This window comes from Neltuma alba, unplaced genomic scaffold (assembly GCF_004799145.2).
Source record: "Neltuma alba isolate B1F8T4 unplaced genomic scaffold, ASM479914v2 tig00003917_pilon, whole genome shotgun sequence".
NCBI classification, from domain to species: Eukaryota; Viridiplantae; Streptophyta; class Magnoliopsida; order Fabales; family Fabaceae; genus Neltuma; species Neltuma alba.
The window spans coordinates 27,025-171,203 of record NW_021633478.1 but is presented as its reverse complement, the minus strand read 5'-3'; the positions used below and the strand labels follow the sequence as shown (position 1 = coordinate 171,203).

The 144,179-nt window shown below is 32.1% G+C and overlaps 8 protein-coding genes, 1 long non-coding RNA gene and 4 pseudogenes across 9 annotated transcripts; 7 read left to right on the top strand and 6 right to left on the bottom strand.

Moving 5' to 3' along the window:
- Positions 1-24,571: 24,571 nt before the first annotated feature.
- Positions 24,572-25,922, bottom strand: LOC114743037 (rust resistance kinase Lr10-like; annotated as a pseudogene).
- Positions 25,923-41,202: 15,280 nt separating this feature from the next.
- On the bottom strand, positions 41,203-41,745 carry LOC114743025 (LEAF RUST 10 DISEASE-RESISTANCE LOCUS RECEPTOR-LIKE PROTEIN KINASE-like 2.4). The gene has a single exon (XM_028931246.1). The coding sequence runs from the start codon at positions 41,743-41,745 to the stop codon at positions 41,203-41,205; it is 543 nt and encodes a 180-aa protein (XP_028787079.1).
- A 1,481-nt stretch (positions 41,746-43,226) lies between these two features.
- LOC114743024 (rust resistance kinase Lr10-like) lies at positions 43,227-45,405 on the top strand (annotated as a pseudogene).
- A 4,614-nt stretch (positions 45,406-50,019) lies between these two features.
- Positions 50,020-54,305, bottom strand: LOC114743023 (LEAF RUST 10 DISEASE-RESISTANCE LOCUS RECEPTOR-LIKE PROTEIN KINASE-like 2.1; annotated as a pseudogene).
- Positions 54,306-70,760: 16,455 nt separating this feature from the next.
- LOC114743022 (receptor kinase-like protein Xa21) lies at positions 70,761-71,459 on the top strand. The gene has a single exon (XM_028931244.1). It carries the CDS (start codon positions 70,761-70,763, stop codon positions 71,457-71,459), a length of 699 nt encoding a protein of 232 aa, XP_028787077.1.
- Positions 71,460-72,997: 1,538 nt separating this feature from the next.
- On the top strand, positions 72,998-77,839 carry LOC114743015 (receptor-like protein kinase 2). The gene is made up of 3 exons (XM_028931238.1): positions 72,998-73,153; positions 74,389-74,532; positions 76,814-77,839. The coding sequence occupies exons 1-3, from the start codon at positions 73,021-73,023 to the stop codon at positions 77,356-77,358; spliced, it is 822 nt and encodes a 273-aa protein (XP_028787071.1). The 5' UTR covers positions 72,998-73,020; the 3' UTR covers positions 77,359-77,839.
- Positions 77,840-80,742: 2,903 nt separating this feature from the next.
- Positions 80,743-82,172, top strand: LOC114743041 (uncharacterized). Its single transcript, XR_003739953.1, has 3 exons — positions 80,743-80,958; positions 81,580-81,670; positions 81,843-82,172. It is a non-coding gene; the product is annotated as an uncharacterized LOC114743041 (long non-coding RNA).
- Positions 82,173-99,188: 17,016 nt separating this feature from the next.
- Positions 99,189-101,125, bottom strand: LOC114743039 (rust resistance kinase Lr10-like). Its single transcript, XM_028931253.1, has 2 exons — positions 100,528-101,125; positions 99,189-100,412 (listed from the first exon to the last, which is right to left on the bottom strand). Exons 1-2 carry the CDS (start codon positions 101,102-101,104, stop codon positions 99,337-99,339), a joined length of 1,653 nt encoding a protein of 550 aa, XP_028787086.1. The 5' UTR covers positions 101,105-101,125; the 3' UTR covers positions 99,189-99,336.
- A 541-nt stretch (positions 101,126-101,666) lies between these two features.
- LOC114743038 (LEAF RUST 10 DISEASE-RESISTANCE LOCUS RECEPTOR-LIKE PROTEIN KINASE-like 2.5) lies at positions 101,667-107,373 on the top strand. Its single transcript, XM_028931252.1, has 4 exons — positions 101,667-102,555; positions 103,348-103,377; positions 105,059-105,082; positions 106,033-107,373. The coding sequence occupies exons 1-4, from the start codon at positions 101,691-101,693 to the stop codon at positions 107,286-107,288; spliced, it is 2,175 nt and encodes a 724-aa protein (XP_028787085.1). The 5' UTR covers positions 101,667-101,690; the 3' UTR covers positions 107,289-107,373.
- Positions 107,374-110,534: 3,161 nt separating this feature from the next.
- Positions 110,535-111,603, top strand: LOC114743021 (putative F-box/kelch-repeat protein At3g22730). The gene is made up of 2 exons (XM_028931243.1): positions 110,535-110,934; positions 111,053-111,603. The coding sequence occupies exons 1-2, from the start codon at positions 110,535-110,537 to the stop codon at positions 111,601-111,603; spliced, it is 951 nt and encodes a 316-aa protein (XP_028787076.1).
- Positions 111,604-116,362: 4,759 nt separating this feature from the next.
- Positions 116,363-117,358, bottom strand: LOC114743019 (F-box protein CPR1-like). Its single transcript, XM_028931242.1, has one exon. The coding sequence runs from the start codon at positions 117,356-117,358 to the stop codon at positions 116,363-116,365; it is 996 nt and encodes a 331-aa protein (XP_028787075.1).
- A 7,697-nt stretch (positions 117,359-125,055) lies between these two features.
- On the top strand, positions 125,056-130,517 carry LOC114743031 (U-box domain-containing protein 34-like). The gene is made up of 9 exons (XM_028931249.1): positions 125,056-125,324; positions 126,257-126,378; positions 126,454-126,569; positions 126,727-126,854; positions 127,035-127,318; positions 127,403-127,501; positions 127,924-128,352; positions 128,935-129,687; positions 129,930-130,517. The coding sequence occupies exons 1-9, from the start codon at positions 125,171-125,173 to the stop codon at positions 130,110-130,112; spliced, it is 2,268 nt and encodes a 755-aa protein (XP_028787082.1). The 5' UTR covers positions 125,056-125,170; the 3' UTR covers positions 130,113-130,517.
- Positions 130,518-130,855: 338 nt separating this feature from the next.
- Positions 130,856-132,643, bottom strand: LOC114743036 (uncharacterized; annotated as a pseudogene).
- Between the last annotated feature and the right edge of the window lie 11,536 nt (positions 132,644-144,179).

Below are 144,179 nucleotides of genomic sequence, written 5' to 3'. Positions count from 1 at the left end.
CTTCTTAGCAATTGTTTGCAACCCTACAAAAGGCATTGAATAGGCAAAATCAAAGATAGAAAAAAAATGTTTGAACCCATTATAATACAATTTATTTACAAATATTATTACTTTTATTTTTATGCCTTGTTCTCTTTCAATTTGTGTTAAATCCTACTGTAAAAAAAATACTAATAATTAATTCTAAGGTTAATACCATTTTTAACCCCTAAAATTTTACTTTATTTTGATTTTGGTCCTAAAATTTGAAACGAACAATTTTGGTTCTTGACATCTTGTCTCAAAGACCAAAATTACTGTTCTAAGGACCAAAGATCATAAAAATAAAATAAAATTTCAAAAATTAAAACTACAGCTGGTTTTAAATTTTAGAGACTAAAACAAAACAAAAAAATTCAAATTTTAGGGACTAAAAATGATATTAATACTTAATTCTATGTATATTCAAAGTGGTCATATTCTTGTCACTACTAACCAATTATACGGTGTTCATTTGTTTTTTTTTTTTTTTTTGTGGGGGGGGGGGGGTGGGGAATGCACAGGGTTGGACGAAGTAGCAAGGAAGGGTATATACCCTCACTACAGTGACACCGATTCTATTCTAACAAATCCAGCAATCAAATTAGGAATACTCACTGCAATAGGTCTTGTGCCATACATGATAGTCAGATTTTCAATTGGGGTCCTACTACTATCCATATTGTTGATTTATAAATATCGTTGATTTATAAATATCGGAGAAGGCACATGTCAATGTTTGAGAACATTGAAGATTTTTATAAGACTTCAAAACCTTATTCCAACAAGGTACTCCTACAAGGAATTAAGAGCAATGACAGAGGGTTTTAAGATTAAGTTAGGCGAAGGAGGCTTTGGAACTGTACACAAAGGGAAGCTAAGAAGTGGATCTTATGTTGCTATTAAAATGCTGGGCAAATCCAAAGCCAATTGCCAAGAATTCATTAGTGAAGTTGCAACCATGGGGGGATACACCAAATGTGGTTCATCTTGTTGGGTTTTGTGTGGAAGGAACTAAGCGTGCTCTTGTTTATGAATTTATGTCAAATGGATCTTTGGATAAATATATTTTTTCCAAGAAAGAAAGCATCTCCTTGAATTTTCATAAGATATATGAGATTTCTCTGCGAGTGGCCCGTGGAATAGCTTACCTTCACCATGGATGCGATATGCAGATATTGCATTTTGATATTAAGCCCCATAATATTCTTCTTGATGATAATTTTAGTCCAAAAATTTTAGATTTTGAACTGGCAAGATTGTATTATGTTGGTGATAGTATTGTAACTTTAACCACAGCAAGAGGAACAATAGGGTATATAACTCGTGAATTATTTTACAAGAATCTTGGAGGAGTTTCTTACAAGGTTGGTGTTTATAGCTTTGGAATGCTTTTGATGGAAATGGCAAGCCGAAGAAGGAATTTGAATTCACATGTAGAACATTCAAGCCAACTTTACTTTCCTTTGTGGATTTATGATCACTTTGATGATGATAAAGATATTGGAATGGAAGATTTGATAGAAGAAGAAAAGGATTTAGCAAAAAAAATGTTCATAGTAGCACTATTGTGTATACAACTAAAACCTGTGGATCATCCTTCAATGAACAAAGTGATAGAAATGTTAAAAGCAAATGATGTTAAAAGTCTTGAAATGCCTCCAAAACCTTCTCTATATCCTAACGAGACTGTTTTTGTAGATCACATGTCCAACTCAAGCCAAACAACATCCACTATTCATGGACATTCTCATACACTACAAAAAAACAGCTGATTAGCGACGGAATTTGCGACGAAAAAAAATTCCGTCACAAATTAGCGACGGAAACAAATCCCGTCGCTAATTTCTGACGGAATTGCAACGGAAATTCCGTCGCTAATTTTTTTGACCGATTAGCTACGGAATTTATGTCTGTCGCTAAATTCCGTCGCTAATCCGTATTTAGCGACGGAAACTTTTTCCGTCAGACAATTCCGTCGCTAATTCCATCGCTAATCCGTCAAAAAAATTAGCGACGAAAATTCCGTCGCAATTCCGTTAGAAATTATCGACGGAATTTGTTTCCGTCGCAAATTTTAAAAAAATAAATTACATAGGATATATATACAAGTAGGAAAATACTGTTTATCATAATCTATTTAAATCATTTAATTTTTTATATAGAATAATTTATTAGATTTTATTATAGTAGTTATTTTTTGAATAACAAGATTTTTTTACTAATTGTAAATGATTTTCTTCAAATATATAAACCACATATACATAATATAATGTAATGTAATATAATATATATACTTAAATTGTATATCTTATCAATGTTAATTAAAAAATAAATTTAAAAAATATTTATGAAAAATTATTTATGATATAAAATTCAAAATTAGTGTCGTTAGAAATTAAAATTATATTAAAAATAGTTTTTAAAAAATAAAACATTATAAAAATAGTAAACAAATATTTAAAAATTAATTTTTCATTAAAATAGTTATGATTAAAATTATCATATAGTATATTTTTAGTTTTTAATAATATATATGTATATATAATTGTTTGTGTAAAATAATATAATATATATTTAATTTTATATAATAAGTCAACAGGTTCATTGCAGCTCAACTAGTAAAGCCGTACATGTGCACGGAGGAGGTCCTGGGTTCAAGCCATGGAGAAGTCACTTTGAGAAGGGAATTATGTGGTGGTGACACGTGGCGCACACGTGACAGGCAGAGGTGAGGTGGCAGGCACACATGGGAGGCAGAGGTGTGACATGTGGCGCACACGTGGCAGTAGACGTGAGGTGGCAGCGACACGTGGAGGTGGTTCCCCAGTAATGACGTGGCAATTGGTAGAGGTGCCACGTGGCATTTTATTTTATTTTTTAAAAAATCGAGTTAGCGACGGATTAGCGACGGAATTTTTCCATCGCTAATTTGCGACGAAAAATCCGTCGCTAATTAGCGATAGAATTTCAATTCCGTTACTAATCAATTAGCGACAAAGGAATTAGCGACGGAACAAATTCCGTCGCTAATTCTGTCGCTAATCCGTTTCCGTCGCTAATTCCGTCACTAAAAGCATGTTTTTTTCTAGTGATAGCAATCTTGCTAGGTGAGGCCACAAGTAATAGAAGCCAAGACGCAATTGAAAAAGGAGCTAGGTCAAAGCTCGTGGCTTTCTAAAGTTTGAACTTATCATATGTCTCATCTCAATATTTAGTTGTTGTTCGGATTTGGGTTTTGCCTTAATAATTCAGCATGTTTTTATCATTAGTAATGATGTTTTGTAATATCCTGAATATTATATTAGTAAAAAAAATTCAAAAAATAATTAAATAATAGTATTTTATTATTATAAAATAATATTACTTTATTATTTAAAAAAAAAGAAGGCAACATTTGTTATAAAGAAGAAAATGGAGATGGATGATTGAAGGGAGGAATTAATGAGAGAAGAAGAAAAATGAGAGAAGAACGGTTGAAGGTTACAAATAAAGAGCGAGCAAGAGGCAAAGAAAGAGAGAGAGAGAGAGAGAGAGCGAGTGACAGGAAGAGAAAGATAGAGAGAGGGAGCATGGAGAAGACTACCTACTATTTCCAAAGGAGGAGGCAAACTTTAGAGATAATTTAGGTACATAAGATTACTTCTTTTTATTAAAATTTCTTTATGAATATTTTTTATATATTTTAAGCTTCCTAATGACAGTATTATTACGGTGATTAGAGAAAATTTTGATGAATGTTAACTATAGTATTATAGATATATTATAGAAAATCATTTCTATCGATTTAGATTTGTCTCTTTGTTGGTTTTAATATTTAAAAATTAATTTTTAATTTTAAAAATATGTTATACATGACATATATCATATTCATACAAATCAAAATTAAGTTAAATAATTTATTTGGGTTGTTTGACATGTTATTGAGATTTTAATCAGTTTAGTTTTATTTATTGGGTGACAGGAGGTTTTAAAATAATTATTTTAAATAAAAATTTCATTATTTGTGGGGAAAAGATCTGATAGTTATACCATTAAAATTTTGATTAGATTGTTTATTTATAAATATTTGAGTTACCATTGAATTTTTGATGATTTGGTTTTGATGTTTAAACTTCAAATGGAATTTTTAAAATTTAGAACATAATAACTTCATATTTGCAAATTTTGAAAAAATCTTTTTATTAAAGTAAATAATTTGAAGGATATAAATAAATAATTTGGCTTGTTATAAAATTATAAGTTAGTTCTAAAATACTTAATTTGGGCTATGAGAATTACAGAAATTTAGAATAAAAATTAAATTAAATTAGAAATTTAACTAATATATATAAGCTTAATTAATTAATTAATTAGTTTATATTAATATGTGGTTATATTAATTGCATAGATTAATCATTGGTTGAGTATGGGATTGACCTTATAGTAATCCTTTTTATTGTTTTGGTGAGAGGTAACCATTTTTTACTTGTTATATGTGTTAATATGTTGTTTGTAAGTATTTTGATAGTTTGAAATAATGATATGCTATTTGAATCTCAGGGAGATATGTTATATCTTTTTAAGCTACCACTGAGCCGTTTGAAAAAAATATGATTTATATCTTATGGATTATATTGAGAAAAGATTGAGATATTTCTTATTATATTGTGAATGATTAGTTGTTAATTGGATTTTGAGTTGAGTCTTACTCTATCAAGTGGTAAGGCTGTCATTAATGTATATTGGTTGGCTTTCTTTGTCTTTTATAGTGAGGGATATGCTTTTGTGACTTCTCATTCATCTCCCAAAGTGAGAAATAAGACTATATGTCTGATTGATCTTTTATAGTGAGGGATAGATTTATGTGGCTTGTGTGTTGACCCTATAGTGAGGGTTTGGATGATTGAAATTATCTTAGTATATGTGTTTTATATTCATATTGATATATCTATATTTCTCGAGAATTAATAACTGTCCCACTTGACATCTCATGAGTACATGTTAGTATGTATGATGAGTTAGAAAGTTGGTTATTAAGGCTTTTGTCTCACCCCATGGTTTTTATTATCTTCAAGTAATAGCTTAGGTGGTGGTCCATCAGGGAAGACTCTGGAGGCTTAGTGTGCTGTTATAACTTGTATAATCTCTCTTCTTTCGTTTTATGTGCTAGTTTATTATATATTGCCATATCAGGCTCATCTATTCTAATGTTATAAACTGATACTTTTGATTACTACTATCTGATATGAGAGGCTGTTAGAAGGCCAAAGGCCTGTATGACTTTTCATGTGACACTCTCTTGAAAGTTTTGATTTTTGATTAATGGATTCCATAGCTGAATTTAAAATAATTTATCAATTCGTATGTTTGAAAGTATGAGTTTTGTTTGGGCAAATGGTTGAATACTATTTTTAGGCTTTGGAAGTCCAAAGCCCAAATTAATGATTGATATTACTCGTGATATAAGTTTATTTTTTTTAATCATGATAGTGGTTTTATAATTTTAAAGTTTCTTCTTTTTTATTATGATTAATCTTTCGAATAAATTATTTGATTCAATATAAATAGGTTTTTGGAAGAATGGTAATCACATGTGTGATATGTGCAAAGACTATTAATATAATCTCCTCCAAGCTTATAATCTACTACCTCTGACCCTTAATATAATAATTAATTTGACATTCAGTTTAGTCTTAAATATAAAATCTAAATCCACATTGTCTATCATTATTCATTTTTTTCTAAAATAATTTTTATAATAATTGCACATGTTAAAGATTCCATCGAGTAGTGGTTCTAGTTAATATACATGATTAGCAATAGTATTTTAGGAAAGATAGCACATATTTATTAACTTAATAAATTTTTTTAATCTACTCAAATTAATAAACTAACTCTTATACCAAGAACCAAAGATAGTACCACACAACATATCTTTGAAACAAAAATCTTCACTCAAAATCTTCAATTGAAATCGATACTTATGTCTTACTAATTTGCAACTGCTGTACATAAAATTTTATATTTGACGTTACTAACTAGCATGTATATCTAGGGGTGTTCATGGAGCCCAGTGGCCCGCTATGCCCACCCAAGCCCGCAAAAAAATACCCAGCCCGTCCTAAAAAAAATGGCCTGAAAGATATATTGGGCATGTTCGGGCTGGGCAAATTGTCGGGCAGGGCTGGGCATCGGGCATGGTATGCTGTTCTGCCCGCAAAAATATATCTAATTTTATTTATATATTTTATTTGTCTCATATTTATCTCCTGAATCAAACACACTATTGCATCAATATTCAATATTCATTATACTTATTTATTTTCAAATGATTTTGAGAGTAAACATATTATCATTTACTGCGATTTATACAACCATTTTCTTTTTTAATGCAAACATTATGACCAATAACAATTTGTATAATTGATCCATGCTCTTATGAGTATTTGGGAGTTATGGAAAAAAAATATTTACATTTGGTTAAGAAATTTTAGAAACTAGAAAAGCAATTAAGTTTAATAAAGTATACTAACAACATTTTTGTTTGTCATAGTTTACTCCTCTTAGCTACTATAAAATGTAACAATTAAGTTTAATAAAGAATACTTACAATATTTTTGTTTGTCATAGTTTACTTCTCTTAGCTACTATAAAATGTTGTTTCATAATATATTAATTAGAAATAACTAAATTAAGGTCAAGTTGCCATTTTAATATAAAGTTATATTAAATTATCTAGAGGAACATAAATAACTAGTTAAATAATGTAGTATATTGATTTGTTGGGCATAGAAGCCCGCCCTGCCCAGCTCGAACTAACTAGGGCTTTTCATGGGTAAGGCCGGGCAATGGGCTACATTTTTCAGCCCGTTCATTTTTCGGGCTGGGTATCGGGCAAGGGTCATGCCCTACCCAGCCCAACCCTGCCCATATGCAGCCCTATGTATATCTATCGGTATATGAGGCTTAAGCTTTTTGTGTGCGGCTGAGTGTCATAATACTCTTCTAATTCTTGATATAAAAAATTTTAAATACTTAATTCTAACAAATATGATTTGATCTTTTTAAAACACTCCAACGTAACATTAAATTAAAGTTAGACAAATTAATTTGAGAAAAAATGATGAATATAAAAGAAAAAATGAATTAAAATTTTATATTTAAAACCAAAAATAATTCATGAATCATCTCCTACATTCAGAATTAAAAGAGTATAGCGCAAATAAAATACAATAGCTTAAAAAAGCCCACTTGTCCGGAAGTATAAATGACTCTTTGCTATGATGAAAACTTCAGTAATGAATGAGCACATGGTTTAATATAGTTTAATATTTGGTTTTCAAATTATAATAGAAATGTATGAAATGAAACCATGAACTAATTGCTGGTAAAAAAGAAATAAAAAATGAATTAACACTTTAGTTTTTATCATCTGCTGCGTAACCTCTAAAAAAACCCAATATGAGCGAATTTTAAAATTACAAATCTTAAATTTATTAGTAAAATATAATTATTATAGGAAAGAGATTGTTTCAATTTTGTAAAACTTTTCTTGAGAATACCACCCGATCCTTAATATAAAACCTAATTAACTAATTTGAAGAGATTAAAAAAATTAGTTAAATTAGTTATTTGTAATAAATAAGTATTATCTTTCATAGAATACCTTTGCTAATCATGTATATTAACTAAAACTACTACTTGATTGAACCTTAAACATATGCAACTATTATAAAAACGATTTTAAAAAAATGAATAATACGAGATAAAATGGATTAAGATCTTATATTTAGAAATAAATTGAATATCAAATCAACTCTTATATTAAAAACCAGATATAGTATAAAGGAAGGTGTTGTTTGCGTTTTAGTAGAAATCTGATGCTAGGTGATTTCTTTCCCACTTGCAATTTTTTTCCAATTAGCCATATTTTTCTGACTTGCCGAAAGATGGAAATTACTAATGGATTAAGACATCGAAGACATGATACGACTGCATAACATCATTCCAATAAGGCACTCCTATAAGGATTTGCTTTTTTTTTTTTAACCAGCCCTGCAAGGATTTGTTTGACAGTGACAAAATATTATTAAAAAAGAAAATTTTAGAGCTAAAATTTTCTTAGGCCCTCTGTTTCAACTATTCCATTGAGACTTTGACCATCGCATTCTGCATTTGCACTACCATAAGCTATGTGAGGAGCGAGATGCAGACATGTAAAGAGAACAGAGTCCCTTGGAGATTCCAGAACATTCTATCGTCTTTGGGAGGTGCAATTAATGTGAAAGTTTCGTGCTCCGACTTCCGGCATTTTGATAAACGACAAACCGTTTCGATTTACCCAGCGTTCAGGCATTAGTGTTCGACATTTCTGCAATGGGAGAAAAATTATCGTTTTGATCATTTTTAGTACAATCAAAAAGAAATTAAATGACACCGGGAGTAAGAATTAAACAATTATTCTTAAATATTAAAATATTATTAAATGTTGATATGGTAAGTTTAATTTTTCAAAAATGGTACAAAAATATTATTTAAAGAGGATTTAAAATGACATTGATCCAACTAAACATAATTGCCTTTTATATTTTGAGATAAAATTCTTCTCACATATTTATCACATACCATACAAAATGATTTAAAATTAGTTAATTTAGACGCACATAAAACATAATATACGAATATTGAGGTGCAGCGAAAAATAAAATATATAGAAGTGCCAATCTTCCCGAAGAAGTTGTGGAGGAGATATGGGTGAGGCTTCCTGTGAAATCCCTACCTCAATGCAAATCCGTGGCGAAGTCCTGGTACGCACAAATCACTAATCCATCTTTTATAACTAGACAATTTGAATGGTCTGATTCAAATCACCAAAAACTGCCGCCACCAGCTGATATTTCGATTGCACAATGCCTCTCTGAAGCCTTGCATTTCTCTAATTTCCGACCAGGAACCCATCAACATAGAAGTGCTGTTTCCTCAGAAGGAGGTGGAATACATATGCGTTTATGGTCAATGTAATGGGATTTTCTGCCTTTATGGGGTTTATGGAGGAGATAAAGCTGGTGAGGCCAGCTTGATTCTGTGGAGTCTAGGAATAAAAGAGGGGAAGGTTCTTCCTGCATCTCAAAGCCAATTGCTTTTTTGGGCCACCGAGACCACAAAGCTGAAGTTGAGCCCAATCACACCAGCTTGATTCTGTGGAATCCAAGAATAAAAGAGGGGAAGGTTCTTCCTGCATCTCAGATCCAATTACTTTTTCGGTCCACCGAGACCAAGAAGCTAAAGTTGAGCCCAATCCAAACGCCCAAACCAAATAGCTAAACCAACCCTTGCTCAAATATTGAGGTGGTTTAGTTTGGTTTTCAATGACAAAACTCTTCGGTTCTGTTGCAGTAGTGTTTAGTTTGCCAAAATAAAGCTAATCTCTCATAATATGATAAATTATGGTTCAATTTTTTTTAAGTAGAAAATAACGGTACTGCAAAGAGGGGAAAAAAAAAAACTTAACAAAGATGTTCATAAGGGCACTAAATATACAATCAAAGCCAATAGCTCACCTTGGATGAATAAAGTAACAGAAATGCTAGAAGCAGATGAAGTTGAAAGTTTTGAAACGCCTCCAAAACCTTCTCTATATCCTAGTGAGACTGTTGTATTGGATGATACGCTTGACTCTGATTTAACAACATCCACTATCTGTTTACATTCTCATAGCAATCCAGCTGATGATAATGATGTGATGATTCATGTCATGTTACAACTTCCAGTCTTTAATATAAGAACTAGTTGACTAATTTGAGTAGGTTAAGAAAACTAATTAAGTTAATTATTTATAATAAATATGTGTTGTCTTTTCTGCAAAGAAATATGTATTGTCTCTTCTGAAATATCTTTATTAATCAGTGTATTGGTTAGAACTAATATTATTATAAGGATTATCTTAGAAAAAAAGATAAATATAAGAGACAAAGTGAATTGGGGTCTTTTATTTAGGATCAAAATAAAAAGTCAAACGATATTTTATATTAAGAATTGGAGGTAGTAAATTTAGAGAAACTTTAGCTGAGGTTTCACATGAGAAAAGAGAGTCATTTGGACCATTAAGTTTTATTTGGTATCTTCAAGTTATTTTATTCCATTTATGTCATGCTACAGAAATTAATTGGAAAAATTTTGATTAAAAAAATGTAAGATAAAAAAGCAAACAAAATTAATTTAAAGTTTTTAGCTCATTTTTCTAGTTTTTTAAATTGGGCTCATTAAAATTTTTCTTTCTCTCTTATTCCCTCTATTTCCCTCATTCCAAACAGCTACATAGTAACGTTAAAGCTCAAAATGAATGAACAATATAAATCTTGACCATTTCAAATATATAGAATCAATCAATTCATAATAATTGTAACTTGGAGATGAATATGTGCTAAACACTAAAATATTTAGATTAGTGATTATTTTTTCAAACGATGCATCACATGATGAGGTTATATATATGGGCTCGAAAGAGATACTTGTGAATATGATGATATCATTATATTTTGACCAAGAGATGATATCATTATATTAAACATGGTAAATAACATGATAAATTATTAAGGCAAAACCCAAAATGAGGCAAGAATAATGTTATATAAAATACATGATAAGGCAAGCTAATAATTCATGTGTTTCAAAATTTTGAATAACCATTGTTTTGAATTGCCCGAGAATCGCTGTGTTTATGTGGTTGGTTTTGAACGCAAGGTCATGTCCCCTGAATTGGTGTCTATACTCATTCTCTTTTTAATTCAGTCCCTTGCCGTAGGCACAGTAATTTGTCGCTAAGGTTATGTCCATACAACCAATGTCATTAACCGTAAATTTTGTCATGTTCTTGGCGGCCACGGAACAATCCATCACAAAATCAATTTGCAACACGCTTTCCTTGGTTCTCGGTGGAGAATTCCTCCCCAACACTTTCTTTTTTTTTTTTTTTTTTAAACGTATAGGTAATTTTATATTGGAGGTAATCCTATTTGAAATACTATCAGCACTAAATATAGATATCTCCTCCAACGTATATACGAAAAATTGGTTCAATATATTGTGAGAGACTAATATTTTCTGTTAGGTCCAATCTCTTTTGGTTTCTTTCTTCTTCTTCTTCTTCTTTTTTTCCTGCTCTTGGTGATAGTATATTTGAGAGAGAAAGAAAAGGTTTTTAAAATATTCATTGAAGCATAGCTTCTTCTCTTCTCCCGAAAAAAAAAAAACAAAAGTAGAGTTTGGGGCATAACACCAGCCCAAAACACATGCACTGCGAGTGTTAGTTTTCTCGGGCCCACGCTCATGGATGGATCCACAAATGACGAATCTATGAAGGGAAGCTGCAAAACTCACTTTTTTCTGAATGTGTAATTTTGGAAAAATTACAATCAGGTCCCACCCAAGAGATTAAATACAAAAAGATATCTTGAAATTATCAAATTATTCCGAAGTCCCAAAGAACCTCATTGCAAGATATTCCATTTGTTTAATTGCCAAATTGTCCTTATTCTTTTTTTATTTGCATTGACAATTGAAAGAGCATCCTTAGCAATTTAAGATACAAGGATTAACAACTATCATAACAGCCATTGACAACTTTTATTACATTTTTGTGATGTGCTAAGACATTATCGGATATTAAATACAGGTACCTCTCCCCAATGCAATTCAAACATTAGTTCAATATGTTGTAACCACTACTAGAAAAAAGACATTTAACGTCGCACACTAACGGCGGTTCAGCAGAAAAACGAAGTGGAAAAAAACGCGGTGGCATTTTTGTAAATAAGTTGAAGAGGGAATGACTTTCCACGGCGGTTTTTAAGAAAACCGCCGTGGAAAGTGTGTCTCCAAACCCCACCCGGCCGCTCAACCCTCTTCACTTTCTTTCTCATTTCTTCAGTGCGCTGTGGTTCCCCTCTGCCCTACCACCATAAAAACTGCCATTACCGGGTCATTCCACTTCCCACGGCAGCTGCGGCTCACGGCAGACTGCCTCCCATTTCCGTCCGTTCTTGCTCACCCGTGGTCCACCACCGAAAACCGGTCCTACCCCCCACTATCTAACCGAAAACCGGTGCGTTGCCGCCGTCCGCCGCCGCCTCACTTCGCGTTTGAAGCTTCTCTGCTCTGTGAGTATCCTCTTCTTTCATTCTTTTCAATTTTTCTTGGTTTGTTGAATGTTTTACCATGAAAATCTGTTATATATGAAATGGGGTTGTTAGTTTTACATTGTGGTTGGCTTGTATTATTCATTTTGCATTTTTTATGTGGTTGAACCGTTGATTGGTGTTAATTGGTAGGCATTAGATGTGAGAAAACCTTAATTCCTTTTTATATACTGTATTAGAAATATGTTTAAATGTTTGGAGTTATTAGTTGTGAAGTTTTTAAATTTTTTTATAATTTTTTGATATTTATTTCGAATTTTTGATAATTTTTTTGTAATAAATATAAGAATTTAGTGATAAATAATCTGGTAGTTATTTTGTGTTTTTTTCCTTCGTTATGAATTTTGATTGATAGTAAAGTATTGTTTAAATAATCTGTAGAACAATGGATCGTAGTTGGATGAAAGCTAAGAGAATTAGCAAGGAATATGAGGATGGGGTTGAAAAGTTTCTTGAGTTTGCTCAGAGAAATTCCCCTAGTAAAAGAGATGGATTGTACTATTGTCCTTGTGTCAAATGTTTAAACAATAGTCGACGGAGTATTTTGAGATAAAAGAGCATCTTATCTGTGATGGGATAAATTTGAGGTATACAAATTGGATATGGCATGGAGAAATTAGAAAGACTACACTGTCTGCAAATGAGAAGGTTGTGAATGAAGACTTTGGTGATAGAATTTCGGATATGTTTCGTGATATAAGGTCTGAATCCTCTACACAGTTTTCTTCCACCTTTGAAACTTTGTGTAGTGATGCAGAGACACCTTTATACCCGGGGTGCAAAGATGATTACACAAGATTGACAACCGTATTGAAACTGATGAATTTGAAGGCAAGAAATGGTTGGACCGATGCTAGTTTTACAGAATTGCTTGAATTGCTGAGTGATATTCTTCCCAAAGGGAATTCACTTCCGAAACGAATGTATGAGGCAAAAAAGATTTTGTGTCCGATGGGTTTGGAATATGAGAAGATACATGCGTGTCCTAATGACTGCATATTATTCAGAAATGATTATGAAGGGTTGAATAAGTGCCCTAAATGTGGGACTTCAAGATACAAAATGAAGAAAGATGATGGTGATTATAATGAGATGACCAAAGGTTCTCCTTTAAAGGTTCTGTGGTATCTTCCAATAATACCACGATTTAAGCGTCTATTTGCTAATGCCACAGATGCAAAGAACTTGAGATGGCATTTTGATGAGAAAATATGTGATGGAAAGCTTCGTCACCCAGCAGATTCTCCTCAATGGAAAACAATAGATCAAAAATTTCCTCAATTTGGTGGCGAGCCAAGAAACCTTCAGCTAGGGCTTTGTACGGATGGAATTAACCCATATGGTAATCTTAGTAGCACACACAGTGCTTGGCCAGTGCTCCTCGTAATTTACAACTTGCCTCCTTGGTTATGTATGAAAAGAAAGTATATCATGCTATCTTTGATGATCTCGGGGCCAAAACAACCGGGAAACGATATGATGTGTATTTGGCACCTTTGATTGAGGATCTGAAGAAATTATGGGAGGAAGGTGTTGATGTGTTTGATGCATATAAACAAGAGACCTTCAATTTACGTGCCATGATCTTCACCACGATAAATGACTTTCCAGCATATGAAATTTGTCTGGATACAGTGTTAAGGGGCATAAAGCATGCCCGATATGTGAAGAAGGCACCCACTATATGCAACTTAAACATGGCAGGAAGACAGTATACCTTGGTCACAGAAGGTTTCTTAGTCGGTATCACCCTTACCGTAGATTGAAAAAGGCATTTAATGGCTCACAAGAATATGAAATGGCTCCAAGACCATTAACTGGAGAAGAAGTTTATCAGCGGGTGGAGGGAATTAATGTGGTCTTCGGTAAGAAGAAGAAGAAGAAGACTGCCAGTGAGAGAAATATATGGAAAAAAAGATCTGTCTTTTTTGATCTTCCATATTGGCGAAGTCTTGATGTGAGGCATAGTCTAGACGTGATGCATGTGGAGAAGAATGTATGTGAGAGTCTTGTTGGTACACTTTTGCATATAAGTGGAAAGACTAAAGATGGAATCAATACAAGACGAGACTTAGTCGAAATTGGAATAAGAAATGTCCTTCACCCACAAGAAAGAGATGGTAAGAGGGCTTATTTACATCCAGCTGCGCACACATTATCAAAAGAAGAGAAAAGAAGTTTCTGTGGTTTTGTCAATACTATTAAGGTGCCACAAGGTTATTCTTCTAATTTAAGCAAACTTGTTTCAATGCAAGATTTGAAGATAACGGGAATGAAGTCTCATGATTGTCATGTGTTGATGCAACAATTACTTCCACTTGCTATTCGAGGCATTATGAAAACCGATGTGAGAAATACTATTACAAGACTTTGTATGTTTTTTAGTGCCATTTGCAGCAAAGTCATTGATCCTGCTGAGTTGGATGAATTAGAAAATGAAGGTTATGTGATCCTCTCTCAATTGGAAATGCATTTTCCTCCATCATTTTTTGATATTATGGTCCACTTGATAGCTCATCTTGTGCGAGAGATAAGACTTTGTGGCCCTGTGTGTTTAAGATGGATGTACCCTTTTGAGAGATACATGAAAATCCTAAAAGGGTACTCTAAGAATCCTTATCGGCCTGAGGCATCAATTGTTGAGAGATATGTAGCTGAGGAGGCAGTTGAGTTTTGTAACGCATATCTTGACAGGGTAAAGGCAGTTGGTCTTCCTCAATCTCGACATGATCAAGGGAGAAGAAGCAAGGGAACACGGGGTGTCATAGTGAGGTCTATGTCAAGAGAAGTTGTAATGCAGGCACATCTATACATTTTAAACAACACGGATGAAGTTTTGCCTTACTTAAATGCTCACAAGAATATGCTGAGGAACTTGAATCCAAGAAAGAGTGACATGCAACTAGCTAATGAACATAATAAGTCATTTGCAGAGTGGTTCAAGCGAGAAGTGTTAAAAGATGGCAATCCTTCTGAGACAATACAGAGGCTAGCTGCAGGGCCTTCTTTTGAGGTTTTGTGTTGGGGTGGATATGATATAAATGGTTATTCTTTTTACACAAAAACCCAAGACGATAAGAGTACTATGCAGAATAGTGGGGTGATGGTAGTAGCGGAAGCCATGCATTTTGCTAGTTCTAAAGACAGAAACCCAATGTTGGCGGCAATGTCCTATTATGGAATAATAGAAGAGATATGGGAGGTTAGTTATACCAAGTTTAAAGTTCCCGTCTTCAAATGTAAGTGGGTTAATAGTAATGCTGTGCAAGTGGATGAAGAATTTGGATTTGTTTCGGTCGATCTTGAGAGGTTTGGATACGGAGACGAGCCATTTATTTTGGCAAGTCAAGCAAAACAAGTGTTCTTCGTTCCCGATCTAGCAAAAAAGAAATTGTCTATCGTGCTTCAAGGTAAAAGGCAAGGAGTTGGTGGAGATGATGGTGACTTAGAGCTTAATCTTGATGAAACCCCGCCTTTCACAGCTACTCGACCTAAAGCAGTTGAATTAGATTTGGTAGATGATGACTATGCTGTTAGAGATGATCATTGTGAAGGAATTTGGGAGGATAATCGTTGTAAGCCTCAAATGAATTTTTTGATTTTTTTTTGCTAAATATACTTAATAATATAATGTTTTATATTAACTTGATATTTTTTATTCTTACATTTATTAATTCCTTGTTCTTTAAACAGGAAATGGACGGATCCGGTCAACAGGGTTCTGGTGATGACAACTCTTTTACTAGCCGGAGAAAGGGTAGAGGGCCAACCCATATGAGGCATTTAGCTTTACGTGATGAGAGCACACAGCCTATGAGGATTACAGTGGAGTTTGATGATGATCTGAAGCCTATAGGAAAGGATGGGGCTCAATTTACTAGTTATGTGGGTTATCTCGCACGCAGTAAAATTAGCATTGACATTCCTAACTGGAAGAAGGTGGACAAAGATTTGAAGAAAAACCTTTGGGAGGATATATTGGTATATTGTGCATTGTTTTCTCTACTTGTTTCAATTATAGTTGTTTATTTACTTTATAACTCTATGCTATTATTGTATTGCATGCAGCTGACATTTGATATTCCTGCCACTAAACAAATGAGAGACCGTCTGTTGAAGCAAATTGCTGAACGGTGGAGGGATTTTAAGTCCATGCTTACAACACATTATATTAATGGAAAAAGAAAGGGTGAGCATCCTAAGGAACGATATTCATTTATTAGTGAAGAGGCATGGGAGAATTTTGTGAAGCAACGTGAAGACCCTGCATTTCAGGTTTGGTTTCTTCAAACTTATTTTTTAATCAGGTCATATTTTATTTAACTAAACTAATTTTGTCGATTTGGTTTCATTGTCATAGGCATTGAGTCAGAAGAACAAACAAATATCTGAGCAGAATGTATACCCACATACCATGTCTCGTGCAGGGTATGGTGGGTTGGAAAGAAGTATGATGGAGGAACGACTGAAGAATGCACAGATGGCTGCTGCTTCAGATCCTACTGGCTACATGCCATCTATTGAGCGTCCTTCTCGCCAAGAAAAATGGAAGGCGGCGAGGATTAAAAAGGGTCAATACATTACTCCACAGTCTGCTACTGTTGCTGAGAGGATTGTAAGTAATATTTAAGAATTATGCTTCATTAATTGTTTTTTTCAATTATCTTAAATTGAATTTGTTGTTTTAATGATATAGGATACACTTGAGGAGCAACTATCTCAAGGTACATTCATCCCTCAAGGACGGATGAATATCTTGGCCACTGCTATTGGAAAGGCTGACCATCCCGGAAGAGTCCGAGGGGCCCCTAAAGGGATTGGTATTAAAGAATTTTTTGGCTCTGCTTCACAAAGAAGCACCAGATCATCCTCCGCTAACATGGTATCTAAAGAGGAGCTCGACCAACGACTACAAGAAGAAACAGAGAGAGTTTGAGCTGAACTAAGTCAACAACACATGGCAGAGATGCAAAAGATACGTGATGAATTCGATGCCAAGTTTCAACAGACTTTGATGATGATGGGTACGAGCGGATTCCAGATGCCCCGAGTATCCGAACCTTCCCAGGTAATAATCACACATCTTTTTAAATCTTCTAAAGATTCATTTGATCCATTTAAACTTATTTAATGTTTCTTAACTAATTTCATATTATGTTTCAGGGTTCACCTGTGATAAAAAGCGGAAAGGGCAGTAATAATCAGACACAGCCACTGACAGTGTCTGACCCTGACCCTAGCCTGACCCTGTCGAAGACAATGGGATGCCGTGTTCTCTCTATATGGATTATGAAAATTCACCTGTTCATGTTGCTAGTGGTCGAGCATTCATGGGCACAACGATTCAAGGCAAAAAAATTCCGAGCAATCAAGCAAGGGTGACAGTGGAGAGGATTGTTCGTGGTCAGGGGGGTACACCAGTGCCTAATCCTACTGATGAGGTTCGACTCTTGGCCCAAGCTAAAGGACATTTCATTTTGTGGCCAAAGAGACTTATTACAAAGCCAATAGTGAAGAAGGCGGCAGCAAAGAAGGCCACAACGAGCGCATCATCTGATCCTGTACTCTTGCCTCTTCCTAGTGATGTTGCGCTTATGTATTCCAGTTTGGAGGTTCTTCATTCCATGGTGCCAAACATGGATAAGCCTGTGACTTTCAAGATGCCGTTGGGGGTTGTGGGTTCAGATATAACATATGACTTCACCATTAACAAGAAGGACCTCGTTCAGTTCCTCAACTTTGAGGAGCTTGATATAGCCTTCATGCAGCTTGCTATTTTGTAAGTTACAATATCATTTTCTTATTACATATTATACTTCATGCATGTCCTAATGTTTTTTACTTGAACAACAGGCATTTTAATCAAATCTGTCGAAACGGAGGACTTGAAAGAACATATGGCTTTATGCGTCCTCAAAGGGTGCAGAAAGAATTTAATACTGTGGAAGTAAGGTCAATCTACATTATGACCGCAATGAGTCAGACCAAAAAGCTAATATATTTTGCACCTTACGTGGAAGGGTAAGTGTATTATTGTATTTGAGATATACAAGTTGTATGTGTCGGGTTATAATTAACATGGTTTGCCTTTTGCAGTTATCATTGGACTCTAATTGTTTGTGCCCCTTTTGACAACAAAGTTTACTGGTTCGATTCACTCTGTGGAAGTCCATCCGAAGAAACCAAAGATGTCATCGACACGTTAGTTTTTATTTATATATTTATTACTTGTGAAGTTTATACAAGCATGCTCTAATATCATTTTCTCTTATAATGTTGATAGGGCTTTTCATACTTTTAATGTCGTGGCGATTAAACAAAATAGACAAGCACCAACATGGATTCTTCCATAGGTATATGTTGTTTTGAACTAACTTTTAAACATTTTTGGATGAATTAAAGTTAATGTTTATAATCAATAATGTCTAATATTCAATTTTATATCTTATGTTTTTAGTACCGTTGTCAACAAGGACATATTGAGTGTGGATATTATGTCATCCACTACATGAATGACATAATTGAGACAGGAACGACTGAGAAATTAGACGAGGTAAAGATGAGTTACCTTACATGACGTTCTTCAATTTATTTCACATTTTTGACTAAGTTTACTATGTTATTTTTGATTAACAGATATTTCAAAATATTGCGCCATATCTCATGAATGACATCAACTTGATGCCCCACTTTGTCAACATTGGTAGAAAAAATTGAAATTTAGCTTTCAAATAGATAGGTTATTTCTCAAAAAATTCATTGTTAGATGCTTTCTCTCGGTTCCCTCTTATATTGTTCATGATTTCCATTGTACAGAGAAGTAGTTACTTCTATTTCAGAATTGTTGGACCTAGCCAATACGTGTTCCTTGGTAACCACTTAGTTCTATTATATTGGCCGGTTTCCCTATTTTCGAATTGTGTAAAAAAAAATTTCATTGCTGTATATTAACTAGCTAATTGATCTTGTTCTGCGTGATCTGCACTGCCTACATTTGTTTGGAACTGTAACTGCAGGGTGGTAAACACGAAAATAAAGCAGAATTAAAAAAAAAATCATTTTTAACGGCGGTTATACATATAACCGCCGTGGAAAATGGACTTTCCATGGCGGTTATATGTAAAACCACCGTGGAAAGTCCACTTTCCACGGCGGTTAAAAACCGTCGTGTTTTCCTTACCTTTCAATGTCGCCTTTAACAACTTCGCCTTCAAAACCGCTGTTAAAAGCCACTTTTAACCGCCGTTAAAAGCCTTTTTTCTGGTAGTGAACTGACCCAATTCCTACTTGTTTTAAATCAGTTAATAGACGCAAAGTTTTTAATTCCAAAAAAAAAAAAAAAGAGTTTGGGGCATAACACCAGCCCAAAATACATGAACTGTGAGGTTTTAGTTTATGAGGCTCAAAATCGATATCCACACACCAAGCACACCAAGCAGATTGGATATAGCAGAAAGAGCTAATTTCTCATAGCGTGACAACCATTTAATTTTTAATCTTTTGTTAAAGGAAAAAAAGAACTCAAACGAATTTTCAGCCTTAATTGAAAAACATCTAGACGTGCAAAATACTCCTAAGCTAGAAAGAGCTGGAAGTCAAGAAGTTAATGGACTCTGGAAGACACATTCACATTTGACAGCGACATGGAAAACAATTGTCTCCAATTCACATGTTTTTTTGGAATCTGCGCGGAAATTCTTGGCCAAAGTCTATACCATCGTCCCAGACAATTTGGCGTGAATAACAATTCAAATGTGAAATGACATACTTTCATTTGCAACAATTTCGTTTGTAATTTTTTTAAAGACATAATAAAATTGATGTTTCTAATTTAACCCTTATTTAATATATACACATTTCAGAGAAATATTTAATTTTGCTTTATCAACAAATTTAAATGATGACTTTGCAATTAAATGTTGACAAGTTATGCTTCAAGTTTTACTTCTGTAACTTGAAACTTTTATATCTTTAAATTTAAGCATTTGAATGATTAGATGTTTGATAAATATGAAAAATACTAAAATATTAAACATTTAATCATTTATAAAGATAATTATATTAAAAGATTAAAAATTGCAACGCGTTTTGTAAGCATTTAAATTTGAAGTGATCATTTAAATTCGTTGAATGAGAATTTTCTGTTAAATGATACTAATTTTGTTAATATATAGGAACTAAAACTACATTTTTAAACTTGAGAGATTAACTGAATTTTTGCCAAAATTTAGAAGACTAAACGTCTAAATTAACAATTTTTTATGGTTTATTTTGTAAGCCGGATCTTAAAATTAAATGAGCCAAAAAATCTAAACAATATTTTCGCGTCCCATGTTTCTCAGAATCTACAGGGAAGTCCTTTGCCAAAATCAATATTCAACACCACTGAGGATAACTTGGCGTGAATGACAATTCAAATGTGAAACAAAATGTTTTCTTCAATTCGAACAATTACATTTAATTTGTAATCTTTTGTTAAAGAATGAAAAAGAACTCAAATGAATTTTCAGCCACAATTGCAAAACATCTAGAGACGTGCAAAATACTCCCTAGCTAGACAAAGATGGAAATTAAGAAGTTATTGGACTTTGGAAAAAGCATTCACATTTGACAGCGGTGGAAACAAACACACGAAGTCTTCCATATTACCCACATAATACTCATCCCAAAAAAAAATAGACTTCAATAATTTTAAGTCAAGTTAGAAATGGATTATAATATCTCTTGAAATTAAAATGCATGGAAAAACCTACAACTACTTTTAAGTAACGACGAATGGAGATAAACGTCTCTAGTTTTCCACATTTATATAGCAACATTTGGCGGAAAGCCTGTGGCCTCCAAGATGGCGCTGTAGTTAATTTGGAAATTGAATACATTAAAAAAGCTAGATAAATTAGTTAAATATAATAAATATAAGTTGATTTCTCTAAAACACTTTTTGTGAAATATTATATTATATATATTAATTTATAAGTTAGATTAATTAATTTAAAAATAATAAATACAAAAAATAAAGTAAATTGGAATCTTAGAATCAAAATTCACTCTGTAGCCAATTTTCATATTTTGGAAGGAAGCTGCACAAAATAACTTACAAAGGAGCCATAATATTCCATAAAACTTGGGGGCACGAGAATTTATGACATTGGACAAAGACAATTCATAAATATATGAGTCAATAGGCATGCTCTGGTCTTAATAAGTCCCTGATGCAACTCATCAAAACTTTTCTCTTATGAGGAAAAAAAAAAAAACTCATCCTTTAGAAAGAGACATCTTGACCTGGAGAATAAGTTAGAAACTAAATTAGAAAGATAAAGTATTTAAAATTTTTATTAGTACTTTGAGTAATGACTATGGAAGCAAATGACTATACCCCTAATTCCTTTATATATTCTTTATTTGACAGAATATATCCCTTTACTGGATAAGTTCTCCACAAAGTAAAATGAAAAAAAAAAATTAAAAGAGAGATAATGATATATCTCCAAAAATTAGAGCACAATGAAACTTTGTGTGAATGATGCTCTTGTGTGCTTTATGCATAGGTATCTGTTTGATTATTTGAGTAAGACCTTAAGCATTAATTGCATTGAATTTAAAGAAATGAGGAGTGATACTATTTATAATTTTTAAATTAATGCGACGTAATACGAATTGTGTTGTATCGATTTACCCAAATCAAAACTACCAAGTCCAACGACTGAATATTACAACAAACAATTGATTTTATTATAGAAAGAGTAATTTGAGAATAATAATATATTATTACTCAATTCAAAAGATGAAGCCTCTGAGTAAATGATTTTAAGATTCAAATCATCCTAAGTTCCTATATGGCGCAAAGTTAAAGAAGAGGAAAAGAGAAAGAAATCTTACCGCAGACAATAATTTTATCAATTACTTTAATTTGACAATGATCTGAAAAATATCACCATGCGAAACAGAAAACATAAGTGGCTACATGGATAATTAAAGGATTCATTTATGGAATGAACTTGAAATCTTACACTACAAATATTTCAGATTATTCTCAACAAAAGTAAAAATTATAATATAAATCACATATATAAATATATGCTTTATATAATTATATATATCTATTATATTTTTCAATATATGTGATGAGGCTTAATCTTAAAAGACCAACAGCCACTTAAATTTATAAATCTCACGGGCTCCCTAATGTAAGGATGATAACGATGTACTTTGTATGCTTGAAAAAATATTTTATATATATAAATATATTTTGTATCACCTAAGTACATTTTGGTGGAAAACTTGTGGTGTGCAAGATGCGACCCTCAACAACTATAAGTTACAAAGGGACCATAATATTGCGTAAAACTTGGGGACACAAGAATTTATGATACAGGACAACAAAGAGAATATCAATAATATGCCAAGCTTTCCAAATCGTGTGTAGAATTCTCGACCCTCAAGAAAGAGACGTCTAGACCTACAAAATAGAGTAATTTAGAAATTAAATGAGATAGACAACATATTCAAAAGGTTCAATTATCACTTTGAAAAGCCGCCAAAATGTTAAACAAATGTCTCTGTTTTTCCACGCGATGGTGATATTTGGTTGACAAGTTTTGCCCCCTAAATATGCTCGTAAGAGTTCAAGTTCGAATTTTTTTTTTAAAAAAAAACTCATGATTTTTAACAAGAAATATAAATAAAATTGGAATCCATAAAAAAAGTCATGATATTGGATGAGGACGATGAAAACAATTATGTCAAATTTTCCACGATGAAAAAAAATCATATCTATCACAATAGAAATATATTTCTAAATTTAAGGAGTGTTTGAATGAAAACTAAATCATAATTTTAAAACTAATTTCATATAATTCAAAATAAATATGTGAGAAGAGTTTTATTTCAACTTACGTAAAAATAATTTTTTAAGGTGTTTCCAACACTTCCTAAACACCTTCTTACGAAACAAGTGTATGTCCATGATTTTCAACATTGCTTGAATATTTGGTAAAGCTGTAAATAAGGGTTAGGGTGTAAAGCGCCTCCCCTTTAAAGCTCACATGCCATGTATCTTGAAATTATGTAATTATTAAAAGTCAGCCTTTGGGTATGTAGGTTCAAGGTCTAAAAAAGTAAGCCTTTTTATATTATTTTTTAATAACTTATTGTCCAAACCCAAAAAAAAAAAGCCAAAACCAAATGCAACAAAGAAAGTAAAAAGATTAAAACCAAACAACTAAATATTAACAATATTAACATATCTTCATACTCCTTATTATGATTAAGATCAACGATATTTAATTGTTCTTTACTACAAGTTGGCTCTTCTTCAATGATAAAAATATCAAAGTTTTTTTCTTCATCACCCTTATCTAAAATAAAACTACGCAGTAGTTATGAGTATAAATGAGAGCCTGAATATTTGTTAGAATAAGAAATTTTTGTACTTTGTTAAGACATGTAAATCAATGATAAAAGAAGATTTATTAGCTACTATAATGATTGAAATGCTGTAAGTATCAGCTAGCATTGTTAAAAGAATTGTAAATTGATTTTAATTGTTCTTTTATTAATCCAAGATATCTAATTCTTTTTAATTATCTTGCTTAAGATTAAGACTTGTCCATAAAAAACTAATCCATAATTATATAAATATATTGATAATAATAAGAGTATAAGCAGGCTAAAATGGGTTGGCTTTTTTATTCTTGAGTCCTATAAGACTAGCTTTTTTACTAAATAATTTCTCTAGAAATTAAAAGAGATAATCTTACATCTCCAAAAATTAGAGTATAATTAAACGTGTGGTTTGAATTATGCTCTTGTGATTTATGTATAAGCTTCTGCTCCCTCCAATTCATGATATAAAAAGTTGGTTAATTGTTCTCATATACTAATAAATAGAATTTTAGTCATTAAAGGAATTTTTTTTTAAATTTTACACCTAAAAATAATAATAAAATTACTTTTAATGGTACACTTTTATTATCGTTTTTTCATAGAAAGAGTCATTTGAAAAATAATCTATTGCACAATTCAAAGACGAAGTCTGAGTAAATGTCTTTAAAATTCAAATCATCCTAACGAGGAGCTAAATATTAAACAAGAGAAAACAAAGAACGAAATCTTGCTATAAACATGATTATATTAATTTTGTCCATTACTTTAATTTGACGATGATACGAAAAACATTACTATGCAAAACAGAAAACATAAATTGCTATTCTTTCATGATAAAAAGATCCATTATGGAATGGACTTCAAATCTTACATTACAAATCTTGCAAATTATTGTCAACAAAAGTAATATATATATATATATATATCTCTCTCTCTCTCTATATAAACCTAGCATGTGTGTGTGTGTGGGGGGGGGGGGTGTGCATTTATTGTAACTCATGAATCACTTCCAACTCAAAATTCAAATGTCTTGGTGGAATAATGGCACTTGTATTGCTTGAAGTAGCAAAGTCAAATGGAATGGGAGGCGTTTTCAATTTATCAACTTCTCCTTCCAACATTTGTATCACCATTTTCATGGAAAGGACGATTTGTTGGATGCCACTGAATACACGAAAGTCCCACAATTGCTAGCTTCTTTGCAATTTTAACTTCATCATCATCTTCAATGTAGATATGTATATCTCCCCCTTCAATGAAATTATGTATCCATCCTGGGTACATAACTTTAAAAGTTTCTTGATTTGTATCAACATTTTTTCTCCCACCAACCATTTCTAGCAGTAACATTCCATAACTGTAAATGTCTGATTTGTATGACACGTTTCCAAAATTTCGAGAGAAAACTTCAGGTGCAATATAGCCTAAAGTTCCCTTTGCTGCTGTCATCGACACCGTACTTTGATTTTTAGAACACAATTTAGCTAGACCAAAATCAGAAATTTTGGGAGTGAAATTATGATCCAATAGTATATTACAAGGATTGATGTCAAAGTGAAGAATTCGATAATCACAACCTTGGTGAAGGTATTCAATCCCTTTAGCTATGGCAAGAGCTATTTCTTGCAGCTTCATCCATCCAAGGAAATGTTCTTTGTTGTCTGGGGTAGATATGAACTTTTGGAGGCAACCATTTGGGAAAAAGTCATAAACAAGAGCACGGTGGAATCCATCAGCACAAAAGCCCAACAATCGGACAACATTGATGTGATGAATTTTACCCATCGTGCCCACCTCATTAATGAATTCTTTACCATCGGTTTCTGAATGATTGAGCACCTTTACAGCCACTTCAAGAGCAGAAGATAACTGACCTTTGAAGACTGTTCCATGAGCTCCTTCACCTAATTTTTGCTTGAAATGGTTTGTGATTCTCTTAAGGTCAGCATAAGAGAATCTAGTGGGCTTGAGTGCCCTGTAATCGTCGACAAACTTTTCCAGTCTTGCTTGATCTTCTTTCTTTTTGAAGAAGTGATATATGTAAAAGCCAAAAATGAACAGCAACACTAGCACAAGGGGACCTATATACAAAGCATACAAATGAACATTCAATTCAATCCAATGAACGTCCAAAAAACGAAATTAACGACAATAGAGCATAAGCAAATTCAATTATTGTCACCTGTGGATGGTAAAGCAACCGTGAGAATCTTGCTGGTTTTGTGCTTTTCAACGTCCGCTTTAGGCCATCTGAGTCTCCAGGAGCCATATTTAAGTTCTTCTGCGGGTATGGGTGAAACTAATTGAAGCATCAAAGTGCAGTAAATTAGTTGGTCCCCGTCCATAGCCAAGACACTATCTTCAGAGCTAACAGTATAAATTGGGCAGGAGCAGCCGGGGGTACTAATATCAGGTGAACAGAATGAGCTCAACGCAAACGAAGAGCAATCTAAGAAAGTAAGATTGGACGGCATGTCGGGATAATCAAATTGGAAAGGATAAATGGATGAATTGTAGAGACGTTGTAGAAAGAATCTGGGAGGACAATCTCCACTTTCATATATTTCTAAGATGCGGGACTCATAGTCTATCGATGAGACGTAGAAGCTTGCTCCTTTGAGAGCTGGTACTGTCGGGAACTCAACCATCGTCCCGGTTTCATTTGTAACTTGCACGAGATGAAAGGGAACACTTTCATGAGCATCCCCCAGATTCATAAGCGAGACCAATACCTGCACCATCAACAACCAAGAAAATCTGTGATAAGAAAACATTGCAGTCAAAGTTTTTTGTATCTCTGCCCAAACTAAAAGTTGGACTCAGAGTTCTCTCTACACAAGTATGAAGTACTTTCATTCAAAATGATAGCCGTGTTCTCTGCTACTTTATAGGAACAAATTTGGACTGATTTAGACATCAATTTTTCTTAATTTTTTAGCCAACGAAAATATTAGTTGGTTACTCGCAAGGATTTGACTCATATTTAGTTCAAATCCTGCGGTGGGTTATCCGTAAATACTTCTGTGTGTTCCTTGAAGTCAGAGACGTGCCTAGTGGGCCCTCAAAACTTTAATCACCCAGTCAAACAGATGTTGCAAATCAATTTGGCAAAAAGGGGATTGGGGGGGGGGGGTGAAACAAAATGGAGAAGGAAAATAAAGAGCAAAAGACAACGAACTTATCAGGAATGCTTTGCTTTTTATTTCTTTCTAACATAAACGAATACATCAGCTGCCTTTTATAACTCAAGGCTTTCAACTTGTTCCTAAAATATCTCCTGAAATATTGCTAGCACTCCCTCTTTATTCAGAATAAAATAAATCACCAAAATAATAGGAACTAACCTACTTGACTGGGTAAACTAAGCAAAGACGATAAGATAGAGACCAAGAATTTTGGAACTGGATGTTGGACTTGCTACCATGTGCTTCTCACGTGCTAACGAGTTTGTACTAAGTTTTAACACTCCCCCTTAGTACAAACTTCCGGTCTTCTATTCCGAGTGCTTTACGAAGACTCTGAAACTTAGGCTTCACTAAAGCCTTGGTGAATATATCTGCAACTTGAGCTCCTGTCCGAACACCAGTAAGCTCTATCTCTTCGTTCAGAACCTTCTCACGGATAAAGTGATGGCGCACTTCTATGTGTTTAGTTCTAACATGAAACACTGGGTTTAGTGCAAGTTTGATAGCACTCTCATTATCGCACTTAATTTCCACCATGTACTCGTCTTCATGTAGTATATCTTTGATCAGTCTCTTTAACCACACACACTCTTGAGCAGCCATTGTAGCTACCACGTACTCCGCCTCGATGCTGGACAAGGCAACGATATCTTGCTTTTTGCTACACCATGACACTGCTGCTGAGCCGACGTTAAAACAGTAACCAGAGGTTGAATGTCTGTCATTTGTATCTCCTGCCCAATCTGCGTCTGTGAACCCTTCTAACACAAACTTGGTATTCTTCTTGTACAAGAGCCCGTATTCAAGAGACCCTTTTATGTAACGCAGGATTCTTTTTGCTGCTTCTAAGTGAGGAACTCTCGGTTCTTGCATGAACTGAGATATAATGCCCACTGAGTATGAAATTTCTGGCCTCGTAATAGTCAGGTAGATTAAACTACCTACTAGTTGTCGGTACTTTTTCGGGTTCTTCAACATCTTTCCCTCCTCTTTCTTTAGCTTCAGGTTTGGTTCCATGGGAGTGGCTTTTGTTTTTGCCTCTCTCATACCAAAACGATCTAAGAGGCTCCTTGCATAAGCTTGCTGTGTCATAAAGTACCCTTGTTCTGTCTTCTCAACCTCCAAGCCAAGAAAGCAACTCACTTCCCCTAGATTTTTCATGTCAAAACGCAGAGCTAGATCATTCCGTAGGCTAGAAATTTCAGTTTCATCATTTCCAGTTATGATCATATCATCTACGTACAAGAGAACCAGCAGCTGCACATTGGACCTTAGCTTCACAAACAGACTTGAATCTGCATCTGACATCTTAAACCCACAGAAGGCAAGAAACTGAGCTACCTTTCCAAACCAAGCTCGTGGAGCTTGCTTCAACCCGTATAATGCCTTCTTCAGTCGACACACATGACTTGGAAACTTTTCAGAAATAAACCCAGGAGGCTGTTGCATGAACACATCTCTGTCTAATTCACCATAGAGAAACGCGTTTTTCACATCCAATTGCCACAGCTTCCACCCTTTGTATGCAGCCAAGGAAATGACAATTCTCACGGTCACCATCTTTGCTACGGGACTGAAAGTTTCTTCATAGTCCAGCCCATAGTTTTGAGAAAAACCACGTGCTACGAGACGAGCTTTGTACCTGTCAATAGTGCCATCAGACTTTCTCTTCTGTTTGAATACCCACTTGCACGTGACAGGTTCACAGTGTTCTGGTTTGGGTACTAACTCCCATGTTTCGTTCTTGTCTAAGGCACTTATCTCTTCTCGCATGGCCTTTTTCCAGTTTGGATTTCCCTTTGCTTCTTCATAGCAAGCTGGTTCTCCTTTGTTTTGCTCCCCCATAAAGAAACATGCAGCAACCGAGCAAGTGTTCACTTCATAGTCACTTAGATAATGAGGTTGTTTCTTCTCCCTTGTTGAACGTCTCACTACTTGCTCTTCGGGTTCACTGTTTGTGGGAGATATTTGCCTATCTTCTTCTGCATCCTCATTTGTCATTTTCTCACTTGTTTCAGGAAACCGAAGTTTTGTGTTGCTGTCGTTTGTAGCAATTAACTTAGGAGCTGGGAACGTTGTTGAGACTTCATCAAACACGACATCTCTGGAAGTTGTGAACTTCTTCGTTTTTGGATCCATACACCTCCAACCTTTCCTGCACGGATCATATCCAACAAACACACACCTCCTAGCCTTTAGGTCAAGTTTAGTTCTATTACTCTTAGGGACATGAACATAACATATCGACTCGAATACTCTAAAGTAATTAACATTTGGTTTTTCTCCATATACAATCTCAAAAGAAGACTTCTGTGTACCTGGCCAGATTGGCAACCTGTTTATTACGTGGCATGCACACTGAAACGCCTCTGCCCACAGCTCTTTAGGGAGGTTCTTGTCATGTAGCCATGAAAGACAAACAGACGTGAGATATGCCAACTTCCTCTCAGCAACCCCGTTCTGCTGAGGGGTATCTGGACATGTCATCTGCCGAGCAATACCATGTGTATCGCAGTACTTGAAAAATTCATCAGACATGTATTCTCTGCCATTATCACTTCTGAGGCACTTGACTTTCTTCCCGAACTCCTTCTCAACTGCTTCTCTAAATTCTGCAAATTTAGTCAACGCCTCGCTTTTCTCCTTTAAGAATTTCACCAAAGTGAACCTTGAGTGATCATCTACCAGCACCATCACGTACTGGTGTCCACTACAGCTTGCTGTCTTTGTTGGTCCCATGAGATCTGTATGAACTAGTTCTAGCATCGAGGAGCGTCGGTTTGATGACCTTTTGAATGGAAGTCGGTGAGATTTGCCATATTGACATCCTTGGCATATCACATCTTCACGAACATTTTTCAAGCCTGGCATCCCGTCCACTAGTCCTTTTGAGGAGATTTGTTGCAACAGCTGGTATCCCACGTGTCCCAACCGAGCATGCCATATGGCTACATTATCGGTTTGACTTGTCTTCTTCACATAGGCCTCCCCTGCTGATAGAACAAACAACGAGCCTTTCTTTTTGCCAGAAAAAAGGACATTAGCAGATATCTCTTTCACATTACCAAGTATTTTTACATCTTTTGGGCCAAACAATACATACTTTCCAGTGTTAGTGATCTGGGGAACAGACATTAAATTTCTAGTCACACCTGGGACGTGATACACATCATGCAGCTTGATATTTTCCTGACCATTGCCTTCAACCATTACTACTCCTTCATTTGTGACGGGATGGGTTGAATTGTCGGCGGTCACCACGACTGTGTCTCCACAATATTCATGCATTTCTGAAAACAGAGTCTCATTACCGGTTACATGGTGGGAGCATCCTGAGTCAACTATCCATTCTGTACTCTCGTTGGATGCATAATTAGCGAAGCTCAACGTGGACTTCTGATCTACTGCTTCAACTGTAAAGCATTGCTCCCACTTGAGCTGATCATCCTCCTCGGTGCTAGCCACATTCGCTTTGGAGAGTTTTACTCGACAGAACCGTTTTATGTGCCCAGGTTTGCCACACCTGAAGCACGTAATAGGCTTCTTGACTTGAGACTCGTCGTTCTCTTCCTCACTTGACTCCACGTCCCTGTTCTTGCTACTTGACGAGGCTTTCACATTCGACTTCCCTTTTGAGAAGAGAACAGCATCAGTTTCGAACCCTTTTGACATCTGCTTGGCCAAGGCTTCTTGATTTGAGAGCAGGTTTTCCAATTCTTCAATGGAAGGTTGTGTTGCCCACCCTTGTATCGAGGTGACAAGGGAGTGTTGCGTGGGCTTGAAATGGCTTGGAGTCTGGGATGGAAGAGGATTCAATTAGAGATGGATGCAGCAGAAATTGCGCACCGTTTGAAGGGGAAAGAGAAAGAGAGTACCTTTCTTTGTGGGTTGTGGACACAGATCCATGAGATGATGAACAGAAAATGGATAGTGAAAATCAAAAAAATTAGCCGACAAGCGATTGGATGTGTAGATCTCTTGGCAAAGATGAGCTTTGCTTCTGAGTCGAGTATGGTGATATGGGAAAGAGCTCCAGATGCGGTGGTCTCATTGATGAATGATGAAAGACTTACGTGTCATATCAGGAACGAGAAAGTTGCTGTTGAGTTTGCCAACTCATTGAACCTAGGTGTCACCTAGGTTGTCTTGTTCTTGTTTGGGCTTGGGCCACGTTTTGTACCAAAAAAAAGAAAGAGCTCTACTTCAATTGAATATTTTAAAGACCTTTTCTTTTTCTCTCAAATATACTATCATCAAGAGTGGATAAAAAAAAGAAGAAAAAAACTAAAAGAGATTGGGTCTAATAGAAAGGATTAGTCTCTCACAATGTATATTGAACCAATATTTGAATTTACATTGGGAGAGATATCCATATTTAGTGCTGATAGTATCTCAAATAGGGTCACCTCTAATATAAAAATACCCATATGTTAAAAAGAAAAAAAAACCAGTGTGGGGGAGGAATTCTCCACCGAGAACCAAGGAAAGCATGTTGCAAATTGATTTTGTGATGGATTGTTCCATCGACGCCATGAACATGACGAAATTTACGGTTAACAACATTGGTTGTATGGACATAACCCAACTAAGTTACTGTGCGTATGGTAAGGGACTGAATTAAAAAGAGAATGAGTATGGACACCAATTCAAGGGACATGAACCTGCGTTCAAAAGCAACTATATAAACAGAGCGATTCGGTGACAGCATTTCTCGGCCAATTCAAAACAATGGTTATTTAAAATTTTGAAACACATGAATTATTAGCTTCCCTTATTAATTTGTATTTTATATAACATTATTATTGCCTTATTTTGGGTTTTGCCTTAATAATTTGTCATGTTATTTTTCATGTTTAATATAATGATATTGTCATATTCACTAGTATCTCTTTCAAGCTCATATATATAACCTCATCATGTGATGTATCGTTGAAAAAATAATCACTAATCTAAATCTTTTAGTGTTTAGACATATTCATCTCCAAGGGAATGAGAGAGGCAGAAAAATTTTAATGAGTTCAATTTAAAAAATTGGAGAAATGAGTTTAAAACTTTAAATTAATTTTGTTTGTTTTCTTATCGTACATTTTTTTATCAAAATTTTTCCAATTAATTTCTGTAGCATGACATAAATGGAATAAAATAACTTGAAGATACCAAATAAAACTTAATGGTCCAAATGACTCCCTTTTCTAATGTAAAACCTCAGCTAAAGTTTCTCTGAATTTACTACCTCCAATCTTTAATATAAGATATCATTTGACTTTTTCTTTTGATTCTAAATATAAGACTCCAATTCACTATATCTCTCACATTTATCTATTTTTTTTCTAAGGTAGTCATTGTAATAATGTTAGTTGTAGTTAATACACTGATTAGCAAGGATATTTCAGAAAAGATAATGTATATTTATTACAAACAACTAACTTAATTAATTTCTTTAATCTACTCAAATTAATCAAGTATTTTTAATATTAAAGATCGGAGGTAGTAACATGACATGAATCATCACATCATTATCATTAGCTGGACTACTATGAGAACGTAAACGGATAGTGGATTTTGTTAAGTCAGAGTCAAGTGTATCATCCAATACAACATTCTCATTGGAAAATAGAGAAGGTTTTGGAGGCATTTCAAAACTTTCGACTTCATCTGCTTCTAGCATTTCTATTACTTTATTTATCGAAGGCGATCTATTGGCTTTGATTGTATATACTATAGTGCCTTTATGAACATGTTTGTTAAATTTTTTTCCTTCAAGGTACCTTTAGTCACTAAATATAAATATTTTTCCTAGCAAAAAATTTAAACGGTGATTTCTCACATTACAAGAGATTGGCTCTTTTTTAGCAAACTGAACACTCCTCCGATGGAACCGAAGAGTTTTGTCAATGAAAACCAAACTAAACCACCACAACATTTGAGCAAGGGTTGGTTTAGCTACTTGGTTTGGGCATTTTGATTGGGCTTAACTTTAGCTTTGCGTTCTCTGTGGCCTAAAAAGGTAATTGGTTTTGAGATGCAGGAAGAACCTTCATCTTTTTGGTTCATGGATTCCATAGAATCAAGCTGGCCTCCCCAGCTTTATCTCCTCCATAAACTCTATAGAGACAGAAAATCCCATTTCATTGACCATAAACGAATATGTATTCCACATCCTTCTCAGGAAACAGCACTTCTATGTTGATGGATTCTTGGTCGAAAATTAGAGAAATGCAAGGCTTCAAAGAGGCATTGTGCAATCGAAATATCAGCTAGCGGCGTCGGTTAATAGTGGCTTTTCACGGCGGTTTTGAAGGCGAAGTTGATAAAGGCGACGTTGAAAGGTAAAGAAAATACAGCGGTTTCAAACTGCCGTGAAAAATTGATTTTCCATGGCATTTTCTTAATAAACCGCCGTGGAAAGTTATATTTCCACTGCGGTTAAACAAAAAATAATCATTTCTGAATAATATGCAGTCATTAGAACATGCATGTATCTTCTCATATTCCAAACCCATCGGACACAAAATCTTTTTTGCCTCATACATTCGTTTCGGAAGTGAATTCCCTTTGGGAAGAATATCACTCAGCAATTCAAGCAATTCCGTAAAACTAGTATCGGTCCAACCATTTCTTGCCTTCAAATTCATCAGTTTCAATACGGTTGTCAACTATGTGTAATCATCTTTGCACCCCGGGTATAAAGGCGTCTCTGCATCACTGCACAAAGTTTCAAAGGTGGAAGAGAACTGTGTAGAGGATTCAGACCTTATATCACGAAACATATCCGAAATTCTATCACCAAAGTCTTCATTCACAACCTTCTCATTTGCAGACAGTGTAGTCTTTCTAATTTCTCCATGCCATATCCAATTTGTATACCTCAAATTTATCCCATAACAGATAAGATGCTCTTTTATCTCAGAAATACTCCGTCGACTATTGTTTAAACATTTGACATAAGGACAATAGTACAATCCATCTCTTTTACTAGGGGCATTTCTCTAAATAAACTCAAGAAACCTTTTAACCCCATCCTCATATTCCTTGCTAATTCTCTTAGCTTTCATCCAACTACGATCCATTATTCTACAGAGTCAATGAATATAGTTATCAAGCTCAATTCTACTTCATTAATTCAAATATTGAAATAATAAAATCATTGAATGTTAGTCAATAAATTAAAATTGACTAACACTTAATTACAAATTAAACGGAATGTCTTTTTTTTAAAAATAAAAAATTTGACAAAATTTCCCCTTAACAACTATGTAAAAATTAAACACCAAATTAAAAAAAAAAACTCAAAATTTTTAATCAACATGAATCCAAAAATATAACAAATAAAACAAAAGTAAAAATAACATATTTCAACGTTGAAATAGTTAAACAAAAATTATTTTAATAAACAACAAAAATATTATTCATAACATATTTCAACATGATAAATTTGAAAAAATATAACAAACTTGAAGAAATATAACAAATAAAACAAAAAAAAAATTCAACTTCAAACCAATTCAATTAATAAAGATTTTTAAAGCTAAAACTTCTGAATCCAAAACGCGAACACAAATGATATCCATTTGCAGTGAAATTTTAAACAACACTTTACTATCAATCAAAGTTCATAACGAAGAAAAAAAAAAACACAAAATGACAAACAGATTATTTATTACTGAATTCTTATATTTATTACAAAAAAATTACCAAAAATTTGAAATAAATATCAAAAAATTATAAAAAAATTTAAAAACTTCACAACTAATCAACTTCAAACATTTAAACATGTTTCTAATACGGTATATAAGAAGGAATTAAGGTTTTCTCACATCCAATGCCTACCAATCAACAGTTCAACCACATAAAAAACGCAAAATGAACAATACAAGCCAACCACAATGTAAAACTAACAAACCCATTTCAAATACAACAAATTTTCATGGCCAAAACATTCAACAAACTAAGAAAAATTGAAAAGAATGAAAGAAGAGGATACTCATAGAGTAGAGAAGATTCAAATGCGAAATGAGGGGCGTTCGAACGGTGGCGGACGGCAGCAAGGCACCATAAGCTCAATGGAGGAGTTTAAACGGTGCGATAGTGGAGGGAATGGCCGGTAGTGGCAGTTTTTTGGTGGTGGGACAGAGGGGGACCACGGCACACTACTGAAGAACTGAGAAAGAATGATGCGAAATGAGGGGCGTTCAGACGGTGGCAAACAGCGGCAAGGCATCGCAAGCTCAATGGAGGAGTTTAAACGGTGGGGTAGTGGGGGGGAATGGCCGGTAATGGCAGTCTTTTGGTGGTAGGACAGAGGGGGACCACAGCGCACTACTGAAGAACCGAGAAAGAATAACCCAACGCGAGAGCCGTAGGGTTAATGAACGCACTTTCCACGGCGGTTTTCTTAAAAACCGCAGTGAAAAATAACAACACATTCAACTTATTTACAAAAATGCCACCGCCTTTTTTTCCACGTCATTTTTCTGCTTAACCGCCGTTATTTTGTGACGTTAAAAGTCTTTTTTCTAGTAGTGTATATTACGTTGTACCCTGTATTTAGCAATGTATGTTGTAAAGATGCCATTGATGGTATGTGATGATAAATGATGATGTAAGCTTGTATAATTAGCTATGATAATGTATGGAATGATTAGTGTATGAATGAAATGGTATTACGTATGGAAAATCCTAATCATAAACTGTTAGTGCAAGTTAGGGAATAAGCTATCCCTAATTGAGCAACAAAATAGTGATAGAGTAGAAGTATGGTAAATGATTGACTCTGCTCATGAAATTTGGCATAATTAAAGTACACATCTGGAGCTTTAAAACAAGTGATAGATCATTTAAAACGGATGTGTGTGCTAAGAGTTATGATTGCTCAAACTTGGACTGAAAATCTAGAATTTAACCAGTAAAAAGTAACCCGAGAACTAATCACAAAGTTCAATCTACGGGCTATTTCGTGAATCGCTTGAACCATAACGCTTCCAAATGTGTACCATGAGGGGTTAAAGGTAGGATGTTTCACAAATTAGTAAGACATAAGTATCGATTTCAATTGAAGATTTTGAGCGATGCTTATTGTTTCAAAGATATATTGTGAGTATTACCTCTAGTTCTTAGTATAAGAGTTAGTTTATTAATTTGAGTAGATTAAAAACAAATTTGTTAAGTTAATAAATATATGCTATCTTTCCTAAAATACCATTGCTAATCATGTATATTAACTAAAATCACTGGTTGATAGAATTTTTAACATGTACAATTATTATAAAAATTATTTTAGAAAAAATGGATAATGATAGACAAAGTAGATTTAGATTTTATATTTAAAACTAATCTGAATGTCAAATTAGTTATTATACTAAGGGTCGGAGGTAGTAGATTATAAGCTTGACAGAGATTACATTAATAATCTTTGCACATATCACATATCATACATGTGATGACCGTTCTTCCAAAAACTTATTTAGATTGAATCAAATAATTTATTCAAAAGATTAATCATGATAGAAAAGAAGAAATCTTAAAATTATACAACCACTATCATGGTTAAAAGAAATAAACTTATATCACGGGAAATATCAATCATTAACATGGTTTTTGGACTTCTAAAGTCTAGAAATACCATTTAACCATTAGTCCAAACAAAACTTATACTTTCAAATATACGAATTGATAAATCATTTTAAATTAAGCTATAGAGTTTATTAATCAAAAATCAAAACTTTCAAGAGAGTGTCACATGAAAATTCTTAGAGGTCTCTGGCCTTCTAACGGCCCCCCATATTAGATAGTAGTAATCAAAAGTATCAGTTTATAACATTAGAATAAATGAGCCTGATATGGCAATGTATAAAAACCAGCATATAAAACAAAAGAAGAGAAGTTATATAAGCTATAACAGCACACTAAGCCTTCAGAGCCTTCCCTGATGGACCGTCACCTAAGCTATCACCTGAAGATAGTAGAAATCATGGGGTGAGATAAAAGCCTTAATAACCAACTTTCCAACTCATCATACATAATAACATGTATTTGTGAGGTATCAAGTAGGATAGTTATTAATTCTCGAGAAATATAGATATATCAATATAAACATAAAACATGTGTACTAAGATAATTTCAATCATCCAAGCCCTCAATATGTGGTCAACACACAAACCACATAAATTTATCCCTCACTATGAGGGATCAATCAGACATATAAGCCTATTTCTCACTTTGGAAGACGAATAAGAAGCCACAAAAGTATATCCCTCACTATAAGGGACGAAGGAAGCCAACCAATGTATATTAGTGGCAACCTTACCACTTGATAGAGTAAGACTCAACTTAAAATCCAATTAACAATCAATCATTCACAATATAATAAGAAATATATTAATCTTTTTTCAATATAATCTATAAGATATAAATTATATATATTTTTTCAAACAGCTTAGTGACAATTCTAAAAATTTCACAAGATAATTTTCATAGCTTAAAAAGGCATAACATATCTCCCTGAGTTTCAAATAGCATATCACTGTTTCAAAATATCAAAATACTCACAAACAATATATTAGCACATATAACAAGTAAAAAATAGTTACCTCTGACCACAATAATAAAAAGAATTACCACAAGGTCAATCTCGTACTCAACCAATAATTAATTTACACAATTAATATAACCAAATATTAATATAAACTAACTAATTAATTAATTAAGCTTATATATTAGTTAAATTTCTAATTTAATTTAATTTTTATTCTAAATTTCGGCAACTCTCATAACCCAAATTAAGTATTTTAGAATTAACTTATAATTATATAACAAGTCAAATTATTTATTTACATCCTCCGAATTATTTACTCTAATAAAAAGAATTTTTCAAAATTTGCAAATATGAAATTACTATGTTCTAAATTTTTTAAAAATCCCATTTGAAGTTTAAATCTCAAAACCAAATCATCAAAAATTCAATAGTACCTCAAATATTTATAAATAAATAATTTAATCAAAATTTTAATGGTATAACTATTAGATCTTTCCCCCACAAATAATAAACATTTTGTTTAAAATAATTATTTTAAAACCTCCAGTCACCTAGTAAATAAAACTAAATTGATTAAAATCTCAATAATATGTCAAATAAATTATTTAACTTAATTTTGATCTGTATAAATAAGATATATGTCATATATAACAGATTTTTTAAATTAAAAATTAATTTTTTCAAAACTCAATACTTACTCCATATCTAAATCTCAAAATTTTCTCTAATCACCGTAGTAATACTTTCATTAGGAAGCTTAAAATATATAGAAAATATTCATGAAGAAATTTTAATGAAAAGAAGTAATTTTATGTATCTAAATTATCCCTAAAGCTTGCCCTCTCTTTTAGAAATAGCATGCAGTCCTCTCCATGCTCCCTCTCTCTCTATCTTTCTCTTCCTGTTGCTCTCTCTCTCTCTCTCTTTTTTTTTGGCCTCTTGCTTCCTTTTTATCTGTAACTTTCAACTGTTCCTCCCTTTTTCTTCTTCTTTTATTAATTCCTCCCTTCAACCATCCACTCCGTTTTCTTCTTCATAATAAATGTTGCCAACTTTTCCACCGAATTCGGTGGAAAAGTTGTTCTTTTTATTTAAGTAATACTCCCTTCGTTTCTTATTATAAAAGACATTTTATGCTTATGGCATGTTTCCATATATAAGAGATACTTAAAAGTTGTCTCTATTTTTTTGTATTGATTTTCTATTTTACCCCTATTTATTTTGTCTCCAACTCATACTATCTCTCCCTCCCACTTCTCTTTTTTTTAATAATTTAATTGTTCTCTCTCATACTCTCTCTTTCCAAAGCCTCCTTCACCTAACTTAATCTTAAAACCTTCTGTCATTGCTCTTAATTCCTTGTAGGAGTACCTTATTGGAATAAGGTTTTGAAGTCTTATAAAATCTTCAATGTTCTCAAACATTGACATGTGCCTTCTCCGGTATTTATAAATCAACAATATGGATAGTAGTAGGACCCCGATTGAAAATCTGACTATCATGCATGGCACAAGACCTATTGCAGTGAGTATTCCTAATTTGATTGCTGGATTTGTTAGAATAGAATCGGTGTCACTGTAGTGAGGGTATATACCCTTCCTTGCTACTTCGTCCAACCCTGTACATTCCCCAACCCCCCACCCAAAAAAAAAAAAAAAACAAATGAACACCGTATAATTGGTTAGTAGTGACAAGAATATGACCACTTTGAATATACATAGAATTAAGTATTAATATCATTTTTAGTCCCTAAAATTTGAATTTTTTTTGTTTTAGTCTCTAAAATTTAAAACCAGCTGTAGTTTTAATTTTTGAAATTTGATTTTTTTTATGATTTTTGGTCCTTAGAACAGTATTTTTGGCCTTTGAGACAAGATGTCAAGAACCAAAATTGTTGGTTTCAAATTTTAGGACCAAAATCAAAATAAAGTAAAATTTTAGGGGTTAAAAATGGTATTAACCTTAGAATTAATTATTAGTATTTTTTTACAGGAGGATTTTACACAAATTGAAAAAGAACAAGGTATAAAAATATAAGTAATAATATTTGTAAATAAATTGTTTTATATTGGGTTCAGACATTTTTTTTTTGTCTATCTTTGATTTTGCCTATTCAATGTCCTTTTATAGAGTTGCAAACAATCGCTGAGAAGTAAGACAATAAATAAGTTTTTGGATATCTGCTTTTTAAAAGTAGTTTTTCATAAATCTAGATAAATTTCTTCACATATTTACTTTGTATATTGTAAAATTATTTCTAAAATTATTGTTTGATTTCCATCCAAACACCCCTTGAGACATGTGGATATCATGTGATGACATGTAGGTTTGATATTTGAAGTGAAACTTTGTTTGACCTTCATAAAGTATTTAAAATCATGAGTAACATCATTTATTTATATGAAGTTTATTTTTATTTTTGACCATGACAAGATATAAAGTATATAGACTTTTGTTTACGGCATAAATAAGGAGTCAATCACAAGTGTTATTTTGATATTGCCGTGGATTTGTTTTAGAAGGATGACGAAAAAGTATAGGAATTTACTTGTAAAATATAAGATCCCTTTTTCCCTATTCAATCACTTAATATTCGTATGTGCTCAGGCCAATATATATATATATATATATATATATATATATATATATTCGTATGCGCAGAATCATTTTAATTTGGCGTATCCAAATGAAGATAGATATGGCACAAATTAAAAGTCAAAAATTAAAATAATATATATAATCAGAAGATATATTAAAATTGATCAACTAATTAATTAAGAAATTAAAATCGTGGCTAAACTCAAAAAATAACAAAAAATGTGCCGGGGATGAGATAGAACCTTACCTTTTTCCAATCCATAAAGAAAATCTACAAGGAAATTTTAGGAGTGTCAACAACAGCAGTGATTGAATACAAAATAAGTATCCAATTGGATGTTATTTTCTTTTAAAATTTATAAGCAGGATATGTTACGGAAAGTGATATATGACCTTTTAATAATAAATAATTAACTTAATCAATTTTCTTATATACGTAAATAAGATCATTATTTACCTTCTGCCAATATGCGCAACTTTGATAAATGACCTGCAAGACTCAGAAATATTAAAAATTAAAAACCGTAAATATAATGTCAACATGTTGAACATGGAAATCTGAATAAAAAAAATTAGTTTTTTAAATTAATCATTGACTGATTTTAGCGGGAAAAAGGTTTGTTTCATTTAAGCCAAGAAAACTGTTAAAATAAATCTGAGTTAAGTAAGGAGTACTACTCTTGAGCAAATAGTACGTGGGTTCTTAATATAAAAGTAAGTTTAATATTTAATTTAATCCTAAATATAAGTTTCCAATTTATTTTGTCTTTTTTATTTATCTATTTTTTTAAAAAATAGTCTTTTTAGTTAAAAGTCTCATTAAATAATAGTTCTAGTTAATATATATGATTAGTAAGGGTACTCTAAAAAAGATAATATATATTTATTATAAATAACTAACTTAACAAATCTACTCAAATTAGTCAACTCTTATATTAAAAACTGGAGTTAGTAATTATTAATTTAAACCAGAAACGAAAAACTATTAATTTAAACCAGAAACGAAAAACTAGAAAAGTGACGTACATTTTATTCCCACTTCACCGTCGGTTATTCCCATGGGGCTAATGCACCTCCCGCGAAATGCAGCGCATCTAAGACTCATTGTTTTAGAGTCTAAAGAGCATTTACGATCACTTGGGCATTTAAAATCAATGCAAGCTCGTCGCCACCATGAAAGCTCAAATCCAGAGGAAAGCACTGTGTGAATATTAGCGTAGGACTTTTTTCTTCGATCTCCCATTGACTCCCAATCTGAGGCTATGGTGGCCATTGATTTCACACGACACTGAGATTTTAACTAGTAAGCCGACAGGTCTCCAGCCACAGCATAAACATGACTTCTTCCTTCCCGCTTAACGCAGGGAGCTGTGTCCAGGTATGCTGCGTCATCCCTCACTGGATCTCTGCACTTTAGGTACACTACGTGCTTGAATGTAAATTGTTTGTATGTCAAAATAGCGTCATAGGGGTTACGGCTATGACTATCAGTGAAATTGGATAGGGATAAGAGATAGTGAGGGAGGGAAGAGCAATTTCCCTCCTGAATTCCAGGATCTACGAGTCGGATTGTGAAGTTGCTGTGGTCAATTCCCAGCACTCTATATGTTGCTGAATTCAGATGAAGCAGAGTTACGTTGTTTTCACAGGCTAGCTCATAGATTGGATCACCGCAGCTGGGCAGGTCATCACATAGTCGAAATGGATGTTTGATGTTTGTGATAATGCCGCACTGAGACATAGCACAGGACTTGCTCTGCTCTTGGGAGCTCGCAAGTCCATACGTTAGAAGCAATGCAAGCAACACTGAATCCCACCACCTTAAGCCTTTCTCTCTCTCCATCGTTCACAATGATGTGTAGTTGTTGATTCTAAGCTGTTATTCAATAAATTCCTTTTCTTCTCTTTAATAAACACAGCTCCTTGTCATTTTTCCTTTTCTTTCTCATCCACACGGCTAACTTGTGTCTTTTTTTTCCAAGGTTGACTTCAATTTTTTACTAATGACTTGTCTTTACATCTCTCTTGGCCGTTATGAATATTGACTAACTGCTATAGTATTTTCCCCCCCATTTTCCCGTACATTAGAAAATGCAAATTAAATAATTTATTATCTGAAAATTTTAAAGAGATTGATAATTAAGTGAAGGAAAAGAACAAATTTGATCAATCCAAATCTTTTAATTACTTAAGTAGCACCATAGACCACGATTAACAATTTTGGTCAGTTATGGTCAATTCAAAGCTTTCACCTAAATAGTATCATAAACCACGGGCAATTTTAGTCAATTTTAGTCGATTCAAAGCTTTTACTTAAGTAGTATCATAGAACACGATTAACAATTTAGATCAATTGTAGTCAATTCAAAACTTTTACTTTAGTACCGTAGTCCACGGGCCACAGCAAATGATTTCAATCAATTTGATCAATTTAACACCTTTACTTAAATAGCACCATAGACCACAACAAAAAAATTTTGGTCATCTATGATTAATATAAAAATTTTACTTAAGCAGCACCATAGACCACAGCTAACAATTTCGAATAACTGTAGTCAATTCAAAGCTTTTATTATGTTGCATCGTAAATCATGAGCCACAACAAACAATTTCGGTCACCTCTGATCAATCCAATGCTTTTCTTAAATAGTGCCAAGGATCATTGTAAACAATTTTGATCAACTCTGATCAATACAAAGCTTTTCCTTAACTAACACCATAAACCACGACAAACAATTTTGGTCAAATGTGATCAATCCAAAGCTTTTTACTTTAGCAGCACCACAGACCACGACAACAATTTTAACCCACAGTGGACTTCCAAGTCAATTCCTTCTTCTCCTTGCTTTCATTCTAAATGAAATATGTGTCGTGTCACCAATCCAAGTTTCATGTACAACTTGGAAAAGAAAATATTTGCTTACCATGTTTTGCTATTGCAGATTTTTGTTGTTGGTGATATTCCAACTATCAATGTTCCTTGTGAAACAAGGGAATGGTTTGAAATAGCATGTGGCTAATGATAAAACTGTTCCATTCCATCTCTATGACCATGGCAGGATGGTTGAGTTCCCGTCTATCCCTGCTCTTGAAGGAGTAAGTCTCTATGTTTATGACAGGGAGTATAAATCCCACATCTTACACACACAGGATCCAGAGGGTTTTCTTACCAGACTCTTTCTACAACATCATCTCTACAATTCATCCATTTATCCTTTAGAGTTTTATGATATGACCAAAGAAAATGTTACTTTCTTCAATTGTTGTTCACTTGGGTCGAGATACCTTAGACACGAACACTTTTCCAATTCATCTACACAAGATATGGTTGTCTGCCCAATTTATGCTGTTTCCTCCGAAGATAGTATCCTGGAGTGGGACCTAGCTTTCTGCACCAAGATGTTTCAGGTAATTTCTCCACTTTCTGCAATGTGCTTTTAGAGAAACGTCTTGCAAATCAAATTTCCACAACCAAATTCTGATGTAGAAAAGCGTAAAACTAGGAAGATTCTTGGAATTGTTTTCCCAGGTGCTTGTGAAAATCATTGACTTTGCTTTTCCTCCTTTGCTCTCCCCCCCCCTCTCAACTTGGCTTTTAGTATGTTCCTCTAATTGAAATTTGATGTTTAATTTACATGCTTCTGTAACACCAGGTTCAATTCTACTGGCGTTGGTGTTCATTGTGTGCTTTTACATGTATCTATATTTCAAAGAGAAAGGAGATGATCAAGTGAGATTGGAAAAGTTTTTGGAGGATTACAAGGTACATAAGCCTACTAGATTTTCTTATGCTGACCTAAAACAAATCACAAATCATTTCAAGCATACATTAGGTGAAGGAGCTCAAGGAGAAGTGTTTAAAGGTAAGTTATCTACGGAAATCCAAGTGGCCGTAAAAGTACTCAATAATTCAGAGAGTGATGGGCAAGAGTTCATCAATGAAGTGGGGACTATGGGCAAAATTCATCACATCAATATTGTTCGTTTGCTAGGCTTTTGCACTGATGGTTTTCATCATGCTCTTGTTTATGACTTCTTTCCAAATGGTTCCCTTCAGAAGTTCATATCTTCACCAGACAACAAAGAAAATTTCCTTGGATGGTTGAAGTTGCAACAGTTAGCCCTTTCCATAGCTCAGGGGATTGAATATCTTCATCAAGGTTGTGATTATCGAATTCTTCACTTTGACATCAATTCTCGTAATGTGTTGTTAGATCACAATTTTACTCCAAAAATTTCTGATTTTGGTCTAGCTAAATTGTGTTCTAAAAATCAAAGTACTGTATCAATAACAGCAGCTAGAGGAACTTTAGGCTACATTGCACCTGAAATCTTCTCTTGAAACTTTATAAATGTGTCATATAAAGCAGATATTTACAGTTATGGAATGCTACTACTAGAAATGGTTGGTGGAAGGAAAAATGTTGACACTAATCCAGAAACCTTACAAGTGTTATACCCAGAATAGATCCATAGTTTGATGGAAGGAGCTGATATAAGTATCCACATAGAAGATGAAGATGACATTAAGATTGCGAGAAAACTGGCAATTGTGGGACTTTGGTGCATTCAATGGCATCCAATAAATCGTCCTTCCATGAAGACCATTATTCAAATGTTGGACGAAGAGGTTGATAAATTAAAGGTGCCTCCCACTCCATTTGACTTTGCCACTTCAACTAATACGAGTACCATAATTCCTACCGGACACTTGAATTTAGACTTCGAAGTGATTCATGAATTCCAATAAATATTTGGGTGCGTATGAATACATGTAATTTTTATTTTTATTGAGAGTGTTTTTTGAGGCTTGTAATATTATTTTCATGTTTATCCATAGATGAAATCAATTATTATCTATTCCGTTACATGTGCAGATTGATGCTTTTTGTTTAATCCTATCTCTTCTCTTTAATATAAAGGTAAGTTGACTAATTTAAGTAAATTAAGAAAATTAGATAAGTTAGTTATTTATAATAAATAGGTATTGTCTTCTCTAAAATACCCTTGTTAATCATATGTATTGGCTAGAATTATCATTTGATAAAACATTTAACATGTCCAACTACCAGAAGGACTAATTGGGACAAAGTAAATTAAAATCTTATATTTAAGACCAAATTGAATGTCAAACTAGCTCTTATATTAAGGATCGTAGGTAGTATATTATCTTATGCAGAACATTTTGTTATGTTAATGTTGTGGATATTAATAAAAGGATTAAGGTATATCTAGCACTTAGAAAATTTTTTTAAAGTATATATAGCATCATAAAATAATTTATGGTGGAATTTGACCTCAGAAATTTTAAAAGTCGAGCAATCTCACCTGTGTTAAACAGCCCACAACCATCCGTTAACTCCCTCCTGTATTTTTTTTGTCCGTATTCTTTCACGAATGTTGCCAGGCTTTTGAAGATGGATCTGTGATCCGGCGTGAATCGGCTATGTCTGACGAAGAAGGAGACGATGGAAAAGAGAAGCGACGATGGAGATTTTTATAGTTGAGGGACAACAGATATGGATCAGAAATGGAATACAATGGGGAAGAAGCAACAAGCAGAAATCTTGAATTAGGAAGGGACTCCTTGAAAGAGCTATGATCCTACGAGGAAATGAGCATGGGCAATCTGAATAGAGACGCCATTAATTAAAAGCATATATGCTAATATGTTCTCGTCATCAGTTTCTGTGCGATCACTTTTTCCCCATTTTACCCTTTTAGCATCTTCAATGAAAGAGAGGCATAGCCATCACACAAGCACTGCCAAGATGATCACCTCCCCGCTTTCATTGGACGGTCTAGGTTGTATTATACTACTTCATTCGGTTATTAATATAAGAACTAGTTTAACTTTTAATTTAGTGCTAAATATAAGACTCTAAATCCACTTTGCCTTTCATATTTATCTATTTTTTCAAAGTAGCCTTTGTAGTAGTTAAACATATTAAATATTCAATCAAATAGTAGTTTTAACTAATACATAATTAGTAAGAGTATTTTAGAAAAAAACAACACTAATTATTACGAACAACTAACTCAACAAACTTTATTAATCTACTTAAACTAGTCAACTAACTCTTATATTAAGAATGTAAGGTAGTAGTGTTGAGTACATGGTACTGAATGAGGACTTTTTTAGGAAACCAGTTATCCATTGACTTGGAAAACAATTCCCGTTTTTGTAGTCATCGTTTACTATTATGACTTCTAAATTCTCCCTAATATTATTCCTTTCATTTATTTTTAACTGTGGAGGTCTATTTTTGTAAACGAGGCTGCCCAAACTATACACGCAGCTCAAAGGGCTCATTTATGCTTGCTCATGGGACAGGATGGGATTTCGATCCCGTTTCTCGTCCCTATTTCAAAATTTGTTTTCTTTACAAACCAATGCAATTTAGGTTTAGATTTTTTTTATATTGTAATTTTTATTTTTTATTAGGCTTCTAAATATAAAAACATTTAAAAAAATATGTTATATAAAAAGCTCAATTGCATATTGTAAAAAACTTGTAAAAACAATATTGTAAAAAAAGAATTACCATAAAAAACACTATATAATGTTTTTATGAATTATTTTATTGAGAAATGAGATTTTATTGAAATAACATTATAATCTAATAACTGAAAATCACTATAAAAATAATTATTCTTCAAAAAAGAATTGAATAATCTAATAAAAATTATTAATAAGTAATTTTTTTTTAAAAAAACTTACGAGCCCGTCCTACATCTCGTCTCATCATGGTTACCATAGTGGTTGCGGTCCCATCCCGAATTTTTTTTGTCATGTCCCAAATTAATTGGGACAGGACAAACTGAACACTCTCAAGTTTATTATTGGTTTGAAACGTTTATTTTACCCTTTTTTTAATTTTTTTTCTCCATATTAATTAGTCCTACATAAATTTTATATTTCAAATGTTTTATAGTGAAGTTACTTCGTACTAGTCATTATTGGGTCTGTTTGGATTAACGGTAGAAAAAGTAACTTATTTTAAATTTGACTTTTAAAAAGTGAGATTAGATAAAAGTTAGATTTCGTAGTGTGATTTGTGTTTGAATTGGCTTTTATAAAAATTAGTTTGTAAAGTGAAAAAGTTATTTGGATTATGATTAAATGAATAAGCTTAGTTTGCAGAATGACCAAAATGAGTATAATTTTTATTAAATAATAAAAAATGATTAAAAATATGAATTTACAAAATATAATAATTTAAGATTATTATAATATGAAAAAGTTATATTTAATTAGTAAAATGGATTTAAATTAGAAATCATATTAATATGAAAATTTTTGAACCAAATAATATTACGTAGTTAATTGGATAATATACTCTGTATAATTTACTTAAATATAGAATGAAAAATAATATTAAAAATTAAAAATACTATAACAATCGCTAAGATTGTTTTAGAATATTAAAACAAATAACCATAAACCAATTGAAAAGTACAAAGAATATATAGAGAGAAGTATAAGAACAACATAGACATAAGGGCAAAAATGTCTTTTAATTTCAAAAACTACTTTTGTATAAGTTATAAATAAGTTTTAGGTATTTTTGCAACTGTGTTTAGAAAAACAGTTTTTGATCCATAAGTCAGATTGGCCAAAAATTATAACAAACAGCTCTCAAATTTGCAAACTGACTTATAACACCTATAAGTTACTTTTTTTCCTTCCAAGATGCCATGCCAAACAGACTGATTATGTTAATGATTTATGTGTGTGTGTTCATTGCTACCAGGTGAGGAGATTCACTACTTTAGCTCATATTTTGTCTCTAGAGCAACTAACTGATTAGTGGTTAATATGCACATTCATCCATAAATATTTTCATCATTTCACAATAAAATATGGTTAGGACTCAGAACTGCTACAAAATCCGATATAATTAGAATGGGCAGCATAAGCAGTTAATTCTGATGCCAAAAAAATAAATAATTAAATAAGCAGTCAACCCCCCGTGGGGAGGGGAATTAGTCTCTTTCTATCAATTTTTATGACTTTTCTCATCGAACATGTTTCATAATTGAATTGTAATCGCCTCATTTAGTTGGGTTTAATTTTCAATCAAATAGCATCATGTGGAAAATTAGAGACTGTTGTTTACCACACCGTGTTGTTCACGTTGATGAATTTTTGCAAACTAACAACTCCCTTCCTTAATATAAGCATGTTTAATATTCAATTTAGTTTTAAATATAAGACCTCAATTCACTTTGTCTCTCATATTTATCTATTTTTTCTAAGATAGTATTTGTAATATTTGCACAGATTAAGGTTTTATCAAATGCTAGTTTTTGCTAATGCACATTATTAGTGAAAATATTTTAGAAAAAATAAGATCTATTTATTATAAATAACTAACTTAATTAATTTTTTTATTCTACTTAAATTAGTTAATTAACTCTTAGATTAAAGACAAGAAAGTACGGTAACTTTTTAAGACCTTTTCATCTCTATGCAACTGTAGAGAAAATGACAAATAGAGATCATGAAATGAAATTAAACATAAATAAGGATCCCAAAATTTTAGAAATAACCGTCAAAGATCTTAATGGGTTTTTGCAAAAATAAAAAAAATAAAAATTTAATATGTAAAAATACCTATTAACATTTTTCAAAATATGCCTGACATCATATACTTCTCTCATGTGCAATTTTATCATTTGATAGGTAGTTTTGTATCTTAACTCAAAATAAAATGTGGCATGATGAAAATGCTCTCCCTGCATCTCTCCTTTACTGCTGCGGACGACCTTTTTTAGGTTTTTGGGCGGCCAAAGGTTGGAATTCTATAAAATTAGTACTTTCGATTTAATATAAAAGTTAGATATATAATTAATTTATGAATATTAAAAAAATAGTTAAGTTAGTTATTTATAATAAATAGGTGTTATATTATCTGAAATATTTTTATTAATCATGTGCATTGGCACTAGTTTTTAACAAAATGTGTAACATGTGCAATCAATATAAGGATTAATTTAAGAAAAATAGATAAATATGTGAGATAAAGTAAATTGAGATCTTATATTTAAAACTGAATTAAATTTCTAACTAAATCTTATATTAAGCATATGAGGTAGTATTTTAAAGGTAGTGGGGCTTCAAAATTCCTAGAAGTTTTTTTTAAAACAAAAAAATAAATTACAACCGGAACTGCTAAAAATTTCACATTTGAATTGTCACCTAGCATCGCTTTGGTTTTGGCAAAATATCAAGCAAGAATCATTGCGAAGGCAACGGCATTTAATTGGTTTTTGGTTTATGGGTTGGTCCATTATGGGGCACATTTTTTGCGCATTCAGTTTCTAAATGGGTCCCAAAGTGAATGATAGAAACTGAAAAAGAGGAATTGGTTTTTAGTTTCCTTTTTGACCGGGAATTGGTTCTTGTGTTACTAAAAAGAAAATGTGATTATTGATGAAATTTAGTCACGGCATTTAATTAGTTCTTGCGCATTCAGTTTCTAAATGGGTCCCAAAGTAATGAACTATTTTCTTTTGTAGTGTTGGCTTCATCCATATGTATTGGTATAATTAATTTGAAAAACCAAATGTTAAAACTATATGATCATTATTTCTGAAGTTTTAATCCTAGAAAAAAGAGCCGATTATGCTTCCGGAATTTTGGGCATCTTTTGAGCTGCTGCATGCTATTTGTGTTATATTATGACAATTCATTAGAAAAATTGCACACAAAAATGTTAAACCTCATAATGTGTGTGTTTGTGTATGTTAGCAACGTCAAATACAAAGGCGAATGCAAATAAGTAGTTCGACAGAAATATCTATTTCAATTAAAGATTTTGATCGATGATTATTGCTTCACAGAGATATATATATATATATATATATATATAATACACACTACATTGCACATTATGAGCTTGAGAGAGAATAGTAGTCTCTGCGTTGCGCATATCGCATATCATTACTAATAATGAAAGCAAGATGCTGAATTACTAAGGCAAAACCCAAATCACAATAACTAAATAGTTCCATCAAATACAAATATGAGATTGTATTAAAAAAAAAAAAAACAATATGATAAGTCCAAACTTTGAATAGGTACCAGCTATGACCCCCTCTTTTCAATTGCATATTAATTTCCATTACTTGTGCCCTCACCTAGATTGTTATGAGAATGTCCAGAAGTAGTGGATATTGTTTGGTCAGTGTCGGTGTCGGACATGTGATCCGCTAAAACAGTCTCATTTGAGTACAGGGAAGGTTTTCGGGGCATTTCAAGACTTATCATATCATTTGCTTCTAACATCTCTATCACTTTGCTTATTGAAGGACGATCAACAGGTTTTAGTTGTATACACCAGAGTGCTATTATGATAATTTTTTTTTGCTAAATCCTTTTCTTCTTTTGTCAGATCCTCCATTTCTATATCTTTATCATCATCCAGTTGATCATAAATCCACAAGAGAAAGTAAAGTTGGTTTGAACATTTTGCATGTGGGTTCAAATTTCTTCTTCTCCCGGCCATTTCCATTAAAAGCATTCCAAAACTATAAACATCTGCCTTATAAGACACTCCAATATTCTTGTAAAACAATTTAGGAGCCATGTATCCTATTGTACTTCTCATTGCAGTCAAAGTGACAACACTATCATCAACAGCATATAATCTTGTCAGCCCAAAATCCAAAATCTTTGGAGTGAAACTATCATCAAGAAGAATGTTATGAGGCTTGATATCAAAATGCAATATTTGCATGTCACAACCATGATGAAGATAAGCAATCCCATGGGCCACCCCTTAAAGATATCTCATATATTTTGTGATAACTCAAGGAGATGCTTTCTTCTCTAGAAAAAATCTATTTGTCCAAAGACCCTCTGGACATGAATTCGTATATAAGAGCACGATTTGTTCCTTCTAGACAAAAACCAACAAGATGTACCACATTAAAATGATGTATCCTCCCACGTGTTGCCACTTTACTGATAAATTCTTGGCCATCAGCTTTGGATTTGCCCAATATTTTGATAGCAACTTCGGGTCCACTCCTAAACTTCCCTTTGTAAACAGTGCCAAATCCACCTTCACCTAACTTATTCTTGAAACCTTGGGTCATTGTCTTCAAATCCTTGTAAAAGTACCTTATTGGAATGAGGTCATGAAGTCGTATAAAATCTTCGATATCTTCATACATTGATAAATGTCTCCTATGGCATTTATAAAGCAATAGCGCAAATAGGAATATGATGCCAAATAAAAATCTGGTTGTGATGATTGGCAAAACAACTCTTCCACTAGCTACTCCTAATGTGATTGCAAGATTTGTTAGACTAAAATCATAGCGACTATAGTGATGGTAAGTACTCATCTTCACTATGTGCTGAAATCCTGCAAATATGTAGAGTTTCATAAATATTATATGTTTGGTTATTCAAAAAAAGATAACTACACCTGGATCAAATATTTCATTTTCTCATTATGTATTACATTATGAATATTTCTTCTGGAAGTCAAGAATATTTTACAATAATTATAAATTGTATAACTGTGTTGGTTAAAAATAGAGTACCTTTTCATTTTCTTTCACTCTGTTTTAAATAGATATAAAAAAGAGGGGTAACCATAATGGTGATGAGCATATATATAGCCAATTACCAGACACATAAATATTGTGCAAATAAAATAAGGGCTTATCATCACCTAGGACTAACTCAAGTAGTGACAGTGCAAGGAATAGGATGGAAAGATAAAAAGATCGTTTAATCCTCATGATGTACCCCCCCCCAAAAAAAAGACTAGCTATATTGTTTTAGTTAATTCATTACTAGTTTAATTTAATATATTAATTATTCGTTTTTAAAACTTTGAAACAAAGTTATGGGCAAATATGGAATAAATTAAAAGATTATAAATATATAAAAAAAAAAGATAGAATCTTACCTTTATCAATTCCATAGATATAATCTGCAAGAAAATTTAACAGAATAAGTCAACAATGTCAAGGGTGGCTATAAAAGTGAATAACAGCCAAAAAAACGAACGGTGTTGTAGGTGAGAAGATTTTGTTTCGTAGAATACTCCAACTGGCCTTTTTTGTTTTGTTTTTTTTTTCCCCAGCCCAACGCATCTTTTTTTTTTTAATTATAGACTATTTTCTTTTTAAATTTACAAAACTACTTTTTTTTGTAGAAAGAAGAAAAATCTTGTTTATATTTTAAATAATACCTCACACCCATAAATTTATTTGTCATTTTAAACGAATATCAAAGTTGGTACATTTTCAAACACCATATCCAAAAACTCAATCTGAGCTAATCCAACCTTTTCTTTTTTTCTTTTTTCTTTTTTTATGGAGAGCATGATCTTATATTGTTCAGCAAAAATAATTGATTTTTTTAACTTTAAACATATGAATAATTCATTTTAATCACTCAATGTCATCTTTTTCCCCCTTTTATTGAAACAAATTCGGAAAGGCAGCCTTAACGGATGATTTCTTTTAGCAAAAGTAGCCTTAATGAATGATTTAAGGCAAAATAATATAAAACACCTGTTAAATTTCAAAATGATACATAGATAATGCTGACTATTTCTATAACGATTTTTACAGGTCAAATTTACTTTTTTAACATTTTAAAATTAAACGGGTATTTTTTTATATCATTTTTCTTAATTTAAAATGAGGTTATATTTGAAGCGTGCACGAACTAAACTAAGCATTAACAGTAAATTATACCTTCTGCAAATATGCGCAGCTTTGATAGTGGTGCTGCATCATAAAAACCGAAGAAGATTAAAAGATAAATAAATAACTTTAATAAGCGTGCTCCGGGAAGAAAAAAACATGACATAAACATATAATATTAGGAATATTAACACAAACTGACCGAGAGAGGAAGTAATTTCTGTTTAGTTTTAAAAAATAAAGGGATGACACAAAATCAAATAGAACCTTTCGCTTTCTTTGAATGAAGAAAGAAAATAGATGAAAAAAATAAACTTCTTATATAAGCTTTTTCTTTTTTAAAAAAATCCTTTCTATATATATACATTTTATTAGGTTTATAATATACTACTTCCGGTTCTTAAGATAAGAGTTAATTGATTAATTTGAGTAGATTAAAAAAACTAGTTAAGTTTATTATTTACAATAAATAGATGTTTTTTTTTAAAATATCCTCACTAATCAAGTTTATTAGTTAAAACTACTATTATTACAAAGACTATCTTCGAAAAAAATGGATAAATATGAGAGGTAAAGTGAATTGAGATCTTATATTTAGAATCAAAATAGAAGTTAAATGAGCTCTTATATTAAGGACCGAAAATAATAAAGCATTAGTTAGGCTTTTTGCAAATAAAGAAATATTAATTAAGTCATTAAATGTATTTTAAATTAATAAAATTATATATTTTATCCTCATGACCGGAAAATTCTCTTCCCCTTCCCCTCTTCTCTTTGTAACAAAGAATAAAAGTGAAAAAACTATCATCAATTACTTTGTTGAGTTCTTATATTTCGAGCCAAACTTTTCAAACTGGAGTATGTGCGCGTGTATGTATTCTGTAAATGTGTGAGAAGCTTGAATGTATGATAAGGGAAAAGTGACTTACAACAACCGACGTTATCTATGGTCATGGGATTATTGCAATTAGTTTGAGCATCACGGTGGAAACTGCAACCGTCGTAATCGACACAAGAAATAGCATCACAACCTTGGTGAAACCAGTTCACCCAAGAAACTTCAAATCCATAGGAAAGCACGCTGTGGATATTGGAATAGGAGTTGGCTCCTCCGCGTAGCAATAATGAGTCCCAATCTGAGCTAATGGCAGCCACAAGTTTCATTCGACACCCTGATTTCCAGTCCTTACCCAGTAAGTCTCCAGCAACAGCATACACATGGCCTTCTCCTTTTTCTCTGGACTCCCAGTTCACGCAGGGAGACGTATCCACGTACGCCGCGTCATCCCTAACTGGATCGCTGCACTTCAGGTACACCATGTGTTTGAATATAGTTTCTGATTCAGGGTGATCGATACAGGCAAAGTCGTCGAAGGAGCTGAAATTGGATTGGGATAGGAAATAACGAGGAAGGGAGGAGCAATCGCCCTCCTGAATGCCAGGATCTACGAGTCGGACTGTGAAGTTTTCGTAGTTGATTCCCAGCACTCTGTGTGCTCCATTGTCCAGATGAAGGAGAGTGACGTTGTTTTCGCAGGCTAACTCGAATTTGAGGTCGCCGCAGCAGGGTGGGTCATCTCGTAGTCGAAATGGATATGAGATATTTGTGATAATGCCGCACCGAGATGGACTGCAGGATTTGTTTTGAAATTGATTACTGAGAACTGCTTCCGTTAGAAGCAGAGTGAACCACACTAAATACCAACACCACAAGCCTTTCTCTCTGGCCATCTCTCAAAATGACATGTAGCCGCTTGTCTTCTGATTTCTGAACTCTGAGCCTCCCCGTTCACTCCATGACTTTTCTTCTCAACACAATTCGATAGTATTTATGTATTTATAATACGATGCGAGTAAGCTTTCTTTTCTCTACGCCAAGACCTTCTTCCCCCTGTTAAAACTTAGTACAAACTCGTTAGCAAGTGAGAAGCACATGGTAGCAAGTCCAACGTCCAGTTCCGAAATTCTTGGTCTCTATCTTATCGTCTTTGCTTAGTTTACCCAGTCAAGTAGGTTAGTTCCTATTATTTTGGTGATTTATTTTATTCTGAATAAAGAGGGAGTGCTAGCAAGATTTCAGGAGATATTTTAGGAATAAGTTGAAAGCCTTGAGTTATAAAAGGCAGCTGATGTATTCGTTTATGTTAGAAAGAAATAAAAAGCAAAGCATTCCTGATAAGTTCGTTGTCTTTTGCTCTTTATTTTCCTTGTCTATTTTGTTTCATGGTATCCGAGCCAGGTTTGGATAACAACGTTATTTTGTTGCTGAAATGGAGCTTTCAAACGGAGGAAATGGACACCTTGGAATGGAGAAGCTAGTCGGCACCAATTACAAATATTGGCGGATGTGTATGGAGGCTTATCTTCAAGGACAGGACTTGTGGGAACTAGTTGTCGGCACTGATAAGATCCCCAGCGAAGATTCTGAACACTCCGAAGCAAGACGCAAATGGAAGATTAAGTGTGGAAAAGCTCTCTATGCACTAAGAACGTCCATTAGCAGGGAGTATATAGAACACGTTCGAGATGTTACGTCTCCGAAAGAGGTATGGGAGATTCTTGAGAGGCTCTTCACAAAGAAGAACACGGCACGACTGCAACTTTTAGAAAATGAGTTGGCTAGCCTAACTCAAGAAGGTATGACGATCTCAGAATATTTCTTACGAGTCAAAAGTGTGTGTGCTGAATTTCAGAGATCGACAAGGATGAAAAGGTTAGTGAGTCGAGGTTGCGTCCTTATATTATACGTGGCCTACGGAAGGAATATGGACCCCGCTACCCAATAACCATTAGAGTCTCTCAATATACCTCCACAAGCTGAAGGACCATGATCTCCCCTACACGCACCATCAACATTAAGTTTGCCCCAACCCAGATCTGGGGCGCTCCAACAGCGACCTCCTTCAGCCTCTTTCGACATAGCAGCAAGATGAGCAGGAGAAAAGTTCTTCGCTTTGGCAATCTGATAGCTAAAACGCATTATGAGAGAGACCTGTTTACGCTGATTTTCACGATCTTCTTTTTCATTAAAGATTCGAATGTTCCTCCCTTTCCAGAGCGACCAGCAGGTTACTCCAAAAAGAATACTCCAAGGTATGCCTCTAACTCTCACATCTGATTTTAAATTCTGAAAAAACCATTTTTCTGCTGTCTGGTTGTTGAAGTTAGTAACATGTGCTCCCACTTCAAGCCAAATCTTTTGGGCTTCTTGACAATCCCTAAGAACATGTAGGATGGTCTCCCATTTTCCACATCGAATACAGCCTCCATCAACTCCCCATCTTCTATTTCGAAGATCATTAGTTTGAAGCCTCTCATTAACTACCATCCACAGGAATAGCCTGATTCTTTCTGGACCCTTCCACTTCCACACTAGGTCCCAAATCCTATCCTTATTCCCCCATTTGTCCCTCTGAAGAAGATTATAAGTATTCTTAGCAGAGAAACTTCCATTTCTGCTCCCCTTCCAAAGGAGCTTGTCATGCTGGTCAAGCATTCTTGGTGGTACTTTTGCATTCAATTTCTGTAATGCTTCATCAATTGAAGTAGAGCTTCTTGTCCCCAAAAAAAAAAAACAGAAGTAGAGTTTGGGGCATAACACCAGCCCAAAACACATGCACTGCGAGGTGTTAGTTTCTCAGTCCCACGCTCATGGACAGATTGACAAATGACGAATCTATGAAGGGAAGTTGCAAAAATCACTGTTTTCTGAATGTTTAATTTTGGAAAAAATTACAATCAAGTCCCCCCAAGAGAATTAAATACAAAAAATTATCTTGAAATTATCAAATGATTCTGAAGTCTCAAGGGACCTAATTGCAAGATATTCCATTTGTTTAATTGCCAAATTGTTTTTATTCTTTTTTTAGTTTTGCATTAACAATTGAAAGAACAGTCATTAACAATTTAAGGTGTAAAGATTAACAACTATCGTTAAAGCTATTGACAATTTATATATTATATTTTTGTGATCCGTGAATAACAATTCAGATATGAAATGACATACTTTCATTTCCAACAATTTTGTTTGTAATTTTTTTTTAAAGACATAATAAAACTGATGTTATATACAGCTTTGATCCCATTTATAAGGTAGAGATAGGAGGTTTTTCTTGATCCTATTTATAAACTGCCTCATTATATTTTTAGTATGAATATATTATTTTGTCCTTCATTTATTATAATGTAGATGATTATTTTTTTGAAATGTGTATATATTAAATAAAGGTAAAATTAGAAAATGATAAAAACCATATTGGATGTACCTATACTTCTTTTTAATTTTTAATTTAGTACCTACGTGTTTCTTTCTGTTTATTAAATATCTAATTTCGCTTTATCAACAAATTTAAATAATGACTTTGCAATTAAATGTTGACAAGGTATGCTTTAAATTTTAATTCTGTAACCTAAAACTTTTATATCTTTAAATTTAAGCATTTGAATGATTAGATGTTTGACAAATATGAAAAATACTAAAATATTAAACATTTAATCATTTATAAAAATAATTATATTAAAAGATTAAAAATTGCAGCGCGTTTTGCTAGCATTTAAATTTGAAGTGATCATTTAAATTCGTTGAGTAGAATTTGCTGTTAAATGAAACTAATTTTGTTAACATACAGGAACTAAAACTACATTTTTAAACTTGAGAGATTAACTGAACTTTTGCCAAAATTTAGAGGACTTAAACGTATAAATTAACATTTTTTTATGATTTATTTTGCAAGCCCGACCTTAAAATTAAATGAGCCAAAAAATCTAAACAATATTTTCGCGTCCCATGTTTCTCAGAATCTACTGGGAAGTCCTTTGTCAAAATCAATATTCAACACCACTAAGGATAACTCGGCGTGAATGACAATTCAAATGTGAAACAAAATAACAATTACATTTAATTTGTAATCTTTTGTTAAAGAATAGAAAAGAACTCAAATGAATTTTCAGCCACAATTGAAAAACATCTAGACATGCAAAATACTCCTTAGCTAGACAGAGATGGAAATTAAGAAGTTATTGGACTTTGGAAAAAGCATTCACAGTTGACAGCGATATGGAAAATAATTGTCTCCAATTCACATGTTTTCTGGAAAGTGCATTCACATTTGAAAAAATATAAGTAGCATGTACACCGGTGGAAGCAGCCATACGAAGTCCTCCATATTACCCACATCATACTCATCCCAACGAAAAATAGACTTCACTAATTTTAAGTCAAGTCAGAAATGGATCATAGTATCTCTTAAAATTACTCAATGCGTGGAAAAACCTACAGCTACTTTTAAGTAATGACAAACGGAGACAAATGTCTCTAGTTTTCCACATTTATATAGCAATATTTGGCGGAAGCTTATGGCCTACAAGATGGAGCTGTAATTAATTTGGAAATTGAATACATTAAGAAAGCTAGATAAATTATTTGATTATAATAAATATAAGATGATTTCTCTAAAATACTTTTTGTGAAATATTAGATTATATATATTAATTTATAAGCTAGATAAATTAATTTAAAAAATAATAAATACAAACATAAAGTAAATTGGAATTTTATATTTAGAATCAAAATTGACTCCTTAGCTAATTTTCATATTTTGGAAGGAAGGAGCATAAAATAAGTTAGAAAGGGGCCATAATATCCCATAAAACTTGGGGGCACAAGAATTTATGATACTGGACAAAGATAATTCATAAATATATGAGTCAAGAGGCATGCTTGGGTCTTAGTAAGTCTCAGATCCAACTCACCAAAACTTTTCTCTTATTAAAAAAAAAAAACTAATCCTTAAGAAAGAGACATCTTGACCAGCAAAATAAGTTAGAAACTAAATTAGAAAGACAAAGTATTTAAAATTTTTATTAGTACCTTCAGAAGACTAAAACGTCAAACAAGTATCTCTAATTTTCCACATGACAGTGATATTTGCTTGAAAACTTTTCTACCTTAAATACGCTCATCAGAGCCGGTTGTAAGTCAAGACGAAGATATACGGGGAAAAAATCATAACTTCCCACAATAAATATAAATGAAGTTGGAATCTAGTGATTGTCCTCTTGTAAAGTATAAAAAAGTCATGATATTCGATGAGGACAATTAAAATAGCTATGTCAAATTTTCCACATTGATTAATGATAAAGTTGACCCCAAATAGAATTAAATTAGATCCATAGAAGTTAATTATAACTTTGACTAAGGACCAGGGAAGCAGATGAGTATACCTCTAATTCCTTTATATATCCTATATTTGACAGAATATATCCCTTTACTGGATAAGTTCTCTGCAAACTAAAATGGGAAAAAAAAATAAAGATAGATAATGATATGTGTTCAAAAGTTAGAGCACAATGAAACATTGTGTGAATTATGCTCCTGTGTGCTTTATGTATAGGTTTCTACTTGATTATTTGAGTAAGACCTTAAGCATCACATTGAAATTAAAGAAATGAGTAGTGACACTATTTATAATTTTTAAATAATGCGGCGTAATACGAATTGTGTTATATCGATTTACCCAAGAAATTAAAACTGCTAAGTCCAACGAGTGAATATTACAACAAACAATTGATTTTATTATAGAAAGGGTAATTTGAGAATAATAATAATATATTATTACTCAATTCAAAAGATGAAGCCTCTGGATGAATGATTCTAAGATTCAAATCATCCGAAGTTCCTAACGTATGGCGAAAAGTTAAAGAAGAGAAAAAGAGAAAGAAATCTTACCACAAACAATAATTTTATCAATTACTCTAATTTGACAATGATCTGAAAAATATTGCCATGCCAAACAGAAAACATAAGTGGCTACATGGATAATTAAAGGATTCATTTCTGGAATGAACTTGAAATCTTACATTACAAATCTTTCAGATTATTCTCAATCAAAGTAAAATTTATATATATAAAGCACACATATAAATATATGCTTTACATAATTATATATGTTATATTTTTTCATACATGTGATGAGGCTTAATCTTAAAAGACTAACATATTAAGAGGAAAATCCACTTGAATTTATAAATCTCACAGGCTTCCTCATAATGTAAGGCTCATAATGATGTACTATTTATGCTTGGAAAAAATATTATATATATTTATATATTATCACCTGTGTACACTTTCGTGGAAAAATTGTGGCGTGCAAGATGTGACCCTCAATAATTGTAAGATACAAAGGGACCACAATATTGGGTAAAGCTTGGGGGCACAAGAATTTATGATATCGGACAATGAAGAGAATATAAATAATTTGCCAAGTTTTCTAAGCCGTGCGTCAGGAAAGAGACATCTAGACCTACAAAATAGAGTGAGTTAGAAATTAAATGGGATAGACAAAATACTCAAAAGTTTGAAAATATTTTAATAGCATAAATATTATACATAATAATTAAATATTTTTGTAACTTATCATATTTTATATTTTAACATCATTATTACTTATCCCAAAGTGTTTTAATTTCAGAGAATGGTTAAATAAAGGCAACAAAATAAATATTTACATATTAATTCTTTAAATAGTATTCATTTGATATTTTCATATTTTTAATTTAATTTTAAAAATTTATAATTAAATATTTAAAAAATATATAGGAATACTCTAAAGTTTGATTGAAATAAAGAATCTAAATTCATCTTGTAAAATGATGGGTTTTTTCTTGAAATGAAGATGAAACGAGAAAACCATCAAGACGTTGGAGGAAGATGGTAGTTTTTTTTTTTAAAACTGAGGCTATTTTGATACTTTTTCAAAAATAGTTTTAAATTTTCTTAAAGAATTGAATATAAATGTAAAAAAAAAATTCATGTTAACTGTTAAATTTGATAACGTCGACTGGAGGATAAACATAAATGTGAAAGAATTTTGTTGCATTTATTTTCAAAAGATACCTGTAATGTTTACTAAAAAAATTGGAAATATAAACAACTTATCATTAAAATTTTTGTATGAGTTATTTTAACTATAAAATTTATTATAATTGATAATCTCTAATACACTTCAATACAATAGCCCTTCGAGATTGGGTATTTTGTTACTTTCATTAAAAATTATATGGTATTTGACCAATTTTTTGTATAAGTTCATGGGTACTTTTTATCTTAACTTTTTTTTTGTTTTAATTGGGGGTATTTTGGTAATTTTATTTTAAAAATTGTGGGTCCCACAACCAATTTTAACAGACGTTGTTGCATTTTAACAATGCTGGTATTTTTAGGCTCTTTTTAAACTTTTATTGGCAGATTTGAACAAAAAAAAACAGTCCATGATGTGGGGTGAACTTTTGGTATATTGTCATAAGTATTTTTGACCCTTAACCCTAAATAATATGCCAAGTTTTCCAAGTCGTGTGTAGGATACTCGTCCCTCGAGAAAAAGACATCTAGACCTACAAAGTAGAGTAGGTTAGAAATCAAAGAAAAAATTCGAGATAAATCCTATTTGAAAAGTTAATTATAGAATAAGACCTAAACTTATGAGCCCCTTTTGAACAATTAAAAAGGGAGGAAAAATTACCCCAATACCCTTGATGAAATGCAATTAGGATCAAACATATACAAATAGAGATTAAAGATATGCTATTAGGATCAGCGATATACAATTAGGTCCTATATACAAATAAGCATATGCAATATACAATTAGGATCAAACATATACAATCGAAGATCAAGGATATGTAATTAGGATCAGTGATGTGTAATTAGATCTTTTATGTAACTAAACATTCTCAATATGTAATTAGGATCAAGCATATGCAACTCATTATCAAAGATATGTAATTAGGATCATTAATATGTGATTAGGCACTATATGCAACTAGGCATATGCGATATACAATTAGAATCCAGCATATGTAACTAGAGATTAATGATATGCAATTATAATAAGTAATAGATAATTAGGTCATATATACAACTAAGCATCCTCAACATGTAATTAGGATAACCATATGCAACTTGGGATCAAAGATATACAATTAGGATCAGTGATACACAATTAGGTCATATATATATATATATATATATATATATAACTAGGCATCCTCAATATGCAAATAGGATCAAACACATGTAACTCGAGATCAAGAATATGTAACTCAGGTTATTTGGTCTTTTTACCTTCAAACTTGTTATCATCTAAAGTCAGGTCTCATTCTACGATTAACTTTTTAAATGAGAATTATTCTCAATTTTTTCAAAATTAAATGAGATAGACAAAATATTCAGGAGTTCCCATTAGTACTTTGAAAAGGCGCCAAAATGTTAAACAAATGTCTCTGACTTTCCACATGATGGTGATATTTGGTTGAAACTTTTCTGCCCCCCAAATACGCTCATAAGAGTTGTAAGTCAAGCTAGAAATTGGGGGAAAAAAACTCATGAGTTTTAACAAGAAATGTAAATAAAATTGGAATCCATAAAAAAGCCATGATATTGGATGAGGACAATGAAAACAGTTATGTCAAATTTTCCACATTCCGTGTAGGATACGTATCCCAATAGAAATAGATTTCTAAATTTCTAAATTTGGGGGTGTTTGGGGAAAACTAAATTATGATTTTAAAAGTGATCTACATAGCTCGAAATAAATATGTGAGATGAGTTTTATCTCAATTTATATGAAAATATTTTTTTTAAAAATACTTCCAGCACTTCCCAAACACCCCCTTACAAAACAAGCTGGAAAGAGATGATAAAAAATCATAACTTCAAACCATTCGTTGAACTCAAGAAAAATAAAAAAACTCTAAGAACTAAAAACAATTATTTGAAATAAGAGGTATCAAAACCTAAATTCAATTAAACTATAAGGAATAATAATAGTATTAACCCTTAAAGGTACTTAGCCTAGTGGTGGTCGGTAGATCAGCTAGATCACAAAGTTCAAATCCTACCTTCTTGAAAAGATCGAACCTTTGGGGAGAGGCATCTTGATCACAAAGCCTTAATCTGAATTAGTTGATCACATACCTGGTAATAACATTAAATTAACCTAAAGAAATATTATTTTCGATCCTAATTATAAGACCTCGTTTGCAATCTATAAACGAAATCTTATAATTACGATTAGAAGTAGTATGTTTTCTTCCAGATTAACCCAAGGGTCTATTAATTCAAATTAGATTCAACAATTTGGGAGCCAGAATTAATCATTCAAAATAATAAATCTAATTTAATTAAAATTCGGTGGATTTAATTGACAATTTGGGAGCCATATGATCTGATTTGTCTGTTGGGATGGATCGTTTTTAACAGAATATTGCATTGAATTTCGGCAGAATAAGATCCACTTGTTTGCAAATTAGGAAGAACGATGTTGGGCCATCCGTGGCCCAAAAACATTTCGAGTAAAAAGATGGCCCAAAAGAATATAGTCGTTTCCCATCAATGATTTGGAGAGTATTTGAATAAAATCAAACTATAATTTGGAGAATAACTTTTGGAGAATAGATTCCTAAGATAATAGATTTTATAAAGAATAAATTTTGTGAAAAAGTGATTCTAATAAAGTAAGAGTGTTTGGATAATTGTTATTAGAAGCACTTTTTATATGTACAAATTACTAAAAAAGGCATAGGTTAATATGATAATATTATAAAAGATAAATTTTATAATATATTTTAATTTGAAGAAATAAAATTGTTAATAATATATTTTTTACCAACATAATTAACAATATATAAGATAATGTAATTAATAAATAATTAATATGTGTATATAAATTTATAAAATATAAGATTAAATATGTTTATAAAAAAATAATTGAGGGGTGTTAAAGTCATATTACCATTGAGATCTACTCTGACAAATACAATCATACTTTCCTATTTGAATCAGAAGTAGAATAGATTCACTTTTTTCTAAAACTATGGTTTTGGCTTAAAATCATGGTATGTTAATTTTTCCCCCTTTGACAAATCTGGGACCCAAACCATTTGGGTCCTAAAATCATAGTTTTTTATATTATCCAAACAGGCCCTTGGTTTGAGGGGGCCAAACCGAATCATAAATGGCCCTTAAAGTATGGCATCTGCATTTTATATTGGGAAAATTAATATTTTAATTTCTTTAACTTTTAGTTCAATTACTCAGTTCCTTAATTAGTTAGCAGCATCTTTTGTCACATAGGATTATTAGGTGATGATTTAAAAATGAGTTAGATATGTTAAGGATTGATTTATTAAATGGGAAAAGAAAAATGACTTAATTACAAACTAGTTAAAAGTTATGGGATTGGGTCATATTGAATATTAGTTGAGAGACTAAGTCACACCAAGTTATAATTGAGAGACTGATTTATAACCGAATTAAAATTTAAAAGACCAAAAGACTAATTTCTCCTTTTATTTTACATTGATTTTTCAGTTTTTTCTTCCCATGCAGTTTAATTTGGGGATAATTACATTAAGGTCTCAAGAAAGAAAGAAAATTACAAAACAAGTCCCAAAGGTTGTTATTCTTCATCTTAGAATATAACATTATAGATTGTTTAAATTGTTATTAGGACTTTTTAATAATTATTTCTCTTTCTTATGGCTTGTTTGTAATTCTCTTTTTGGAAAAACCCACAATAACGAACACAGATAAATATCTCTAATTTTCCTCATTACTTACATATTTGATAGAAAACTTGAGGCTGACAAGATAAAAGCTTCATAATCATAGATTGATATATCATTTTTGACTTTTCCACATTGCGTTTGCAGAAGATTTATCCCTCTGGAAAGAGACTTCTAGACTTGCAAACTAAGTTAGAAAAATATGATAGAATCTTCAAAGGTTTTAGAATACCATGAAAGGACCATAACATTAACGATGTGGTAAATAAATGTCACCGATTTTCCCCCAAGACATTTATATTTAATTAAAAGTCTGTTTCCGATGGACATGGTAGATGTTTAGGGTATTTCCCATCTCAATCTATATTTTTAACTCTTTTCGTTAAATCCAACTTTCATTGGTCCTATAATTATTTTTATTATCTATATCTTTTTTAATTAGGATCAGGATTTGATTTAGATTATATTTAACATTTTATTATTTTAATATTTCTAAGGATGTATAAATATAGCCTTAGGATTCTAAATTGTATCCGGTTTTTAACTTGATTAAATATAAGAATTATTTTTTTGTCCTCCTCCCTCTTTTCTCTCCCTTCCTCCTCTTTCTCGCTTTTCCCTCCTCTCTGTTTTCCAGTTTCACATCAATATGTTTGTAAGGGAACAATACATCCACAATCCAGTCAACCTTCTCACCAATGTTCTTTTGGGTATTTTTTTTTTTCTAGGAGTTAATTAATCTGCAAGTCCTTATAGTTTCAACGAATTTGGAATCAGGTCCCTATAGTTTTTTTCTTTTTACCAGGTCCTTATACTTTTACTTTTTTTTAATTAGGTCCTTGTATTTATTTTTCTTTTAATTAAGTCCTTATAATTTCACTAAATTTTTAATCAGCACCATGTAGTTTTAATTTTTATTTATTAATTAAATATAAGCTTAATTAAATAGATTAATACTGAAATATAAAATATTAATAATTAAATTAAATTAATAATTATGTAATAAAAAAGTAATAGAATTAATTAATCCAGGAAAATTTTTTAGAACAATTAATTTTTTGCTGAAAAAATTAAAATCATTATAATAATTCAATATCTTTAGAATATTATTGTTTATAAACTAATATTAAATAATATATACTATGTTATGTTTATATAATAGTACTATTAGAATTTATAAAATAAAGAATAAAAAATTTAGGGACTTAATTAAAAATAAGGTGAACTTATAAGAACTTGATAAAAAGAAAAATAAATACAAGGACCTAATTAAAAACAGGTGAAAGTATAAGGATTTGATAAAAAGAAAAAAAAACTATAAGGACCTGATTCAAAATTAATTGAAACTATAAGGAGCTGTGGATTAATTATCCCTTTTTTCTACTAGACTAACTAACTATAATGAAATAATATACTGTTTTGGTTCTTAACGTATAACTTAATTATTGAGTTAATCTTAATCTTAAATATAAGATTTATTTATCAAATTTATTACTTTTTTCTAAATTATCGATATTAATACTTTCTCAACTATAATCAAGTAGGAGAGAAATGAAAGATATTAAGGAAGATGATTATGGTATTTTGAGAAAAACATATTATATTCCTTATAATTAACTAACTTATTTACTTTCTTATTTTAATCAACAAATTAGTTAAATAAGTCCTATATTAAGAATAAGAGGAGTAATATAAATAAAAATATGGTTTAAAAAGTGGAATTACACTCATTAAAGCAACAAAACTTCTTCTCACCACGGCATACCTATTTTTTCTTGCTTTAAAATTTAAAATATTATTTAAAATATTATTTAATATATTAATTTAAAATAAAAAAATATTATATCAAAATAAAAAATCCTTCATTACGGCATACCTATTTTTTCTTGCTTTAAAATTTATTTTCCATCTAAATTAATTATATAATTTTTTCAGAATTTATTGGTAAATTTTTACCGTTTATTTTTTTATTTCTTAACTATTAATTTATTAGAAATTGTAGAATAAATGTATAATTTATATTGATATTTCAAGGTAATATTAAATAATTATATAACATCATCTAAATATATTTAATATATTTTTTAGATAAAAATATGATTATATCTCGTTTATTTATAAGGATATTTTGATTAACGTGTAAAGGAAAAAAAATATCATATGACCATAAATTTATTAAAATTTTGTAGGCTTAATAATATGATTTATATTTATATTTCAAGAATTTTTATATTGGTATAAAAAGATTAAAAAAATTAGTTAACTTAGTTGTTTGTATGAAATTATGTGTTGTTCTCTAAAGTATAGCTATGGTTATTTTGCATTAGAAACCAACTCTTGATGGATACTTCTTAATATGCACAAGAAGAGTTTGAAAAAAGAATTATAAATTTAAGAGATAAAGTAAATTGAGTTTTGTATTTAAAACTAAAAAAATGAACTCCTGTACTAACTCTTATACTTGTAATCAAATGTGCAATTCTTTAATTATCTTCTTTTCTTTGGAATCAGTGTGTTTTTCTTCCCTTTTCCTAGCGTGTGATTGTGACAACTTTGATGAAAATACATACACATGATAGGTGCATATTTTATAATTCAATAGGTGTAGATTTAAAGATATTTGATTAAATTTATGAATATTTATGCCTATTGAATTAGTTTTATATATTTCTTCTTATCAATTGATTATAAGATAAAAAAGAAATCTTATTAAAATTTACTCATATCTTTTTTATATTTTACATATCAAATTATTAAAATAATTGTTTTTAAGTATACACACCAATAATGAAAAAATTGAAGTTGGAACATTTACACCTTGATTATATATACTAGTTTAATAATATATATTACTGATGTATCATTCATTTTAAATTAAATTATTAATTTAAGCACAAAATTTTTGAAAATGAAAATTTATTAATTATTTTATTTTATTTCTTCATGATATAATAACACATTTAATAATTTGATATATTAAATATCATATTTAAAAAATAAAAAAATTATAATAATTAATGACAAAGAAATGGCTAAAAAAATAATATTGATTTTCAGCGGCAACAATTATAGTCGTTGTTCAAAGTTGTCATTTTTAGCGGCGATAATTATAGTCATTGTGTTATGAAAAATGAGAAAAGTACAAAGATTGAGATGAGGGAGATGGAGAAAATAAGAGGAAATTAGAGGAGAAATTAAGGGAGAGTTCTCATTCACTTCATTGTCTCAAATGTATGTACATCATCTCCTATTTATAGGACCCCAATATTGAAGACTAACCTAAAGAGTTACAAGTATATAAAGAAAGGAATTAAGCAACATAATTGTACAATTGGAGGTTATAGGAAATCAATACTTGAAACCCTTCAATTTGGGAGTTATAAGGTATAATGCCATTAACCATGAGAAGGAATCCCAAGGGGCTAAGGAGTTATGAACATCCACATAACATAATGTTAATTTACAACACATTGCTAAAAGTTATTACTTTTAGTGGCGACTCTAAAAAATTATTGTTGAAACTTGACTTTTAATAACGACAATAAAAGTTGCTGTTAAAACTTGACTTTAAGAGGCAACTGTTATTGTTATTGTGGAAAGTCAAGTTTCAGAAACGACTTTTTAGAATTACCGTCGAAAGTTACCACCAAAAGTCTCTTCTTTTTTTTTTATGTAGTGATTCTATGCTAATTATTATAAATAAGAAAGATAAAAAGAACAAGAATTATTATCCTCAATTGAACTGTTCTCAGTTTCTAGAGGAATAAAATACTAATATGTAGTCTTAGATTTCGGTCTTATGATTACTTCCTATAATTTAATATATTAATACTCCTCCGGTCCTTAATATAGGACCCAATTGGTGAATTGGTTTTGGTCCTAAATATAAGACCCATTTCTCATATTTATCAATTATCTCTAAATTACCCTATGGATACCCTTTCAACCTTAATCAAGTAGAAGAGAAAGATGAGGTATTAAGAAATATGATTATGGTATTTTAGGAAAAATATGTCATATTTCTTATAATTAACTAACTTACCTAACTTTCTTAATCTAATCAAATTAGTTAAATGGCTCTTATATTAAAGACCGGAGGAGTATATGCAATAAACTTTGTAATGATAAATTGTTATTTGTAAATTATGAATAATATAACCATTAAAGCAGTCCTAGTTGTCCGTTTGCAAAACCTGAAAACATAATCAGCAGCTCTGCTTCCTCAATCTTCGGACATTCTGTGCAAGTTTTTCAAAAAATGGCAGAAAAAGTTTCATTATAACAGGCAAAAGGTAAAATAGAAATTATTCATTTCTTAAATTTCTTTTTGTTATTTGGCAGCCAAAATCACAAAAAGTTTACATCCTAGGACCAACCATTTTATTTTTAAAAAAATGAATTTCATAATTAAAATTAATCACATGGACTTCTTGTTTGCAATGAATTTTTTTAAGCTTCAAAAGTACCTTTACATTTTCTTAATTAGTTTACTGTTCTAATTGTTTTACTTCAGAATTCCTTTTTTCAGCAAGTTATTTGGAAAAGTGCTTTCGTTTTTAGCTTTCAAAATAGGATTTCAGAATCCTAACAGATTAAAGTAGTGTGTGATACTATTATTATTATTTATAAATATAATTTTCAAGGTAAAATATACAAAAGAGGACAAATGTTGTTTAATTATCTCAAACAAATATTTCACAAACTTATTTCTATGTGCACGTCAAACACCCAGTAAACGGTCAGCATTTTATCTCGATAACTCCAGGTTTTTGGCATAAGAAAGAGAGGCCTATTTTTTTTTAAAAAAATGCTGAAGTCCAACAAAATATTATTTTGGATAGACTAAACCAACCTTAATTTTGTTAGAATGTTATCCTTCAATATAATTTTCCAGAATGCTTTGAAAAAATTTCGCGTAATGATCTATTCAAGTCTCTGAATTATTAGATTGAGTGATGCGGCTTGCAAAAAATGTTATTTTTGAAATATACGTGCAAAATACTCTTTTTGTCGCGTATGATATATAGAATCTGTTAAAAAAAATCACCATTTACATGTGTTTTTGAAGTCAATTGTGCATTTTCCTTGGGTTTACTAAGGTGATATTACCAAAATAAAATATACATTATATCGACATGTATACGTTATTTCCTTGTAGAATGGACTATGACTTGGAGGTCTTCTCACAAGTCAGTCAAGCACTTTACATTCCTCAGCTAAGGCCCATAGACTTTTGCTATATATGCTTGTGAAGGATAGGGACAATATATGGCCTACCAAACTAAAAATCATAAATGAAATAATATAATGAAAATGAAAATGCGGTCCAAGAAGTAAAAGTAAACTTCCTAAAGAGACAAAGTTTCTTCGCATCACTAACGCGCTTTATGGAGTCCCTCCGTGACCGATACAATATAGTGATATTGAAAGGATGGTTGTTGACCTGATATTCTACTTCTTTCTTTATTGCATATCAACTACTTTTATGGGATAACTTTTATTTATGTATTTTTTTTTTAGTTGTTCGTGACCTTACATAGCTCAAAAGTTAAGCCCCTGCAAGTAAATGGATGAATCCTTTCTATTAAAAAAGCGATTTTCATAATTAAAACTAGTCATACGCTTTTACTTTTCTCCGTTGTTTTACTTCGGACTTCCTTTTTTCCGCCAATATATAAGGAAAAGTGCTTTTGTTTTTACCTTCTCAAAATTGAATTTTGGACGGTAAGGTATTAAGAAAATTCTAGAGAGAAACGAAATAAAATCCTAACAAACTATAATTATGCATGACACCACCATCTTGTCTCAATAACTCGTGGTTTTCCCATGAAGATTGGCGCGGAAAAGATAGTATTATTTGGAAGAATATGATGATATATATACACGCTAAGACATCAAAATATTATTTTGCATTGCTCCTAATTTTATTAATCTCATTAGATCCCATCTCAGGGCTTACGCTTGATTAGAAGTAATTATCTTAGTAAATGACATTTGATGAGGAAGAAGTACAAAGTACTACCTTCTACCTTAATATAAGATCTAATTCATAGTTTAAAAATGGACTACAAACTAAATCTCATATATTAAGGACATGAGGTAGTATTATATAACCAGTCTAGAAGAAGTTTCTTCAAAATAAATATCAAACTCCTAAAACATAGAAGGAATTTTGGATAATTTGTAGGAGAATCTTGAACGAGAAGAGATACAGAATCATAAAATGGCGTGAGTTAATTCCTGGATGCACCGTGGTACTTATTCTTGTGATGAATACAGAAACTGGTTTCGTAGGATCAATACTTTTGAGTTTTGATTTTTAACATTAATGATATATTATCTCTTTCTTGGATCAAATTAGTTGTTTGTATTTTAGGGAGATTCTTAAACCCAAATAATCTGTTTATTTGTATGTTAAAAACAATTCCAAGTCCAAGTCAAGGCATGCAAACTCAATTGCAAAATGACATCCCTCGTGACTAAATTAAGATATAATTAGTGTTTGTTTGGAATTGAGTTTGCACGCCTTGACTTTGACTTGGAATTGGACAAGTATAAAATGGCATGTGGATTAATTACTAGATGCACAATACTTGCAAATTTGAAAACTGTGATATGCTAAACATGGGAAAACCTCTTTCCTTTGTTTTCCTCTTTTTACTTCGTTGCTGCTTCATGTCCTCCTTAGCTTGGCCTGAGAAAAACATTACTACTGATCAATATGCACTTCTTGCCCTTAAATCCTCAATCACTTCAGATCCATATGATTTCTTAGCTAAATGTTCTCCCTCTTCTTCTCCATGCACTTGGGTTGGAGTTGCTTGTAATACTCGTCATGGAAGAGTCCACTCCTTGAATCTTAATGGCATGGGTCTTAAGGGGACCATCTCTCCACAATTGGGAAATCTTTCATTTGTTGTTGAGCTTGATCTTGGTGACAACAATTTGTATGGTCAAATACCAAAAGAGTTAGTTCGATTGGGTAGATTGAAACTATTGAACTTGAGCTACAATGACTTTCATGGGGAAGTTAGATGGATCGGATATTTATCTTCACTTGAGCAACTGCATCTTCAAAATAACAGTTTTAATGGATTTATTCCGCTATCTCTATTAAACTTGTCAAGGCTAGAGACCTTAGATTGGAATTTTAATTTTCTTGAAGGGACCATTCCATCTGAGGTGGGAGGACTTCAGCGATTGAAGACTTTACGACTTGCAAGTAACAAACTTTCAGGAGCCATTCTGCGAACAATTTCCAACTTATCTTCACTTGAATTATTGAATTTGTCTTACAACGCTTTGTCAGGTATGTTTAGATGATTTTTCATATTTATATCTGTATTTTCTCTCTATTTTAGCAAGATATAAACTCTCAATGATCATGTTTTGGGTTTGTCCCCCTTTTTTTTGGGTATCTATGCATTTTTTATCAGATTTTTTAAATGCAATGATCGATATTATTTTCGATAAATTAGGTATTACAACTGAAGTAGATAGAATGTTTGTTTCTATTTTACAAGGCATTCAAAATTTCAAATAAAAGCTAGCATGGGAATAAAGAATGTTGCTATTATGTCATTTAGGATGTCTAGAAAAAGCTGGGTTGCTTTTTCAAAATGATCAAGGCTCACAACCCACGGATTTGGAGCATTCAGTTTTGGTTTGAATCATCTAAATCATATATTAGTTTTATTATTTATTAATAAATTATGAATTCTTTATTAACAAAACAGTATTTATATAATAATTTTTCTTATGGATGTCAGTTATTGGAAATAAAAATACTAAAAAAATTCTCTCATAACGTGACAAACTAGAGTTTGAATTCTTGTTTTAAGAGGTGCCTATATTTAATACCTAACTATACCTCGAACATCATTACTTCCAATAAAATGACACTTGTGCTTAGAAAAAAATTAAAAAAATAGATATAAAAAATTTATAATCACAGTTTGTACATGAATCATCTATATATTATCAAATGATGACTTTTATTGGACTTTGAGGGAATACAAATTTCTGTTCTTTTTATTTTCACTTCTTTACCATTGATCTAAAAAAAATATTTTTATCGACCACACCAATAATCTTAATTGGCCTATGTAGATATTGATCTTGGGCTGTCCTTATATTGGACTTAATTAACTAGTAATAAATTTAATTTTTAAAAATAATTGTATTTCTTAACGTTGTCAATTTAACTTTGTAAGGATATATATATATATATATATCTATCTATCATCTTTAAGTATATTTTTTTAAGTTTTCCAATGAAAATGAAGACATAAAAATGCAACACTAGATTGAGAAATCTCCTATTGTAAACATGAATACAAAAATACATGCTTTAGCAGATTCTTCCATATGCATGTACAAACCCACCAACAAGAAGAAAAGACCTAAAAAAAATATATGCACATCTTAAATTATCTTTCTTTTTAAAAAAATTTTTTGGTATTTAAATTTATTGTCGATTATTATCTATTTCAATATGCAAACAGCGAAATAATAATTTTTTTCTATGTATATTAATTATTTCAGCAATGAACTTGATCATTTTGTTATGACAACTTATGACTTATGATTCTTAATGTGCATGCTATGAAGTTGACATTTGACACGTATTGTTTGCCATTTAATATTTGAAGGATCAATTCCAGATGAGATTGGTGATCTTCAACAACTACAGATAATATATCTTTCAGATAATTTATTATCAGGCTTTATACCAACCTCTATCTTTAATAATTCAGTGCGACGAGAGATTGAACTTGGCAAAAATAGTTTATCTGGGAGTCTTCCGACAAATTTGTGCTTTGAGCTTCCAAAACTTGAAAGTTTCTATGTAGATGAAAATAATTTGTCTGGAAAGATACCATCCATGTGGCATCAATGCAAGGAATTGATCGATTTAGCATTGGGTGATAACATGTTCGAGTCAGGAATAATTCCAATTGACATTGGAAATTTGACCAACCTTCAATATCTATATCTTCGCAACATACGCTTGCAAGGTAAGAGTTTTGATTATATGGTTGTCTTAAATTTTGTTCCTAGTACTTTGACAAGTCACTAATTTGCACAAGTTTAGTGAATAGTAATTTTGCTAGTTTATTTTTAAAGTCATGGAACATGATGATTTCTTTTAATCCTATAGCGAATATCTTCTTTTTTTTAATGTAGAATTTTCACACCCACTTCAAAAGATGAACTAAAATATTGGATCACTAAAAAATAGGGAACCTGAAGAAAATAGATTAGTCAACATTTCAAAACATCATTTGGTGTGGCATTCCTTCACCATGTATCAATTTTTTTGGGCATTAACTCAGTTGCCAACAAGGATGACAAGAAGGGCTAGTTGGGTTTCAATGTTTCTTTGCATAACCTCTTATTTTTCATTTTCCCCTGCATTTTCTTGTCAGTCACTAGTCAGTGGCAGTTTTCATTAGTTTTTTTTTTTTCAAAGAAAGATAATTCATTTGAATTTTTCAACCAATCACATGCACGTTGATTTTGCTGAGGAAAAATTACATGCCTTACATAAAAAATAATATAAACCATTAAGAGTCGTTGCATTTTTATTTTTATTTCTCAAAATTTTTTTAAGTCTTGACAAATGTTATACAAATAATATTTTATTATTTATTATTTTTTAAAAAAATTATTAGCAAAATAATGTTTTTTGGGAATCTCTCAATAAATGTGAGATTGAGTTCCATGTCTAGTTTCCTTTTTCCCTAATCACTATTAATTGAAGAAATTTATAGTCTTATTTATGAAATGAAACGAATATAGCTTACATGATATATGGGACTTTTACTGAATTAAATAATCCATGAAATCCGAAAAGATAGCAATAATAAATTTAAATTTTACCAAAATATTCTAAAATATGAAACATAACAAAATAATAAATTGAACTAATAAAACACAGTATAATGGGCCTTGGGAAATAGCCCAATACGTTCTGCAACATTAAACTACCTAAATGTCTCAAGCAATCACATATCCAAATTATTTATTCCATGGCTGTTATCCCAGCCGAATTGAAGGGCATACTCCTTTTTGAAAATAAGCGTAGTTATGCTTTATTATTTAGGATATATTTATGTTATTTCTAAAAAAATGTGCAAGTCTTACTATATGTGTTTTTATACTATCAATTTGTCTCGTTTACATAATAACTTCTTATACGTAAATAATGGTTACTGATATTATTCTTTTTTTCCTAATCTGATATTTGAAGGAAGCATCCCAAATGAGATCGGAGATCTTTTACAATTGAAGGGGTTGTATCTTGGAGGAAATCAACTTACTGGTTCCATACCATCTTCATTATTTAACAATTCAGTGCTGCAACAAATTGATCTCGGAGAAAATAGCTTATCAGGTAGTCTCTTATACCAAATGAACCCTAAGTATACTTAATAACTTGTTCAAACGCGTCAAAACATTTTTCCTCGAAAGATAAAGTGGCTGAAAAAAGTAGTTTAATGCTTTATGCAACCCATGATTAATTGGCAAGGCACAAAAAAATTATATACATATATATATACTCCTCCGGTCTTTAATATAAAACTCATTTAACTAATTTGGTTAGATTAAGGAAGTTAGGTAAGTTAGTTAATTATAAGAAATGTGACACATTTTTTCTAAAACACCATAATCATTTTTCTTAATACCCCCTCTCCCCCTTCTACTTGATTATGGTTGAGGGAGTATCCATAGAGGTAATTTAGAAAAAAATTGATAAATACGATAAATAGGTCTTATATTTAGGACCAAAACCAATTCAATAATGGGGTCCTATATTAAGGATCGGGTCCTATATTAAGGACTGGAGGAGTATATAGACACACACTCAACCTACACGGATTACACATACTTATAAGGCAATTTGATGGTTACAAGAAATTTGCTTTCTCCCATTCTAACATTTATGCATGAATTAATCAGCTTAACAAATATATTCAAGCTTTTGGAATTAGTAACACGTGCAGGTTTTTTTTTTTTGTACACACATGTATTTTTTTTTTTAATTTTATACTTTGATCAACAAAAAAGAAGTAAATAGCATCCAACACTTTAATGTTATTTCTTAATAGCATTCAGTATTTTAATTTATGGTATATCTAGTATTTTTATATTATTTTTTTGATACATTCAGCATCCTATGATGTTATTTTTTTTGTCACATCTAGTACTCTAATCTTATTTATAGTTGAGGGTTCTCAATGTATAAAAAATAGGATTTAACTGCCGGAAGCACATAAAAGTAATATCATAATGCTGAATGTAATTTGAAAACTAATATCTGACTAGTGGATGTTACTTTATCCATAAAAAAGCTCCACATCATGTATAATGTTCCCCTATGTTTTATCTGTAGATTGTATTGCACTCCTTTAGAAAAGTAGTCAAAAATAAATTTTAATTTTCATATATTTTTATTAAAGCTTTATAAAATTTAAATTAAAAATAAATAAGTAAATGTACTTAGTTGACACAAATATATTTTGGTAGCGGCAATTCATTTACAAGTGTCCTTTTATCTATTATTTAGTTATTTTAAAAGCTTTTTACCATGTTCATTTCACAAATAATGATCAGCAATTCAGCATAAAACTTAATATTCAGACATTGTTTTTTAACTACTTTTAATCACTTAGTAGGAGAGATGTTTTTATAGTATCACCTCCTAGTAAATATAAGAACTAGTTATAAATTCAATTTAGTTTTAACTATAAGATCCTAATCCATTTTATTTTTCATCTTTCCTCAAAATATCCCTATTAATTGTAAGGGATTTTTGCTAGGGGATAATTTCAATCGTCCAATGTATATGATTGGAAAAAATAGTTTAAGAAGACTAACATACATTTGTGACAAATAATCAAATTATCTAATTTTTTTAATATCTTCAAATTAGTTATCTAGCTCTTATATTAAGAAGCGGAAGTAGTATTATTTTTTGTTTGGTAACATGAAGTTACAGACATAGATAGCATAGTATATATTTATTATAAGAGATGTTATATCTTTTTTTCCCCAAATAATTAATGTTTTCATTCAAACACATTTATAGGAAAAGAATTAAGCTAACATCAAAATTCAATTTTCAAACTCTTACACTAGTTTTTAATAAATTAAATAAATCAGGACATGGTCCTATTATAATATTAAATACAAATTAAGTTAGCAGAAAAATTAATATACTCCTCCAATCCTTAATATAAAACATATTTAACTAATTTAATTAGATTAAAGAAGTTAGATAAGCTAGTTAATTATAAAAAAATATGACTTTTTTTTTAAAAAACACCATAATTATCTTCCTTAATATCCTCACTTTCTCTTCTACTTGATTATGGTTGAGGGAGTATCTACAGGGATAATTTAGGAAAGATTGATAACTATGAAAAATATATCTTATATGAATGACCAAAATTAACTCAACAATTAGGTCCTATATTAAGGACTGAAGAAGTATTATCTATAGATGATTGCACATCATAGAATAGATAATATGTATTGGTCCTTTTTATATAAAATGGTGCATTCTGATACTCCATACATCTTATGCATAAAACATACTATTTTATCTTCTTTTTTTCTTGTGTATTCTCTTAGTTATGAAAATATTATTTATCCATTAATTTTTTTTTGTCCAGGTTTTGTACCCAAAGGGATAGGCAATCTTGATAAACTCAGTATCTTAGCCTTGTCCAATAATTATTTTAAAGGATCTATTCCTTCCAACATATTCAATATTTCAACATTGACAAGAGTTTTACTAGATAATAATTTCTTTTCTAGCCTCCTCCCATCATATTTAGGAATTGGCCTTCCTCGATTGGAACAGTTAATGCTACATGAAAATAAATTAACTGGACAAATTCCAAATAGCATATCAAATGCTTCTAAGCTCATTTTGTTAGATTTGTCATCAAATAAACTTAGTGGAGGTATACCCAATGGGATTGGAAATTTAACGAACTTGATCAAATTAGCTTTGGATGGGAATGATTTGATTGGGGTGATTCCAACTGGAGTTAATGATTTACATAGCCTACAATTTTTAAGTCTCAGCAACAACAGATTACAAGGGTCCATTATAAATGAACTTTGCCAGCTCCAAAGTCTAAAGGAGTTGTTTCTTGCCAACAACATGTTTTTGGGAGTACTTCCAGGATGCCTAGGGAATACTTCTTTGTAGCAGTTGAATTTTAGCTCTAACAAATTGTTTTCTCATATACCCTTTTCTCTATGGAGTCTTAAAGATATCTTGGTTTTGGATATATCCTTAAATGCCCTCAGTGGAATAATTCCACCAATTGTATCAAACTTGAGAGCAATTATATTGTTGAACTTGTCAGGAAACCAAATTTCAGGAAGCATCCTTACAACTATGGGTGACTTGCAAACTTTGATAAACTTATCTTTGGCTCATAACAAATTACATGGGCCTATTCCTGAATCATTTAGCGGCATGATACGCATCGAGTGCATTGATATTTCTTATAATTACTTGTCTGGTGTGATTCCAAAGTCCTTAGAGTCATTACTCTATCTTAGCTATATTAATCTTTCATACAATTTATTGCATGGAGAAATTCCAAATGGTGGTTCTTTTCAAAATTTCACTGCTCAATCTTATGTGATGAATAAAGATCTTTGTGGGAAAATCCAACTACAAGTCCAATAAAGCGATATTGGTGATAAAATGCTCATTACCTATCATGGTTGTCATTTTGATTGTTGCAGGCATTGTCTTTCTAAAGTATAAGAGAGATGATGATAATTATTGAACCAAAAGGGATTTGATAAATTTGGATACACCAACCAAGATATCTTATTATGAGCTTCTACAAGTAATAGAAGGATTTGATAGGAGTAATCTTCTTGCCTCTACAAGTCCTGGATCAGTATACAAGGCAATTATTTCAAATGAAAAAATTGTTGCTGTAGTGAGGTTAGTCCTCTGTTTTGACCCTATTGGAGGCTGGGGAAAGGGCATTCTTCACCCAAAAAAAAAAAAAAAACCGCCTAAAACATATGGCAACCCCCCAGTCCACTTCTGTTTGTCCTTCTTTCTTGTGGTGGAACTAGGGATTCACCCTCGCAAGAGTGGTCATGGCCAAAACAAAAAAAGACATCATTAATTTTGCCCCTGTGCCAAAGGAGTCAAACTACGATAGTCTGAGTCATATGGCGGTGGGGCTGCGTTCCGCTCTCTTTCATCGGTTAAGTGGTGGATGGGGAATCCTTCGGTCGACCATGTCCCTGGACCTCCTGGCTTTCAACGGTTCTGCTCCTTCTAACCGGGCCTTAGGAAAGCATTTAACTTGGTATTGGAATAAGCATTAAAAAGTCCTGGAGTATCTTCATCATGGCTGAACAAAATCATTGATGTGACAGCAGGTTTGGAATATTTTCGTCATGGTTTTTCCACACCAGTTGTTCTTTGTGAATTGGGACGAAGAAATTATTTGTGTGGTGAAGACACGGGACATCATCTTAATGATTTTGGTATTTCCATATTGCTTGGAGAAAGAGAATTGGAAATTTAGACCAAAACTTTGGCCAATCAGGTAATGGTTTAAACATAATATTTTGGATTTATTTATATTTTACTCTTTGTTATGACTTATAATTCTATATTATCCAATTTCTAGCAAATATTTTATGTTTTCATGTGTAAAGATTTTAATTGATAACAAAATATTTAGATAAAATTACATAAAATATTGTCACAAAAAATTACATAATATATTCTTTAAGCCAAAATTTCCATTTCTAGAGCCTGAAACCAATTCTTGAAATATATATTACTCTCGAAATAATTGTTTTAATTATTTGAGGACTCCTGGTATTTATCATAATTTTGGATAATTATCTTTTAATTAAGCACAATTTTAAAAATGAACTAAAACTCCTTTTTTAGAATGTTCACCTCATTTTTCACCACAATCGCACCTCAAATATTGTAAAGGGCGGTTTTCTCTCTTTTTTTCTTGAATTTTTTTTTTTTGAAATTTTTTGAAATTTTGAGTATAATTTTCAATAATTAACTCTGTTAACTAGAAATTTTTAAAAAGTATACTTTTGACTAATTTCTTATATATATATATATATAATATCTCGATTATATTTCTACTATTTTATTTGACCCATAACTATTTCTTGTTCTCACATTCGGCCTTTACTCAGGAAGATCAAATACACTTATATATATATATATATATATATATATATATATATTAATTGCACCTCAATTATTATAAAGGAATTTTTCTCTATTTTTCATGAAATTTTTAGATTTTTTTTTAAACTTTGAGCATATTTTTAAAAAATCATCCTCCTTAATCAGAAACTTTTGAAAATTACACTTTTATCTTACTCATTTATGATCTTATATGATTTCTCAATTGCTTTTCTGGTATGAGTTAATATAATTTTTGGTTCTACAAGTTTATTTTCATTTTGATTTTAGTTCTTCAAGGAGCAAAATGATTCAAATTTTTATTAAATTATAAAAACCAATGTTTCAAATAAAAAAAAACTTGAAAGATCAAAATCGATTATTTAAAACTTCAGACTTTAAAATCAAAATGAAAACAAATTTAAGACGCTAAAAATTGTATTATCCCTTTCTGCTATTTTATTTTACCCCTAACTATTGCTTGTTCTCTCGCATTTAGCCTTTACTGGGGGAGACCCGATGTTATACTTCTTAAATGGCCAAAACACTCTTACACTCTTACTAGAACTTAATAATATATATATATTAATGATTAAAATATATATATATATATATATATATATAGTAATGATTAACCTTAGGCTTTTGTGGGACTTGATTAATTTAGGCATTACCAAGTGTTACTTTGCATGTTGAAGCACATGGGTAATTTGGAGAATAAGTAGCTTAATTTCAATAAATAACTATTATTCCCATTATTCTTTAATTGTCAACATCTGATATTGCCTCTGTGCATTTCTATGTGCAAGTGACGGTAATCAAAGAAGAGTCGGGTGCCATGACATTTGACTGAAGTGCCTTGGCGCGAGAGAGTCAAATAGTCAAAGCAAGAAGGAAGAATTATAATTAAGTCTAAAAAATAAGAAATAATTACTAAGAGGTTCTAATAACAATCTAAGCAGTCTGTAATAACAAATTCTAGAATGAGGAATGACAATCTCTAAAACTTATTTTGTAATTTATTTTCTTCCTTGATACCTCATTGTAATTCTCCCAAGAAATTTACTCTTAGGAGGAGTGGCATAATAATTAGAGTTAAGCTACCTTCAGGATCCTGAAATATTTTTCTAAATATGTTCAGAATTCTAAAAGTAAGTGATATGATTTTAACTATGAAATTATTACTACCTCTGACGTTAATTATAAGATCTTGTTTGTTTATAAATGAGATCTTATACTTTAAAAAAATGGTGCAGCCCCATCTATCTCTAACAGTTTGGCTGTTAAAATGGTAAGTCGGCCGAGTTTGACCAAAAGAAGTCTCATTTGGCCTTTGGATGGACAGTTCACATGCAATTTTTTATGTCTGAATATTTTTATAAGAGTTTCTAATGAATGGGCAGCCGGCATGGGTTTTTCCTGACTCCGCACCTTCAAGGACCCCTCCTTGCGCTCCTGAATTCGATTCCCCCGTTGAATTGGCCCGCTGGAGGACCCAAGTTTGAGAGGAAGTTTGATTCCATTCTTCGATTAGTCGCCGGCTGGAGCGCTGGCTCTCCTAAGGAGATTCGCCTTAGATTGCTCTGATCGGTCGGTCGCCCTTGTCACTGAAAGGTAAAGTTCTGATTGCAAATCCCCACGCCCGCTTGTTTCATATGGGTTGCGAAAGTTGAAATTGAAGAAGCAAAATTGGTTGGATGGTAAAATCTAAATTGGTTTTCTTCCGCCTACCTGGATTTGGTTTCTAATTTTTTTTCTTCGAATTGTTCCGGGCAAGATCCAGCTTCTTAAATGTTGAAATAATATGAGTATTTCTTTATTGGCATGTGAAATGCTTCATAATAATTTCTGCAGCACCTCTTCTCCTTTGTGAAGTTAAGCGCCCATATCTATAGTATTTTATGTTTGTTATCAAAATAGACCCCTGTCCATGTAATTTCTATTGTATGTATATTTTAAGTCTTCCTTGAACTTGTAATGCAGTTATATGTGAAGACAATTTTCTCTTGTTCACTTCTGAAGCGGTCAAATGGGTTTATCTGGTGCATTACTTCTTATGTTCTTTCTGTGTTAGCACAGTACTCCTATAGGTAGCTTCCTTTTCATTCGAGGCTGAGAACATGGTTATTACAATCGTGTTTCGTCCCTTGCTATCATATTGTCCCTTTAGCTCTTCTACCTTCTTTTTGTGTTTTTGTCTTAAGTGTAACTTTATAGAGTTGCTAATTGTTGCAGTACCCTGTTTGTTTTACTTATGAGGATGATGACACTGATGCTGTGTTAGCTGATAATGATGCCACTAGCCAACTTGCTATTGCAACTAATGGTGGGTGAGCATGAATATGCGAATATAGCTTCACTGTTTGAATAAATTTCTGATAGTATCATTGCCCCTGTATCTTGCTCCTCTCAATACTATCAGTTACCTCGTTGGATTCTGTTTCAATTTATTGATGCTACTGTTCTCACTTGTTTCTTTGCCTCATGTGACATTGCAGATATGTACAAGTTTTGTTGCAGCACCAAAGCCAAAGAAAGTAGCATCACTCACAGTTACAAATGAATTGGTTCTTTGTGTTGTGAATTGTGATTTGAAGGAAGAGAATGAATTAGAGCAAAGAAGCATAGGAATGAAGATAGTACAATGGAATGAAGTATCTCAAGGAAGATCATGAAGCATGACATAATATAAATTGATTGATTTTCCATTCGATGCATTCTAGGAGGAAGTGAATGAATACTAATTCATGGTGATGCCATCATGTGAAAGTGATTAAATGATGACTACCAAAAATTTGCCTTGCCAATAGGAATGTATTTTACAGTCAGTGTTTTTATATATATATATATATATATATATATGCAATCATGTCAGTTTCAGCCACAGTAACATATGAAGCCTTTCTTATTGGATGTGCTCTCGTAAGAAACTTAAAATAATCGACAATCTGAAGTTGAAGATAATCTTTAAGTACTTTGAAACCTTTCATTAAGAAATTTAAAATAATCACCCAAAAAATAATCAGCCAACCTGAGTAAAATCATTTAATTGAAACAGGAAAATACAAAGCAGTCACAGGTAGAAAGGAAAATAAAATGGCAATTTCCTGCTCCGACCTATCCTTGTTAGTATAAGCAGACAAACTAAGGCCTTACAATAGTTCCCATCTACAAACAGAATATCTTAAAATAGAAGCAACCAAGGAAGACTTGCTTTATAGCTGCCATGAACAAAGACGAAGGCTTTAGAAAAGGTTCTTGAACTTCTCCTCCCCTTTGGACCTCACTTGAACCACCACCATTGATTGGTTTTCCTATATTGTGAAACGCTTCCACTATGCTGTACATTGTTCACTCTTGAAACTCCTCTTTGATTGCTCGTTTCACATGATCCCACGATCACACCATACATATCTGCACGCCGAGAAGAACAACGATGAACGTGTTCAAATGTTCAATCTTTAATTAAGATTTCAGTACTTGGATCACTTAGATTTATTGTATTTTAGCCACAGAAAATCGATGACAGCACGAGTTAATATCTTAAAAAAAAAAAAATAGTGTACATCAACTGAATATGTTATGTTCAGTAGCTAAATCGTGCACTTGAGATTTAGCAAAATAATTTTGATAATAGATGCTTGCCTCTTCTAAATATGACCTCTTCTAGTTTCTGTCATTGCCTGTATCGAGATAACAGTGAAGGAATATTATTATTGGGTTCGTAAGTGAAAGCTTGTTCCTATTGTAAGAAAAATCAGTAGCATGCTCATATTATTTCAACATTTAAAAAGGCTAAACTCGTTCAGAATAATTCAAAGACGAAAAATTAGAAACCAAATCCAGGTAAGCAGAAGAAAACCAATTTAGATTTTACTATCCAACCGGTTTTGCTTCTTCGATTTCAACTTCCGCAACCCATATGAAACAAATGGACGTTGGAATTTGCAATCAGAATTTTACCCTTCAGTGACAAGAGCGAGCGGCCGATCAGAGCAATGTCTAAGACGACGACTAATCGAAGCATGGAATCAAACTTCCTCTCGAACATGGGCCCTTGAAGATGTGAAGTCAGGAAAAACCCATGTCAACTATCCATTCATTAAAAACTCTTATTAAAATATTCAGACATGAAAAATTCCAAGTGAGCTCACTGAGCTGCCCATTCATAGGCCAAATGAGACTTCTTTTAGACAAAATGAGTCAACACCTTAACAGTCAAATTAACGCTTTTGATGGATGAGATTGCACTACTTATTACTTTAAGACACTAGGTGACTCTGAAAATTCTTTAAAATACTGAATGCACCTTAACCCTAACAATTGTCAGTTGGTCTAGAAGAAATAAGAGTTGTCAAAAGGGCAAAGATGGGAGGGGTACACATGTGCAGAATATATTTTCATTTTAAATTAGTAATAAATCATACATGAGAAAATTGGCATATTGGAGAATTTTTTTTTTGGGTGAATATATTGAAGATTAGTTCTTAATCCCACATTAGAATTGTACACAATCACTCCCAAACACTCCCACTAACATTGGAATTAACTCCCAAAACCCCAGTTTTCACATCTGGAACGTACTCACCCTGACTCTCATGTCAGAATCATCATTTTCTTCATCTTAGTCTTTTCTCATCACGTTCTGCATCTACTCCTCCTTTTCTTCATCATTTCCATCAATCTCTATAAACCATTCATTCTTCTTGTTCCATCAATTCGCACTCTATGTTCTGTCTTCATCATCATTGGTGTGCATCTTCACATTGGAGTTACTACTTTCTGAAGTAACTTCAAGTTTCCAGGGCCTTCCTTGGTGATCTTCTTCTGGAACCTTCACCTGAAAAAGACGAAAATAAAGGAGACTAAGTCTCAGTAGCCTTAGCTCTGCCAATGATACTTACCAATACCATAAGACATCTATGAGACGGAAGTTCACAAATTGTTCCACACAACAGATAATAGCACAGAAGGTCATGAATGCATAATAAAAGCAGTAATGAAATCATAACAAGCATGATCATATTCATTTCACCCGAATCTGTAGTTCACTATACCAAGACATGGTATTTATTTCCAAAACCGCCCTTATATTTTTGTTATTTCCGCCACTCATGGGTTAAGTGCTCCTCCATGTTACTAGCCTCCTTGCTAAGCTCCCCATCATGTAATGTAGATCCGCCAAAGTCTACAAGATACCACCAGGGTCATGATTTCATCCAAAAAGAGAAAACTGCTCTTAGGAATACTGCCTGTAGGTTGTCCCAGTCCCTATAGAATACTACCATATGGGACAAAAGAGGCCAACTATAGAGCACAATATAGCAATAGTGCCGTGTGGTCAGAATATAAATCAATTCCTATCGACATCTCTGCCCTCCCAAATAACCATAGCAAGCTACTATATTATCAATTCCAGCATTTAAGAATCAACAGAGTTCTTTAACAACTTCTCAAATATACAAAATTACAACGAGTTCTACGCATGCAGGCTGACCAGTTTCAGGCATAATCCAATCATATGTCTGTCCAGTCTCATATCAGACACTCCAATAATCAATTATGTTTATCCTGTTCTAGATTACTCAAGACAATTCCAGTTCATTGATTATAGTCAAATAGCTAATTCCCTTTCATGCAAGTCTCACTAGATTTTAACAGTTCCAAAACATGTTTCATGATGATTTAGGCACGTTTAAATAGTCAAGTATTAAGCAAAACACTCATGAACTATACTAGTAACTAGTAAGCATAACATGAAATCCAGAGTTACCCAAAGTGTGGCTAGTTTCTCGAGTTACAATCAAGACCATAAACTCGGGCTGGTTAAACCAGGAAATGAATCTACAAGTAGAAGATATGTGTTACCAATTTGTCTTATAAGTTACATACTGAATGTTAACCCATACATCCCCTTTTAAGGCTTTTGAATTGTTACTTAAAAGTTACCTGAAAAAGCAATTTTACGCGGAATTAGGAAACTTATGTATTCAAGCTTTCAACAGCAAACAGAACTAGTCAGAATGCTGATTAACTCCTAATAACATGTATGAATTCCCAATTTTGTTACCTATAAGCTACTATTATGATTTCTAGAAAATTTCCAACTTGCAATCTAGACTCTTTTAGAGCCCACTTGGTAGCTGAAAATCTTACAATGAAAATGAAAAATGTTGATTTTCCATAGGCGGTGCATGTTCAATTGCAACATTTTCTAGGAATCAAAATTCCGGCGGCAGCAAATTTTCTATCATATAAGGGAAAGTTGGCTCCCACCAATTTTCAATCGCAGGCGGGAAAGTGCCAAAGACCAAGTTGCCTGTAAAACTTAAATAAAAAGCTTGCTGCCTGACGAGTTCGAATGAAATTGCTTGAAGACCCCATTACAACGTTGACGTAGAAAGTGACGGACAAAGGCTTTTGTTCTCGCAGATAACCTTCAGCAATAATGGCCAATGTTATGTTATTGTCTGTTTCCCATACTTGTTTGAATAGTGTGTTGGTTTTAAAGGATTCCAGCTACTTTACCTCGCCACGTTGTTCTTGAGTTGGGGATATGGCACTAGAACAAAAGCTGTTCTAATGGACCAAGTCTCTCACTTGTGAACCATGAGAATGTCTTGCAAGCAATCGATTCAATTGCCTTTGGTTAAGCATGCATTATTTTCGGAATTTTGTGCTGGAAGCTATGGGAGGGCGTAACCGCATCGTGTAGTAAATGAGTCTCTTTCTCTTTGCGATTACACTGTCAAAGACAAAGATTCCACGGCTAAATGTTGTTTTAACTGAGCATAGTCATTGTTGTTCTCGGACCTTATTTTTGTACATAAATAATGTATCCTCTTTTCCTTCAAATTTCTTAGGTTGAGCGTTAACAAGAAGGCTCGAAGAGAAAGAACCTTTATTTTCCATGAATCGTCCTTTCCAATATGCTTTAGTGAATTGCTCTGTTTGCTATACTCAAAACAGGAGCAAAACAGAGTGTGTAAGGAAGAAAAGGAAAAAAAAAAGAGGAAAATTTGAATTTAAGCATAAGATGTGAATTTGTTCATGTGATGATGAAATTCTTTGCTACATAAAATGCAAACTGGTTTGAGGAAATTTGAATGTGATTAAAAAAAATGCAATTCCTTTCAAATTTGATGTAAGAAAAATTGAATTTATTGCATTAAATTTGAATTTACTTGCTCATTTTCTTACCATATCAAAGCTTAAATTTCAACAAGTATAACTTTAAAAATAAATTTTTTTTAAAATATGTCATATTACATTGGAAATTGCGTTTCAATGAACTTTACAATATGTCATTTACCTAAAAAATTAAAAAAATAAATACGGGTTAGCCTATTGAGGGCCTTATGATGTGGGTTAAAAAAATTCGTTTATCGGTGGGTTTGCTTATAGCCAACCCTAACCCACCACTTTTGACGAGTTGGATTTACAGGTCCAATCCATATTACCAGTTCTAGCTGAAGCAAGCAACTCTAACCCTAAGTAACCAAGTCTCTCCTATTCTTCATCAAACGGTCAGACCCTCACCGCACACTACACTGACACAGTGACACTCATACTCCCTTCCCTCAGTCAGCCAGTCCCTCTCCCAATCTCCCTTCGCTAGTTCGCCTAAAATTTGAATTGCCTCTTCTCTTCGCTTTAGTTGCCCTTCTTACTCACTTCCTATTTGATCTTTGCCTAAATCGTAGAATCAGTGAATCACCTCTTCCCTCCTTGAATTCCTTCGCCATTGCAGATCGGAAAAATGCCAGAGCTCGAACTCAACCTCTGCTCCTCCATTTCTCGTTTGACTCTTCTCCCTAACTCAATCTTTCTTTGCTAATTTATCACTTGCCACTCATGAGCTCCTTCTCTCCCCTGAGGCTCTCATCGACAATAGCTCAACCGTTGAGGCCAATGGCGTAATGCGACTTCTGACTTCCCTCATCTCTTGGCTAAGGCAATCAAAGATTCAAGGTTCACCTTCTCTGCCTCTCTGGTTATGCACTTATGCTGTACTAGTTCTCAGCAAGATTTTCTAGGTAATCTGAGTAATATGAGATTCTGAGTAATTCGATTTCTGTGGTTTTGCTGTATGAGTTCTGGTTTGCATATTTGTTGAATTATTGAACTTGAGTTTTTATAGTTGAATTTAATTTTTTTGTAGTAAAAGTTATAAGACGTCTTCTTATGGTGTGAATGATAAAGATAAGCATCAAAATGTTGAAACTACTGAAACTAATGTTAATGAAGTAGGAAAAGAGAAAAGATCTGAACTAGAACCTCAATGTTATATGGAAGATAATGCAACTAGAAGTAAGAGGGCTTAAAAAAGGTTGCACATCTGAAATTTAGAAGTATTTTAATAAATTTGTAGAAGATGGAAAAGAAAATGTTACATGTAATGGTTGTAATAAACTATATTTGGTCGGTAGTAAGGATGATGGCACTTCTACACTTTTGCATCTTGTGGGTTCATGTATATCACTCCTAAGATATAAGGACATTAGCACTATGATGTTAGACAAAGCTGGAAAGGTGAGAAGTAGACAAATTGATAATAAGGTCTATCGGGAAATACTTGCTGGGGCTATTGTTGGGCATGATCTTCCTTATGCATTTGTTGAGCATAAAGTAATTAGGGAACTACATCAGTATTTGAATCTTGATTGTAGGTATCTTACTAGAAAAACTGTTGCGGTGGATGTTTGGAATCTTTATTTAAAGGAAAAGGAAATCCTTTAAAAAAAAAGATAGCAAATAATCCTAGTAAAGTATGTCTAAGTACTGATTGTTAAAACTGCAATAACATCCAAAGGATATATTTGCTTGATTGCTTATTTTGTTGATGAGAAATTGAATCTTCATAGCAAGATACTTGCATTCACACACTTGGAGCCTCCACACATTGGGACAAAATTGGCTAAGAAGGTGCATGAATTATTAGTAGAATGGGGGATTGAGAATAAAGTGTTTTCTATTACTGTGGACAATGCGTCAGCAAATCATGTTATGCAAAAAGTATTAAAAGAGAGGTTGAAGTTGAATAATGCCTTGAAATGCAATGGAGATTTTTTTCCATATTAGATGTTGTGCCCATATCCTAAATCTCATAGTTCAGGAGGGTTTAAAGGTGGCAAGTGAAGCTGTGCACAAAATTAGAGAAAGCATTAGATATGTAAAGGCATCAGAGGCTAGAACAATCAATTTGAAGAGACGTATGGACCAAGTTAGGGGTCTTGACACTTATAGGGGTGTGACTTTGAAGTTAGATGTTGCAACTAGATGGAATTCTACATATGCTTCAAAGTGCGATTAAATATCATCGTGTATTTGCCAACTTAGATTTCAATGACACTAATTATCATCTTTGTTCCACAAGTGAAGAGTGGTCTAGACCCGAGAAGATGTGCAAATTCTTGAGTCCATTTGTAACAATAATGAGGTTAATTTCTAGGTCATTATATCCAACTTCAAACATGTATTTCATGCATATCTCAAAAATTGAGTCATTATTAAAAGAATATGTGTTTAATGGTGGTTATTAAAGATAGGGCGAGGAGGATGGTTGACAAGTTTGACAAGTATTGGAGTGAATACAATTACAATGTTATAGGTACACTTGAAATTATTCTTGATCCCCAGATGAAGTTTGACATAATAAGTTTACTTATGCACAACTTGATCTGTTAATTGTAGTGACAAGATTCAAACCATTAGGAGGAAGTTATACTATATTTTCAATGACTATAAAATTATGGGATCATCATCTTCAACTTCTAATGGAGGTAGAGATGTATCTGTAGGAAAATAGGCCCACTATCAAAAGCCCACTATTTAGTTTTAACCTAATCTCCTAGAATTAAGTAGCTATATCTCTTGTAACTGTCAAATTATGACAAAATCGTACTATTATTATTTCCTTATCTTTAGGAGGATTTTAGGGGATGTGATCAAATTTACATTAATTAGGTTTATTCTCTTCCCTCTATATATTATGTAAACCCCATTCAGTGAAATATAGCAGCGTATTATTTAGAGAAATTGCATGGTATCAAAGCCTTAAAAGCAGCCACCCTTTATGTCTTTCAAGGCTGCACTTATGCAGCCATGAATCTTTACTGCCAAAGGCAGCAACATAACAGCATAGAGGTCAACGTCACAAGGGTTTGGCATGATTGATGCCTTCTCCCAAATTCCCCTCACCCATTGTTTAGATGGGAATAATTATCTCCAATGGTCACGCTATGTTCTTATGTTCATTCGGGGTCATAATAAGGAGCACTATCTCACTGGAAATCCACCACCACCAGCATCTATAGACCCTTAATTCGCTAGTTGGTCTGTATAGAACAACCTAGTTATGGCTTGGCTGGTCAGCTCCATAGCAACTGACATTGGTGAGAACTATCTCCTTGCCACTACAACTAAAGAAATCTGGGACTCTGCAAAAGCCACTTATTATGTCACAGAAAACACTACTACCTTGTTTCAAGTCAAATGCCAACTCCATGATTTGGTAAAAGGTGAACAAATTGTCACCCATTATTATACTGCTCTAATGAAGCTTTGGCAACAAATAGACCTCTATGAGGTCCATGAATGGCTTAATATTGTCACAGCCATGTACTACAAAAAATTGGTGGACCAAGAACACTGCTGTAAGTTCCTACCAAGACTCGATGACTTGTGTGAGGATATTCGTGCTAGAATTATGAGTCTCAAGCCCCTTCCATCCTTGCTTGAAGCATTCAACACTGTCAAATTTGAAGAAAGTAGGAAGGTACTCACTAACCCCTCTATTGTTCCTGCTAACTCTTATGCGTTTGCTGTCTAAGGTTCTGAAGGTGACACAAGGCCCAAAAAACCTTCCAAGTGGTGTGATCATTGTCATAAAATGGTCACGCTCGAGAAGTATGTTGGAAGCTGCATGGCAAGCCTCCTAACAACAAACAGAAAGGCAAACCTGGAAGCAAGGGCCCACTAGTTGGAACTTCTTCTTCTATCCCAAAATCTATGAGCCATGAAGAGTTACTGCTACTATGCAAATTTTTGGATAAACATCTCACTCCTGCCCCTGCTAGTGAGACTTCTAATCCCTCTGTCACTCTAGCCTATGCAAGTACTACCCTAACCCATGTTTTCGTAGTATAACTGCCTCTAAAACTCTCTGGATCATTGACTCAGTTTGTGCTCACCATATTACTAGTTTTAAGGAATTATTCACTAAATTCCATAATTATTCTTATCAGAAAACTAGGGAGTTGGTAATGGCCAATTTGCTAAGGTTCAGAGGTGCAAAACTATTGTAATTTCAATAGACATTATATTACACAATGTTTTATATGTCCCAGAAATTGAATGCAGCTTGTTATTTGTAAAACAAGTTGCTGACCAATTGCATTGCATTATTACCTTTGACAACATTGTTTGTCTTTTAGGACTTGATGTTAGGGAAGAGGATTAGAGCTGCTAAAGTGTGGAATGGGCTTTATTATATCCAAGGCACCTCTGTAATTAAACCAATTTGCAGCACTGCTTTATCTACTATGACTATTGATGAAATAATGTTGTGGCATCTAGGTTAGGCCACTCTAGTTTGCACTATATGTAAATTTTACTTCCTAATATTACTAAAAAGCCTATTAATGAATTTCATTGTGATACTTGCTATTTGGCAAAATAAGTTCGCAGCCGCTATCCTAGTCACTCCTACACACCTTCTCACCCCTTTTATCTTATATGTAGTGATGTTTGGGGTCCTTCTAAATTTGAAACTACTTCCAAAGCTTGGAGGTTTGTCACCTTTATCGATGATCACACAAGACTAACTTGGGTTCTTCTCATGAAAAATAAATCTGAAGTTTTTTCTATTTTCCAGCAATTCTATGCCTTTATTAAAAACCAATTTCACACAACTATCAAAATTTTTAGAACAGATAATGGGAAAGAATATCTAAATTCTTCCTTTATGATTTTTTGGCCTCTAGCGGTATTCATCATCAAACTTCATGTACTTATGCTCCACAACAGAATGGAGTCTCTGAAAGGAAAAATCAACATCTCCTTGAAGTAGCCAGGGCACTTATGTTTGAAAGAAATGTTCCTAATCAATTTTGGGAGGATGCTATACTTACCACTGCCCATTTAATAAATAGAATGCCATCTAAAGTTCTAAATTATCAAACCCCACTATAAAAACTTTTTGAACTTTATCCGCATTCATCCCTCTTTACATCTCTTCCAAAGAGGATCTTTGGGTGCACTGTTTTTATCTACAATGACCATGGTGGAAAACTAGACCCTAGAGCTATCAAATGTATTTTTCTTGGCTACTCTTCCAACCAAAAAGGGTATAAATGTTATTCTCCTCTTATCAATAGATTTTACATTACTATGAATGCTAAGTTTGTAGAAAGCCTACCATATTACCCAAAATCATCCACTTAAGGGGAGAACCAGAAAAGTGATTGGATAATTTGTGATCACTCTAACCAGCAAACTACCCTCTTAAACAACCCATACTTTATAGAATCTCAAATCCTCCCTGATGTACATACAGAACCTACAAAACAAACCAACATACCCCAAAATAACACTGAATAGACTCTAAACAATGCTAAAACTACCCTAACCAGGCCTACACTTTATGACATAAACTCCTTTGAACCTCTACATTCTATTCATGATTAGATTATGTCAAAAACTGTGACAGAACAATCTATTACCATTACAGAACAACAAAATAGTGAAAACAAATTCATTACTACACCCACATAGCACCATGACTCGACTACTGAACCAAGTCTTGAAGACCTCCATTGGCCTATTGCCCTAAGAAAAGGAAAGAAAACCTGCATCAACACCCTATCAGTAAGTATGTGTCCTACAGTAAGCTTTCTCCTCACCTTAAAACTTTTGTGGCCGATTTAGAAAGTGTGAAAATTCCCAAAAGCTTCAATAAGGCCAATTCAGACCCAAATTAGAAGCAAGCCACTCCCTCCGTCCCTTATTATAAGATCCTTTTAACTAAATTGTGTTGTTTAAGAAAACAGTTAAAATTAGTTAAGAACAATTAATATGTAATAATACAATTTTTTTCCAAATATACCTCTATCTATAAATGGGTAAATGTGAGAAAGTAATGGTAAAATAAATCAAGAAAGAGAATGTATTAAATACATTAAATTAAGGGTAAAATAGGTAATAATATATTAAATACTTAGACATACTCAAAGAGGATCTTATAAAAGGGACAGACCCATTCAAAAAATTAGATCTTATAATAAGAAATAGAAGGGTATTGAGGAAGAACAAAGAGCCTTACATAAGAATAAAACTTGGGAAATTACAACGTTGCCAAAAGGTAAATCAGTGGTAAGTAGCAAATAGGTATTCATTGTGAAATATAATCCTAATGTAAGGGTGGAAACAGGCCAGGCCTTGCTTTTAACAGGCCAGGCCTGTTTTGGAGCCTATTGGCCTGAGTCTGGCCTGTGGCCTGTTACAGGTTTATTTTTCAGCCTCAGCTTGGCCTGTATAAAGGCCTGGCGTGGCCTGAAGCCTGTTAAAAGGCTTGTATTTTTAAAAAATTCAAATTATAATTATTATTTTTTTTAAAAAAGCTAAGATTAAAAAAAACGTACATAATAATTAAATTTTTAGTCTTGTCTTTTATTTAAATTTTAGTATCATAAGTACTATTTTAAATCTTTATTATAATTTATAAGAATATTATTGAAAACTAATTGTAATTATATGTTAAAATTTGGAATAAGACTACGTTTAAATACACACAAAAAATTAAAATTAAGACAAATAAATAAAGAGGAAAAAATACTAATTTTATAATGAATAAAGAGGGCATCATACTTAAATTAACATAATACGTAAGTTAGTTAATTTATCATTCTTGGAACAAAATTTTTCTTTCCTATTTTCTTTATATTTTTAAGATTTAAAAATCACATTATTTATTGATATTATTATTTTAAATTATATTTTTATCTTCACTTGTCATCTAAACTTCAAAATCTAAGAAAAGATTAAGCTATTAACTATATATTAAAATTAAAAAATAAATTAAAAGAGCACATTAACAATAATAGCATGAATTAATTTTTTCATATATTATAATTATAAATTCCTAACAGGCCCAGGCCCAGGCCGGCCTAATAGGTTTAACAGGCTTTTTAAAAAGCCTAAGCCTGGCCTATTTAGTTAAAATGGCCTTCAAACAGGTTTGAGCTTGTCTTTTTTGGGAAACAGGCCAGGCCAAAGGCCCCTAACAGGCCGCCTGGCCTGTTTCCACCCCTATCCTAATGGGAGTATGAACAAATATAAGGCACACTTAGTTGCTAGGAGATTTACTCAAACCTATGGAATAGATTATTTAAGAGACTTTTGCACCTGTAGCAAAAATTAATACTATAAATGTTCTCTTATCCCTCGCTGCAAAGTTAGATTGGTCTTTACACTAACTTGATATTAAAAATTCCTTTCTTAATGGTGATCTAGAGGAAGAGGTTTATATAGAAATACCCCTAGGGATGAGAAACTTGAAAACTGTTGGGAAAGTTTGTAGACTGCATAAGTCTTTGTATGGATTAAAACAGTCACCAAGGGCTTGGCTTGAAAAATTCTCTCAAGCCATAAAAAGGGAGGGCTATAAGCAATGCCAAGCAGATGACACATTATTTATTAAACACTATAGTGATAGACTAACTGCAGTTATTGTATATATTGATGATATAGTATTGACAAGTAATGATGAAAAAGAAATTGCAAAGCAAAAGGAGAGTTTAGCAACAAAATTTGAGATTAAAGACCTTGGTCAGTTGAGGTATTTCCTTGGCATGGAAGTAGCTAAGACAAAAAGAGGAATAAGTGTATCTCAGCAAAAATATACACCGAACCTCCTAAGGAAAACTGGGATGTTGGGTGCATGACTTGCTAACACTCTTATGGAGCTAAATCAAAAGCTAACAATCAAGCCAAATGGTGAAGTGGTAAACAAGGAGAGATATCAAAGGCTGGTAAGGAAACTCATCTATTTATCCCACACTAAGCTTGATATTTGCTATCTGGTTAGTGTGGTCAATCAATTCTCAAGTAACCTTCAGAAAGAACACCTGACAATAGTTTACAGAATCCTTATCCTAAATTTTATAGGATTTATAAAAAAAATGTTAGAAAAATAATAATATTTTATTATTATAATAAAATAATAATATTTTAAGTTTAAAAAAAGGGAAGGAGTCAATAAAGTCAGTGGAAAGCGGATAGAATAAAGAAGAAGAAGGAAGCTGAGGGTTGGGAGTTGGCAGATGATTTATTAGGGGAAAGCTCCCCCTAATAAATATGTGGGGGTGTTAAAATAACACCCCACGTTTTTGTTTTTGCCACGCAAGGAGAGGAAGAGAGAATAGTGTGTGTGAAAGAGTGAGAGGAGCATACCAATGAAAGAGAAGGCAAGCTTTGAAGATAATTTAGGTATATAAAATTACTTCTTTTCATCAAACTTTCTTCATAAATATTTTCTCTATATTTTACGCTTCCTAATAGTAGTATTACTATAGTGATTAGAAAAAATTTTAAGACTTATATGTAGGATAAGTTTCAAGTTTTGGTAATAGGTGACTATAGAAATTTAGAGATAAATGAGTTGTTAATTTTAATCAATTTAGTTTTGTCCATTTGTTGGTTTTTAGTACTTAAATTAATTTTTCTAGTTGAAAAATCTGTTATATCTGATTTATATTATATTTTTACTGATTAAAATTAAGTTAAATAATTTACTTGAGGTGTTTAACATATTATTGAGATTTTAATTAGTTTAGTTTTATTTATGGGATGACTGGAGGTTTTAAAATTATTATTTTAACTAAACATTTTATTATTTATGAATATATATATATGTGATAGTTATACCATTAAAGTTTTGATTAGATTATTTATTTATAAATATTTGAAGTATTATTGAATTTTGATGGTTTGATTTTGAGGTTTAAACTTAAAATGAGATTTTTAGAATTTAGAACATAATAATTTTATATTTGAAAATTTTGAAAAATCCTTTTTATTAAGGTAAATAATTCAGAGGTTCTAAATAAATAATTTGGCTTGTTAGAAAATTATAAGTTATTTCTAAAATAATTAATTTTGGATTATGAGAGTTGTGAGAATTTAGAATAAAAATTAAATTCAATTAAAAATTTAAATAATATAGATAAGCTTAATTAATTAATTAGTTAGTTAGCTTATATTAATATGTGGTTATATTAATTGTGTAGATTAATTATTAGTTGAACAAAAGATCGACCTTGTGGTAATCCTTTCTATTGGTTTGGCAAGAGGTAACTATTTTTCACTTGTTATATGTGCTAATATATTGTTTGTGAGTATTTTGCTATTTTAGAATAATATTTGTTATTTGATACTCGAGTAGATATGTTATATCTTTTGAGCTATGAAAATTGTCTTGTGGGATTTTTAGAATTGTGATTGAGAAGTTTGGAAAAGATATATGATTTATATCTTCTGAATTATACTGAGAAAAGATTGAGACCTTTTTCGTTATATTGTGGATAATTGGTTGTTATTTGGAATTTGGATTGAGTCCTATCCTACCACGTGATAAGGCCGCTATTGATGCACATTGGTTGGCTTCCTTTGTCCCCAGAGTAAGGGATAGACCTTTGTGGCTTCTTATTCGTCCCTTAAAATGTAGGATAGGCTTATAATAATGGATTGACCTTTGTGACTACTTATTCGTCCTCCAAAGAGTGGGATAGGCCTATATGTCGGATTAATCTCCTATAGTGAGGGATAGACTTATGTGGCTTGTGTTTTAGCCCCCGTAATAAGGGTTTGGATGATTAAGATTATTTGAAAATACATATTTTATTTTTTCATTGATATATCTACATATATTGAGATTTAATAACTGTCCCACTTGATACCTTACGAGCACATGTTAGTATGTATGATGAGTTGGAAAGTTAGTTACTGAGGCATTTGTCTCACCCCGTGATTTCTACTATTTTCAGGTGATATTTCATGTGGTGACCAATCAGGGAAGGCTCCGGAGGTATAGAGTGATGTTATAGCTTGTATAGCCTCTCTGCTTTTGTTTTATGTGCTGATTTGTTATATATTATCATATAGGACTGAGTGTAAAATCCCTCTTGGAGGAGAGAGCTATGCAAACGCTTGGAGCAATCAATTAGGGAGTTTTAATTATGTTCTTATCTCTAATTTCAGTTTTGCATTTTGGTTTATCTTAGTCAAATAATTGGATTGTGATTCTGGATTTATTACATTATAGTTGTAGTGTAGTTTGGGATTTGAATATTGAGTTTGATAGTTGGGCACTTAGTTTGTATTGTTTAATTCTTAACTTGATTGCTTGATATTGAATTGAGTTAATTTAATATTAATCTTTTGAGTTAAATTGCTGTTCAGTTTTACAATGACTGAGATTGTTGGTTTTGATTGTGCACAGTTGTTTTAATCTCTTCCAATGGAGCTTAATGAGGATTGCTAATTCTATTCTGAACTCTTTTAGTTAAAAGGGTTTTTGTTATATGTTAATTAATCTAAGTTTAAGTAGTTTCTTAAGCTAATTGATTTATTGGAAATTAAAATTCTATAAATCTTTTGAAGTAAGGAAGGCATGGTTTAAAGCTCTAAAGGGGAATTCATTTCAATTGCTATCGCTTTCATCAAGTATCTTTCATTTTTTAATTTTAATTTACCTTTTCACTCTGTTTATAAAAGAAAGTCTAAAAAAGAAGTATTTAGAATTGCTTTCAATTTATTTGCAAAGTAGTTTTTAACTTTTAGATTTTAAAATTAAAAAAAAACCTTTTTAATAGTAATTTTGATTTTAGTTAATTTAGGACCTAGTTAATTTTTTGTTGCAATAAGAGAACGATTTTGGTTTGTATCACTTACTGCATTCTAAATTGAATTTAATTTGACCCCACTGTGACATCGAGGATCAAAGTTTTAAATTTTTCATTTTTTAAATGTCTTATACTATTGTCAATTTGATTAACATTTTATTGATGCTTAATTTATATCATGTAAGATTATCTTAGTTGCCATCTCAATGATTGTGCAGCAATAGAAAAATCTGAGCTTAATTTCTATTTGGAAGAAGCAACATTTAATCCTCGTGTGTTTTATAAATTGAATGTATTGGAGTATCGGAGGACTAACTCAACTTGAACTCCTTGTCTTCAAAAGATGGCAGGTGATATTCTTAGTATATCAATCATTACAGTGGCTAGTGAATCACTTTTTAGCTGTTCATGAGTTTTCCCAAAGTATTGAAGTGCCCTTTTCTAAGAAAATATTTAAGCCCTTAACTGCAACCGTAATTAGATTATGGATTTTCCATCTAGTAATGTAATTATATTTATTCATTTATCTGTAATAGGAATAGTTTGCATTATTTTAATTATTATCATATATTTCTTTCACTTTTTTTAATTATTTATTGCAGATGAATCTAAGCGAAAGGAAAGTGTTGCTGCCACTAATGTAAAAGTCAACATTGAACTAGCTTCAAACAATACTTCCACTTCAAATGTCATTGTCATTAGAGATAATTAGATCAAGACGGTTATGCATTGTTGCATGTTGATTTCACTGGAAAAAAAATGAGGGGGAATGACAGAAAAAGAAGTTGGAAAATACAAATCCCAAATTAGGTTTGGTAATACAACTTTATTTGGTATTGACAAATCTGAATTTGCAAATGACAACAAATTTTGTTGACATTCCTTGTTTGGCATTTACAAAATTCCAGCTTCTTTTTTTATCATTGTTTCAAAAAATAATGTTTGAACTTGTGTTTTATCATATTTGGACAATCACATACGTTGTTTGTATTTTAATGTGTTGTAATTTTATTTGAATATTGGTAATATTTTAAATTATTTGTATCATCTTAACTTTTGATTATTTATAACTTAGTGCTAACATATAAAAAAAATAGTGCTAACATACAAAAAGAAAAAAGAAAAATGAAGGAAAAAGAGTATATAATTCTGGTTGGTTGGTGATGGATTATGATTAGTTGAAAACCAGCCTGTCAATAAACAGGCCTTTTCAACCCACACCGAGTAACCCGTAGTCCATCATGAGCCAATCCGCAGGTATTACTTTGGGATGAGATAGGATCATGGGGCTTGAGATTCTTTTTATGAGCACAGTTTATGGTTTATAATAATCACAAATCAAATAAACAGCTTGTATTAATATGATTGAATGAAAAATGACCGAAACCAAGAATTATTAATTAAAAATAGTAAATAAGAAAAGTAATTACTAATTAATTTAATAATTAATAACTCAATAATTTTAATTACAAATCACAAATTCATAATATTTAAATAGTTAATAAAGAGATATAATGAACAAATTAAAAATATTAAATATAATAATTAATTGATAAGCTATGATACAACTCAATAGCTAATTAATTAAACCAATATTTAATTACTATGGTCTAATGCATTAGCTGCCCCTCTATGTCTAACCACTTCGATCTTTCCAAACCCATAGATAAATTAATTGTGAGATATTCGAAACGTATGAAACAATAATAAACAACTTACAAATTGACCACTTCTCTCCATTCATTTCTGCAGACACAAACAAGCATATCTGAGAGAAGTTGCTCAACCTACATCATATCCCAGTGGTGAAGCAAAACCATGCTACCAGTAGAGATGTTGCACTCCAGTTTGTTTACTCGGAGGCATATGTTTACGATATCATTTTTAAATTTTATGCCCTTTTAACTTGTTCTTACTTTTGCCAATTTATCATATCCTTCTAACTTGTTTTGAAAGTCCTGAGATCTCTTTCTATTGGGATACATGATTGAGTGTTCTACATGCACATTGATAATAAAAGGATTCAAAAATTTTACAAAGTACATTCAATAAAAGTAAAAGCCATATATACTTGGCAAGCCAGCGTACATATTCATGATTCTAAATTCAAATGCCTCGCAGGAATAATAGTACTTGTATTGGTAGAAGCGGTCAAATCAACTAGAGTTGGAGGCACCTTTAGTTTATCTACTTCTCCTTCCAACATCTGTACCACTGTTTTCATGGATGGACGATTTATTGAATGCCACTGAATGCACCAAAGTCCTACAATTGCCAGTTTTTTAGCAATTCTAATGTCAACTTCATCTTCTGTAGAAATAATCATGTTTTCTCCTTTGATCAAATTATGAATCCATTCTGGATATAGAACTTGAAAAGTTTCTTTGTTTGCATCAACATTTTTCCTTCCGCTGACCATTTCCAAGAGTAGCATCCCATAACTATAAATATCTGATTTGTATGACACATGGCCAAAATTTGGAAAAAAGACTTCAGGTGCAATGTATCCTAAAGTTCCTCTTGCTACTGTCATTGACACCATACTTTGATTTTTAGAACACAATTTAGCTAGACCAAAATCAGAAATTTTAGGGGTGAACTTGTCATCTAACAACACATTGTGAGGATTGATATCAAAATGGAGAATTCTATAATCACAGCCTTGGTGAAGATATTCAATCCCCTTTGCGATGCCAAGAGCAATCTGTTGCAGCTTCGACCACCCGAGGAAATTTTCTCTGTTATCTTGGGAAAATATGAACTTTTGGAGGGAGCCGTTTGGGAAAAAGTCATAAACAAGAGCTCGATGAAAACCATCAGCACAAAATCCCAACAAACGAACAACATTGATGTGATGAATTTGGCCCATTGTCCCCATTTCATTAATGAAATCCTTTCCATCATTATCTGAATTATTGAGTACTTTGACAGCAACTTGAATTTTAGCAGATAGCTTACCTTTAAAGACTGTTCCGTGAGAACCTTCACCTAATTTATCCTTGAAACTGTGTGTGATTCTTTTGATATCAGCGAAAGAGAATCTGGTAGGTTTAAGTGCCTCGTAATTCTTCAAAAACTTTTCAAGTCTTGCTTGATCATCTCCTTTCTTCTTGAAGTAGCGACATGTGTAAACGCACACGACCAACAGCAAAACCAGCACAATCGAACCTAGAGTTATGTAAGCACAACAAATGAACATTCAATTTCAATCCAAGCCAGAATCTAATGAATTATATTTTTTAGGGGAAAAAAATGGAAAAGGAAAAGCCTATTATCGTCTCACCTGTTCCGGGCAAAACAATTCTGGGCATCTTGCTGGTTTTATGCTTATCAACTTTTTGTTGAATCCATTTGAGTCGTAACCGGTTCCCCTGAAGATGCTCTGCCGGTATGGGCGAATCTAACCGAATTCTCATGGCGCAGGAAAGTAGGTCCCCGGACAGGACACTGTCATGGGAGCCAAGGGCAAGAATTGGGCAGGACTTGGGCGTATATTCCGAAGTAGCCGAAGAACAATCGAAGAAAGTAATATTTTCGGTCATATTGTCAGTATCATACTCTAGAGGATAAATACTGGATGAATTATAGAGATGGTTTTGGAGAAAGAGCATGGGAAGACATTGTTCTGGATCCTTTACTTCTAAGATATGGGATTCATTGTTTATATCAGAGACAGAGAGACTGACTCCTTGAAGAGCATGAATAGACGGAAACTCAACCATGTCCCCATCTTCTTTGAGACGGAAAGGAAGAGTTTCATTATGAGGCACCTGCTGGTGGTTCTTACCATTCCCTTGTTTCAGAAGGCGCACCCATACCTGCAATATCACCAACAACCAAAATCTGCGATGCGAAAACATTGCAACCAAAGGATTTCCTTTTGAATCTGAAGCTTGGATTGAGATTCCTATCTACCTATTTGAATAGGAGTAATTGTTAGGAGACACGTCGTGTATCACATTCAAAATGGAAGCAGGGGAAGTAGGATGAAACTTCGAAGGTGACTGTGGACCCAAATAGTTTGCCGTGGCCTTTGGGGCTCCTTACTGAAAGCCACAGCTTCGGATTGACCCGAGATTTCTTTTTAATTTAATTATCAATCCCTTTTAAATTTCCGGAAAAAATTATTGAATTTGCATTTCCTAATCTAAGGGAAAATGGAGGAACATAACAGTTAGTCATATCGTCCCAGTTAAATCATACAGCAGGCGAAGGAAGATGGAAGGAAATATCATCAACATTCAGAGAGAAAGCCGGTCAAAGGAATTGTAAAGAGAAGTCATTAGTCAAACAGTGAAGTCAACTTTGGACCAAAATACAAGTTAGCCGCGCGGAACTGGAAAAAGGAAAAGGTATACGGAGCTGCGTTTAATCAGAAGGAAAGTAAGTGATTGAAGCTCAGAATCAAGCGGTGGAGCAGCTGCACATCATTCTGAAGTCTGAACGATGGACAGAGAGAAAGGCTTGAGGTGTTGGCACCCGTTGCTGGTTACCCTGCTTCTACTATACGGACTTACGAATCTACCGTACGGACTATCGAAGTCTCGAGAGCACCCCCAGTTCTGCGTTCCGTCTCGGTGCGGCAACATCACAAACATCGGACGTCCATTTCGACTACCAGATGACCCGCCTAACTGCGGCGATCGGATCTACGAGCTAGTCTGTGATGACAACGTCACTTACCTTAGTTTACCTGATGGAAAATACCGGGTGCTGGGAATAAACTACGACAACTACACAATCCGACTCTTAGATGAAGGCATTCAGGAGGGTACTACCTCCTCCCTCCCTCTCTATCCCTTATCCATATCCAATTTCCACTCTTTCGTGTCTCCTCACGGGTCTTATGAAGATAGCAGTAATCCCTATAGCGCTAAAACCCTAAACAGCAACAGAACTGAATCGATAATAATCAAGAAGGTGGGGTACCTGAACTGTAGCGATGCAGTGAGGGACGACGCAGCGTACGTGGATACGGCTCTGTGCGTGAATTGGCAAGGAGGCCATCTTTATGCTGTGGCTGGAGACTTGCTGGCTCCCCAGTTTAAACCTCAGTGTCGTCTGATATCGGTGACTTTCATTGCCTCAGATTGGGAGTCATTGGTGCCTGGTAGAAATAAGTCCTGTGCTAATATTCACAAGGTGCTTTCCTATGGATTTGAGCTTTCATGGTTGCCACGAGCCTGTGCTGATCTTCGTTGTCCAAATGGCACCACATGCTATTTCAGCCCTGAAATTAAACGTCTGCAATGTCTACCTCGGCCAAATAATCGGGAATGCATTACCCCCTTCGGAATATCTTCCAATTGCCGTAAGTATCTGTTTCTATTTCAATCAGATTATTGGATCCTATCTTCTTCGCTTTGCCCTAAAATGATCAAATTGGCGGTAGATTTTGAACTCTCAAACATCGGCCAGTTAATAATGGGATACCAACAAATACTTTTAAATTGACCCAATATTAATTGAAAGATTGCATTATTTGTAACTAAAAATGTCAAGTTCACAATTTATTTTTTTAAAAAAAGATTGTTTAAGATTCTTTTTGCCTTGAATTTTGTTTAAGATTTAACTGTACTATTTCTAAATTATAAAAAATGAATTTAATTTTAGTTCTTAAATTGAGAAAAATAAAAAAAAAATTAACTATATACTATCCTTAATATTATAATTAGATAACTAATTTGAAGATATTAAAAAAATTAGTTAAGTTAATTATTTGTTACAAACATATTTTGGTATTCATAAACCGTCTTCTTTAATCATGTACATTAAGTTATCTCAATTATCTTTTAGTAAAAAAATTTTACGATCAATAGAGATGTTTTGAGAAAATTAAGACTCAAACTATATTGAAATTTTATATTTATAATTGAATTCAACTCCTAACTAACTTTTTATACAAACTAAGGACCTGAGGTAGTATTAGATAATTAATGTGTGTATGTTCTCCCCAGTCCCCACTTAATCAATGATGTATCATTAACAGAGATCAGATTTAATAATTTGTTGGCCTGAATTAATCAGTCAAGATAAACATAATGTAATTAAATTTTAATGGATTTTTATTCACTTGGTTCTTTTTTCCCTGGTTATGACGCAGGGGTGTCAAAGTTGCGCATAGTTGCGGAAGGTAAGGTAACATTAGATAGCGTTTTTGGTGAAAACAATCAAGAAATTTGGTGACAGATTAAATCGGCTAATTTACAATTTGAAATATCCAATCAATATTTTAATTATTTTGAAAAACCAAGACCAATAGTTTAGTTTTAATTCCATCAAATAACTTCTTATTGAATTTAATCATTCAATTTACTATCTACTTAAGTTATAAGTCTCTTTAATTTTACTTCTAAATATTATTGAATACATGCACGTTAATTATCAAAATTAAAAGATGCAGTACATTGGCATTCTTCATATATAACCCCTTTTTCTCCATTTCCATTTTATTTTTGTTTAATTTTAAAATAATGGAGGATAAAGGATTTCTTATCTTATTTCAAATTTGCAAGGCAATTTATCTCAAGATTCACTTTTTTTTTTTTGGGAGGGGGGGAATAAAATGTCGATATGCGCTATTAATCAGCGAGTGCGACAACATATGCAAGATAAATCTGTACCATTTAAATAAAAAAAATTACTTTATTAAATATTTTCTTAAAAATGGTAGTCTCCTGAAAAATCATCTTATATTTATTATGACATTTGCATTCATTAAATTAAATTTATTTTACTTTTTCTCCATCTTGTTTCATTTTGGATAACAAAAAATTTATCATGTTTTTTGTCTAAAAAAGTCGTGTACTTTCAAAGATTAATTTATAGAATATATACTATTATAGATTTGAAAAAGCATGCTATTTTTGTTTAATTAATTTGGTATTTTAAGTGAAAATCTTAGGACTCCCAAGTTTAGAAACCCATGTAAGTCCCATGCTTCCGTCCCTTTGAGGGGGGAAACAAAACCAAAGAAATGCAGGTTCCATGCTCTGTAAATAGAATGACTTGTTAAGTTTAGCGGTCTTAAAAGTAAATATTGAATTTGGGTTTTTAACTAAAAAATAAAGAAAACATTAAATTTTTTATTTATTTTGTTTTGTTTGTTAAGAATTGTATATATATAATCTCCAATTAAGAATTGAATTTAGTTATAAATATAATACATTAATACATTTTGTCTCCCAAATTTATTATTTTTTTTTAAAAGATGGGACATCAAGGAGTCACACTTATGATTAAATAAAATAAGAATACCAATACACATTTGTTACACACAACAAATTTAGCTAATTTTTTTTAAATATCTTTAAATTAATTATCTAACTTTTTATGAGGTAATTTTTTTTTTTTTTTGCTATGCATAAGTATCCTTTCATGGAAGGAAACCCTATTTAAAGCGTGACTAAGCACTAAATATGAGCACTTCCTAATAAAAATTTGAATCTTAATTTGTCACGTTATGAGAAACTTTAGCTAAACCAACCACTTGGTAATATGTAGATTATATTACTTCCAGTTCTAATTATAAGATATTATTTATAAATTATAAATAAGATTTTATAATTAAAACAAGAAATAGTAGACTATGCAAGCAGATTTCGTGATTCCCAGAGTTTTTCGGCGGTGTGTGTGTGGAAAAGAGCCTACCAGCTTTATTAAAAGGAAAAAAGAAATATTTTCATCCATTGTCATCCATCAATCTTTACAGTTTTTTTTTGTTTTTTATCTGGGGGTCAAGATCTTTACAGTGCTTATTTGATCGTGTGCTGTGCATTATTACTGTTGTTGATTTTTGTAAAATTTTCTTTCAGATTTCATCAACGGAATTGCAACAGGTAACGTTCTATGATTCTCAGCATACTTATTCTATATTTCTCTTTCACAAATTTTCTTTGTCATGGTCGTGACCTTTTTAATGTATTTCTTATTTTTTTTAATTCTATAATAATTTGTTGAATGCAATTATAGTAGCAACTGAGTTGGCGTTCATACTAATTGTTTGCAGTTCTAGCATCTGCATTTGGTTGATATTTTCCAATTTCCGTAAGTCTGGTTAAAAAGAAATAACTCAATTATTCTTTTTCCTTTTTTGTGGGGTGGGGTCAGGTGGAACATACAATTATTTAAGCCCAATCAGAAGGCCCAGACTAAATAGATTAAAGCAGCCCATGCCAACCAAAATGATTAATATAATATAAGATTTACTTTGTAATATAATAATTATTTATCCTAGTAGTTATTTATCGACATTAAAAAGTTCAGGAAGTATATTATTATGTTCTAAAATTGATGTGAGAGTTTTATAATTATATCTCAGATTAATGAGAAAAATATAGTCACTATTCGAAAGAGTTTTTTAAATTTACTACCTCTGGTCCTCAATATAGGAACTAGTTGATTAATTTGAGTAGATTAATGAAATAAGTTAAGTTAGTTATTTATAATAAATAGGTGTTGTCTTTCCTAAAATATCCTTATTAATCAAGTGTAATGATTATATTTATCATTATTAGAAGAACTACCTTGAAAAAAAAATATAAATATAAGAGAAAAAGTGGATTGAGATCTTATACCTAGGATCAAAATAAAAGTCAAGTGAAGTCTTATATTAAGGATCGGAGGTCCTATAAAACTTTTGTTGAGAAATTCGCAGGAAGGTCTTGCGCTTTACTAGAAATCTGATATTGGCGATTTCTTTCCCACTTTAACTTTCATTTCTATCCAATTAGTGATATTTTAGAGACTCGCTAATTTTATGACCGTTTATGGAAATAAACATATGCAGGACTAAAAGAGATGGTGGGGAAGACATTAACTGGTAATTACCATAGTGACTACATTACCAGCCAATCAACTGTTGCAAGAAAATTAGGAATGGTCATTGGAACAGCTGTTTTGCCAACCACCACAGTCAGATTTTTATGGGGCATCATGTTCCTATCAGTGTTGTGTATATATAAATGCCGCAGAAGGCCCTTATCAATGTATGAAAACATTGAAGATTTCATACGACTTCAGAACCTCAATCCACTAAGGTACTCCTATAAGGATCTGGAGACAATGACCAGTGGTTTCAAGAATAAGTTAGGTGAAGGAGGATTCGGCACTGTATACAAAGGGAAGTTAAGGAGTGGATATGATGTTGCTGTCAAAATGCTGGGTAAATCCAAAGCCAATGGCCAAGAATTTATCAGTGAGGTGGCAACCATTGGGAGGATTCACCATGCTAATGTGGTACGCCTTGTTGGGTTTTGTGTCCAACGGACAAAGCGTGCTCTTGTTTATGAGTTCATGCCCAACGGATCACTAGATAAATATATCTTTTCTAAAGAAGAAGGTATCTCTTTGACTCTTCAAAAATTACACGAGATATCTTTAGGAATAGCTCATGGAATTGCTTATCTTCATCATGGTTGTGACGTGCAAATATTGCATTTTGATATCAAGCCTCACAACATTCTACTTGATGACGATTTCAATCCAAAGATTTCAGATTTTGGACTCGCACGATTATATTCTTCTGATGATAGTGTTGCCACTTTGACTGCAGCAAGAGGGACCATAGGATACATGGCTCCAGAATTGTTCTATAAGAATATTGGGAGAGTGTCCTATAAGTCAGATATTTATAGCTTTGGAATGCTTTTAATGGAAATGGCTAGTCAAAGGAGGAATTTGAATCCACATGTTGAATATTCAAGCCAGCTTTACTTTCCTCTATGGATTTATGACCAATTTGACGAAGAAAAAGATATAGAAATGAAAGATTTGACTGAAGAGGAGAAAAACCTAGCAAAAAAAATGTTCATAGTGGCATTATGGTGTATACAATTAAATCCAACAGATCGCCCTTCAATGAATAAAGTAATAAAAATGCTAGAAGCAGATGATGCCAAAAGCCTTGAAATGCCGCCAAAACCTTCTTTATATCCTAATGAAGAAGTTTTGGTGAATGATGAAACCTCCTCTAGCCTGGCAGCATCAGCCATCTCTAGACATTCTAATAGTAGTCAAGATGAGGGTGCAAGCGATGGGAAATGAAACGTTGCAGATGAAAAAGGAGCTCAAATCCGGTTATGTTTTGAACTCCAACATATCACTTTTTATTTGCTAACAACACTTAGTTATTGCCCTGATTTGGATTTTGCTTCCAATGATTTAGTATCTTATTTTCGTTGTTTAATACTCCCTCCGTTCCTTATTATAAGAGACATTTGATGCTTATAGCATGTTCCTATATATAAGAGACACTTAAAAGTTGTTTCTACTTTTTTGTGTTGATTTCCTATTTTACCCATATTTATTGTCTCCAACTCACACTCTCTCTCCCTCATACTTCTCTTTCTTTTAATAATTTAATTATTCTCTCTCATGTTCTCTCTCCTTATTAATGAGGGTAGTTTTGGAAAAAAAATTATACTTTTTACACATTGATTGTTCTTAACTAATTTTAACTGTTTTTTTTATCAACGTAAATCGGTTATTCGTCTCTTATAATAAGGAACGGAGGGAGTAATGATATTAGGGTATTGACAAACACTGATAATCTCTTTCAAGGTCATAATCTGATATCTCATACATCAGTATGAGAGTAGTCTAGTGAAAATGCAAGTGATGACAACTAACAAAAGAAATAACAAAAATAAAAATACATGTTGAGTTTTAAAATGACTTTCCCTCATAAGATGTCATTGAAAAAGTAATCATTTTTTTAATACCCGTTGAATTTCAAAATGACTTTCCTCTGTAATATGTCATTGAAAACATAATCATATTTCTTCTTCTTCTTCTTTTTGTGTGGATTTGGATGGCGAGCATAAAAGCTGATTAATAGCTAATTATCAAACCCCAAATCTAGTGCCACTAAGGGCACATCTTTTGCCACTAGACTAAATGTTCTTTAGCAAAATAATAATCATATTTCTAGATCTATAATATAAGCACAAATTCATTTCTAATCTATTTATAATTTTTTAGACATTGATTATTATATGTGACCCTATTAGGATGCATAATTTGTAATTTTATACATCACACATTCTTAAGGCCAACATTATTGTAATTGATTTTCTTAATGAATAATTGTCTTTTTTTTTTTCCTTTTCCTTCCCTTGCTTTTTTTAACTCTTAATAGACAGGGCATACAAATGGCATAATACTCTCGGAATAATAAAAAAAAATTAAAAATATTGACCCGATACCATAATTGACTTCCTTACCCAATGTACAGTCTTTCGTTAAAGATAGCTTTATGAATGCAAGTGGCACGGGAAGAACTTGAAAAAATGACTATAACATATCTATTAAATTTCAAAATAATAAATGGGTGGTGCTAATTATTTTGATAAAAATATCATTTTAAAATTTAACTGATATTTTTTGTCTTTTTTTTTTGAAACATCATATTGACATTGGTATGAAATGAATCTACATACTATTATATTAGAAATTGATAACACATACCAAATTGAATATTACAAGTCAACTGTTACGGATAACAAGTTTGTAGGTAGAAATAACAAGTTTAAATAGAAGGACAATTTAGTCTTTTAAGTAATATTTGTTAATTCATATTTAAGACTTGGTTTTTGGCAGTAATTTTTTGAATTTAAGATTCCAAATTACTTTTTATATTTTTGAGGGTCTGTATTTGTTTTTTTTTTTTTTTAAATCCATCGTTTTGCTGTTATGTCAGCATAAGCTGGGGAGAGAAGTATTTTGAAATGGAAGGACTGTGGAGAAAGTTTTACTGTAGAGACAGCCTCAAAAGTGAAATCATTTGAATGGTTCCACTTTTTTCTTTAAAAAAATATAAATGTCAATATAAAAATAATCAATACAACAATACATTATACGAATAATCACCATCACCTATTTATCATTTTAAATTTTAATAGATAATTTATTATCATTTTTCCTAATATAAATGATGTGCTGGGAAAAATAAAAGATAATGCAAACTCATTAACATGAATGAATTTTAAGATTTTAAACTTGATTTTAAATGTAATTCCTTAATATAGTACTTTAATACTGCCTCAGGTTCTAAATATAATTTACACTATAAAATAGTTTTATATGTATAATATGAGGAATAGATATTTTCTATCAGATAGGATTTTGATTTTTTCCCTTTTTCTGTCAATAGTATGCTAATAAAATAGTTGCTTATTATGGCCTTTAGAACCCCAATAAATGGGATGAATTATCTTCCTTTTATATAAAGATAAAATAGAAAAGATAAACATTAAAAATATCAAGGTTGATAATTGGTAGGAATCAAGGATATAGCGAAATAGAATTAGTAATAAATATTTAAAAAATAAATTGTATATAGACACAGATATTAATATTGATTGATATCGAGATTAGTTTTTTTTTTCCTAATTTAATCATCAATTTCCGGTAGAAGAATTGTTCAGTAATCACGTGTTTCATCGGAAAAATAGAATGACGGTTTCAAAAATTTTGGATAAAATTGAAATTAATTGTTAGATTTTTTTAAAAAAAAAGGGGCAAAAATATATATTTCATCATTTAAATTTATATAATAAAATAGGCTAATCCTGGTAACATGACAAACACAAATTCAAATCTCTTTTAACAATTATTACTATTTTAAAATTTAAAATTGATATGTTAACATTTGCAAAGATTTTTAAAATTAAGTGATTAAATTAAAGTACCGTATAAAAAGGTTAAAATTATCGGTATACTCTTAAGAAAAGGAGATTAAGCCACATCCAGTTTTTTCGGATGTATCTAATATCTTAAAATATTTTTTTAAATACGTTCTATATTTTAAAATATTTTTTAATGCATTCAGCATTTTAAATTATTTTTTTAGAGGGATTCAGTATCCTAACATATTTTTTGATACATCTAACACTAAGGTTAAAAAAATATTTTAAAATGCTGGATACATCTGAAAAATACTTCAGAATGCTCGATCTATCACAAAATAAATATTTTAAGGACTAGATATACTAAAAAATATATTTTAGTGTGCTGAAGGCAAGTTAACAAAAAAAATACGGAATCTTTTTTCTCATTAGAAAAGTACCGTATTGGAAAACTATTATATGTATTCTCATTCTCTGAATTTCTGGATTTGATTCATCATGGAAAAAGAATGATTCGATTCTTACTCTCCTTGTTCGGTTCTGGATATATATCTATAAATGCGTCTCCACATTCTTCTTCGGTGTTTCGGTGAGGTGAATTAAGAAGAAGAAGAACTGCCTCAGGGAAACCTAACAAATCGAGGCAAGTTCAGAGGAAAGAAAAATGTTGAGCGCCGATCTTCCTGAAGAAATTGTGGAGGAGATATCGATGAGGCTTCCTGTGAAATCCCTACTTCGATGCAAATCCGTGGCGAAATCCTGGTACGCACAAATCACTAATCCATCTTTTATAAGTAGACAATTTGAATGGTCTGATTCAATCACCAAAAACCGCCGCCGCCAGCTGATATTTCGATTGCACAATGCCTCTCTGAAGCCTTGCATTTCTCTAATTTCCGACCAGGAACCCATCGATATAGAAGTGCCGTTTCCTGAGAAGGATGTAGAATACATATTCGTTTATGGTCAATGTAATGGGATTTTCTGTCTCTATGGGGTCTATGGAGGAGATAAAGCTGGTGAGGCCAGCTTGATTCTGTGGAATCCTGGAACAAGAGGTGAAGGTTCTTCCTGCATCTCAGAACCAACCCAGAGACATGGTTTATATCATATATGGGTTTGGAATTGATCCTATTACAAACGATTACAAGGTTGTTCGATTTGGGAACCTGGCTTTTGAAGGAAGAGAACAACCTCCAGTTGAGGTGTATAATCTCAGTACTGGTTCTTGGAGAACCATAGATTCTGTTGTCCCTGCTTTTCGATTGTGTTATCCAAAATGCAGGGCTTATCTGAATGGGTTTTATCACTGGCTAACTGAAGATAATAATGATAAGGCCATTTTGTTCTTTGATTTTGGCAACGAGGTGTTTGGGAAGATTCAGTTGCCTCCTGAAATTGATCAATCTTATGAATCAAATGTTGCTGTGGTTGATGAGAAACTTGCTTGTGCTGCTACATATAAGATGACCAATTGTAGATATGAAATCTGGGTGATGAATGAGTATGGTGTTGAGAGTAGCTGGAGTAAGAAATTTGTTATTGGACCAAACCCAGAATTTGGATCATTTTTAGGATTTTGGGGAGATGATGAGATTCTTGTTGAAAATGAAGGTCATTTGGTTTCATATAATATTAAGAATCAGAAGATACAGAGGCTCGAAATCCTTGGAGTTCCAAAACTGTTCAAAGTGTTTGATTATGTGGAAAGCTTGGTTCCTTTGAAGTCTTAAGAACATCATAAATTGAATCTTCTACGTTCATTCATTTGGAGAGAAAAGGAAACCATATAAAAGGAAGAATGTTACATAAGATTTATATCTTATTTTTGCACTCTTCCCTTTATCGTTCCTATCTTTTTTTTTTTTTTGATGCATTGTATGCATTTATTTTGTGGATGTGGGAGATTCATGCTGAAATAAATGTAATAGTTTATCATATGAATTGGAAATTATTCTTGTATGGACCGACTTTATCAATTTATTTTGTGTTGGCATTTCTGTTTTTTCAAATCTTATCCATTTGTACTTTCCCACATTTTCCATAGAAATCTTAAGTTGATCGTCTATCACAGAATTGATATTTTTTGGTACAAACATAATCTTTTTTCGTCAAAAATAACATCATTAAAAACTTGAAGAGCCCCACCACAACATATAAAGTCTAGGTTCATCAAAATTCATCTCATATACTAATAGGCATTGAATCTAGTGAAAAGAACTACTCCTCCGATACTTAATATAGGATCCAATTCTTGAGTTGATTTTGATCCTAAATATAAGATTCATTTCTCATATTTATCAATTTTCTCTAAATTACCCCTATGGATACTCCATCAACCATAATCAAATAGAAGAGGGAGATGATGTATTAAGAAAGATTATTATGGTGTTTTAAGAAAAATGTGTCATTTTTCTTATAATTAACTAACTTAACTAACTTCCTTAATCTAATCAAATTAGTTAAATGAGTCTTATATTAAGAACCGGATGAGTAGTTTCTTATAACGTGATGAATTGAATTTCAAATTTTTGCTAAGAGAAATACACACTTTTAGTATCCAACAGTATTTCAAACAATATTACTTCCAACAACAAAACTGAGAAGAAGAAAAATCCATCTGATGCCTAATGGGTAAGAGGTGTGAAGCTTACAAAATTTGCTCTATATGAAGTGGGAAGACTTATCCAAATTATGGGCAATAATTAATTCTTTCCTAGGAGCGTGGGCTCTAGAGACCTGCCAATGAAGAATAATCGAGTGTCATGAATCAGGTTTATAAAAGTATGGTGATTATCACATCTCAAGTTCGTAATAACTTTAAAAACGTCACCAAACAAAGTCATTTAAACTTGATTATCGCACACTGGATTATTTCAATTATAAGACGATTTTTATGCTTAATCTAAACTCACACGCAAACTATTTAAACTAATTTTATTCGTTATGGATTCATAACCAATTTGATGAGAATAAAAGTATAGAAATGTAAAATTTGACAAAATAAGAAGATTCAACCAAAAAGATAATTCATAGAAGTAGTTTACTATATGCTACTAATCAATCCTGGCAATATATAATGTGTGTGTGTGTGTAATACCAATCAATAATCAAGAAATGGAAGCAAATGATATTGACAGCTTTGAAGTGCCTCAAAAACTGAGAATATATTTTATTGATAGTGGCATATCAATGTCCATGCTCATATGGAGAATGAGTTATATCTTTCTATTTGGTTACATTTTACGGCTGGAAAACACGAGTAGCCTGAAAACCAGAGTACCTTGTTGGCGGAACGTGCCATGTTCTTTGGAAGAAACAGCCGCAAAAGTCTCATGTATCCAAGACAATCCAAGACAGCGTTTAATAATACTTCTGTCTTTAATATAAAAATTAGTTAATTAATTTAAATAGATTAAAAAAATTAGTTAAGTTAATTATTTGTAATAAATAAGTATTATTTTTTCTAAAATATCCTTGCTAATAAAAAATATTGGTACAAGTGGATTGGGGTCTTATATTTAATATTAAAATAAAAATCAAATGAACTCTTATATTAAGAACCGAATATAATTTTTCTTCCCCCGAAAAGAAGAAGCCTCTGTCTCTAATCCCAATATGCATGGTCTCCAACTCAACAATTGTGTTTGATAAGAAGCACTAAAGGGGTTGGGGTTAGAATTTAGTTTAGAAAAACCTATAAAAATAGTTAATACGAGAAATTGCTTGCTAATTAAAAATTAAACCTGCGTACCAAATAGGACCTGCGCATATTAAACAAATAAAATGAAATAAATGAGACGCATCATGAAATGATGCTAATAAAAGGATATTGAAGAGGATAAAACATTTCCCCTCTTGCCTACCTTTTTCTTTCTTTCTTTCTTTCTTTTTGGAATGAAAATGTATATTACTGGAATATTTTAAAAGGGGAAAAAGTTACATCAAAAGTTCGAGTTTTACAGAAGAGAGAATTACAAAGCCAACTGTTTACGAAATTCTGCAGCCTGCATGATATGCTGGGAAAGTGACAGCACTTCATTAACCAATCCATGCGGTTGTATATCTTCCTTGGCAAATTGCCTTCTATTGTGCGCAGACCATGATTTCCAACATAACGTTCCAAAAGTGATGCACCAAATAGTATTGGTTCTGCTGGTTTTTAAATGTCTCTAGCCGAATCACCTTTTTATTGGATTCGTAGTGTTTTTTTTTTTCACTACAAGAATTAGATTGACTTGCCAACTAAGAGTGGGCTGGATTTGAAGTAAAATCATGTTACGATGGAAGCATATTTTAATTTAAAACATAAAATCAAATATGCCTTGACATTTTTAATTAGAGACTGACTATATTATAGAAGTTCAATCTACATTCACATGAAAAACTTAGTAATGTGACATGTAAGTTCTCCTAGTCTAAAAGATTTGCCAGCAAAGGGACACTTGTTGCGAGCTCCCCAAAGCTTCTAGTTGATGATTCCCTTTTGCTTTCCTCTCTCAGGCTGGCACTGCGTGTTTTTATTTCTCTACAATGCGCGTTTTAAACCCATTCATTTGATTTTCTTTTCTTTTCTTTTTTTTTTTCCCTAGATGAGATCCATACATGTGCTAACTTATGAGTCCATCTCATCAAGCTAACGGTGTTAGTGTCATTTCAGATGAAATTAATGGTGTGAAGGCACCAGAAACTAACGTTTTATAACGGCCAAAATTTTAGAGACTAATATCATGTATTTGAAATTTCAGAGACCAATGCTAAAGTTTGCCTAAATTTGAGGGACCACAATTTGTATTAATCTTTTTTATTAATTCTGATAAAATATATTAAAATTACTTCATAAATAACATTAGAGAAGCTTTTTTTTGCTAAAGCATAGGTATTCTTCTATTACAGGCAATCTTATTCGAGACACTGTCGAGCACTAAATGTGGGCACCTCTCTCAGTGGGGATTTAAGTCTTAATTTATCACGTTGTGAGAAACTAACTCCTTTCGTTAGACCCAACCCCGTTAGTATTAGAGAAGCTTTTTTTTTTTTTTGGTAGATTTAGAGAAGCATTTTGTTCACGTATAGTAATGCTCGTGACATGATTGAAGGAGCCCAGATTACCAGCCATGCCTCCACGTCTGTTTGTTGGTGTTGTGGATTGGGTGGGCCCATTTCATATTTGTGTGTTGGGACCAAAAAGCCCGTAATATTTGGGCCGAGATGCGGGCTGGGTCACATACATAAAGGTTCGGCGGGTTCCGTTAAGTCCCTCGTTTCCCCCAATTTGCCACGTCATCGTAAGATATATGGAACATTTTTTACAGGTGCCGGTGGCTGTTGGGCTGGCCGGTGAAGGGTATTTTTGTCTACCCATTATCTTTTTAATCACAATAAATGATCAGGATCCTTTGTTGAGATTTCATTAATTCAATTAAAGTCTTTAAATATAATAAATGCATTTATGGTTGGCCCAAAAAAAAAAAATGCATTTATGAATTCTTCAATATTTGATTCTCCTTCTTTTTGACCTGCAATATGTGATTCACCTAAAACTCAATATACGTTCCTTTATATAAATATATATAAGAATATTAATATATACAACTAAAAATGTAGTAACAATTACTGTTATTGAAAAAAGATGCATACCACATTATACGTGTTCTTTTTATATTTTGGCATAAAACAAAGTCTTGCTTTATTCCGGTCCTATATATAAAAGCTAATTAAAAAATTGATTTTTATTTTAAATATAAAATCTCAATCCATTTAAATTTAAACAATGGATAATTATTGTATTAAATCCTCAACAATCAACATCAAACTGTGGCGTCTTATGAATATTTATACACAAAATTATTCTTAATGTGTATCCATCGCTTATATTAACTACCCAAGTTACTGGGAATGACATGGGAACAAATTTTTCTATACAATCACACTACACTTAATCTCTAACAAAATAATATCAAAACCGAGAATTATTTCATTGCATTGATAAGAAAACATCATCGATACATTAAACATAAGATGGACACATGAACTAAGAAAGTTTGTCTGAGAAAACATAAGTTCAACAGCTAGTCTGACTCTACATTAATGATGATCATAACTTAAATCAAACTATACCTGACTATGAGTTCAATCAAGGCTTTGAATTTCAACCATCTTCAAAGAAACCAAATCTGCAACATAAGAAGTTGTCAAATTTTTGGCAAAATAAATTTCAAAGCCAGATCCAGTCAGGTCCAGTTTAAGGTATGCTTGAATTGAGGAGAATGGAACAAAAAGTTTGGTTTTGAGCTTCTCCCTAGATTTAGACTCAGATCAAACCTTTCCTTCTCTTCTATCTCCATTCTCTTTAATCCAAACATACCCTGAAACTTACTCGTCCTCTAACACAGATAAGGGGAAAATGCTTTCCACCTATCTGAAAGCCTGAAACATTTGAGGGGCAACATGAATTGGAAATTGCTGGACTTGCTGATGAGCTTTAGGGTTTTATGAAATCAAAGGTTGATCATCCTCTCCCACAAGAATCTCATCTTCTTTCCAAAATCCCAAGAACATCCAATCTCCAACACATGGTCCAATTACATATCTTTTATTCCAAGAGGCTTCAACCCCATACTCGCCCATAACCCAAATCTCAATCTGAATATCCATTGCGTAATTCAAATTATATTCCTTAACATAAGCAATAGAGTCATTGATGACAGCAACATTACACTCAATAAGTTGATGAGCTGAATTATCAGTATCATCTTTTGGCAACTTCATTTTCCAAAATGCATCGTCACTCATGTCAAAGCAAATAATGGCTTCATCAAAGAGACCAAGGGTCAACCAATGATAAACCCCTTTTAGATAGGAGCAAAATTCTGGAGAAATTAAACTATAAACAGACTCAGTAACATTGATCATTCCCCATGAATTGGTACTAAGATTATACACCTCAGCTTTAAAGGGCTTGCAGTCTTCCATGTCAAAGTCCATCGTAGTCAAAATTCTAACAACCTTATAGTCATTTGTCCCAGGAACAATACCAAAGCCAAGTATGACAAGGTCATCTTTCTCGGAAACTTGATGGTGAGGTGAAGGAAGGACCTTGACCTCCCTCGTTGCTGGATTCCACAAGCATAACTCATCTGTGCAGTCAAAGTAAGTATGATGAAGACAGGAAATACCATTGGAAGGACCATAAGGTATGATTTCACCCAGGATTTTGTTCGAGAGCCGCAGAAGGTCCAGATCAATTACAGACTCTAAGAGGTCATCAGAAAGCAATGTTGCAAAAAAACCTTTTAATGTTTCGCTATGAAAGGCCAGCATACCTGGTTGGCTTTGTGAGAACTGAAAGTGTTTGTTGATGAAACTATGGCTGGTGATTAGAGCATAGGTGCATTTGTTCACAACTTTGCAGCGCATCAGATCTTTCACAGGGAGTTTCAAGAGGATTTCCGCCATGATATCTTGGGGTCGTTGCTTGCATTCCATTATGTTTTTGTGCCCCTTCTGGCTTGGTGATGATGCAGAGCAGCGAGTGTATATGGCACAATGGCAGATTACAAAACCGTCATACTCTGCATCTATCAGCAGTCAACAGTTGACAAATCACAGCATATTATTGATTTACTAATTTTTATATCATACTAAAATATAATATTATGATTTTTCAAATAAATGTTTTGATATGTTATTTGATTTTGTTAAGATTTATTGCTATTAATTATGATCACTAATTAAATATATTAATAGCTATGAAATTATCATGAATTACTGTTAAATGGTATATGAATTTTATTGTTATCTTATTTTTAATAATATATTCGAGAATATGTTTATGATGTACCATTATTTGCATATGACATGTATTGTTGGGTTAAGAATAGAAGGAGATTGCATGGATATAAATTACCACGTGGTATGTCATCACTCGGTGCACAGTGGATGGCACTTGTCAGGGCCCCTTCTTCCATGTTTTCCTTTGGTCAGGAATTCATTGGAGCTATGAGACATGTGACACCTCCCTATTCACAAAGGAGGGGAGCCATAGTCCGAGTTTGAGCTCTATATATTTGGCCGAATATATCTCTAGTATCGGTGAGCTTGGAATAATTCAGTAAAATGGATTAGTTCCTATCGGACTATGTGTTAGCCTATGGCTCCAGTCAGCGGTATAAGGATGGACGGTGATATAAGGAAGGCAACATATTGTATTATTTTTGGATATATTGAAAAAAATGAAATTGAATTGAATATATTAAATCCATGATTTTTAATATATACATATATACAGACATAAACAGATTTTTGATTTATCATATATGTTTTGCTTGTATATGTTAGAATTTCAGTAGTTACTGAGACGTTTGATCTCACCCCTTATATTAACAATTTTTAGGCGAAGGATCTAGTAGGAATCAAGAAAAGGCACCACTGGAGTGAGCCGTGAAGACTTTTGTGCTCCTCAAGCACATGCTATGTTATATTTTTATTTGCCATGACTATAAGACTTTAATAGTTTATTTTGTTGTGTTAGAAACATTTTGAAATTATGACCTGTTTGGAGTATTAGTAATGTATGGATTTTTATATGAAATATTTTATCAAGTATATAATATAATTATGAGGGGTGTTACAAAGGGAACCTTCTAACTAAATAAAAAGTTTCACATCTAAACTTTGAAGGCAGTGGATAAGATAAATCTACGAGTTACCTAGAAATTATTTTTATGTGTTTTTGAGATTTAACTGGGTTATAGAAGATAAAATCTGTCATTATTGTACTATTTACTAGTAAAAAAATTTATTTCATAAAAATGTTCAAATTATAATTTGTTAATGAAATATTTTTAAATTAAAAATTTTAAAAGTGATTTATATTAAAAAAAATTGGCTAATAAAATATTAAGCACCAACTAGGCAAAGTGATTGCTTCAATCTTAGTAGGATCTTTTTTTTTTTTTTGGACCAGCAAGTAGGATCTTGATCTTCCCCCATTCATTTGTAGGCATTTTGGGTTTATGAGCGAATGATATTTAAGATACTTGAAAGCTTTAAAAGTTAAAAAGTAGTGCTTTTGGAATTTTCTCTTAACAAATGAGATAATGTTGCTTGAGTATCACAAATTAATATAAACAAAATTAAAATATTTATTTTGAGCACTCAATGGCCAAACACCTCATATGTTTACACGTGTTGTTATTTCCATTAACTTTTTGTTCAATGATTCTTGCTTTGCTAATTTGTTCATTATTTTGACCCAAAGCATATGTCTTTTACATAAATTGGAAATGAATTTTCCCTGCTACACTAGATTTCGTATGAGTTCTACTACTACCTCTTGTGCTTGATATAAAAGTTAGTTGACTAATTTAAATAAATTATTAAGTTAGTTATTTGTAATTATTAGGTGTTATCTTTATTAAAATACTCTTGTTATTAATTATGTATATTAGCTATAACTACCATTTGATAGAATCTTTAACATGTACAATTACTATAAGGATTACTTTGAAAAAATAGATAAACATGAAAGACAAAGTGAATTAGGATCTTATATTTAAAACCAAATTAAAAGTCAAGTTAGCTTTTATATTAAAAATCGGAGGTAGTATTTTATAAAAATAAAAATAGAACCAATAAAAATTATTTTGTAAAAGGTGAGTCAACTTAACCCACCAAGCCTTTGTGATAGTGATATAAATCTTTGCTAATTAAGATGCTTTTCTTTCTTTTTTTGACCAGCAAATTAAGATGCTTTTCATACCAGTGAAAAAAAATGCTTTTAACATCTGATTTTTATATATTTTTTGGCCCAAAAAAATCTGATTGTCATTGGTCATGTAATAGAAAATCTTCTTTCCCCACGGTGAGTCGTGGATATTACTAGGAGTATTCATGTGGCGTGTTAGCCCGCTATGTCTGTCCAAACCCAGTAGAAAAATGCCCAACCCTATCCAAAAACATCCCAAAAGGCAGTTTCAAACAAGGTCATTTGTCAAGTAGGACTGGGCATCGAGCATGGTATGCCAATTAAAAAACCTATGTTAAAATTTGAATTTTTTTTTTATAACGACTCCTTCTGTTATATATTTTAATTATTGATGAAAATGTCATGGGTAACATTTTTTACACCAGTTAAAAAACTACGTTAAAAATACTCTTTTGCACTAGTATCATCTTCTAGAATGGATAATTTTCTTTGAATTCAACATCGCCTTCAAGAATATAAGCTTGTTCTGTGCTTGTCTTCACATAGGGCTACATAAGACAATAAACAAATTAGCTTGGAGCATCCAACCAAAAGAAAAAAGATTAGGTTTGGAGCATGATAGTTCTTCAATCAAACGTCATTAAAACCATCCAATTCTCGTATTTGGTACAGTCCTAAGATCATCATAAAATAGCATACATACCAACCCATATATATATACTCCTCCGGTCTTTTATATAAGACCTAATTATTAGATTAATTTTGATCCTAAATATAGGACTTATTTCTCATATTTATTAATTTTTTCTAAATTATCTTTATGGATACTCCCTCAACCATAATTAAGTAAATGAGGGACGGAAGATATTAAGAAAGATGATTATGTTATTTTAGGAAAAACATGTCATATTTTTATAATTAAATAACTTACTTAATTTTCTTAATCTAATTATATTAGTTAAAGAGGTTTTATATTAAAAACCGGAGGAGTATATATTATTGTGTCCTTCACGACAATAAATAAATTCTTTGCTAGCTAAGATTATTGGGAATTTGTGAGTTAGAATTAGACTTGGAGGTAATGAATTGGGTCATTGATTATTCTGGTTTTAAAAAACATAATGATTCCAAATTTAAATTTTATGTAAATAGTTTTGTAACCTAATTGAAAACTCTTTTATAAATGTGAGGTAGTGCGTTAAATCCCGCTTAAAAAAGATTAGAGAGATGGATTATTAAGTTGTAAGGATTAAGGGATTATTTGTACATAGTCTGTAATTTATAAGAGTTTTGTGTAATTTAGTTAAAGATTTAATATTTTGATGAAAATTTTTTAGAATGAAACGTTATATATTGGCAAACAGCAAGGAAAGAGTTTGGGTGCCAATGATGGGCAGATCTAGACGGTCAAGAACTGATGATTTATTTGTTTTTATTTTTATAAAATAATTACTTTAATAGATACAAAATCTAAAACAAAGACAATTTTTTAGCTATCGTTTTTTTTAAAAAAATAGTTATTTTTATTTAAAAATAATTATTTAAAATTTAAATCTTTCAATCAGATCTGAATGGTACAAGATTGATATGCTTAGAGTACCCAGCTATCAACGCAATAACCCGCCGCCGCCATATATATTCTATCCGAATGAATGGTTTAAATATTATAATTGTGGAGGAAGTGCCAAATAAGATGCGAATCAACAAAGAAGGGTTAAACCATGTTATTCCCTCAGAGGTCATATCATCGTAGCTATGGAGGGTTCAATGAAACATACATTCCTCAACATCCCTCTCCTAATAACTCCTATATATACAACACCAAGGATCCCCCTTATACAAACACAAACCCTTGAAAACATAGAACTCTCTCTCTCTCTCTCTCTCTCTCTCTCTCGTCTCTCTCTCTCTCTCTCTCTCCTCTCTCTCTCTCTCTCTCTCTCTCTCTCTCTCTCTCTCTCTACTCTCTCTCTCTCTCTCTCTCTCTCTCTCTCTCAGAGTGTGTGTGTATGCGTATATATATCTTTGAAGCTATATATATTTACAGAAACTAAGAACAAGCTCAGAGAATTAAGTTGCAGAAGTAAGTTGTGGAAACGGAGGTGACAGAAGAGAGTGAGCGCTTGGCTTTTTCTTGCATGGCCATTTCATGCTAAAGCTGTGTGCTTGCTCTCTTCTGTCACCACCTCCTCTCTCTTCCTTTCTTTCTCTCTCCCTCTCATCTCTCTAGTCACACAATAATTTGCCTTTACTACATTTAACTTATGTATGCTTCTTCATGTACGTTTGTTTCTATACATGCTGATCCAATTTGTGTCGTTTCAGCTAAGTTATTACATGTTTTCTGAAGCCTGCTTCTGTTCCACAACAGATGCAAACAAGAAGACACCATACTGATAGATTGAAGCTGCACACACACACACACATCTCTGAATCAAACGATTCTCGATCTGTTTGAGGACCACACACACACAATTGTCTTCTTCGGGAGACATATGTTGTACATGTTTTAAGATTTACTTATGTTCTATCATGGAGGATTCAACGCCTGTTCTATATATATAGAAGATATGAAATTGTGTGTGTGAGGAACATTTTAGTTATACGTCTTGTGTAAATGCATAATTAAAGGTGCAGTAGTGAAATTATTCTCTCTTGAAAGAGATACCTATACATGTAAAAGTCAGCAGAGTGCCATGCATGCCCCCACCACATGAAATCGTGTCGTCATAGACACACACATATATGATACTCCTCCGATACTTAATATAAGACTTAATTAATTAATTTGAGTAGATTAAAAATGTTAGTTAAATTAGTTAATATGAAATATTTTTTTCTGAAACCGTAGTCATCTCCTTAATTCTCTCCCTCCCTTTTCTACTTGATTGTTGTTGAAGGAATCAATGGGTTTAATTTAGAAAAAAATTAATGAACATGTAAAATAGGACTTGTATATATGACCAATATTAATTCATTAATTAGTTCCTATATTAAAAATGAGTGTGTGTATCATCAGTGACGTGGGAAAATTCTGAAGATCAAATCATGTGTATGCTCACCATGTACAAGTTGGGTATGGGCTTCCGTCCATGCAAAAAAAAGCCCAATATTTGAAGCTCATTGTGCCAAGTAAAGTGGACATTCCGGTCAAAAATATAAGCATAGTGGACAGATTAGGATAAGAAAGTGAGAGATATCATTTAAAGGTGCTCTCGTTTGAGAGAAAGGAGATATACTTCATTTTCGCATCTTCATAAGGCAGTCTTTTTGTGTTCATTAACAGTTGGATCAGGTCACTTTCAACATTGGCATTGATGATACGTTGCTTGGTATAAGAAAGTTGGTTTTGAACTTTATTTTCTGGGTAGTTTTTCAGCTTTTTTATTCTCTATTATAAATTTATTGCTTTTATTGTTTGGATAACTATTTGCACTTTTGTGCATATGATTGAGGCTCTCCTATATCCCATTTTAATTATAGTTGAACTAATTCTTGGCTTGGACGACTCATAGTTTTTAACTTGTATTTAGGGGTTTCTAACAATGATTCCAATGTCTGTTGTTGTTGTTTTGTTTAATTTCTGCTGTATATTTATTTACTCGCTCCTCTAACATTATTGCAGGTGAAGAGAATTTACCTTCGTATAGGTCATATTGGCCTCAATTGTGTTTTTCTTATTAGTACGTACACATAAAACATCGAACTGTGTCTGATTTTGTAATCTCTCGTGCCATTTGGATAAACCTCTTCAAGAGGGAAAATTTTATGTATTGAACTTAATTTTCTAGGAATTAGTTTTGCAAATTAAAGTGAGTCATGATAAATTATAATGGAAATCCATGTCGCATCGTTATGCTGTTTGTTTTCCTGTATTATTATATGAACCGATATGCATGAACAAGATAAAAAACGGCAAGGTTGGGCTATTTATATATGGATAAGAAAGTTATATATTACCTCTCGTCTTTAATATAAAATTTGTTTAATTTTTATTTTCATTCTAAATATAATATCACAATTCATTTTGTCTCTCATATTTTTTTTTCCCTTAAGATAACCCTTGTAATAATAGTAGTTCTAGTTAATGTACTTGATTAGCAAGAATATTTAAGAAAAACAGTACTTACAAATAACCAATTTAATTAGTTTTCTTAATCTATTTAAATTAGTTAACTGGTTCTTATATTAAAAAACAGAAATATTATTATTTCTGCTTTTCTCTACCAATTATTGGTAATTAATTAGGCGGCATATAAATCTATCTCTTGGAAACAAGAATTTTGATCTGAGCATGTTGTGAGACTATATTCTTGACGATCATACACTTGACTGGGTTTTGCATGAAGCACAAAAACGTCACCTAATAAGTTGACTTTACCGCTACTACTAATAATAAGGGGGTTGTCCATCGTTGTCCCCATCTGCGGCCAAAACCCTTTTTGCACTGCTTTCTAGGGCAACTTGTCCCACTAACAAATTTGATTGGAAAGAACACTTACAATGAAATTGTCTTAAATTACTTCCAAATCCCTTAAAACTTATTAGTAATAATTTGGATTCAAAATTTTTTTTCCTTATTACGCATAAGTATTCCTTTAATATAAGTAATTTTGTTAGAAGCATTGTCAGATACTAAATGTGAATGTCTTTCCGAATAAAAATTTAAATATTAATTCATCACATTGTAAGATATGAATTCAAAAGATTTATCAATAATAATTCATTTGTTTTTTTAAAACTTATGTTTAGTTTTTCCTTGAATCTACTGGGAAAAGTTACAAGTTTCATTGGAATTCCTTACTTATTTTTTAATTTAAAGATATATAGTTTTTAACTTTCATTAAAAAAAAAAGAGAATTCTTTAACATAACGAATAAAAAGCTATAAATTTAAATCATTTAAACTTAATTTGAACGATACAAAGTTATAAACCTCATCTTAAGAATAAGCACTAAAGAAACATAAATGTAACAACAAATATAAGTTTAATTTTTATAGTAAAGATTAAAAAAATACTAAATTTTTCTTGTATATTTAACTTACAATATTTAAATATAAAAACTCCAAATTTATTTTTAGTAAAACCCAAAACTAAAAGAAAACCAGGTATATCTGAAATGTGGAAATTTTAATAAAATTTAAAGGTTGTAGCATCCATTTTGCTCTAAAAAATACTACCTCCGGTCCTTAATATAAGACCCTATTTTATTTTTATTTTAGTCCTAAATATAAAACCTCAATCTACTTTATCTCTCATATTTATACATTTTTTCCAAAGTAGCCCTTCTAACAATGATAGTTCTAACCAATACACTTGATTAGTAAGAATATTTTAGGAAAGATAACACCTATTTAAGACAAATAACTAACTCAACTTACTTTCTTGGCTCTTATAATTAGGATTGTAGTAAAACCAAAAGAGAAGTCAACTGCAGGTCAAAATGCATTTGGTTATAGTTTGCGAACTAAAAAACAAGTTTTCTGATATTCGATCTTCCAGTTTTTGCTGCAAAATTTGAAGCCTTTGACGAAGAAACAAGTTCCGACGAGTTGACCACTCTACAATCCCTGGCCTTGCCGGCATAGGGATGAGATCAGTAGCCGTTGCTGTCAACGGCGGCTCCAGCGCTGGCAGGGGTAGCCGGCGAGCCGTCCAGTGGGCGGTGGAGAATCTTATGCCTCAAGCCGATAGGTTCATCTTAGTTCATGTTATGCCCCGAATCGCTTCAATCCCAACACCATGTATGTAACTGATTTATGCCTAATTCAAAAATAACTCAATCTTCGTAGTTTTTTGTCCCAGTAGTCAAGTTTGCTCCTGTATAATTTTTGTATAACCAAACAATTCCTTTTGGTTTTGTGCTGCGAATTCAAACTGCATATCTCTAGAGACAAAAGGGTTTCTTTTTTTTTTCCTGAATTTTTAAAGACATCTCTTCATTTCTTCAGACATAAGCAATCCACTCTCCAAACTTGAAAATGAGCTAAATTTAAGTCTTGATTATTAATAAAGTTGTTTTCAATTCCTTCAACTTCTTATCCATCGAAATGGTCATTAATTGCGAAGCATTTTCGTCTTGAAGAGAGAATCATGAAAATTAAGAAAACCAGGTGGGAGGTTAGAATAAGTAGTTCAGCCGGTAGCGTGTTATTAGCTCGAACAATTATCTGGACTAGCCATGACAAATTGAAGTAATTTGCTATTTTCTAATTTTGATATGTTTTTAATTAGAAGTTAAACAGTGCACAAGTAGACAGAACGTTCCATTTCTTATGATTCTGAGGCCGATGGGTTAGGCAATATCAAACTATTTGAGTATTTTTCTTAACAACAAAAGCTTTCAACATAGACATAGAATCAATGCCCTTGTGACTAGGTCTAGATCTTGATTCTTATAGCACTTCTTGCAATTCTCCAGCGACGCCAAGCATAGTGAGCATATAAGAAATTGCTTCTTTCTGATAGATTTTAATCAGAAAATAGAAATTATGATAAAGCTATCCATTGGCCTAATACACTGAACCTCAAAAGTAATCTATAGTTCTAAACTGAACGCAGCTTAAGACAATCACATGATTTAATACATTTTTGCTTCAGTGAAGATGTTTTAGAGGTCACTGGAGACCCATACTGAAAACTAGTGCATTGATATTGTTGGATTTTCTGATGTTAGCTGGAGAGTGTATCCCTGTTATGGATCTAGATGCCCATGTGGCAACAGCTTATATTCAGGATGTAAAGGAGAAGTTCGAGCAAATCTTTACTCAATTGAAGAAACTCTGCAAAACAAGCACAGTGAGTACATATTCTTGTCTTTATCTATTGCCAAGACTGCACTGCCAGAGAATTCATATCCTGGAAATGTCGTAGGTTGAAACCTTGTTGCTGGAAGATGACGATCCTGCAACTGCACTACTTAGATATATATCAGAATCAGAGATTCAAATATTAGTGTTGGGAACTGGCTCTTCAAATTTTATAACAAGGTGCGCATCTTGAAAACTTCGTAACATTAAAATATGCAAATTCAAATTTTGAATTTTTATTACCTTTTCTGTGCTAGTGAGTTACTAGTACGTATGATTAAGAAAATGAGTATTCTTTTCATATACTTCCCCATAAATTCCATTTTTATTTTGTCAGGAAGCTAAAAGGACCAGGGATACCAACAACTGTTCTAAGATGTGCTCCTGACACTTGTGATGTATATCTTGTAGCTAGAGATAGAATTATATCAAAATTAGGCGATTCTTCATCTTCACCCTCACGTGGTATGGCGGAAATGCTTCCTTTTTAGCAATATCTGCTGCTAAGTCATAAACTCTTGAATGTGTCCACTGTCCACTTTACATTAATTTTCAATCATGCTTTTTGTAGGTTTGGGGTCATGAGTATATATATTAGTAGAGGCAGTTGTCAAGATTCTGACTCTCTCACTTTTCATCTGACAGAGAGCAGCTCAAGGTACTCCGTGTCTACACAAGGGAATCCAGGACATGTCGATGCTCAAATAACAGGACTTAATTCTTCCACAACGGGACTTGAATTTCTTGCAAACAGAATCCCATCAATGTCAGTCTCGGAGTGGAGTTTCATAGGTTCTCAAACATCTAGTGCTGCAAATTCTCTTAAAAATCTCACTATAAACGAAGGCAATCTAGAAAGCTTTAGAGATGATGCTGAAACTGCAAGCATCCACTCATTTGATTCCACGGCTTCTGCACAAATTGAACAAGTAATGTTTTTAGCCTTCCTGTTAGTATGATACTTGTGATTTTCCTATTCAGAAATGGTGTTCACATGATATTTACATATGCAGCCAGTCTTGCAAGAAATAGAGCAGCTGCAGCTGGAGTTACGGAATACTGTTGCCATGTATAAACAGTTTTGTGAAGAGTTGGCTCTCTCTCAAAGTAAGGTGAGAGTTTGCTAGTTTTATTCTAATTGTGACTTTTTGTGGGTCTCAAATTTAACTAACCTTATTTTCCTTTGTTATCAATTCTTAAGTTGAAGATTAATCAACAAGTTTTAACGTAAATATATGTTCTAAGTAATTACTTTACAAATATTTTCTAATTTTTGGACAAGGTAGACCTGACAAGGGACCTGAAGAATTCAATTTCTCAGAAATGGAAAAATAGCTCGTAAACTTTCTTATGTAATAAGACTTCAATTAAAGTTTACTTATCTGAAAGCCACAACCATGTCTGCTTCATTGTGGCAAGGTTGCCGGAACTGGAGTTCTATAATAACTAGGAGCTTGAAATACCACATTTTTGTGTCTCAAAATAAACAGCCTCACGGCTTGTTCTTACATCCTCTCATGTGTGTGCTCTGTAGGTTCATTTACTTTCAGCTGAATATCTTGAAGAATCAAGAAGAGTAAATGATTCCCTGAAAAGAGAGGAGGCTTTGAGAAAGATTGCTGCTGAAGAAAAAGAAAAGTATTTGAAAGTCATGGAGGAACTTGAGGAGGCAAAAATGAAGTTTGCAAAAGAGTCGTATGAAAGGCAGATGGCTGAACTTAATGTCCTCAAAGAATCTGTAGAAAGGAAGCGGATAATTGATACATTGCTCTCGAGTGACAAGAGGTACAGAAAGTACACTATGGACGAAATTAATGAAGCAACAGACAACTTTTCTAAGGATCTTTTGATTGGTGAAGGAGGTTATGGGAAGGTCTATAAGTGCAGGCTCGATCACACTACAGTAGCTGTAAAAGTTCTGCACCAGGATGCAATTAACAAGAAAGAGGAGTTTCTGAAGGAGGTTTTCCTTTCTCCTTTGAATTACTTCCTTATGAAGTGAGATTGATTGTGCTAACGTTTCTGTGCCAAGTTGAATTGGTTTTGAATTGTCATGTTCATCTGATGAAGTTCTTCATTCTTTTGATATTTCTAATGGGTGAACAGATATGTCTTATTATCAGACTTGATATAGGCAAGCTTCAGTATCTGATTAGTTTGAGAACTTTCAAAACTGGCAAGCTCACCACCAGAAGAGGAAAAGTTTTTATCCATAGATAGTTGCCAAATAGCTCCTCCTTGACTCATCTTGAATATTATTCCTGATGTTTTTCTTTCCAATTTGCCGCAAAAGCCCATGCTCTAATTCTAACCATGTATAATAATAATGGCAATCCCATATATTAAACTGACCTCTTGATACCTTGCTGGTTTATAAATTATTTAAACACTCATATCTGTGCTCCTTTACCTCTCATTGTTCCTTGTTTTCTAAACAACTGATGTGGTTTATAGTATCTTCAATGCATATTGCACTTTGTTCTCTTACTTTTTACTGTAATCACGTGGCTGGCATTCCTTTTGATTGTTTCCCCTTTTCTTGCAGGTTGAGATTCTAAGTCAGCTACACCATCCACACATGGTTTTGCTGCTAGGAGCTTGTCCTGAAACTGGCTGTCTTGTTTATGAATACCTGGAAAATGGAAGCCTTGATGACTACCTTTTCAGTAACAGTGGGAAACCCCCACTTCCTTGGTTCATTCGATTCCGTATAGTTTTTGAAGTGGCTTGTGGGTTATCGTTCTTGCATAATTCAACGCCTGAGCCAATTGTTCATCGAGATATGAAACCAGGAAATATCTTGCTGGACAGAAATTATGTGAGCAAAATTTCAGATGTTGGATTGGCTAAATGCCTTTCAGACGTCATACCTGACAATATAACTGAGTACAGAGAATCTATGCTTGCTGGTACTCTGCATTACATGGATCCAGAGTATCAGAGAACTGGCACTGTCCGACCAAAATCAGATGTATATGCATTGGGAGTTATAACTCTTCAATTGATAACCGCTCGCCATGCACGCGGACTCATTTTGGCTGTAGAAAATGCGGTTAAAAAAGGCTCCCTCTCTCATATTTTAGATAAATCAGCTGGAGATTGGCCACCAACCGAAACGGAAGAGTTGGCTCAAATTGCCCTGAGATGCTCGGCACTGAGATGCAGAGATAGACCAGATCTTGATACTGAAGTTCTTCCACTGCTCAAAAGAATCAATGATGTGGCAAATGCTACTGCAAAAGTGGGAAGAAATAGTAGCATTTGCCCACCAAGCCAATATTATTGTCCAATCCTTCAGGTAAAAGGTCCGCTCGTCTACATGATACGAGATTATAGCACTGTGTTGACTTAACAGTTTAAGCTTTTTACATATATGGTCTTTGAAACCATTCACGGACATTTATTTAATAGTAATGAAGTTTTTCAGATGAAGTTGTTGTTTTGGCTGTCCTCATCGTATTCAAATACTTTTTGTTCTCTTTTTTTTTTTTTGGTTTAGCTTTTTGTCTTTTTTTTTTCACTGTGACCTTGTTAATGTAGGAAATAATGGATGATCCACACATCGCTGCGGATGGTTTTACCTACGAGTATAGAGCAATCAAGGCATGGCTCAGCAAACACAATGTATCACCTGTAACTAAGCATACAATGCAGCATTCTACATTGATTCCAAACCATACGTTACGTTCGGCCATTCAGGAGTGGAGATCACGACAGAAGTGAAGCAAAACCATATGGTGGTATTTTATATGTGAACATCTTAGTTTTCCAAGTATTTAAAACATGTTTTTGATCATACCAAATATGATAAATTCTTATGCTAGGATACACAGAGACCAAAAACCACGGGCTACAGCCTACAAGGGACAGAATTTTTCATCACCACGTTTGAACTTTAGCATGTAATATTATTTGAGTGGCATAAAAGGGTTGCCCCGTTCCAGAACATTATGGAAGCTGAGGTTTTCACAGTTGTAAGGATGTAAATTGTCTTGTTTCTTTTCTTTTCAGTTGTAAAAAAAAAACACATCATAGATATTTCAGGTATGTAAATTGTCCGATGGCCTTTTGGTTTTTCTGTTTCTAATCTTTTTGGACTGAATTTTGTGTTTCTAATCTTGTTGAACATCTTCCCACGATTTCACTTACCGCTACACATTGTCGCTCTTTTTTGGAGCGTCCTTAAATTGGAGGAGTTAGTAGTATCTTTTTTCACATTTTCATATGCAACCAGAGTGCACTCCGCGCATTTACACATAACCGGAGATAAACTGGACTATTTACAAGCTTTTCAACAATGCATCTTCATCTCTCTAGATATGTTAATATTAAGATATATTCTTAATATTCTGACCCAAAATGGAAAAAAGGATGTCCTCTGAATATGATATCACTATGAAAAACAACACCATCATACAAGATCAGCTAATACATTGATGCTGCTTCTGCATGGCAGGTTAGTTCAATATGCATAATCCTTTACATTACATATATGAATTCATCTGTACACTCATTTCTAGAGACTTTTTATCCAACTCAATAGCCAATAATATCAGACATCTACTTGTGTAAATTCTAGAGCATTAGCATCTGGATCACGTGTGAAGATTGCTGGTCTTCCAGATTTGCTTAGTGTGTAAGGTATACCTGAAGTGTAAGAAAACACTCAAACTAAGAGTTTGTTTGGTAATCAGAAAAATAAATGAATTGAACAAAATGGTGTTGAAGATGAAAAATGATCCTTGTTTCCCTATGTATGAAAAATAACAAAAAGAAAAAACATAAAAACTATTGAATAATGATTATGAAGATATAATAGACAGTACAAAAACTTCACAGATAGGGGCCAAACAGGAAGACATGGTGAAGGGCAAGGTATTAAATTTAAACAAGGAAAGGAGTACCAGCTTCATCAAGGATTGTTTTCAGCTTCGACACATCCCGGATTGCGATGCACGTATGACGATCTCGACCTCCATGTTCAGGTCTTCCAGTTAAAGGATCAGGATTTGGAAGCTCCATCAAATGAATCATCTCAGAACCTACCCAAAGCCAAGCACCTCTGTATGGAAGCTTATCATGCGGCCTGGCTTCATTAATCTTGAGACCTGATTTGCATTGAAACCAGTTGTTGAAACAGTTTATTCTTGTCAAAAACAAAGTGTACAGAAAAAATATTAGTTAGAGAGAAAATATACATACCTAGCACGTTTTGGTAGAAGTCTAGTGATTTTTCCAGGTTCTCACAAAATTCCAACATGGTGTACACTAACAACCCCATAATCTGAAAAATAACAGCAGCATGAATTGGATAAGAACATAAAATAGGAAAGGTAGGTCATATGCTTCCCTTTATGACTCAAATCTAAATAACAAGATGGATAAGAAAAATCTAGTCCGAAATATATTAATATCAGGAAATTAACAATAATTAGCATATTTTCCATTAGGTGCTTAAATAAAAATATAGCAGCGGTACGAGACACTATCTATTTGGAGCAAATAATGTGGTGTTCTGGTGTAAAAGATGACGACGTGATAGGCATCCTTCAACACCATACCATTTTCTTCGTTGGCGCGAACTGGTTCTTTCTCGAGCACATTTCCTTCAATCTGCTGAGCTTTCACTGACAAACTAGACACAGGACATCTACCAGTTCTTCCGAAAGCATGATCGAATTTCACTGGGAAGCTAACATAATTGGCCTACAAGAGAAGAATAAGCCAGATGATTTAGAGAAGAATCAAGATGTTAAGAGACGAAAGGAAGAGAGGGAATCTGAAGAAAACGGATGTTAAATGAAAACTTTCCTTCCCCTTGTTTGAAGAAATTTTTCCCCACAGGAAACTCTCTTCTCAAGCTAATGGATTACTACAGCTTAAGTTTGTTTAAGCTCAATTCTTCGTTCTGCATAATATTTCCCACGACAAAAAATCAAATATTCCATTACCCTCTTCCTCTAACTCAAGACAACGACTGTGTCATATTCATTCCCTAGATTCAAACCCGTTATTTCCCTGATCACAACTAGAGAACCAAATTCCCAATTTCCCGACTTAAAAGTCCTGTAAAACCTCAAATAACAAGCAACACAAGAGTTTGATGTATGCGAGATTGCGAGATGACTGTAACTGGAAAAACTACCTTGTGAAGTTGTAGAGGAGAAATAAAGGAAGAAGCTTTGAGAAGGGAAGCCATGGTGGAAGTGCATTTGCTGAAATCTGGTGCGTGTTTTGTTTTATGAAGTCGGAATCAGACAAGAAGCCTCCAACGAGTGGATAGAACCCTTCTGTGCCTGAGGCTCACAAATTGCAGAGCGAAAAGGAGCCACTAATATGGCGAATGGCGGACTAAATTAATATTGTAAATATCAAACATTTATGTGTTCATGTAATAAATACTAAATACTTCCTCCTAATAAATAATTTATAGATATTTAAAAAATAATTAAATTAGTTATTTGTACAATTTGTACATTGATTTCTATAAGATATTCTTTATTTGTAAAATTTTTACATTGATTTCTATAATATATTCTTTTAATTATTTACATTGAAAATTATCTTATTAATAAAAATTCAGCGGTCAATAATGATGGTTTAAAAATAATTATAAATTTCAGGGACAATATTGCCAGCCATACAACCCATTTGTTAACGTTCTTTTATGTGAGAGGTTTGGTCCCTCTCTCTCTCTCTCTCTCTCTCTCTCTCTCTCTCACATACCATTTCCAGTATATTTCACACAGATTAAAAAAAATCTTGAACATCATTAACTCTCATTTAAAATTTAATAACTTTTTAATTTTATTCCTATTTAATATACATTATATCTTATGCAAACAAAGTCAACACAGTAATAAATGAGAGGTAAAATTGTATATTCATATAAAAAATTTCTCTCAGTACTCTATAAATAAGGCCAAAAAGGATCTTCTCTTTGCCATGTAAATAAAACCAAAGGAATATAAGAGCTAGATAACTAATTTAAAAATATTAAAAAAATTTATTAAATTAATTATTTGTCATTGGTTTTTCTAACTATCTCCCCTTCAATCATATAAATTGGATGATTGAAATTGTCCCTTGATAGAAACTTCTTACAATCAATAAGAATATTTTAAAGAAAAATAGAAGACAGAGTAACTTGAATTCTTTTATCTAAGCATGGGAGATAGGTAGCATAGAAATACCAAGATTCATGATCAAACTAGTGGCGGCCACCATGGATCTGATTCTAGAATTTTTTTGTAAATTAAAGTTCAACTAAAAAAAAAAAGAGGATCTAGACTTCTTTTTGGGCCAGGCAAGTTATGGGGTACTAAATGTCAAGGAATAGATAGGGCCATGTTTGGTATGTTGAAATGCTTGGCTTTTTCTTTTTTTGTAAAACATGACCTTATAACCAACCAAACGGGCCCAAAATTCTCCCGTACCCGTAATAAGGCCAGTTTATAAAACCCTGAAAATAAAATAACGAATTGGAAGTTTTTCAGTTTTCAGTTTCTGGGAAGCTCTCTGTGGGGATTTCTTGTGAGAGCGAATAGAGGCGCGCTGGCAGTTTAGTTTTATATGAAACACACAACTTTAACAAAACCATGAGCTGAGTCAACATTTAATTTCAAGTTGAAAATTTCAAATTAAATTAATTTTTATCAAATTTTATAATGATATAAATCAAATACAGAAAATCAAACCGTTTGTAAAATTAAACTGGTCAAAATAGTGGTTTATTCTTAATTGTTTATCACTACCTCCAATTTTAAATATAAGACCTAGTTTTAATTTAAATTAAATTATAAGCTAGGTTTTATATTTGAAATAAAAAGTAATATGATTTCATGGGGTTGTTACCCCACATTGCTGTAGTCCTTGTGGATTATTCTCCAAAAATTCAAACAGTCCTCTGGCGGGGTCTCTTCTTGTAGTTGGCAAAATAATACCTCCTTCTGTTGTTGTAAGCTTCAAATAATTAATTTTTAGATAATAAACTATTAATTAAAATTAGTTAAAAATAATAAATATATTAGAAATATACTTTTATTTCTAAATATACTTTTGTAATAAATAAGAAAGAGGATTAAAGAGAGTCTGTTTGGAAATATAATAGAAAAGAGTATGGCAAATGAGAGAAAATAAATAATTAAGAGTAAAATAAAAAAGTGCATTAAATGTCAAGATAAAGTCAAATTGAAGTTTATAAAATGAACCACACTTATTTTTTAAATTTGAATCTTATAAATACTACTTCCGATCTTTAATATAAGAGTTTATTTGATTTTCAATTTGATCATAAAGATAAGACTCTAATCGACTTTGTCTTTCATATTTATTCATTTTTTTCAAAGTAATCCTTGTAGTAGTTATACGTGTTCAATATTTCATCAAATGGTAATTCTAACTTATATATATGATTAGTAAGGGTATTCTAAAAAAAATAATATATATTTATAATAAATAACTAATTTAACTAATTTTTTTAATCTCTCTAAATTAATTATCCAAATTTTATATTAAAAATAAGAGGTAATAATACGAGAGGGAGTAGTTGGGATGAAAATTGAAAATCAAAGACCGTGAGCTGGGCAGGCGGGCAGGGAGGCAGGCACACGTGGGATAGATAACAACCCACCGGGATTCCACTGTTGGGAAGAAATGGTGTGGCCCACACATTTTTGCGTCCTCCTCTCCGTCCATTTTAACCAATCAAAGATCTTGGCTTTTTCCTACACACGTTTTCCGCTTTCAACCCTTGCAAGCAAGAACCAACCCTTTTGATTTACGTGATATGCTTTGAAGCACCCTAATTTTGAAGTCAACCTTATCATTGACTTATCTTATGCTCAGTGGTCTACTCGGTTCTTCTGATTTAAGTGGCATTTCGGCAAAAGATATTAATATATTATTTCAATCTTTTTCTTGGTTACTCTTTTTATAAAACTGAGGTTTTATTAACTTCTCATTAATGTCAGTCATAGTGTATAACTTTCTTCATTTCATATAATTTATTTTTTACCAAAAAAAGATATTACTTACTATCCTTATTATAAAAACTAGATAACTAATTTACGAATATCAAAAAAATTAATTAAATTACTTATTTCTAATAAATAAGTGTTGTCTTTCCTAAAATATTCTTATTAATTATATGCATTATAATGAAACATTTTAACACTTGCAATCACCATAAAGATTGCTTTAGAGAAAAATAAATAAATATGGGAGATAAAATGGATCATGGCCTTATATTTAGGACTAATTTGAATATTTAACTGTCTCTTATATTCCGATCAAATATGGTACTAAATAAAATATATATATACAGTCCCATGTTAAATGGATAAGCTAGTTAGAACATTTATTTTAGTATTAAATATAATATCTTAATTCATCTTATTTTTTTATGTTTATTTTTTTAAAATTAATTTATCTAACTTATAAACTAGGTTTATAGGACTATAAACCTAGTTTATAAGTTAGATAAATTAATATATAATATAATGTCACATATAATTACAAAAACTCATGGGCTAAGACATGGAAGGATCATAGTATCAAAATGATATTGAATGATGAGGAATTTATAAAATTCCAGAAAAAGGCTAAGGTTAGATGTTAAAAAAAAAAAAGAGCAAGAAGAAGAAATAAATAAAACGCACGAAAAGTACCCTTACATGATAAGGAGCATAGTTTAGTTGTGTAAATCCTTAAAACTCAATTGCAAAAATAAGATAGAGATAATGGAAAAGTGAAAACTTTATAAATTTCAAAGTTTTGAAAATATGTTACATATACCTAAATATAAGTTATATTTTCTTTGGTCCTATTTATAAGACCTCATTTACAATTTACAACGGAAATCTTATAAATAGAACCAAAAGCTGTGTCCTTTTAAGAATCTAAATCTTTAGATGCCATAATGAATTTTAAAAAGAATTACAATGAGATTTCAAAAAAAAAAATTATCAATAAGTCTCTAACGAAGAAGTGAACAGTTATCATTTATTATCCTAAAACTTGTGATTGGAGGTTGTCCTGTTATCAATAAATTTTTTATTAATTATATTTCTTACTTAGAATTTGATTATAATTCTTCATAAATTTTACAATACAGATTTTTTCAGCAATTTTTCTAATTTTAATTTGAATTGAGAATAGATGCATGGTATGGGGTGACTTCCCATAGCTAACTAAAAATCAAAAGGAGACAGAAGGTGGGAGAGAGTACTATAAGGTACGCGTGGGATACTGACAAGACCAACGCTGACGTGGAAATTGATGGTACCAGAATCCGAGGTTGGACGGCGGGTGAGTGGTCAGCAAATTCCAGGCAGCTTCCACCAACCGCCTCTCCGTCCTTTTTTTTTTTGCACCAAAAAAAGGCCAAAAAAAAATCAAAACAAAAGTCGTCGCTTTTCATTTACACGTATTCAACCGTTACAAGCAAACTCAATCCTTTTATCCCTAATTCCTTATTCTCTTACCCCCACCCCTCAAAAAAAAAAAACCCAATTGGTAATTCTGAAATTCGGTTTAACCATTTTATCCACAGTAAATTATTCTCGTGTCTAATATAAGAAGTAATTATGAGTTATATTTGATTATAAATGTAAAATCCTAATTTATTTATTCTCATACTTTTCAAACTATCCATGAATTTGCACTGAGGGTGATTTCAATACAAATTATTTATCAGAGTATTTTGAAAAAATCAACACACGTTTTTTTTAAAAAATAACAAATTTTACTAATTTTTTAATATACTCAAATCAGTTAAATTCATCTATTTTTATTAAAAGCTAAGGTAGTATGTTCTCACCCTGTCGTATTTTTAAATTTGTGTTAACTTGTTTCAAAAATGAAATCTATTATTAGGACAAAACTAAAAACTCAGCCTCGAACTTAACACATAGTGCAATGAGCTATATTAATTATTCACGAGTTGGGTCCATTCGTTTACGTTTTATTTAAATTATTTCTATTGAGAAAAGTCTACCACTGATCCAATAAGGGAAGCATATAATCTGAAAGAAGAGAAGATGACAATGAGCTTATTGAGCAAGTTTGATTAGGTTGGCTTTGACGCTCAATTATCTAGACTCTAATTAAATATTTAGTCAAGTTTAATTATTATTCTATGTTATATACACTCATTTATTAGTCATTTTGGAAAAGAAGCTCAGATCTATAAATACTACATTCGATCCTTAATATAAAACTTAGTAAACTAGTTTAGAAATATTAAAGAAGTTAGTTAATTTAGTTATTTGTAGTAAATAGATGTTGTTTTTTCTAAAATGTCCTTATTAACCATGTGTGTTTGAATTACAAATTCATAATAACTCCTTAACATATACAACTAATATAAGGTTTACTTGAGGAAAAAAATAGATAAATATTAAAAATAAAGTAAATTGGATCTTATATACATTTAGGACCAAATTGAAAGTCAAACTAACTCTTATGTTAAAGATTGAAATTAATATACTACCTCCAGTCCTTAATATAAGGCCTTATTTGACTTTTATTTTGGTCTTAAATATAAGACCTCCATTCACCTTGTCTCTCATATTTATACTTTTTTTTTCAAAGTAGTCCTTCTAATAATAGTAGTTCTAGTCAATACAATTGATTAGCAAAGATATTTTAGGAAAGACAACACCTATTTAGGATAAATAACTAGCTCAACTTACTTTCTTAATCTCCTCAAACTAACCAACTAGCTCTTATAATTAGAACCGGAGGTAGTACTATTTTATTTTAAAACCATGCTTATATGTATATATGATTTTTATACGTAATGTTCGGAATCGACTTAGCTGGTCCAGGAAGAGAAAAAAAAAAAAAGAATCGACTTAATTATGTGTTGAGATTAAGTCATATTCGCATGTGATAAATCATTCTTTGAACTTTGAAGTAAGGATTTGAATATAAGTTTACTTAGAGATTATATATTTTAAGAAAATATGTATTATAATATGATTCAATCAACATGCTTTTTTTCCTTCATGATTTTAGTCAAAACTAAAACTGCACGAGAAACTACAATATATATTATACTTGGAATCTAATAGTAGAATCAAAACTAAATTTTTAATTTCTTTCCAAAACTCTCCTACATATTTGTTACATATATGAAGAAGGTTTCTTTCAATGAAAATAATTATTAAAGTAAGTATTTTTAAAAAATCAAAACACATTTCTTCCTAATAAAAAAACTAATTTAACTAATTTTTTTTAAGATCTATAAATTAATTATCTAACTTCTATATATCAAAAGAGAACACCCTAAATATTAATAACAAATTAACAATCAATAATGAGGAAAACAAAATGCACGAAAAGTACTCTTACATGGTCAGGAGCATAGTTCAATTGTTTAAAATCCTTAAAACTCAATTGCAAAAATAAGATACAGATGATGGAAAATTGAAAAATTTATAAAGTTCATAGTTTTGAAAATATGTTACACATACTTAAAAATAAGTTATATCCATTTAAGAATCTGAGATATCAGGAGAAGAAAATAATTATCAATAAGTCAAAAAAACAATTGTTATTTATTATCCAGAGTTTGTTATTATAAACTGCTCTATTATCAATCAAGTTTTTACTGATGATATTCTTAACTTAGGACTTCATTTATATTCTCCATAAATTTTACAATAAATTTTTTTCCAGCAATGTTTCTAATTTTAATTTGAATTGAGAATAGATGCACATATTGGTATGGGGGGGACTTCGCTTGGTTGACTAAAAATCCAAAGAGACAGAAGGTGGGAGCGAGTACTATAAGGTACGCGTGGGATACTGACAAGACCTACGCTGACGTGGACTCATTGATGGCATCAGGATCCGCGGTTGGACGGCTGTGAGTTGCCAGCAAATTCCAGGCAGCTTCCATCAATCGCCTCTCCGTCCATTTTTTTTTTGGGCACAAAAAACAGAAAAAACAAAAGTCGTCGCTTTTCATTTACACGGATTCAACCTTTACAAGCAAACTCTATCCATAAATTTGCAAAAGGGATAATTTCGATACAAATTATTTATGATAGTATTTTTTTAAAAATTTCTACTCAAATTAATTAAATATATCTATTTTCATTAACAACTAGAAAAGTACGTTCTCACCTTGTCTCTTTTTTTTTTTGAATAATACGGTGCCTAAGCCCATCTCATTACTTCATTATCATTCTTAAGTAAGTGATCCCTACAATATTCCTATATAACAAATTTCTCACTTTCTGAGAAGGTTTCTCAAAAACATTAATAACCTCACTTGTTCAAAACTGTTTGGCTCAATATTTAAACTTTTTAACAAACTAGAATCAGCCACTCTGTTGGGTTTTTAACTTTGTGTTCGCTTGTTTCAAAAATCAAATCAAATCAGTTATTAGGACAAAACTAAAAGCCCAGCCTCAAACTTAAACACAGTGCAACGAGGCATATTAATTATTCACGAGTTGTGGTTTATATTGGCCCCTTTTTATACAATGGATATAAAAATTGCTCCAATAAGGGAAGCATATGGTCTGGAAGAAGAGAACAAGACATTGAGCTTATTGAACAAGTTTGATTAGGTTGGCTTGGACGCTCAATTATTTAAACTCTAATTAAATATTTAGTCAAGTTTAATTATTATGCTATATTATATACACTCATTTATTAGCCGTTTTGGAAAGGTAGAGGCTCAGATCTACAAATACTACATTCGCTTCTTAATATGAAACTTACTTGACTAATTTAACTAATTTTTTTAATATCTATAAATTAATTATCTAAGTTTTATATGCCAAAAGAGAACACCCTAAATATTAGTAACAAATTAACAATCAATAATGAGGAAAACAAAATGCACGAAAAGTAGTCAGGAGCATAGTTCAGTTGTATAAATCCTTAAAACTCAATTGCGAAAATAAGATACTGATGATGGAAAATTAAAAACTTTATAAATTTCGAAGTTTTGAAAATATGTTACACATATAAATTATATCCGTTTAAGAATCTGAATCCTTAGATGGCATAATAAATTTTAAAAAGAATTACAATGAGATGTTAAGAAAAGAAAATAATTATCAATAAGTTTCAATAAAAAAAGAACAATTGTGATTTACTATCCGAAACTTATCATTGTAAGTTGTTCTATTGTTAATAAGTTTTTTACTGACTATATTCTTTACTTAGGTCTTCATTTCTATTCTCCATAAATTTTACAATAAAATTTTTTTCAGCAATTTTTCTAATTTTAATTTGAATTGAGAATAGATGCATGGTATGGGGTGACTTAGCTTGGTTGACTAAAAGTCAAAAGGGGACAGAAGGTGGGGGAGAGTACTGTAAGGTACGCGGGGGATACTGACAAGACCAACGCTGACGTGGAAGCATAATGGCATCAGAATCCGCGGTTGGACGGCGGGTGAGTGGTCAGCAAATTCCAGGCAGCTTCCATCAACCGCCTCTCCGTCCATTTTTTTTTTCTGCACCCAAAAAAAAAAAAAACTAAAGTCGTCGCTTTTCATTTACACGTATTTAACCTTTAGAAGCAACCTCAATCTCTTTTATGATTTTTCCCAAATTTCTTATTCTCTTACCCTTTTCCCCCAAAATCCCAATCCGTAATTCTGAAATTCGGGTTAACCATTTTGTCCACAATAATTAGTGCTCCTTGTCTATAAAATTTTAATTCATTTTATTTTTCGTATTTTTCAAACTATTCATGAAATTGTATTAGAGATAATTTCAATATAAATTATTCATCACAGCATTTTTTAAAAAAATCTAATCAAATTAATTAAATACATTTATTTTTATTAAAAGCTAGAATAGTACATTCCCACTCTGCCTTTTTTTTTTTTTGTGAATAATTCGGGGCCTATGCCCATCGCACCACTTCCTTATTATTCTTAGGTAAGCAACCCCTACATTATTTTTGTATAACAAATTTCTCACTTTTTAAGAAGGTTTCTCCAAAACATTAACAACCTCACTCATCTCAAAACTAAGGTTGGCAAGATAAAACTATCTAGTTCAACATTTACACTTTTTAATAGACTAGAATCAGCCACTCTATTGTGTTTTTAACTTTGTGTTTACTTGTTTCAAAAATCAAATCAATTATTAGGGCAAAACTAAAAACTCAGCCTCAAACTTAAACATATTAATTATTCACAAGTTGTAGTTTATATTGGCCTCTTTTTATATAAAGAATATAAAAATTGGGTCCATTAATTTGCTTTTAATTTAAATTATTTCTGTTGAGAAAAGTTGGGAAGCATATGATCTGAAAGAAGAGGAGATGACAATGAGCTTACTGAACAAGTCAAGGACCCGAAGTAGGATAATATTTTATTTTAAAATCATGCTTATATGTATATATGATTTTATATACGTAATGTTCAGAATTGACTTAGCTGGTCAAAAAAAAAAAGAACAATAATCGACTTAATTATATGTTGAGACTAAGTCATGTTCACACGTGATAAATCATTCTTTGAACTTTGAAGAAAGGATTTGAATATAAGTTTACTTAGGGATTATATTTTTTAAGAAAAAATATACTATAATATAATTCAATCAACGTGCTATTTTTGCACGAGAAACTGCAATATATATAATACTTGGGAATCTAATAGTAGAATCAAAACTACCCTTTATATTTATTACATATATGAAGAGGGTTTCTTTCAATGAAAATAATTATTAAGGCGAGTATTTTTTTTTAAAATCAAGACACATTTCTTACTAGTCAAAAAATAATTCAACTAATTTTTTAAATATTTATAAATCAATTATCCAACTTCTATATGCAGAAGTTGGATAATTGATTATTAGTAACAATCAATAACAAGGAAAAAAAATGGACGGTTTGAATTAATTTGGTCAGAACATGAAATAGAATTCCAGCAAAATAGACAAAAGGTGGGAAAGCAATACAAAATGAGATGTCCACACTATGATGGAAATAAATGCAATATTTTTTCAATGGCGTCATTAATAATGCGGGTCGATTGTGATTTGAATAATGGTAAAATTGATTTACACATGCTAATGGCTAATATGCCAAATATTATTAAATTTCACTTGGTCTAACGCGTATTCGTTGACCATTATTTTTATTTAAAGGATTACAAATGATTAACATATGTGGGACCTTTGATGAAGAGGATGAGAGTGAAGTAAACAAGAGGCACTCTTACGGAAAAATCACAAGATGTATTAAAAAATTTTAAAAAAATTCATCCAATTAATAATTATAAAAATATTAATAATATAAGGAGTCGTGTTTGTACTATTTATAAATGGGTTAATATGTAAAAGTATCATGAAAAGTTTTACTGAGAAGTAAATGTTGCCCCATGAGGCTCTTTGGATTTAAGGTTGCACCGAAAATGTTAAAATGGAACAATATGGCCCCTTACTATTACTTTCGGTCTTTGATATAATATTTTAATTTATTTTGTCTCTAATATTTATCCACTTTTTAAAGGTAGTTCTGACTAATATATATGCTTAGTAATGATATTTTAGAGAAAAAAACACCTATTTATTATAAATAATTAATTTTCTAAATCTACTCAAATTATCTAGTTAATACACATGATTAGCATTACTATTTTAGAAAAAAATAACACCTATTTATTATAAATAACTAATTTAACTAATTTTATTAATATACTCAAATTTTCAACTAACTCGTATATTAAAAAGCGAAAGTAGTATTAAAATTGTTAACAATCAATGACAATATCTTAACAATCAATGTTAATTTTTTAATTGAATGAAACAATATTACTGCATTTTAAAATTTTCAAGACAACATCGAATCTAAAACAGCTTTCGAGACAACTTTGCTTTTAAACGAAAACTTCTTAAATGAATTTCCACTTTAACCCATTATAAATTGTAAATAATAATAGAACTTCTATGAGATTTTGTGCAAATACTTGGGGGGGGGGGGGAAAAAAGAGGGGTAATATGTATAAGTTAGGGACAAGCACAAAGATTTAGCCCCAGGAAAAAAAGAAGATAAGAACAGATATGTGCATCAAAACACACATAGAGCCACAATGGTGCATTACTGCAAAATATATTATTTTTGTCTATTCTAAAAGCATTTTTTTGGTCTGTTTTAAGAGAGACGTTGATAGAAGAGATATAGATAATAATTATATATTTTGTCTGTTTTAAAACATATGAATATTGGCATTCATATATTCGTTTATTCCGTAATAGACGAATATGTCCATATTCATCTATTCTGACTAGAACAGATAAATATGGGCATGCATATTCATCTATTCTAAAGAGAACAAACGAATATGTGTTTTTTTTTACCAATAAAAGGCAAAAATTTCCATATTGTCAGTTTTTATTTAACCTGTGATTCCAAAAGCATACATACAGCAGAACTAAAACAGGTTACAGCAATTCAGCACAACCAAATCACGTAGTTTTCATATAAATAAAATTCACACAATCCACAATTTTAAGGGTTAAAACATCTAAATAAATAACTTCCTAATTAATTTACTTAATTAAGCAAAAAGAACTAAACACTATAAGTTAGTCATATAACAATTAAAGCAATTTTATCCAATTAAGCTCAATTCTAACAAAATTAAAGCAATTCAAGACTAAGTTAAGCTATCCAACACAATTAAATCAAACAATTTTAGCAGTCCATAACATGTAAAAACATATATACCAAAGTTTTCATCTTCATAATATCAAATATAATTTCAAGCTTACTTGCAATATTAATTAGGATGATTGTAATATTCAACTACTCAA

Coding starts and splice junctions, on each gene's coding strand:
- LOC114743021 (XM_028931243.1), top strand. CDS start 110,535: ATGTTGAGCGCCGATCTTCCTGAAGAAATTGTGGAGGAGATATCGATG. Junction 110,935..111,052: donor TCCTGGAACAAGAGGTGAAG/GTTCTTCCTGCA, acceptor TGGCTTTTGAAG/GAAGAGAACAACCTCCAGTT.
- LOC114743019 (XM_028931242.1), bottom strand. CDS start 117,358: ATGGAATGCAAGCAACGACCCCAAGATATCATGGCGGAAATCCTCTTG.
- LOC114743038 (XM_028931252.1), top strand. CDS start 101,691: ATGGACAGAGAGAAAGGCTTGAGGTGTTGGCACCCGTTGCTGGTTACC. Junction 103,378..105,058: donor GTTGCGCATAGTTGCGGAAG/GTAAGGTAACAT, acceptor ATTTTCTTTCAG/ATTTCATCAACGGAATTGCA. Junction 105,083..106,032: donor CATCAACGGAATTGCAACAG/GTAACGTTCTAT, acceptor AAACATATGCAG/GACTAAAAGAGATGGTGGGG.
- LOC114743025 (XM_028931246.1), bottom strand. CDS start 41,745: ATGGAGAGAGAGAAAGGCTTAAGGTGGTGGGATTCAGTGTTGCTTGCA.
- LOC114743039 (XM_028931253.1), bottom strand. CDS start 101,104: ATGTTTTCGCATCGCAGATTTTGGTTGTTGGTGATATTGCAGGTATGG. Junction 100,413..100,527: donor AATTGTTTTGCCCGGAACAG/GTGAGACGATAA, acceptor ACATAACTCTAG/GTTCGATTGTGCTGGTTTTG.
- LOC114743022 (XM_028931244.1), top strand. CDS start 70,761: ATGGGAAAACCTCTTTCCTTTGTTTTCCTCTTTTTACTTCGTTGCTGC.
- LOC114743031 (XM_028931249.1), top strand. CDS start 125,171: ATGAGATCAGTAGCCGTTGCTGTCAACGGCGGCTCCAGCGCTGGCAGG. Junction 127,319..127,402: donor CTTCTGCACAAATTGAACAA/GTAATGTTTTTA, acceptor TTACATATGCAG/CCAGTCTTGCAAGAAATAGA. Junction 129,688..129,929: donor ATTATTGTCCAATCCTTCAG/GTAAAAGGTCCG, acceptor TTGTTAATGTAG/GAAATAATGGATGATCCACA.
- LOC114743015 (XM_028931238.1), top strand. CDS start 73,021: ATGTGGCATCAATGCAAGGAATTGATCGATTTAGCATTGGGTGATAAC. Junction 73,154..74,388: donor TCGCAACATACGCTTGCAAG/GTAAGAGTTTTG, acceptor TGATATTTGAAG/GAAGCATCCCAAATGAGATC. Junction 74,533..76,813: donor CGGAGAAAATAGCTTATCAG/GTAGTCTCTTAT, acceptor TTTTTTGTCCAG/GTTTTGTACCCAAAGGGATA.